The 142438-nt window shown below is 36.0% G+C and overlaps 15 protein-coding genes across 19 annotated transcripts; 5 read left to right on the forward strand and 10 right to left on the reverse strand.

Moving 5' to 3' along the window:
- Positions 1–9803: 9803 nt before the first annotated feature.
- On the reverse strand, positions 9804–14247 carry WRKY12 (WRKY family transcription factor). 2 transcript variants are annotated; one of them, XM_086236418.1, is made up of 4 exons: positions 13642–14247; positions 13458–13534; positions 12744–12905; positions 9804–9985 (listed from the first exon to the last, which is right to left on the reverse strand). In XM_086236418.1, exons 1-4 carry the CDS (start codon positions 13960–13962, stop codon positions 9823–9825), a joined length of 723 nt encoding a protein of 240 aa, XP_086092544.1. In that variant the 5' UTR covers positions 13963–14247; the 3' UTR covers positions 9804–9822. The 2 variants fall into 2 exon arrangements, with proteins under 2 accessions (XP_086092544.1, XP_086092543.1); XM_086236417.1 differs by having other exon boundaries at positions 13627–14247.
- A 15504-nt stretch (positions 14248–29751) lies between these two features.
- Positions 29752–32049, forward strand: NDPK1 (nucleoside diphosphate kinase). Its single transcript, XM_086234755.1, has 4 exons — positions 29752–29899; positions 30462–30510; positions 30925–31156; positions 31708–32049. Exons 1-4 carry the CDS (start codon positions 29849–29851, stop codon positions 31820–31822), a joined length of 447 nt encoding a protein of 148 aa, XP_086090881.1. The 5' UTR covers positions 29752–29848; the 3' UTR covers positions 31823–32049.
- A 1133-nt stretch (positions 32050–33182) lies between these two features.
- Positions 33183–37327, reverse strand: LOC147290897 (putative disease resistance RPP13-like protein 1). Its single transcript, XM_086235412.1, has 2 exons — positions 33782–37327; positions 33183–33411 (listed from the first exon to the last, which is right to left on the reverse strand). Exon 1 carries the CDS (start codon positions 37197–37199, stop codon positions 33864–33866), a length of 3336 nt encoding a protein of 1111 aa, XP_086091538.1. The 5' UTR covers positions 37200–37327; the 3' UTR covers positions 33183–33411; positions 33782–33863.
- A 1988-nt stretch (positions 37328–39315) lies between these two features.
- LOC147290898 (uncharacterized) lies at positions 39316–68204 on the reverse strand. 3 transcript variants are annotated; one of them, XM_086235635.1, is made up of 9 exons: positions 67697–68204; positions 66536–66645; positions 65309–65377; positions 65038–65153; positions 64823–64877; positions 64092–64212; positions 40381–40428; positions 40178–40272; positions 39316–39820 (listed from the first exon to the last, which is right to left on the reverse strand). In XM_086235635.1, the coding sequence occupies exons 1-9, from the start codon at positions 67782–67784 to the stop codon at positions 39719–39721; spliced, it is 804 nt and encodes a 267-aa protein (XP_086091761.1). In that variant the 5' UTR covers positions 67785–68204; the 3' UTR covers positions 39316–39718. The 3 variants fall into 3 exon arrangements, with proteins under 3 accessions (XP_086091761.1, XP_086091760.1, XP_086091762.1); XM_086235634.1 differs by lacking the exons at positions 39316–39820; positions 40178–40272; positions 40381–40428 and adding exons at positions 62486–62990; positions 63348–63442; positions 63551–63598 and having other exon boundaries at positions 67697–68202; XM_086235636.1 differs by lacking the exons at positions 39316–39820; positions 40178–40272; positions 40381–40428; positions 67697–68204 and adding exons at positions 62486–62990; positions 63348–63442; positions 63551–63598; positions 67413–67563.
- On the reverse strand, positions 41198–44334 carry LOC147290899 (putative disease resistance protein At3g14460). Its single transcript, XM_086234667.1, has one exon. The coding sequence runs from the start codon at positions 44218–44220 to the stop codon at positions 41221–41223; it is 3000 nt and encodes a 999-aa protein (XP_086090793.1). The 5' UTR covers positions 44221–44334; the 3' UTR covers positions 41198–41220.
- LOC147290900 (nucleoside diphosphate kinase 1-like) lies at positions 45874–47490 on the forward strand. Its single transcript, XM_086234715.1, has 3 exons — positions 45874–45927; positions 46350–46597; positions 47149–47490. The coding sequence occupies exons 1-3, from the start codon at positions 45874–45876 to the stop codon at positions 47261–47263; spliced, it is 417 nt and encodes a 138-aa protein (XP_086090841.1). The 3' UTR covers positions 47264–47490.
- Positions 48716–52790, reverse strand: LOC147290901 (putative disease resistance protein At3g14460). The gene is made up of 2 exons (XM_086234666.1): positions 49224–52790; positions 48716–48853 (listed from the first exon to the last, which is right to left on the reverse strand). Exon 1 carries the CDS (start codon positions 52513–52515, stop codon positions 49312–49314), a length of 3204 nt encoding a protein of 1067 aa, XP_086090792.1. The 5' UTR covers positions 52516–52790; the 3' UTR covers positions 48716–48853; positions 49224–49311.
- Positions 55611–56933, forward strand: LOC147290902 (uncharacterized). Its single transcript, XM_086238499.1, has one exon. The coding sequence runs from the start codon at positions 55611–55613 to the stop codon at positions 56679–56681; it is 1071 nt and encodes a 356-aa protein (XP_086094625.1). The 3' UTR covers positions 56682–56933.
- An 11629-nt stretch (positions 68205–79833) lies between the features above and the next one.
- Positions 79834–83455, forward strand: LOC147290903 (dihydroorotate dehydrogenase (DUF3598)). Its single transcript, XM_086237280.1, has 5 exons — positions 79834–80308; positions 81103–81543; positions 81849–81938; positions 82636–82775; positions 82880–83455. The coding sequence occupies exons 1-5, from the start codon at positions 79898–79900 to the stop codon at positions 83328–83330; spliced, it is 1533 nt and encodes a 510-aa protein (XP_086093406.1). The 5' UTR covers positions 79834–79897; the 3' UTR covers positions 83331–83455.
- Positions 83456–84017: 562 nt separating this feature from the next.
- Positions 84018–89096, reverse strand: LOC147290904 (uncharacterized). Its single transcript, XM_086235842.1, has 15 exons — positions 88679–89096; positions 88536–88612; positions 87469–88392; positions 87316–87376; positions 87159–87221; positions 86847–86910; positions 86652–86745; positions 86285–86368; positions 86101–86190; positions 85965–85992; positions 85339–85860; positions 85203–85264; positions 84612–84721; positions 84432–84519; positions 84018–84296 (listed from the first exon to the last, which is right to left on the reverse strand). The coding sequence occupies exons 1-15, from the start codon at positions 89094–89096 to the stop codon at positions 84018–84020; spliced, it is 2964 nt and encodes a 987-aa protein (XP_086091968.1).
- A 2605-nt stretch (positions 89097–91701) lies between these two features.
- On the reverse strand, positions 91702–95106 carry MAGO (mago nashi family protein). Its single transcript, XM_086237090.1, has 3 exons — positions 94825–95106; positions 92518–92694; positions 91702–91973 (listed from the first exon to the last, which is right to left on the reverse strand). The coding sequence occupies exons 1-3, from the start codon at positions 95041–95043 to the stop codon at positions 91914–91916; spliced, it is 456 nt and encodes a 151-aa protein (XP_086093216.1). The 5' UTR covers positions 95044–95106; the 3' UTR covers positions 91702–91913.
- A 3769-nt stretch (positions 95107–98875) lies between these two features.
- Positions 98876–99830, reverse strand: LOC147290906 (mavicyanin-like). The gene is made up of 2 exons (XM_086238413.1): positions 99609–99830; positions 98876–99267 (listed from the first exon to the last, which is right to left on the reverse strand). Exons 1-2 carry the CDS (start codon positions 99766–99768, stop codon positions 98876–98878), a joined length of 552 nt encoding a protein of 183 aa, XP_086094539.1. The 5' UTR covers positions 99769–99830.
- Positions 99831–109633: 9803 nt separating this feature from the next.
- On the forward strand, positions 109634–111294 carry LOC147290907 (2-oxoglutarate (2OG) and Fe(II)-dependent oxygenase superfamily protein). The gene is made up of 3 exons (XM_086235843.1): positions 109634–109897; positions 110331–110578; positions 110727–111294. Exons 1-3 carry the CDS (start codon positions 109634–109636, stop codon positions 111292–111294), a joined length of 1080 nt encoding a protein of 359 aa, XP_086091969.1.
- Positions 111295–125301: 14007 nt separating this feature from the next.
- LOC147290908 (uncharacterized) lies at positions 125302–128272 on the reverse strand. The gene is made up of 7 exons (XM_086235844.1): positions 128179–128272; positions 127885–127953; positions 127530–127792; positions 127217–127435; positions 127022–127120; positions 126848–126943; positions 125302–125908 (listed from the first exon to the last, which is right to left on the reverse strand). Exons 1-7 carry the CDS (start codon positions 128270–128272, stop codon positions 125492–125494), a joined length of 1257 nt encoding a protein of 418 aa, XP_086091970.1. The 3' UTR covers positions 125302–125491.
- Positions 128273–131686: 3414 nt separating this feature from the next.
- On the reverse strand, positions 131687–138274 carry LOC147290909 (uncharacterized). Of its 2 annotated transcripts, XM_086236623.1 has the most exons (4): positions 136920–138274; positions 136038–136311; positions 132459–133060; positions 131687–132388 (listed from the first exon to the last, which is right to left on the reverse strand). In XM_086236623.1, the coding sequence occupies exons 1-4, from the start codon at positions 137643–137645 to the stop codon at positions 131945–131947; spliced, it is 2046 nt and encodes a 681-aa protein (XP_086092749.1). In that variant the 5' UTR covers positions 137646–138274; the 3' UTR covers positions 131687–131944. The 2 variants fall into 2 exon arrangements, with proteins under 2 accessions (XP_086092749.1, XP_086092750.1); XM_086236624.1 differs by lacking the exons at positions 131687–132388; positions 132459–133060 and having other exon boundaries at positions 135846–136311.
- Between the last annotated feature and the right edge of the window lie 4164 nt (positions 138275–142438).

Raw genomic sequence — 142438 nt, forward strand, 5'->3', positions numbered from 1 at the left:
CCCATTTTATTGTGAAAATATATTCAACTAATGAAGCATACCACATTCAAGAACTAGCTAGCTAGTACATACATTTCTAGAAATCTGAGCAGCGAAGTACACTTCGATCGAACAGATGCTCTAGGCATATGTCAACAAATTTTTTGAATTCATACCCGGCGTAGCTTATTCTCAAGGGATTGATTAATTGTGAGTCCTTCCACACTTCCATGGCCTCAATGTCCAATCGTTTGAAGTGGTAGCTATATATGGTAACACTTTCTCCATGCATCTAATCGACATTACTTAATTATGAAATTCCGTCTATGTTCATCTCTTGCTTCTCCATCGTTGCTGTAGTATATATAGATTTGTACTCTTGTGGCAAATTTATGCTTGAGCTCTTTCCAAGTGCATGGTGGGGCATGTTTTGTATCATGGAGGACATGAAGAAGCAAAATTTCAGATTAAATGGCAGACACAATGCCTGGGTTTACAATCATATATAATTCTTTTTGTTTTTTAATCTTCTTATGGAAACTATAATTTTATTTTATAATATTTTAAAAAATCCCTCTTTCAAGAGATATTTACATTAATTCTATAGGATTTTGTTTCGGTTTCTCACTTCTAATTTGCAGGGGCACGTACTGAAGAATGAAAATTGGGATGAAAATCTTGACCTTCGATAATAGATCGATTGAGTGGCCAACTTGCAGCTAGCTAGTGTACACTTTACCACATACGTACAATTTAATCACTCCAACAAAATCCAAAAAACTTTAACATACATACCAAGTCGATCATATATACAGTGCCGTTCCTGACTTTTTAGAGGCCCCAGGGCGAAAATCTAAAAAGGGCCCTTTTGTATAAAAAAAAAAAATTATAAAATTATGTAGACATGTTTTTCATTTACTTTTGCTTGAAAATAAAAAATAAAATGATACTTTCATTAAACATGAGATAATATTATAGTTTGTACAAATTTTCAACAAAAAACTTAGGACAATAAATAATTAAAGTTATAGGGCCTTTGGACATACAAGCTTTGAACAAAAAGTAATTTAAACTTTGAACAAAACCCTAATTTCTTTGGAGACAATGGAGATGATATGAGGACTAAAGAAGGAATCAAGAGAAACCGATAATTAATCGAAGAAGAGCATCGAGTTGAAGCCTTGAGAATCGAAAATCTGATAGAATGGATTATGGAGGAACTTCAACTGAGGAAGAGAAATTAAGTGATTGAGAGTTGAGAGAGTCTGAGATGAGACAGTGAGAGAAGGAGGGAGGGAGGGAGAGAGGGAGAGAGAAAAACAAAAAACAAAACCCTTATTTGTTTAATATAAAAAATCTTTTGAAATTTAAGCTTTTCAATAAAGAAATAAAAGTGTAAAAACTGAATTTAATTATTACTTAAGTTATTATAAATTTAATTTGGGTCACTTAGATATAAGGCTTGAACACCTTAGTTACTACTTACTAGGTCTCTACTTACCGGCCATAGCTTTAAATTTAATTTTTTTTAATATGATAATATATATATATATATATAAAATTAGGCCCCCCTTAAAAGTGGGCCCTGGGCGGTCGCCCCTCCAGCCCTTGCTCAGGGACGGCTCTACATATATATATAATCTTCCTCTCATTAATGAAAAATTATAGTTAATGAAAGATTGTAATTAAAGCCCGATTACGATTTTAGTCAAGTAAATAAACGAAATACGTACCTATATGGAGCGCACATGCACTATTATTTCGTTCTTTTGGTGCTATTCTAAAGCTTGCACGTGTACGTGCACACCGCGTGAACATTACTTCAAGTAATTTAACATAAAGGGAAAAGATTTTGGACTCTAATATTAGGAAAATTATTGTATGCATGTGACCATAATGTCACATAATATGATAACGTGGTGTTTTATTATTTTATATACGTCATTTTTTATTTTCTACATCAATTAGGATTTGACTTAACTACAAAATTACAAGTTTTATATATTAATATCTAAAGTTTCACACTGATTTTGATTTTTTTTTTTTATATAAAATTGTATAACAAAATAGCAAAATACATTTAAAAAATAACAAAAGACAATATAAAAAAAAATTATGCGTTCTTCTTTTCCTATAGCCATGGCAGCCATGCCCCATCCCCCTCCATGTATTCCCTTCATTCTCCCACCTCGTCTCCTCAATCTCTATCCTTTTCTATTTATGATTATTTTCGATGACTTTTGTGGCAATTAATTTAGGTGGTGGGTTTTTTGAGATTCGGAATCGAAGGAGACCATATTTGAATTGGGGCTGAATTCTATTGAAGATGTAAATGAACTAATATGATAAAAAATTTACAAAAGACGGAATTTGATGTGATAAGGGTGGGCGATGAAGGAGAGAGGAAGGGATAAGGTGGGAGAGTGATGAAGAGCGATGAGAAATGGTGGAGGGGAAAGAGGCCATGGTTCCCATGCATGGCTGGAAGAAGAATGTGATTTTTTTTATTTATTTCTTCTTCTTTTTTTTTTGTGAAAAATGATGTGGCATGTAAATTATGACATGTCAAATATTATAATTTGACATGAAATGTCATGTCAATTAGGGCACCCTAACATTGTCCTAATAGAAATTCTTATTTGGTTTTAATTGTAATCATTAATTTACAAAGATCTAACAAGATTAAAATTACAAGTATCACAATAAAAAAAATCAAAATTATGGAGATCAAAATTGTAATTTGGTCTAAAACAATTTAATTTTATAATTTGTGCGTGCATAGCCATGGGCGGAACTACATACACGCTACCATGGGCTGTAGCCCAGGTAGCTTTTGTGTAAAAATACCAATATTATGTATGTTTTAGCTAGCCTAAAAGTTAATAAATATATATATACAAGAATGTTCTAAAACTAACTGGTTAGTAAGTTAATACAAAGCTAATCACTCTATTGGGCCAACTGCATAATGTAAACTCAAAATCTGAACTGTTTATTTTTTAGGCCCTACTTCAAAGATCATTTCTGTAAAAAATCTCTAAAATCGGAAGCCATTTAGCCATTTGATTATAATAACAACTATTTCTATGCTTTTATCGAAAATACTGATCGTCTATTTATTTGATCTCAATTAGATGACTACATGATTTTTGATTTAGTTGATTTTTTGCAATGATGATCTTTGAAGTAGGGCCTAAATAATTGATGGTTCGGATTATGAAATTAGTGATGTGGTGAGCCCAAAAGCATGGTTAGCTTCTTATTAACTTACTAACCGATTAGTTTTAGAGCACTCCTCATATATATAAATATATATATATAGCCTAAGTGGCCAAAAAAAAAAAGTTAATATATAGCCCACCCAATTGATAGTTATTTAATTAGACTACTTTATTGAGTTTTAGCCCAATTGTTTTGTCCTTAATTCAAAAGTTAGCCCAAAAATTTATCTATAACTCACCCAAATTTTGTTGTTGTTGTAATATTATTGTATGTTTTTTTATTAGTAAGTATTTATTTATGTTAAATTTTGTTAAAAATTTGGTTTGATTATAAATTATCTTATTTTTAAGAAGATTATAGTATAATGTACCTAGAGGGGCAAAAAATAGTCATTAAACCTTAGGTAATACCGTAATATTATAGCTAGCCCTCCTTCTAAAATTTCTGGTTCTGCCATTGTGGTATGGCATGGGTCCGTTAAATGCTAGTAATTGGAGAAGTATATATTATTGATTCACGGTCAGCAGAGGCCAGCAGTAGTCAAATCAAGTAGAAGACGGATGGCACTTGGTGATTTATGAAGAAAGCAAGGGCAGTTTTGACAGGTGAGCTAATTATATTTTAATTAGGGCCACTAATAAGACAATGATTATAGTTTGATACCAAAATTGGGTGTTGTTGTGATACTGCTAGAATAATGACAAGAATGGGCCACTGAGTCCCTACTTGGGCCGTCTATAGAGGACTGATCTCATCTTCCCACTCAACACTCATGCTTCCCAATCGGAGTATTCACTAATGAATGCTTGCAACATTAGATCCAATTGACCATTCTCCACAAAAATATTTTGACTTTTTAATTGTATATCGTCAGATGGTGGTGGGCTCATTTTGTGGGACTGCAGGGACCCAGTTTGTCAAATGGAGGGTTACGTACTTACGTGGAAACAAAGGGAATGTAATTGTTGACCCAAAAAAAGGGAATGTAATTGGAGTTAGCTCTAGAAAAGGTAGCAGGGCATAAAACCATTGATAATCGAGTCAGCTGTGTCGTGTTAGCTAGAGTCTCTTTTCGAGTTCCTAACCCGACTTTTTATTTCCTTTTATCCCAGTAAGGGAATCTAATTTAGATGCATGAATAATTTTACGACCCTTATTTGGAATGCTAATATAGTCTCAATTTCACATTTAGTTATGACTGTATGACACTCATAATTTTAAATTTAGTTCTGACTGAACGACAGTCACATCTAAGTTGTGAGACAGTTAAGTTGTGACTTAATTGAATTTTTTTAGAGAAATTATACTACAATATAATATAAATGAAGGTCAAAACAATACTTTTACTCAAAATAATACATAGTATAGTTGTGTGAGTTGTCTCTTTCAATTTACCAAGACAGTCACAGTTAAGTTGACTGAATTAATTTTTTTAAAAAAATACAATATAGTATAAATTAATATAATATTTGTGATGTATTATTATCTTTATTTTTTTATTATAGTGACATGTGATGTATTATTTGTAAATTCTAATACTTTTTATTTTATTATTTTATTTAATTTTTCAAGTAGTATCTGATCTAAATGTTAATGTAATTTTAGTAATTAAAATAAAAAGTTATTAAAATCAATAAACCTTTAAAATTTTGATTATGATTTATCATTATGCCAAATTTGCTATTTCACAGCGGTATGACGGTATCATCGATCCATGCCTATATTGATAGTTGTTTTTATAATAATGTTTTAATCTTCTTAATAAAACAATGCCAGAAAAAGGTTGCATAGGACGGTTGTATCTAAGAATATCTAGTTCTTTTCAGCAGAGCATATAATGCCAAAAGCAAGGGCTGTGTGAAAGGTCAAAGTCTTTCAATAATGCCAAAAACTTTTTGGAAAATTAATAAATTGATTGATTGGTTGATAATTATATATGAATAATGCTATACTTACCTCATTCTTATACCACATTTTTATACCATCTGACGTGTCATTACTTTATTGGACAAAGTTTTTCTTTTTCTTTTTGGGTTTTTCTTTTTATTTTTTAATATCCAATGTATGAATGCCATGTAAGTTGCCACATAAGGTGGTATAAAATTATGGTATAAAAATGTGGTATATGTAGCACTACTGATTATATATAGACTTGAAAGCGGGGGCTGTTTCAAAGTCTTTCAAATTTCAATAATGCCAAAAAAACTTTTTGGAATATTAATAAACTAATTGATTGGTTGATAATTATATATAGAAAGTAGACTTGAAAAGCAGGGGCTGTTTCAAAGTCTTTCAATAATGCCAAAAAAATTTTTGGAAAATTAATAAATTGATCGATTTTGTTGATAATTATATATAGTCTTTCAAAGTCTTTCAAATTTTAATAATGCCAAAAATCTTTTTGGAATATTAATAAATTAATTGATTGGTTGATAAGTATATATAGACAGTAGACTTGAAAAGCAGAGGCTGTTTCAAAGTCTTTCAATAATGCCAAAAAAGTTTTTGAAAAATTAATAAATTAATAAATTGATCGATTTGTTGATAATTATATATAGTCTATATAGACTTGAAAAGCGGGGGTGTTTCAACTTTCAAAGTCTTTCAATAATGCCAAAAAATTTTTTGGAAAATTAATAAATTAATAAATTGATCGATTTGTTGATAATTATATATAGTCTATATAGTCTTGAAAAGCGGGGGCTGTTTCAACTTTCAAAGTCTTTCAATAATGCCAAAAAACTTTTTGAAAAATTAATAAATTGATTGATTGGTTGATATATCATATATATATATATATAAACTTGAAAGCGAGGGCTGATTGAAAGCTCAGTGTCTTTCAATATTGCCAAAAAGCTTCTTGGAAAATTGATTGATTGATTGATATAGGGTTCAGGGTCCTCATTCTTCAAGATATGGACAAGACAAACAATCAAGATATAACCTTGCGTGGCCACAACCACTATCATCTCCACCGTTCGATTGCAGAGAAATATTTGCCGTTGTCAAACTCAAGGATATAGTACTCCAAGCAATTTCAGTTATGGGTTATTTGCTCTTTCTTAGAATTTGCTTGATGCTTTCATGCTTCTTATTTGTCTTGCTTTAGATCTGGTTTTGAGCATGTGCTGTGCAGTGGTGTCAATTGGCAATTCAATTTAATTATATTGATTCTTATTTTTTAATTGAATCAATTATTAACTTAACATGAAACTATTTTGCTACAATGATTTAAGTCAATTGTATAAGTCAATACCTATACATTTTTTAATATTTTTGTATAATCTCTTACAAATTAAAAACTATAATTTTAATTATTTAAATTAAACCATTGAAAATGTCTCAATTAGAGCTTGCAAATGAGTCCAATATTTAATATTTTTAAATAATTTTAAATTTCATAATTTTAGATTATAAAGTATAAAATAAATACATATTAATAAAAAATATAATATTTTAAGGGATTATATTGATTATAACAAACCATACTATTGATTATATTTAAAAAAAGGTGACGAAAAACAAATTTGATTTAAGGTAAAGCCCACGTATGGGCAATGAACTTATATAATTGATTATATAAGTGGGTTTGACCCAAAATCAAATAAATTAATTAAGTGGGCTTCAAATGTAAATAGCTAAATGGGCCTGCAATTTAAAGGAGGCTGAGTCCCATTCTATCTATGAGCATCCAACACACATCAGACTCAAGATACCCATTTTCATGCATATCAAAAATGTCAAAATGACTTCTAATCCCAATATCATTGTTTACAAAGCAAGAAACCAAATTTGTCTTATTTCCGTCCCATATATACATCCAAAGATTGAATTTGCACATCAAGATAGCTATTAGAAATCTAAAGCAAAGCCTTTGCTGCAAAGCTTAATTATGCTTAATCATTTAAAACTAAAAATAAGAGTATATTTGTGCTATCAAATACAAAGAGAAGTTTGTTGGACAAAAAGTTTACAAAGAGAAGTTTAATTGCCCTTATTGAGTAGGGATGTTAAGTTTCCCCTTAAGCATGCACATAACAATAAATCATTTAACTTCATCTGCAATCAAATTGATCTCTGCAGACTCTGCCACTGTGGATACAAAAAAGGCTTTGGAGGCATTTGGAGGCTCTCAATTTCTCCTTCAAGCATCTCGACTACTTTATTCATCGAAGGTCGTTCACTAGGCTTCAATTGTATGCACCACAATGCCACCATGATCATCTTCTTTATGATTTTCTTTTCCTCCTCAGTGGCATCTCCTAATTCTATGTCCTTTCCTTCACTCAATTGGTCAAAAACCCAAGTAGGAAAGTAGATTTGACTAAATTGGCTTGAATGCTCTATGTCTGCATTCAAATTCTTCTTTCTTCCAGCCATTTCCATCAATAACATTCCAAAACTATATATATCAGCTTTGTATCAAACACCTCCAAAATACAGGTACCAAGCTGGTCCTCTAGCGTCGGTGGCTTTGTCCGAGGGAGGTGACCGGAGCCAAATACGGGTCAAAGACGTTGCCTGACCCGTGAGTCCTCCAACTTTGTTGCTGGGGTAAGACCTGGAGTTGTTCGGGCGTGTGGGCTAAGAAGCAAACCTGGCGGTGACAAGCCAACCCGTCCTTTCATGGCTGGGTCTGGTACCAGGCCGGGTGGAGCCAACATTCGAAATGCGGAAGAAGAGAAAAAGAGGAGAGAAAAAAGCGAGAAAGAAAGAAGAGAAAGAGAAAGTCACGAGGAGACGAGAGAAATGAGAGAAAAGAAAGTTTGTGCCATGTACACACAACTTTGGTCGACTGTGGCTAGCATTCCTCAATTATTAATTGTTATATTTCACAGTGACAATCATTATTATTATAGAACAGTAACTATTTAAATTACAAAAATACTTTATTAATTACTATTATTTGGTAGTGACAATTATTGTTACCATGAGCCAGTAATTATTTAAATTACAAAAATACTCTATTAATTGCCACTATTTGACAGTGACAATCATTGTTACTGTGAGACAGTAATTATTTAAATTGCAAATATACTCTATTAATTACTACTATTTGGCAGTGACAACCATTATTACTGTCACACAGTGCATGACAATCATTGTTGGCAACATGGCCGAACAATGCGACCGTGACAATTTGCTTAATTTTAAAAAAAAAAATCATGAAAAAAAAAACCTATTTATCATTCCAACTTTTAAGTGGGTTTTTTTTTTTTTCCTGTACAAAAGACTCTAAAATAAACTTTTTAGTAATTTACTATTTATAAAATCATACATTAATTAAAGCTAACTTGATTAATTAATTATTTATCTTTTTTTACATATTTTATTTTCTGTAAGGATTTTATACACTGCAATTTGATGGCATTTTGGGTTGAGTTTTGGAGCCCGATTATGGGTTTGATAGCAATTTTTAGCTTGGGTATTTGCTATTGAATACGTCACTACCCTTTCCAATACAAATTAAGAACTTGAATCTAATGGTATTTATCTCAATAAAGGCCAAGACCTATAAGTTACTTGGGGTGAGGGATAGAACTTGGGTATAAAGTGGGCAATTCTACTACCATTCCAACATGGGCTACCCAACAACTACGACCTATAAGTTACTTGTTACTAATAGTATTTATCTAATGGTATTTATCTCAATACAAATTACTTGTTTTTTGAGAACCCTCTATAAGTTCTATCCATATATCGTCAGCTCATAGTATAACTATACCTAGTTGCCCTTTATTGGAATTGGGAGAATATATACTCATTTAATGATATTATTTTTTTACTTTGTTAAAAGATGTTTCAAGTTCGAATCTTCATTCTCCACATATAACAAATACTATCACGTTAGCTTTTTCCAATACAAAAAGATCAGGAATTGCATCTAATGGTAAATCCAAGGATTAAGTCTACTAAAATTTAGATAGAGTTAAACATTTCTAACTAAAATATGTTAATAATCAAGTATGGAATCAAGTTTTTCATTGATGAGTTGGTTGGGCCCTAAATTTATTGGGCTGGGTTTTTAGGGGCAGTTTACAAAGTCCACTCTAGGCTCACATGCAAGTGGTGGAGTGGTGGTATTTTAGCTTGTGTGGGCCTGTGGCAGTCAAATTGCACGTCTCCATGGATTTGCTTTCGTCCTCCGTACGTGTTCCTTTGTATCAAACAGTTGTTAACTTCAATATTATACGCTTTTGAGTTGCAAGAAAAAGAATTGCAGAGAAGAGTTGTTTTAGATCAACCTAAAATCCACTCTTTGCACCTTATATATGTGAAGAGGTAAGGTAAGTTAGGTAACCCACATACATCAATTGTTTAACCCGGCCACAATATGCATGGAACTCACATACATATATGCATCGATCAACTGTGTGCGCCTTTGGAAATTAAGTTTGGGTGAAGAGGTAGTACCTTTGGAAATTGAACTTAATACAATATATAAATAGCAAACCAAACCCGCACATTAATTAATGATCAATTTGACAAGAGACTGTATAGAGAACAAGCTAATTCATCAATACATTAATTGTAATATGATTACAAAAATTAATATATGGTACTACAATTTTGTTCTGTAATTCATGAGCTATATATATATATATATATATATATGATTAATTAGAAGGAGGTGAAGCATTCATGTTCAGATGAATTAGAGTCATCACAAGGGGAGTGGTTGTGTCGACCTTCATAGGTTGTTATTACCATTCGACAATCTTCAGACAGTCGTTCAACCCTCTTCTTCACTCGACAGTTATTGTGAGTACACCGGTAGTAGCTTCTGCATGGCATATATTCAGTTTCAATTCAGCACAAAATTAACAAATTTAAATAGTACTACTGAATATTTCAGAAGTTGCATATATAATATAGCCAAAAAATAATTTCAGACCGATGTAATTTTGATACAAAAAGATAGAGGAAAATGATAAAATTTGTTGGGCCATCAATTGTTTTATACTCTAGCAGAGAATTAATACAATATATAGTCCGTTGATCAAGGGAATTCCAGCCAAGAGTCCAAATTCTCCATTGATATTATGTTCAATATATATAATAGTTAGGGTCACCTCTAAAGCATGCCGTTACATTGTTTTGAACACAAATATAATATCAACACAAAAAAATAAGGGTGCTTTAATTAGAAACCCAAAATGAAAAAAAAAATAAAATTAAAAATCCAGCCGGTCAAAAAATTAAGTAGAAGCCCAAAGTGTTTACCGAACACTTGGTGGGAATTGTAGAGCGCTCAGCAGATGCATCTAAGCAACCTAACCTGCATTTGACAGCTGTCTCTGCAACCTAAAACCTGCATCTACAACCTAAAACATGTAATCTCTGCAACCTAAAAAGATGCATCTGCAATCTATAAAAAAGATATCTGCAACCTAAAAATGTGCATATGCAGATGCATCTGGCATTTGCATCCATCGAGCGAGCGCTCGGTAGGGTATCGAGGCCTGCCAAGCCTTGGTAGTGTATTTTTTCAACTCTGCACGTATATGGACATATTGGAATTGAAACTTAATTTTTTATTTGGCTGAGTTTCCAATTAAAAATCTTTAAAAAACATGACTTAGGAGTAATCTATTAAAAAAAATAAGTATAAATTGCTATTTCCCAAATAGACACAAAAAACTTAAGCATAAGTTACTATTTCCCTAAGCGACATATCTTTTATTAATATTTTGCCCATGGCTCTTGCTATAAATCTTTTTTTTTTTTTTTTAATTCAGGGATAGAGATTCAAACTTATGACATCTTTTATAATTAAGAAGAAAAATACCACTACGTACTAGACAATAGCTAGTTCATAACCATAGCTATAAATCTAAAGAACATTTTATTATGATAAATATTTATAGATTAGGTATCTAAATTAAATGTGAGAAAAACTTTTGTGTAACGTGTGTATACACTCATTGTGTCTATCTCTTTTACTACATGCATGACCTAGCACGGGTCGAGAGAAATAGACATAAAAGTTGTATACAACTATGATAAGAAGTTTCTTTCTATCAGGTACTTATTGTTAGCATAATCCCGGCCATATCACCTGGATACTTTCAAAATATGCAGTATTCAATCACATGGATACCCTTTAAGCCAGGTTTGTAAGGGTAAAGTTCTATCAATGAATTCAACAATATGTCATAATAGTATATATAGGTCCTGTATATAGAGATAAGTTAAAAGGCCTACATAATTATGAACTGTCCGCAGTCCGCATAATTAAACTCCAATATCACGAGAGGAAAAAGCCTGTCTGAATATTGCAGAAGGGACAAAAAAAAAGAAAAGAACATTGCAGAAGGGATAATTTTGAATTGGAAACACTATAAATATCCATGATGGTTCCTAAATATCATAGAAAAAGCCTTTGTTTTTTTCTTTTTTTCCTTTTCTTTGCTAATCTATACCATTATTAATTAATATCAAACAGTCTCTCTAACCTACGAAGGATTTGTGCTTTCTGGGCGGTAACCTGCACCTGCATGGAATAATGAGAGAATATTCCCCCTTCCCACACTTTCTGTTTCCTAACAAAAAAAGAAAAACACTTTCTGTTTCCCCTCTTCTTCATTTTCTCTCATTTCTTCAAAATTGAAATATCAGTCGTTTAATTTGATTTAGTCAGAATCCAATTAATCGTTTGCATATAGAGGAAAAACCTCTTATCTTATCAACTAATTAATTAAAACTCAAGATTTCAAAAAAAGAAAAATTAGTTCAAGACACCAAACAATTATTAATCAGGAGCTCAATTAAGGAAAAACAATTGTTACATTTTGTTCGGATATAATAAGCTTAATTAAATATTTCTATCAAAAAAAGAAAAAGCTTAACTAAATATTTGAGATATTTAAGGAAAATGTGAGGAGTCAGCACCAATGTACAGTCATTTTGGGGCTTATTAATTAGTATTTAGGGTTTATATTAAAATAGTACGTGAATAAAATTTAGAACGACAATTTGAATTAACCATAATAAAAGTTGTAATGGCCGGTTAATTAATATGTGACCCTAAACATCCAAATACTAAAATTAATAGCTAGACATCCCTCCTGCATATATATATATATATATATGTATACTCCTTACAAATTAACTCTCGGCTAGTATAATTTTAGCCTAATATAATGGAATTAAGTATAGTCCAATGCAGTCTAATAACTTAATGTAATTGTAACAACTTTACATAGTAAGCACAATTGAATAGTATTAAAACTTTTTTATATTGATTCGGAAAGAGAGAGGGTAATAATCGAACTCTTATGATGGAGTGTGAAGATAAATGCTCTAGGACTTTGAAATATAAGCCCCGTTATTTTAATATAACCTTAAGGGGTGTTGTCAATTTAGATTTATATAAAATTTGTCAGAATTTTATAAGTGAACGACTTTTGCATATGGTTTATAACCATATAATGACCCAAGAGATTACAGATAAACACATTCAGATCAGCATCAATAAATATATATAGTAATTATCATCATGTAAGGTAAAGGCATTAAAAGAAATAAAAGTACGTACGTACCTTGGATGAAGGCTGTTCTTGACAACTTTCTGGCCATATTTCCTCCATTTGTAACCATCATCAAGCACATCCACATCACTTCTGGTTTGGAAACAGAATCTTGGCTCTCTAAGCTTCCTCCTCACCTTCATCTTGCTTTTCTCAGAGCTTGAGCTCCTCCACCTAATACCCAATATATAATTTCAATTAAGCTCGATCTCTTGATCATACTAGCTAATTGATCATATACATATATGATGCAATCATCTACTAATTAATTGAATTAATGCCACACTCATGCATCTAAATGGAAATACTAATTAATTAGAAGAAAAATATATGCATGATCAGTAATAGAAAGAAGGAAAGATATATACTTGTCATAATTTGGGTATTGATAAATGTGTCAATTCGTAGTACATGATAGTACTGCATCTAGCGCACGCACACACGCAGAGGGAGAGAGAGAGAGAGAGAGAGAGAGAGAGAGAGAGAGGCAGCGAATATGGTGTACAGAATTAAAGCAACACTAACTATAGCTACTTGATGTTGGAAACGTACAGAAGCAATAATATTCTCTTCCATAAGTGGGTAAATCTTTCTAAGATTCTGCTGCAACAGCTTAAAGAATATCTATGCGCACCCATCAATATTAATTTGTGCGTGTATGTATATATGCATCGACCTCTTAATTTAGGGAGAGAGAGAGAGAGTGGATCATATATATATATATACCATGAGTTGCTGCAATCACTAGCATAATTACTAGTGCCATTTTCATCACCAACAGCCTTGGGATCCAACGTTCCCACCTAGATTTTTCCATAAACAGACACAATTAACAACACTAGAAAAGTTAAATGAAATAATAATTGAATATATAGCTATATAGCTAGATAATTACAAGCAAATTAAGCACCTGCTGGTCGTTATTATTCCAAGAAGCTGGTCTGGTAACAAGATCACTATGACTAAACCCCATGGCGGAGTTGGTGGTGGCGGCGGAAGTGGTGCCGCCACTGCTGAGAGGTGGCTGGTGATGATGATGATGATGAGAATTATTAGGCTGATGCTGATGCTGTGATGACGAGGGTGTCAAGAAACTCAAAACCTGATTCTGATGATGATGATCTTGGAAGTGCTGCACAAACCCCATTTCGTGGCCGATCGCCGCCGCTTGTGAGACCACGTGCAGCTCGTAATTACTGGGCACCCCCCCGCCTACTCTTTCTCCTTCCATTAAGTAGTCAATGTTTCTTATTGCTTGCTTGGTCGATCTTCTTCTTCTTCTTCTTCTTCTTCTTGAATTCTTACTGGCCTGTGGTTAATTGTCCGCGGTACAAGTAGCTAGCTAGGCCTGTTGGGTTGTGCTTGAATTGGCAGCAGGGTTCAGGGGTGTTGGTTTAATTGTTTGGTCAACCAGCAGTAAACGCAGAGTGATGAATGGAGCGTTAACTGGAAAATATTCCTTTCTTATTCCCTAAGTTGTTTAACTAGGTTGTTGTTTATGGAGCTCAGGGTGTGAAAACAAGACTTGCACACCCACTTCTCTCTCTCTCTCTCTCTCTCTCTCTCTCTCTCTCTCTCTCTCTCTCTCTCTCTCTCTCTCTCTCTCTCTCTCTCTCTCTCTCTCTCTCTCTCTCTCTCTCTATCCTAGCTAGCAGCTATATATGCACAGTACTATACAGTGTACAAACAAATTATTATTATTATTATCATTATTCTTAAGGAAGGGAATGTGTGGTTGTGTACGTACTACAAGGGCTATATAGCTAGCTAGCTAGCCGGGACAACTTCATGCTTGCCCATACCTGCAAGGAAAAAAATAAAAAAAGAGAAAAGGGCATAATAAATAGTTGTATTTCAAATTTAGGGTGTAATTGGAATATAATTAAGTAAAAACAATGAGAGAAAAAACAAGTCGAAGATCTGGATCTCAACAAATAGGACTGAGGAGCTAGAGTTCAACACAGTCCAGCCATATGGATAGAGAGACTATTGACGAGGCTGTGAACAGCAACAAATTAAATTCCTTTCAGAATATATAGATCCAATATTACCATTACCATATTCAAAACAATGGCATAAATGGATCAATTAGGTGTTGAAATGATCGACAATAGAAAATTTTATTAGCCTAGCTAGCTAGCTAGCGATATACACGCACGTTTTCTTGCTTAATAGTACACTACAAGAAATGTGAGCAAAACACACCTTTCATTGGTGGCACAAAATGGGGTGGTAATTGAGAACTTTAATTCCTATTGCCCAATTGACACCCATTTTTATTAAAATCAAGGCACTTCAGTCCCTATTGCCTAATTGTCACCTCATTTTATGCCACCAATGAGGGTGTGCTTTACTCACATTTCTTGTAGTGGTAACATTTACAAGACGCATGCTTAACTTACACTTTTGGTGGCAGAAAATAAACCATGCTTAAAATGTGTTCCAACTCCCGCAAATTTGGTTTATTTTTCAAAAAAAGATGATGAAAGTCAAAGTCAGAAAGGAAAATTAATTTGTTAAAATATTAATTGCTTGGGAAATTAGAAATTTTCAACTCCCATAAATCCACCTTCTCTTAATTACCAGAAATGATCAAGTGAGGAATGAGGATGATATTGGTGGTCCTTAAGTTACACGAAAATGGAAATATATTAATTTATACCACGCACGTACTATAGTATGGATCTAGATCTTCGATCTACTTTTTTTTTCTTATTTTTTTTGCTTAAATTTTGATTTTAATCATGTATTTATTATTTAAGAGTTGAGAACAAGATATGAAACGGATTTGTAGTCCAAAATGTGAGCGGAGTTTTTTTTAAACCCTTAAATCTAAATTACACAGTTATGATTTAAGGGTTAATTGGATATCAACTTCTTAAACTCTTTTTTTAAAGCTTCTAACGTACCCATTGACTTTTTAGTTTATTAATTAGGCCCAAATTCAAAAATTGTAGTCACCTATGATTAAAACACACCTAAAGTCATTTTATAATTACAAAGTATATCTGTCATTGTCATTAATAAGAGTAAATTGAATTGAATTTTTTTTTATTCAATCAATTGATTTTCATGATTCAATGTAATAAATCTATTCATAATTATTAATTCAAATCAACAAAAAAAAAAACCTATTCATGTACATAAACTAATTGTAAGTACCTAAAATAACACAAAAGAAACAATATGTTCATAAAATTAACACGGAAAAAAAAGTAGGTGCTCAAAATAAACACAAAAAAACTAGGAAGTGCACAAAAATAAACACTAAAAAAACCAATAGGTGAACAAAATAAATACCAAAAAAAAGCTAGTAGGTGTACAAAATAATTAAATTACTGACCAAGTAAACTTTGTAGGAGCACAAAATAAATATCTTAGTTAATCTTATATTATTTTCTTGGTACGTAATTTCATATTATTATTATTATTATATAAATTATGATATTAATTATGATAAGAAGTAAGAACATAGGAAAATTAATTTTCAAAATAAAAAAGGTTTAATTAAAAGTTGAAACACACAACAATAATATCCTTTCGATCAATAGAAAAAACAATCCTTAATCAATATTTGGAGATAAATAGCATTTAATACTCCTAATATTATCTTTTTTGTTTTTGGCCAAAATACTCCTAATATTATCTAAATAAGCTAAAGAGTATCTTAAGCAAACAATAAAGTTTTAGTTTTGAATTAAGCTTGAATCATGTCATGTAGTTAGTTTCCTTTGTGTTAAGCACTCACAGTAAACCTAATTCATTTATAACAAGTATATTAATTAATAAACAAATTTGATAATCTAGCTAGCATATATATACTTTTTAAAAGTTAAAGTTCATAAACTAGCTAGTTTTTGTAACTATTAATTCCCACATCGACGTATCTCATATTCCCTAGGACCCTCGCTTCAATGATATTCGTTGCTTGCTTGTAATAAATAGTACTAATTCTGCCACATTTTTATATTTTGTTCATTCATTTGTGGGAATATTTGGCACATGCAGTCAAATTCCACATCTCCAGTATTATAATTAAATGTCAAAGTAAGTAACTACTTGTTGCACTACACAAAGAACTTGAAAGAACATCTGAACGAATTAAGCTAGATTAAACGTACATTAACTGATGAATTTTCTCTCTTTCTTGGTTCTTTTTGAATTATTAATATATGGTAATGTTTGTTGAGAGTAATGTGGATCAATGTCTCACATCGGAAAACTAGAACTTAACATATGTGCTTATAAGTGTTGGGCCTCTCAACCCATTGCCAATTGGTTTTGGGTGAAGATGTCCAACACTTATAAGCACATATGCTAAGTTCTAGTTTTCCGATGTGGGACATTGCTCCACATTATTCTCAACAATGTTTAGTATGCATATATGGAACCCATAACAAATATTGATGATGGTATTTTGTTAAACTCATCTACACCATTTGGCCGGTGAACAAAATTAGTAATTAATGTAGTAAATATTGTAGCCCTACTCTGAAGAATATTGTTATTGCCCCCACAAATTAAGTGCTAAATATAAATTGTTACTTAAGAAGCAAGCAGGTAAAGAGGTTGTGGATCTTGGTGTCATGGAAGTAGCTAGCTTTATATATAATCACAAAAATTGTAGGTGAGGCTTGAAAGAGGGGTTAATTATATGTTAATTAAGTTACGTCGGTCAAACTCAAAAGTGATAACTAGCTTGGAGATAGCCTTAATAGTTTTCTTTATGTAATTTTAACCCGATTGATTAAAAAATATTAGAATAAAATACAACCTTAATCATAATGGACATAAATAGAAAATTAAAACACTTTTTGGTTTTATTGAATAATAGAACTCTAAACCTATCATGCATAATCCTAATTCATTAGGACATACACTTTTACCACTTAAACTAACCAGCATAACCCAAAGACTTAACTAATCAAAACACTTAAATTAATTAAATGTTATTTGTTAATTCTAATAGAAACATATTCTAAATTTAGCTTATTTCTAACAAGTAAAATAATGCTATATCATCTACCACAATGAATAAATTTGATGTTGAGAGAGAGAGAGAGAGAGAGAGAGAGAGAGAGAGAGAGAGAGAGAGAGATGCAAATGAAGTCTCGAGGACAATGAGTATTGGGGTACATCAAACTTCCATCCACGTCAATACATGCCTATGACAGTTGAAAGAAGGAAAACGAAAGAGCCAGTGAGATGGGGGCCATGGGGCCAAATCATATTCCAATATAAAATATATATGCACAAATTTAATTTGTCCACTCAGACCACACTCAACTCCCTGCCTGCAAAAAGACGACTAAAAAATAAAGCTAGCTAGCTAGAGAGAAGAGAATATTAACTATAATAATTATGAGAACCCCCACATCACATTTCTCTCATTCAATTCGCATCTGTCTCCTCCTTCCACTCATTTTCAATTCATCTGTTACTTCATCCACAGTACTGTACTATCTATAGGCTCTCTCTCTCATGAAAAGGCCCTCCCAACTCCCCCCACAACACCAACAACGACAACAACTGGAACCAGCAAATTGGTCACTCTCTCAATGGCCTATCTTAACTTTTTTTTTATTGTAATGTAGAGTGTAAACCTCTGATGAAATCCTTAACCAGCATACTGCATATATATATATTGAACATCTTTTCCAAAAAGTTTGAACTCTCTCCTTTGCAGTATGCCTTGTTTAACATAAAAAAAGGGCTCACTTGCATATATTGCCTACCTAGCAAGCTAGAATGCCAGAGCTTGCAATTAATGCATGAGATCTATATGCTAGCTAGCTAGAATGAGATGATACACAAATTAAGACATATATGCATGGCCATCAATTTGCTATACAATTTTAATTTGTTTTTAAGTTATGTTGGTTTTAAGTGCTAAATTGTAATGTTTTTTATTTTAATTATCAAAACATTTATGTCATTTTAGTTTAAGTACCAATTTTAAAAAACATGATAATATTGAGATATGACGGTCTAACAATCATAACTTTTTTATTGATTTGTTGTTTTTTCAATATTTGTAAGGCTTAAACTTTAATGTTTAATTAGTATCTGAGTTATAGGATTTCATCCCCCAAACCTAAATCAAAAGCATTAAACCCTTATAAATTTTGAATTTTAATGAATTTAAAACAGTCACAACTGTATAGCAAACTGATTTGTGACCTAATCTAAAATATCTTGCTCTAGGTTAGAGTATCTAAACTAAAAAAAATTTAGTGTTTTGCTGCTTTGCTGAAAAACTATTGATATTTGATATTTAATCATAATTTTCAATTGTTTCTATAATGCATGTTTTTTATTTTTTTAATTCCACAACATGGGGGGCATTTCCTAATAAAAATGTTAATTAATTAATTAAGCATCCTAATGACTGTTTGGAACTCAATTTTCACATTACAAAGCATCGTTTCATTGCGGGTCGGTCCATACACATACACCTTTTCTTGTTTTTCTTTTAACCCTTTGAATTAATTTGTCTGCAAAAGAGTCTGTCGTCTCCTAAAGTCAAGATAAACGGATTGGGAACATTTCAAGCTCTTATTAGAGTTGCTAGTGTGAACCTATTGAGCCGTATTAGGAACAAATAGCGTAATTCATCATCCAGTAAATTACACATTGAAGAAAATTAAGTGGCTCCATTAGAGTATTCGGGCATAATTCTACGTATAAAAAGTGAAGAATTACTAACTGGTATATAAAAATTTATATTACAGGTATTAATACCAAAGTTTTTTTGGTAAAGTAATATATTTGTCTGATTATGCATGAGATTAAACTAAATATAATATTAGTATGTGTACTCACTACAAGAAAAACATATTTGGGCGACCAAACTTTGGGCGACGAACATATATTCGTCGCCCAAATAAATTTAGGGCGACGAACAAGAAAATTTGTCGCTCAAAGTTATAAAGGTTTGGGCGACGAACATGTTCGTCGCCCAAAGGAGGTTTAGGCGACGAATCACACTTTCCTCGCCCAAAGTTACTTTGGGCGACGAACACATTTCGTCGCCTAAACATTAACAACAAACAATTAATTGAGAAATCCATTGGGCGAGGAATATACATGTTCGTCGCCCAAAGATAATTTGGGCGACGAACATATATATTCCTCGCCCAAACTTACTTTGGGTGACAAAATATTTCGTCGCCCAAACTCATTTTGGGCGAGGAATATACATTTCGTCGCCCATAGACACTTTGGGTGACGAAAACATGTTCGTCGCCCAATATGAGTTTGGGCGACGAAATATGTTCGTCGCCCAAAGGATCATCCTGTTTTGTAATAATGGTTTAGGCGAGGAACCTCACAATTCGTCGCCCAAAGACACTTTGGGTGACAAAATTATGTTCGTCGCCCAAAATGAGTTTGGGCGACGAAATATGTTCGTCGCCCAAAGGATCATCCTGTTTTGTAATAATGGTTTGGGCGAGGAACCTCACAATTCGTCGCCCAAAGTTTGTTTGGGCGACGAAATGTTAGGTTCCTCGCCCAAGATCACTTTGGGCGACGAAATTTGTAGTTCCTCGCCCAAAGTAAGAATATTTTTTTGTTTACAATTTTATATATGTAATAGCATACTATACGATTGTATTTCCAAAGATCATAACCATTCATTTTTTAATTCCCCACTTAAGGATCATCCATGCAAAAAATTAGCTCAATCGGAGATGTAGAAGTTAGGTAACGGTGGTTGAACTTATGAACGATTGTAAATTTTCTAATACGAATCGAAGTATGAGATGAATTCCGATTTAGCCGATTTTTTGCAGGGATGATCTTCCAGTATAAACGAATAGAATGAACGGTTCCGATCGTTAAAATCACATTGTAGTCTTCACAAATTGTTGAATCACCAAAATTTCTACCCAAAAGTTAATATAATTATACTCTTCAAGTGTATTTGTATGTAGAAGATCACTTTTGTATTGTGTTTTTAACGATCCAAACCGATCATTCCTTAGTGCCTCACTTAAGGATCATCCATGCGAAAAATTAGCTCAATCGGAGATGTAGAAGTTAGGTAATGGTGGTTGAACTTATGAACGATTGTAAATTTTCTAATACGAATCGAAGTATGAGATGAATTCCGATTTAGCCGATTTTTTGCAGGGATGATCTTCCAGTATAAACGAATAGAATGAACGGTTCCGATCGTTGAAATCACATTGTAGTCTTCACAAATTGTTGAATAACCAAAATTTCTACCCAAAAGTTAATATAATTATACTTTTCAAGTGTATTTGTATGTAGAAGATCACTTTTGTATTGTGTTTTTAACGATCCGAACCGATCATTCCTTAGTGCCTCACTTAAGGATCATCCATGCAAAAAATTAGCTCAATCGGAGATGTAGAAGTTAGCTAACGGTGGTTGAACTTATGAACGATTGTAAATTTTGTAATACGAATCGAAGTATGAGATGAATTCCGATTTAGCCGATTTTTTGTAGGGATGATCTTCCAGTATAAATGAATAGAATGAACGGTTCCGATCGTTGAAATCATATTGTAGTCTTCACAAATTGTTGAATCACCAAAATTTCTACCCAAAAGTTAATATAATTATACTCTTCAAGTGTATTTGTATGTAGAAGATCACTTTTGTATTGTGTTTTTAACGATCCGAACCGATCATTCCTTAGTGCCTCACTCAAAGATCATCCATGCAAAAAATTAACTCAATTGGAGATGTAGAAGTTAGGTTTAGCATTTAGGATGTATGAACGATCTTGATTCTTATAATAATAATCGAACCGGTAGATGAACTCCGATTGAGCCACTTTTTTCCAGGGTTGATCTTTGAGTATGAACATATATAAAGAATGGCTCTGATTGTGATAATCATGTTGTGGTCTTCACAATTATTGAAGCTACAAGGTTTTAACGAAAGAGTTGATATAATTTTATTCTTCAAATGCAAAAACCACTGATTTATATGTAGAACCTTATATGTCGATTGTGTTTTCAACAATCTGAACCGTTCATTTATTAGTTTGTCACTCAAAGATCATTCCTCTAAAATATTAGGTCAATTGAAGATCTAGAAGTTTGGTATTGGAGCTCGAACGTATGAACGATCATGGTTCATAAAAAAATTCAACTTTGGGCGACGAAATGTAGCTTTAGGCGACGAACAGTGCGTCGCCCAAAGTCTGAAATTATGGCGGGATAAAACGGAGCCCTAAAGTCAACAATTTTGGGCGACGAACATGTTAATTCGTCGCCTAAAGTCACTTTGGGCGACGAATTTATGTTCGTCGCCCAAAGTCTTTAAATGTATACCCATTTCTGGGTTCACTTCAGTCAGCTCACTCACTCACCTCACCCTCGCAGCGCCGCACCCTCCTCCTTCCCTCAGCTCTCACTCCCTCCTCCTCCTCCTCCTCCTCCTCCTCCCTCCTCCTCCTCCCTTCGCCTCCTCCTCCTCCTCCCTCCTTCCCCGTAACCCAAAACCCCCCCCCTTCGGCAACCCACCCACCCCCGAAAATACCCACCCCCGCCGAAACCCACCCCCCCCGAATACCCACCCCCGCCGAAACCCACCCCCCACCCGAATACCCACCCCCGCCGAAACCCACCCCCCACCCGAATACCCACCCCCGCCGAAACCCACCCCCCACCCGAAACTCACCCTCCCCCGATAACCCACCCCCACCGAAACCCATCCCCCCCCCCAGCCGAAACCACTCACCCAAAACACCCCCCCCCCTACGTAATTACAGTGATCATTTGATACATTAAAGGTTCAGGCACCTCTGTCTAATACACATGATTGCTTTCTTTTCTTTGCTGGATGATATAATTAGGACATACTCTGGGTGCAATTGCTGGGGAGAAGGCTGGAATCTTCAAGGTTTATTTTTTATTTTTCCTTAAGACTACATTTCCTAAAAGCATATGATGACTGGCAATGTGTCTAACAGAACTTACAGCCACTTCTATTACTGTATAATTGTCTTTCTTTTTCTCAATTCAGCCTGGGGTTCCTGCCTTGACGAAGCCGAAACCAGCTCAAGGTATTTGTTTTTTTTTTTTTTTTGAATTTATGGTATTTTATGGTATTTTCTGTTTTTTTTTTTGTATTTTCTGTTTTTTATGGTATTTTCTGTTTTTTTTTTTGGTATTTTCTGTTTTTTGGTATTTTCTGTTTTTTATGTTTTATAATATTGTGGATTTTGTACTTGTTGTGGATTTTGCATAAATTGATTGTGAAATTTCTGATTTTAGTGGTAATTAGTTAATGTTGTGGGTTTTTTTTAATTTAGTGGTTTGGTTGTGAAATCTGAATTTAGATTGATGTTGGGCTCATATTTGACAATGATTTATTTTTTTGGTAAAGGAAGGATAGTATTGCATTTGTTGTGAAGGATAATTGCATTTTAGTGAGGTATGTGTTTAATCTATCTTTTAGTTAAGTTTTTGTATGATTTAGTATTTAATGTTTCATATATAATTGTATTAAATTTTTGAGTGAATTAGTTTGTATGTTAAAATTAATTATAAAATTGATTAATTAATTTGTATGTTTTTATATGCTAAAATTTAATAGTTTGTTTGTATGCTTATATGTATATTGTTAGATTAATTATAATTTAGTTTGTATGTTACATTTAGTTTAGTTGTAATTGCAAAATTTCCGATGACGTAGTCCAGCACTCCTCGAGTACTGGGTGAGGTCATGTGGCACGAAGCGCTTGTGCGAAGTTATCAATCGATAACTTTGTACATTTAACTAGTCGTGCGAAGTTATCAGTGGATAACTTTGTACACTAAATTTCAATTCACCTTAGACCCGTTCGAGAGTCTATTGGACGCGCGCATGGGCGCTGGGCGTGACTGCGCTCCAATATGATTCTTGAATTGTCCAAATTACCCATGGACAGTTTGGGAGTGCACAATTATGTGTTGTGGTTAGCGGTTCATGTGATGTGGATTAGTTAGTTTGTTAGTTTTTAAATATAAAATTTAGTTTAATTACAAAATGTAGATTAATTAGTTTAAGAAATATATATAATTTAGTTATAAGGTGAAAGGCGATGGAGTCAGCTCCCAATGATGTAGTTCAGCCATCCTCGAGTACTGGGAGCCCTTCTATGCCACGGAGGGCCCGTCGATCTCACCGCTCTAGTCAGGTCACCGCTTCCGCTTCCGCTTCATCTACTGCCACGTCATCCACTGCGACGAGGGGACCATGTAGTGGGTTGAAGTCCTCTCGGATCGTGCGCAGTACTGGGGCGCGGATTCCAGTCATGTGTGTGCAAAACGGCCGACGACCGTTAGATCCTAACGTTGACAGTTTGTTCTCGCATGATGTGGGGGCTATTATTCGTGCCGAGTGCGCCATGGTTGCAACCACTTGGAAAAAATTGCCGGCAGAGATTCAACACAAAGTGATCCGCTCCATCTCAGTGAGTATATAGCTCAATAATTAATTCAAAATGATAAATTTGATCATTCATAACAATCTAATATTTTTTTCAGGTTAACTTTGACATTCAGATAGATGATCCCCTCACTGTCACGTACATGACAGATTTACTCATCAAGTCCTACAGGCAGTGGAAGCACGAACTACACGTGCATTTCAAGGGATTTTCGTCGGCAGTTGAGGCATTGGCGAACCCCCCTATGGAGTTGGTAGAGCGGTCTGACCAGTGGCGTTTTTTGTGCGATCATTTCATGAGTCCGTCGTTTTTGGTACGTTTTATCATCTTAAGACTTTAAAAAATCGATTATTGTTTTGTTATTCTATTATTGTATACATACACTAACATATTTATAATTTGCTTAATATTTAACAGAAGAAGTCGGTCGCCAACGCCAGAAACCGGAAAGGGAAGCCGTTTAACCATCATAGTGGTCCGACGCCCATCTCATATCGAGTGGAGTCGCGACGTCAGGTACGTCATTATTTAATTTAATACATATATATTCTTTAATATTGGTTGGGTCTTTGACAAAATTATTTTCTTTTTCAGCGTGGGTCGCAATTCCCGGAGATAGATACTTTCGGAGATATCTATGTTCATCCCGGTTGTGATGCGGCCAAGGCAAAACATGTTAGTTTTTTATATTTTAATTTTTTTCACAATTTTTTATATTTATTTTTCTAATTGGTTACTTGTATATATAACATTTTGAAGGATGAGATGGTGGCCAACTCGAGAATATATTTGGAGAGCTTGGCCGAGCAGCACCCTCCGGGTACTCCGTTGGAGTCGATTCCAGTACCCGATCCCGATGTCGGACTTCGTATTATGATAGACTCACTGGGTGTTAGGCCCGGTAAGGAAATACGCGGCATGGGATATGGGCGGATTCGTGATGTTCGATCCTCGTCTTCGTCTTCATCTTCGTCTCAGCCATCTGCAGTCGTCGCAGGGTTGTCCGCTCAAGTGAAGAAGTTGCAGGAGGACTTACGAGCTGAGAGAGCGGAGAAGGAGGCGTTGTATGCTGCATTGACCAAGGCGATACCTGGGTTTGTCCCGCCACCATCTTCTCATCAACCTCCGTCAGATATGAATGATGATGATGCTACTAGTTTAGAATAGATTGACTATATATATTAGGGTTAATTACTACTTTGTATGGATATTTTGATATATAAATTTATGAATTTTGTTTTATATAGTTTTTGAATAAAGAATTTTTTTTTAAATATTAAATTTAAATATATAATTTAAATAAAAAAAATAATTTTTTTTTTTAAAAAATAATGTTGAGCGACGAAATTTTTCGTCGCCCAAAGGGTGTTTGGGCGACGAATAAATCTATTCCTCGCCCAAAGTATGTTTGGGCGACGGAATTTTTCGTCGCCTAAACATGCTTTGGGCGACGAATACCCTTATTCGTCGCCCAAAGAACGTTCCAGCGAGGAAATTAGTTATTCCTCTCCCAAATCTTGTTTAGGCGACGGATAATTTCGTCGCCCAAACATGCTTTGGGCGACGAATAAGGGTGTTCGTCGCCCAAACCCTCTTTGGGCGACGAAATTTGTCCGTCGCCTAAACATTCTTTGGGCGACGAATTTGATGTGTTGGGAGACAAAAAAATTTCGTCGCCCCCAGGTGTCTTTGGGCGACGAAATTTATGGATTCGTCGCCCAAACTCTTGGGCGACGCATCTTGGGCGTCCAATTGCTCGACGAACCAATTTCGTCGCCCAAACGTTTGGGCGACGAAACTCTACTTTGGGCGACGAATTCCGTTCCTCTCCCAAACCCTTTTTTCTTGTAGTGACTATAGTGTACAGGCGTGCGATCGATGGAACTCATCCACCGACTTTAGCACAACACTACATGAACTGAATTAGTCATCATTAATTTCTCTACTAATTATGCACGCCTCTTTGCTTATAGATTCAGAGAAAAGAGAATGCAAAAATCAAACGTGCTATGGTCAGATGGTCAGAGTGGTGTAATTGTAGTATCGCGGAATATGATACTGGGAGAATGGAAAAACCGGAGCTGTGCGCTTTTTTGAGGATGTTAATGTTACATGTGCAATTTTTACTTTTGCAAGGAATTATAATCTTTTTTATTTTAATTTTATGTTCTTAGTTTCAATTTCAATAATCGTACTTTTGTCGTTTGAGTCGTTTGCAATTTAATTAAGACAAAATCAAATTTTTTCCAAATTTATTGACGGATCGAACAGTCACATATATACCTAGCATGTATGGATAAAATAGCCATTTTGTGTTCAGTTTTACTAAGCTGACTTTGTTACATCTCGCGGGTTAGGTAGTTGGATTAGAAAAAATGAACAAGAAAGGGCTATTGTGCCCTTCATACTCGCAGCATGTGACTCTTCCATCAACAAATTTTAAAGAAAATGAATTCTGTCTTTAACCAAGAAATTAAAGACTATTGTTGAAATTGAAATAATGGCCAAATTGGTCATTTAACCAAAATAGTAATAATAATAATAATAAAATAAAACATCTTCACAACATAAAATTTATAAGAGCTCGAGAAGATACAATTTAGCATTATTGTTATATTTAACTTCTCTCCTAATCTAATCTCCTCTTAACCCAACTAAACTTTTGAACATATATATAATGTAACATTTAAACAACTTGATCCTATGATACATATTTAATTTTATGTTTTTCATTATTCCCTGATAATTTCTTAAGGCATATTCTCTACCGATCGATTCTCTCTCTCTCTCTCTCTCTCTCTCTCTCTCTCTCTCTCTCTCTCTCTCTAAGTCCTCTATATTTTAAAGGCACCAGTCAATAGACTCAACACTTGATCAACCTTGTATTGGGAGAATAAAAATGAAGAATGTTCTAAAAAGCTCCAAGATACTAATTAAGTCAGACATATGAATAATTTGTTGAATGCTTGCTAATACGAAAAATGGTTGTTAGTTCATAAACTCACCAGTTTAATGGGAGAATAAGAGAAGGGTGGAGGACCTGGAGAGAGAGAGAGAGAGAGAGAGAGAGAGAGAGAGGCAACTAAATGGGTTGTTCCCATGACGAGTAGCACGCTACATGGGATACTACTAGTCTCATTGGAGCCTTACAATATTTACAAAGTGAAGGAAGGACTAATGAAATCAATTCACAAATTGAAGCAACATCAAACAGTACTCCCTCCCTAACAATTTGCAGTGAGAAACAAGCAGCTAAGTTTACCTAAGGATGGATGGATCCGACATGTTCATGATTTCAAGATGCAAGATTCAAAAGTGTAATTAGTGATCCTCCCAAAAAGATAACAATTCGAAGCAATGAGAGAGAGAGTGAGAGGGAGTATATGTGCTGAATTCCATGCAACAATCATGGCTCTTTCAATCAATTTCTAAAGTCTTCCAAATCTCATGATGATAGAGTGAGGCATAGGATATTTTGGTGGGTCCTCTTTTGTCCCAAGCTACTCCCCACCCTCACCCTCACCCTCACTTTCCAATTTCAAGGTAATGCATGTCCCTGCAGCCTGCAGGTGAGACTCAACCATCCCCACCAACTTTGCTAAAAAACTATGTCCAAGTCTAAATCAAATTTTGAGTTGTCGATCTCCTACTTCATCTTTACACTATGAAGTTATCTATCAAATATGGGTTGCAGTTGAAAATTTGAGTCCCCAAACAATAAGATCTTAAATAATAATAAATAAAAAAAACTTATAAAATAGACTAATATATTGAATTATCAAACTTCATTATTGATTGAATTCCAAATTAAGGATACGATAATACTTTAATTTTTCACCCATTTAGAACTTAGTGCTTAATTAGTCTCTCCATTTGGCATTGTACGTATACCCTAAATGTATAATATAACTCTTATTAGGCTAGATGCCTGATCTGTTATATATATAAGGTTTTATGGCAACAACATAGTAAGCAAAACACATCACTTGCCTAATCAATTTAATTTCCTAAGTTTCTTAATTATGGTAGTATTTTACAACTGAGAAGTTGTTCAGAAGATGGTGGATATATGAGTTTGACCATACACTTTCAATTTATCCACCCGTGATACCAAAGTATGCGGTTTTATCTAAAGGCCTTGAAATTAGTGTCTAATGTAATTCTGTATATACTAATGGATGACTCTTCACTTTTCCGATATGAGATTGCACCAATACTCTAATCAAGCTACATTTCTCTATGATATTGAACATCTATTTGATCCAAACAGTAGCTCCACTTTGATCCAAACATGCTAACTTTCCATATTCTCCAAATGGATTGCAAGAAACTCTAAATCCCAAGCGTTGATACCACTTGACACTTGTTGTGTGAAAGCCGATGAATGAGTCCGACCACGCACCTTCACAAACCCACACACTCCACCATATGTAGATATTTTTTTCCAATTTAACAACCCGACACAAAATTGGATATGAAGTTTTATCAAAGCGCTTCAAAGTTAGTGTGTATGGTCTAATTCTTTATATACCAATCGATGTCTTCTAACTTTTTCAATATTTGTACCAATGCGCTAATCAAACCACTTTTCTCCAACAATCTGGTATACATTTGTTGGTTTGCCCATTTGGTTTGGCCTTAATTTTCATAAGGCCATGTCACATGTGACCCATTTAGTGGCTTAGGTTATTGGGGAAAGCCACTTTGTTGCACTCATATAAAAGCTTTGTTTTTCCTCTGACACCTTCGAGTAGGAGAAATTCGTTCTCTTTGTTTTGTGATTGAAGTGTGCTGGAACCATTCCACAATAGGAGCCTGTTTGCATTGACAAGAGGTGGTGCAGTCCTCTACATATTGAGTGAGGAGGAATTATTTTTATAATTTCTTCTCTATTATTGTGAATATTTGAGAAGTGGTGCCGTGCTATTTTGTGAGATGAAATTTATTTCTTCTCTTTTGTTATTTGTGAGAGTCGAGCAAGTTGTGCCTTTTTAATAAAAAAGCCCAATTTGTTTATCTTTTTTTGGGTACTAGCCATAGTTCTTCTTTATCTAGCCCATTTCTTGTAGTAAGCCCAATGTCCTATACAATCGTAGAAAGTCGTACATTGGTAAGGAATACATGACATAATTAGGCCCAACTTCTGTCGTAAGCCCAAATCCTTTAACCTCTATTTCGTTTTACAAATATCTTGATTTTTTTTTGTCTCCTTTTCAATAAAGAATATATTTGAAGCCATCATATTCATGTCTTAAGTTATACTCATTAAATTTGTTTATCAAATAATATAATTAATTTTTTATTTATTTGAGTCTAAACTTATTTAACTCATTTGGTTTATAAATTATAAGTTAAATACTGGCAGATGACACATTATTCAGTAAACAAACCTCATAATCTTATTCTTATTATAAATTATTTTTAATAAATTCAGAAATGAATTTATTAAAAAATAAACTTGACTGTTTTGGAACGTGGCAATGCACTTTGTAATTTAATAAGAATACAGAAATGAAAAAAATAACATGAAAAAAAAAAAACAAAACAAAAATGCGAATATTCCAGAGCAAGTCAGCAATCAGTATTAGGGTTTTCTTTTCAGTAAATGTGTATATAAGGCCTCTTTCTCGCATACTTTACCATTCAGCTCAGACCATCACTCGCACTTTCAGCAACTACTACTATTGTTCAAAAAATCATTACCGAAAAAATGGAGCAAACTTTCATCATGATCAAGCCTGATGGAGTTCAGAGGGGCCTGGTAATGATTTCTTTATTTTGTTTTTGGTCAACTAATGCTTTCTTTATTGTCATACTGTTTTATTGTTTATGTTTGTAGCTTGATGTAGGTCTGTTAGCTTGAAGGACTAGTCGAATCTTATCTGGGTTTTAGTGGGTTTGTTTAGATGTTTTTTTATGTATATGAATTTTTTGGCAAGTGTTATCTCTATGGTGTTTGGTTGGTGGGAAAGCTTAGGGAAAGAAGGGAAATTTATGGGTTTTCTTTGGGGTGATTGGACAACAAGTATTTTTAAATTAAATCTGAGCTGGGGTTGTATGTTTTTATTTACTTGCATGAAGTTTTGATAGTTGCAGTATGTAGTGTTTGGTTTCTCAGAAAATTAAGGGAAACTGGTGTGCAAATCTTGCGTTTTATTTGTTTGTGAAGTGGGTACACAAAAGATTTTCTTTTTAACTTGGTTAATACTGCTATGGTTTTGCCTTGCACAAGATGCATTATAATATTTCAATCCAGATGTCTGAGCCTTATTTTGCTGGCTACAAAGTTTTCAATCTTTCTTATAAGTTCATCTTTGTTTCAGGTTGGTGACATTATTAGCAGGTTTGAGAAGAAGGGATTCTATTTGAAGGGTAATTTCTAGCGACGGTTGATCTTATTTAAATTATATGAACTGTGAAAATTGGTGACGATATTATTTAACATATATGCCTTTCCTGTTTATGAAATTAATGAATTACTGACTAAAATTTTCTGCAGACTTCAAATACGGTTGAAATCTAAAGTTTTTGTTTATTTTCCGCAGACTTTCTTTAAGAACTAGTAAAAGATGCCAAATTTAACTCATCTTAACCATTTCTATGTTATATTTATACTCAATTCTTTATTTATTTATTTAGTTTTCTATATTCCATAGATGCTAGTACCCTCTGAATATGCTTGGGCAAGTCATGTAAAATGCCCTTTAAATTTGTCTTGGGTGAATAGATAAATTTGGATTTGTAATTATCAGGAGTTTCTTCTTAATTAGTTTGTGGTTTTTTCAGGTTTGAAGCTCACCAATGTGGAACGTGCTTTTGCTGAGAGACACTATGCAGACTTGTCTGCAAAGCCCTTTTTCAATGGATTGGTTGATTATATTATTTCTGGTCCTGTTGTTGCTATGATTTGGGAGGGTAAGAATGTTGTGTTGACTGGCCGAAAGATTATTGGGGCCACTAACCCTGCAGAATCTGCCCCTGGAACCATCCGTGGTGATTTTGCAATTGAGATTGGCAGGTATATTGCTTCTTCCGTGTTTTCTAAGTCCATTTTGCATGAATGATATTGCCATATGCGGTATTCTTGATGCCTATAATGTGATCCCAAATCATTTTCTTCTTGAAATGCTTAACAGTCAGTACTCAGTAGTATATTAATGCTTATGTTGTGTTATAGTGAAACAGTAATACTACAGGCACGCAATCAAATCCCAAAATTTTGAATTGAAATTGATGTGACTGTTTCATTTGTGTAACTTTGGGTTTACTAAGTCATCTAATTCAGTTTTAACAAATAAGATATATATTATCAAGTCATTTGCCACATCATTTAACCAAATTTGGGTAAAATTTTGGTGCCTCTCGTTTTATTTTTGCTGGTGTTAAAGTATATTTCTATGGCCTTGTGAAATTCGTTTGAAATAATCGTTTATGGTGATAGATCATTAAATAGAAATTTTAGTTGAAAGTAGTTTACGGCTGAGTTATTCACTTCCAAATTTATCATAAATAACAATCACTGAGACTCTTTATGTATGTTCTATTTGATGAAATTATGTTGGCTTGCAGGAATATCATTCATGGAAGTGATTCAGTTGAGAGTGCAAGGAAAGAGATTGCCCTGTGGTTCCCCGATGGCCCTGCTAACTGGGAGAGCAGCGTTCACCACTGGATCTACGAGTAAACTTTGTCTAATCGAGTGACCGGTTGCTTCCAGCATCCTATATTTTCCAATTAGTCTTTTGATGAACTTGTTGAGTTTTGACTTCTATTTTAAGTCTGGTGATGCCTATTTCCTTGGAACATGAGATATGTATAAGATTTTAAGCTTATTGTAGTGCTGCTAAGATCTTATGGTTGAGTCTAATATGTACCCATTGAAATGAAGGTTCAGATTAAGGGTTTTGTGCACTGATTCTCTTGTTGAATGCTATCTGAAAATGCATGGTAGGATTTGATACGGAGGGATAATGTTCTCTTGTCATAATCAGTTCGGCATGTTATCCTGTCATCTTATATGACAGGAGAACATCGGACACAAAGCATGAATATCTTGGTGTGATTCGTGTTATGTTATGAACCGTTTGATTTAAGGTTTCCTAAAGAAAAAGAAGAAACAACAATATTCCCTTCAGTGATAAGGGGGAATTTCCTTTTTTCACTGAAGACTCTATGAGACCTTATCTTACTCTCTAGAAAAGCATGGTAACTGGAATTGGAATTTCGTTTATTGTCTCATAGATATTGTAATCTATGAACTTGACTCTGCTTTACTGCCCTGCCGAATATGTTGAAGAAAATCTACATCTACATATTACGTATATATCAGAAATCATAAAAGTAAAATGAAATCAAAATCCACTAGTGAGCAAACACGGTGAAACTCCATCCACCCTTTTACCTCCTTAAGCCATTACCTCCTGAGGAGAGTGAAGACCTCTTGGAAATTGTACTAACAAAATGGGTCCCGTTCAAGGGACACAAAACCGTATTTTTTTAACCCTTTTTAGCACTTAGATGTTTACATGGTCAAAAATGTACCAGACAGAAAAACTTCTTTTATTGTTTTTATTAAAAACGCAACATTTCTGCACCTGTACATTATACAAATTTCCTTCTCTCCCTATAATAGTTGTGCACATTTTTTTTGTTTTCCAGTACTGATTCAATTCTCCTTCCTTACCCAAAAAACTTCTCTCCCACCGTTTTTTCCTTCAAACTCTCAAACACTTACAAGGTCCTGATGCAAAACTTTATAAATTTCACGATACATTTGAAAGTGCAGCTGATTTCGATATTTTTCTTTTTAATGTAAGAAGCCTTGAGCATAAGCTGAAAGTCACTTGTTTGTCAATTCAGTTATTTTGATTCTCAAATCAAAACTGCCCTTAACATCTTCATACTATATAACTACAGGACCAAAAGAACCAGTTCAAGACACATTTAGAATTCGAATAAAAGACCAAGAAATCATTAGGCGCATACTGTTGCCAACTTAGTTCAAAACATACCAATACATTCCACAGGCAGTCAATTCATGTGTCTAGAAACAGAAGAGTCAAATTCACATATACAACAGTATTTCACTACAAATGGGAAGTTGAGGCCTTTGGCAGTCATCCCTCACTCGATGCACATAGTTTGCCCAAAAATGAATGCCAGCGAAGAAGACACCTCTCGATTCACATAGTTGATAGCTTCTGAAAATTCTTTGTCACTGAGAACAAAGGACACATTAACTATGTTAAGCTGAAGAGGATGGGCGATTGAAACCTGCAAATGGAAAGTAGATTCAAGATTAGTACCCATATATATATATATATGTTATACTAAATGAGTTATCTTTTGCTCTAAACATTAGGAAGAATTCATTGCTAGCCAAAAAGGTGAATACATATATATTGTATGAGCTCTTGTAATAAAAAACCAGAGCACAGAGACTCGTCATAATAACGCATTGTGATTCATCCAAGCTATAAAATGGGATGCAAAAATTAATATTTTAATGAGAAAATTGAAGGTGTTTCCCGTTGAACCAGGATGAGACCTTGTTTGGCTCCCCTCACTGACTGTACTCCAGTTCAAACTTCAAACATTACAGAATGCGATGACAAAGAAGCAGATCGAGTTTGCATAAAATTACCTGTTGAGAGGGAATTGCATAATTACAATTCACACAACTGGGTGGGAGTGGGACCCATCAACACATACATTCTCATACAATATCATATGAGCTTCCCATCAATCCTTATGTTGGGGATGTGAGCAATCTTGGGCCACTCTTCCCCTTTCTCTCTCTCGCACCGTTCTGAAAGCAAAGGACATCCCGAGATTTGTAGATTAGAAAGAGAATTGGGTAGCCCTTCATCTGGCAAGCACTGGAGCTCAGGGCAGCTCACAATCCACAACTTTTGAAGAGAGTTGAGGTGTCGAAACCCCTTGCCGTACTCCATGCTCTTAAGATTCCAAAGATTGGAGATCCTGAGATAAGTGAGAGTGGTGGGCAGCAGCCCCTCCTCCGGAAATGAATCATCTACTACTTCTTCACAATCTCTGAACCCAAGTGTCAAGTGTGTAAGAGAGGTGAGTCTTGGTAGACCCCACTGCATCCGCTTTGCCATCAGTTTCTTGCAAACAAAGATCCCAAGTGATTTTAATTTTGACGGCAATCCCTCTTCCGGAAATGATTCCAATTCTGGACAATTGACTATCCACAGAGTCTCAAGTGATAGGAGAAGGTTGTGCATCTCTTCAGGCAGTGACCTCAATTTCTCACAATCACTTATTTTTATCTCCGTCAAGTTGGGCGCATCCAGCCCTCCATCGGGAAAACATACAATATTTGGGCAATAAGATATATCCAACGTACGGAGGGAGAAGAGTTTGGGGGATTTAGATTCTTGTGAACTAGTAAGGGATAAATTCATGTTACTCAGTCTGAGTGTTTGAAGCTTTGGGAAGTAGTCTAATGGTAATCCCCCGTTTAGCTTGACACAATCCCTGAGAATGAGCTCACAAAGATTAGGAAAAACTCCACCTTCATCGCCACATCCAACGAAACACCATTCCAATTCTGGACAATCTTCTATCCACAGAGACTCAAGTGATGGGAGAAGGCTGTGCATCTCTTCAGGCAGCGAGCTCAATTTCTCACATCTGCTTATTCTTATCTTCGTCAAGTTGGGAGTCTCCGGCCCATACCAACTTGGAAATGTTGTCCCTCCATATGAATAAATAAAAAGCCTTTTTAGGTTTGTATGAGGTTGGAGCTTCTCTAGAACTTCTCTCTCTCTTTCTTGGTGTGAGTCATCGGTTACACTACTTGGTTCCCATTTCAATTCTAGTTCATTGAGATACTTCTTGTTCCTCATGATGTTGTCCTCCAAAGCATCCTTGGCATGAGCGAGATTACAAAGTCCTGAGATACCAAGTGTTCCGCGCAAATACCGAAGCTCCTTTAACTCCAAAATATCATGCCCTGCACTATGCTTGTCTAGCACAAAGTAATTTAGCATTTGGAGGTCTTTCAACTTTCCCATATGCGGTGGCATCTTTTGTAACTTTGTACCCTCAATATCTAGATGGCGCAACTTCATTAGTCTTCCCAAGTTGGTTGGCAGCTGAGTAAGAGCTTTACAATGTGACAACAATAGTGTTTGTAAATTATACAAAGTACACGCTGTATCAGGTAACTTTTTGATCGAAGTGTAAGACAAGTCCAAGTGCCTTAGATGTTTCAATTTGTCAATTGAATCAGGCAGCTCCTTCAAATCATAACCTGCTAAATTGAGCACTCTTAAATATTGTAACTTTGAAAAGAAATCATGTAGTACCTTGGCATCCAATTGTCGGAGCTTAAGACCATACACATATGTTTGAGATGGGAGGAAAGTGCGCAAATATTTAGCTTCATATAAAGCCTGAAAATTTTTAAAGCCATAACCACCACATTTATATGAAAAATGACGAGTCTTACTCACAATGTTGGGTGAGTCACTATCCCCCCCCCACCTCACACAAAAATCACCGGACACAAACTTTGCTAAATCATGAATAAGGTCATGCATGATGAACTTTGACACTGCATACTTTGCAGGTTGAAAAAAAGACCTTGAAATTAGATCCTGGAAGTAGCCTTCTCCAACTTCTTCCACCATTTCATTCTTTGTGGGCTCTAAAAGATCTTCAGCCTTCCATAACAAAACCAATTTTGATCTTTCAAATTCATAATTCTTGGGAAATATCGAACAATAAACAAAACAACGCTTGAGATATGAAGGCAAATAATGGTAGCTCAACCATAAAGCTGGTAACACTTTAATCTTCTCTGGTGGAAACTCCCATATGTCACTGTTTTGTATTTTTTCCCATTCCTCCACACTATTTAATTTAGAGCGTAGGAGACCTCCAAGTGATTTAGCAGCTAAAGGAAGACCATTACACTTTCGGACAATTTTTCTCCCTATTACTTCAAGATCTGAGCGTGCACTAACTTCTGCATTTTCAAAGGCATGATTTGCAAATATCAACCAGCAATCTTCTTCAGATATTTCCTCTAAACGACGAGTTTGAAGAGTACTACCCATCATAGAAGCAACGTCTTGATTGCGTGTTGTGACAATTATCTTACTTCCATATGCACCAGACTCAAAGGGACGCCTTAAAGAATCCCAATGAGTATAATTCTCATTCCATATGTCATCGTGAACGAAGAGAAACTTCTTCCCTGTCAACACCTCCTTTAGTTGTAATTGAAGGAGATCTAAGTTCGTCATATCACAAGTTTGTTTAGTGATTGACTCATAAATTGTTTTTGTTATGGCAAAAACATCAAATTCTTTTGAAACGCAAACCCATGCACAAATGTCAAAATGTCCTTTGACGCTATCATCGTTGTATAAGAGCTGAGCAAAGGTGGTCTTTCCAATTCCGCCCATGCCCACAATAGGAAGAACACTTACGTTATTGCCAGTTGCATCATCTGATAGCAATAACTTAATGAAGCTCTCCTTCTCTTCATCTCTTCCATACACATTAGATTCTACCAAAGAAGTAGTTGAAAGAGGTAGTATTGATTCTGGTATTCCGTGTCTACCATCTGTTTTCAAATTAAGGGCATCCTTTTGCTCTACAATGAATTCTAGAGTCTCAAGAATTTCCTCTATCCTGGAGTTCAGTGCTGTGTGGTCAAAAGCATGAACTGAAGCAGAGATGAGTTGTTGTACCTTATGACTTGTGCTACCTCCAAGTTGATGATGCTCAGCTTCAACCTTGAGCCGTAAGGCTTCAGTCTTGATGTCCGCCAAGAGGTCCTCAGCATCATAAACAGCCTCTTTAAGCTCATCGAGCCACTCCTTCACATTTGAGTCAGTGAGTTGCTTCGCCTCGGCATTTCCGAGAACAGAATTGACAGACAACATCTTGATCTTCAATTTCTTCAGTAATCGATCGGTCGTTTTGTTTCCCCTGAGAAAGCCCATGACCTCCCCAGAAGCCATTGTATGAAATACCTCCTGAAAGGAAGCAGAGAGAAAAGCTCCACCCACAAGCTCCAAAGCCATGATTATATATATAACTTCTTAATTTGCAAATGGAATTGTGAGCAGTTGAGACTTGAGAGAGAATGTAGATCAAAGAGCTAAAACAAGGTTCAGAGCTATTGATGATAATGTGAACTTCAGAGCATAGATCAGTAGTTTGCTATTGATGATAATGAAGCAGCTGCTATGAAATTACACCGACAAATATTAGTGGACGATCCATTAGTCAAAAAGTTAAAGTGACAACTCACTGATTAAGGGTGGTGCATTGGTTTGCTTTTTGAATGCTATCTGAAAATGCATTGATTGGTAGACAAAAAGCAAGAGTTGTGTGCATTGGTTGGTAGACAAAAAGCTCAAACAAATTCTCATTGGACCGTTGGGCGTTGGCTCCACTTTTATTCTCTTTCTCGATTAATTTGTCTTTTATGGGACTTTTCCAATTATTATTACTGTTGATGGGAACTTTAGGATGTTAGTGGGAAACTTCAGAACTTATTGGGAAACTTTATGAACTTAGTGGGAAACTACATACGCAGTTCATTGTTAAATTTATTTTTGGTTCTGATCAAAATAAATTCATTGTTAACTTTAGGAAGCTAAATTCATTTCATCAACTCATTGTTATTGCAGCCAAAGAAGACAAAGAAAACATTGTTATTATATTAAGGAAAGACATGAAACAGCCTCTATTCAAGGAAAAGTTACCTGCAAGAAACTTCGACAAAGTTGCTCCAACAAATCTTCGTGGTTTGACTGCACATAGAGCACACTGTTAAGTGATGAAAAGCAATAAATAAAACAAGACCTAAAATTTATAAACAAAATATTCCAATTTCTATTACTATGCAAAATCGTTCAAAGGACTCTCAAGCTTCTGCTTTTTAAATTTACAAGAACAACCATCACTATACTTGGGGAACATTTCACAAATTTCAAAAGGCATGTAATGGAAAGCACTTCTAATGGGCAATAATATGATTAATACTTTGATATCAATTCAGGTACTGTAGCATTCTAGGATGGTCTTAAAGTGACCATGTACAAACTAGACAAAAAAAATTTCTTTTATTGTTTTTACTTTTTAGGCTTATTTCACGATTTATTATCCATAACTTTTTTTATTTTTACAGTGTCCTCTGAAAGTTTTTTTGTCTCAAGTTATCACCTCTAATTTACATTTATGTCTCATTTTACTTTGTTCTGTTAACAAATTCATCAAAAATGCTGATGTGACCGTTAATGTTGACATGACTAGCTGGATGTGAGCCACGTGTCACATCTTTTCTTTTATTTTCAAATTTTTTCTATTTTTAAATTTTTATAAAATTTAAAAATTAATTAAAAATAATTCCAAACTCAAAAATTCTCATTGAGAATTAAGTAAAGCTGATATAAAATCAAATTAGACCGTGAGAAATTACAATTAGTGGAGGACCTACCCATTAGTCAAAAAGTTGAAAGGAACAAAGTAAAGACACGGTTGGTAGACAAAAAGCAAAAGAAACAATTCTCATTGGACCTTTAGCTCCACTTACTCTCTTTCTCTTTCTTTTTTGTGACTTTTTCAATTACTATTATTTCTTGATGGAAACCTTAGAAAGTTAATGGGAAACTTTTGAACTTGGGGGAAACTTTATGAAGCTAACGGGAAACTACATTTGCAATTCATTGTTATACCGGTGTCTCTTTTTGTCTCTTTTTCGGTGTTTACAGGTGCGTTGTATCAGATTAATAAGCAAGGCTTGGATTTGGGCCACTTGTTTGTAGTCCCTTAATCGGCCCAAATTCCTTTGGCTTACATTACAACAATAAGCAGCCGCCAATAACAATCATGTCATTAGCAAACGATGACTTAATTTTGCACGAGAACATTTTCCATCAAATAATTGGAATAAGAACTTGTGACATAGAAAACCCCAGAAGTCTAGGATTCAAGATTTAAACACATGGTAAATGAAGATGAAAAACAATAATTATGCATACTACTCATAGCGGAAAAAACAACTTATTTTAATTCCATTTTTCGGACAGTAATACACGACTAAAAACAAGGCTTTCGAGTGTAATAGTGTCGTGCCTACGGGTGATATGATCGTTTATCAAATAATAATATTTCGGAAAGCACTCAAAAGAGTTAAAGCCAAAACAAATCCCATTTCGCATTTCCTAGACGTGATACAAATCATTCATACCTACATATATTTGACATCCCGTGTGGGCCGTGGGGCAAATTGAGAAGGATGCTCTGGGGGGCGGCTTAGGCACACCCCAGAACGTAAGAGATTACATTCTGTTTTGTCTATTTTAAACCCGAATCAAATCACACTTGGTTCCAGCCTCTTAACAAACTCGAGTAACTAAAAGCCAAAATCCCTTGACGAGAATCAATGACAAATACGATGACTTGCAGCAACCAAATTTCAGGAGCATCGTGTCATGTACAAACACCATCTCTAGTTAGAAATAACAGTGTTGCCGATGATCATGTAACTAGCTGTGACAGACCATTTTATAGACTCTAGAAGAACGCTTCTATACTATCGGGAGAGAAGGCCATATGAGGGCAAGTCTTCCAGCCGTGTTATGTCTTCTTGCAGAAGCTCTTTTTCCAACTGCCGGCGTGTGGATTTCATCACTGTCTGTTAGGAACACAACATAATCGGGGACAGAATGTTAGCAAAAGAAATACCTACAACCAACAAGTGTGAAACAGAATAGCCTTTGCCCCAAACCCAAAAGTCAAAGTCTCTAGCCACTACACATAAAAGTGTGAAATTTCTACAAGATTACATCTGGAACCAAACACCAGCTATATAAATTCGCCCCCAGATCTATTTATTGCACAAGAGGATGGACCAATGAGGTTTGCATTAATAGCACTATTTTCACAGCATTTGGTGAGTTAAAGTTTATCAAAAGGATATATCATGCGTCAAAAGGATAGCTAATGTTAAAAGAAATCAATACAAGTTACTTTCTTCTTGAGGAATACATACATTGAAATCCATATATGATGCACGCATAGAAAGCCATTGATGGTCCATTAGCTTGAATGTGATGCAATAGATAAGGTCAAATGCTGATTCATTTTCTGTCAAGCAAACAAAAATTATTATATTAAGCAAATACATGAAACGGCCTCTATTCAAGGAAAACTTTCGTTTTTTCTTTTTTTGGTAAATATTCAAGGAAAAGTTACCTGCAAGAAACTTCAAGAAGGTTGCTCCCACAAATGTTTGTGGTTTAACTGCACAGAGACCACACTGTTAAGTGATGAAAAGCATTAAATAAAACAAGACCTATTATTCATAAACAAAATTTTCCAATTCATATTACTATTTTGCAAAGTCGTTCAGAGGACTCTTCAAAGGTTCTGCTTTTTGAATTCACAATAACAACTATCACAATACTTTCAAAAGGCATGTAATTGAAAGCACTTTTAATGAGCAATACATATGATTAATACTTTGATATCAATTCAGGTATTGTAGCATTCTAGGACGGTCTTAAGGTGACCATGTACTTAATTGATAGGTGAAAGCAGATTCTGCAGCGCACTCAAATGCATGTGGTGGAAAACAAGTTGTTCATTCAAAACAGTTTTGAGTGAGCATGGTGCATTGGAGGTTTAAAATCAAAAGGCCCAAAAAATCACAATATTCTAACAGGTTTAATATCAAAAGGCCCATATATATATATATATGTTATACTAAAGCTCTAAACATTAGGAAGAATTCATTGCTAGCCAAAAAGGTGAATACATATATATTGTATAAGCTCTTGTAATAAAAAACCAGAGCACAGAGACTGGTCATAATAACGCATTGTGATTCATCCAAGCTATAAAATGGGATGCAAAAATTAATATTTTAATGAGAATATTGAAGGTGTTTCCCGTTGAACCAGGATGAGAGCTTGTTTGCTCCCCTCACTCACTGGACTCCAGTTCAAACTTCAAACATTACAGAATGCCGATGACAAAGAAGCAGATCGAGTTTGCAGAAAATTACCTGTTGAGAGGGAATTGCATAATTACAATTCACACAACTGGGTGGGACTGGGACCCATCAACACGTACATCCGGATACAAAACTACGTTGTCATCGATGATTATGTTGGGGACGTGAGCAATCTTGGGCCAGTCTTCCCCTTTCTCTCTCTTGCACCGTTGTGAAAGCAAAGGACATGCACAGATATATAGATAAGAAAGAGAATTGGGTAGCCCTTCATCTGGCAAGCACTGCAGCTCAGGGCAACACGCAATCCGCAAATCTATAAGAGAGTTGAGGTGTCGAAACCCCTTGCCGTCCATCTTCTTAACATTCAAAAGAGACTGGATCCGGAGATAAGTGAGAGTGGTGGGCAGCAGCCCCTCCTCCGGAAATGAATCATCTACTTCTTCACAATCTTTGAACCCAAGTGACAAGTAGGTAAGAGAGGTGAGTCTTGGTAGACCCCACTGCATCCTGTTTGTCATCAGTTTCTTGCAAGCAAAGATCCAAAGTGATTTTAATTTTGACGGCAATCCCCCTTCCGGAAATGATTCCAATTCTGGACAATCTTGTATCCACAGAGACTCAAGTGATGGGAGAAGGCTGTGCATCTCTTCAGGCAGCGACCTCAATTTCTCACATCCGCGTATTTCTATCTTGGTCAAGTTGGGAGTCTCCGGCCCATACCAACTTGGAAATGTTGTCCCTCCATATGAATAAATAAAAAGCCTTTTTAGGTTTGTATGAGGTTGGAGCTTCTCTAGAACTTCTCTCTCTCTTTCTTGGTGTGAGTCATCGGTTACACTACTTGGTTCCCATCTCAATTCTAGTTCATTGAGATACTTCTTGTCCCTCATGATGTTCACCTCTAAAGCATCCTTTACATGAACCAGATTACCAAGTCCCGAGATACGAAGTGTTCCTCGCAAAAACTGAAGCTCCTTTAACTCTAAAATGTCATGCCCTGCAGTATGCTTGTCCACCACAAAGTAACTTAATATTCGGAGGTCTTTCAATTTTCCCATACGTGGTGGCATCTTTTGTAATTTAGTACCCCCAATCTCTAGATGGCGCAAGTTGATTAGTCTTCCCAAGTCGGTTGGCAACTGAGTAAGAGCTTCACAACAGGACAACAATAATGTTTGTAAATTATACAAATTACACACTCTATCAGGTAACTTTTGAATGGAAGTGCAAGACAAGTCCAAGTGCCTTAGATGTTTCAACTTGTCAATTGAATCAGGCAGCTCCTTCAAATCATACCTTGCCAAATTGAGCACTCTTAAATATTGTAACTTTGAAAACAAATCATCTAGTACCTTCGCGTCCAATGTTCGGAACTTAAGACCATGCCCATGAGATGGGAGGAGAGTGCGCAAACATTTAGCTTCATATAAAGCTTCAAATTTCTCAAAGCCAGGACTATCATATTTTTCCATATATGAAAAATGACGAGTCTTACTCACAATGTTGGGTGAGTCACTATCCCCCCACCTCACACAAAAATCACCGGACACAAACTTTGCTAAATCATGAATAAGGTCATGCATGATGAACTGTGACCCAAAATACTTTGCAGGTTGAAAAAAAGACCTTGAGGTTAGATCATCGAAGTACTTTTTTCCAACTTCTTCCACCATCATTTTCTTCTTTTCGAATTCTAAAAGACCTTCAGCCTTCCATAACAACATCAATTCTGATTTTCCAAATTTGTAATTCTTGGGATATATTGAGCTATAGGCAAAACAACGCTTGAGATATGGAGGCAGATAATAGTAGCTCAACCATAGAGCTGGCAGAATATTACTCTTCTCATGTGAAATCTCCCATATGTCACTATTCAGTATATTTTCCCATTCCTCCACAATATTTAATTTAGAGCGTAAGAGACCTCCTAGTGACTTGGCAGCTAAAGGAAGACCATTACACTTTCGGACAATTTTTCTCCCTATTACTTCAAGATCTGAGCGTGCACTAACTTCTGCATTTTCAAAGGCATGATTTGCAAATATCAACCAGCAATCTTCTTCAGATATTTCCTCTAAACGACGAGTTTGAAGAGTACTACCCATCATAGAAGCAACGTCTTGATTGCGTGTTGTGACAATTATCTTACTTCCATATGCACCAGACTCAAAGGGACGCCTTAAAGAATCCCAATGAGTATAATTCTCATTCCATATGTCATCGTGAACGAAGAGAAACTTCTTCCCTGTCAACACCTCCTTTAGTTGTAATTGAAGGAGATCTAAGTTCGTCATATCACAAGTTTGTTTAGTGATTGACTCATAAATTGTTTTTGTTATGGCAAAAACATCAAATTCTTTTGAAACGCAAACCCATGCACAAATGTCAAAATGTCCTTTGACGCTATCATCGTTGTATAAGAGCTGAGCAAAGGTGGTCTTTCCAATTCCGCCCATGCCCACAATAGGAAGCACACTTACGTTATTGCCAGTTGCATCATCTGATAGCAATAACTTAATGAAGCTCTCCTTCTCTTCATCTCTTCCATACACATTAGATTCTACCAAAGAAGTAGTTGAAAGAGGTAGTATTGATTCTGGTATTCCGTGTCTACCATCTGTTTTCAAATTAAGGGCATCCTTTTGCTCTACAATGAATTCTAGAGTCTCAAGAATTTCCTCTATCTTGGAGTTCAGTGCTCTGTGGTCAAAAGCATGAACTGAAGCAGAGATGAGTTGTTGTACCTTATGACTTGTGCTACCTCCAAGTTGATGATGCTCAGCTTCAACCTTGCGCCGTAAGGCTTCAGTCTTGATGTCCGCCAAGAGGTCCTCAGCATCATAAACAGCCTCCTTAAGCTCATCGAGCCACTCCTTCACATTTGAGTCAGTGAGTTGCTTCGCCTCGGCATTTCCGAGAACAGAATTGACAGACAACATCTTGATCTTCAATTTCTTCAGTAATCGATCGGTCATTTTATTTCCCCTGAGGAAGTCCATGACCTCCCCAGAAGCCATTGTATGAAATACCTCCTGAAAGGAAGCAGAGAGAAAAGCTCCACCCACAACCTCGAAAGCCATGATTATATATATAACTTCTTAATTTGCAAATGGAATTGAGAGCAGTTGAGACTTGAGAGAGAATGTAGATCAAAGAGCTAAAACAAGGTTCAGAGCTATTGATGATAATGTGAACTTCAGAGCATAGATCAGTTGTTTGCTATTGATGCTGCTATGAAATTACACAGACAAATATTAGTGGACGACCCATTAGTCAAAAAGTTAAAGTGACAACTCACTGATTAAGGCCTTAAGGGTGGTCCATTGGTTTGCTTTTTGAATGCTATCTGAAAATGCATTATTGATTATTTGATTGGTAGCAAAAACCAAAAAGCAAGGGTTGTGTGCATTGGTTGGTAGACAAAAAGCAAAACAAATTCTCATTGGACCGTTGGCTCCACTTTTATTCTCTTTCTCGATTAATTTTACTTTTATGGGACTTTTCCAATTGTTATTACTGTTGATGGAAACTTTAGGATGTTAGTGGGAAACTTCAGAACTTATTGGGAAACTTTATGAACTTGGTGGGAAACTACATACGCAATTCATTGTTAAATTTATTTTTGGTTCTGATCAAAATAAATTCATTGTTAACTTTAGGAAGTTAAATTCATTTCATCAACTCATTGTTATTGCAGCCAAAGAAGACAAAGAAAACATTGTTATTATATTAAGGAAAGACATGCAACAGCCTCTATTCAAGGAAAAGTTACCTGCAAGAAACTTCGACAAAGTTGCTCCAACAAATCTTCGTGGTTTGACCAGTGTTTTCAGACGCAAAAACATGACGCGAGGCGTTTTAGTCGTAGAAGGCGAGGCGTAAGCCTCAACGCGTTAAGGCGTAAGCTTTTCGGTATATATTTTTTATAATAAAAAAATTATAAATATATATATAAACATATATAAATAGATAAATATATATATAAGTATATATATAGAACATAAGACCCAAATATATATATAAGCAAGGGTATTGTTGTCTTTTCAGCACATGTAAAAAAATTAATATTTTAAAATGTTTTTGAATTAAAAAATAAATAAAAACAGTATTAGGACTGTTTAGGCTGTAAGACCAAAGCCTGATGGCCCAAACATATATAAATAGCTCCAGGAAGATTTTATTCATTCCAAAAAGACCAAAGCCTGATGGCCATCACCATAACTGCAAGTCAACCTTTGCCTTGCACGATCTTACTCGGTTGGAAGAGTGGGTTCTTCTCCAACCGATCTTCTCCAAAACAGAGGTGCAAAAAACCTAGAACAGAGGTTGAAAACAATCCCGCAGAGTTGGTCGCGAGGCGACGCCTTCAACGCCTTCAGCGCCTTGCCGTCGAGAGGCGTACGCCTTCAACGCCTTGCCGTCGCCTTTCAGTCGTTTTTCACAGTCCGGCGACGTCGTGCGCAATCGGCCGCCACCTCGCCATGACTCGCGCCTTGAGGCGCGCCTGAAGCTCGCCTTTGAAAACACTGGGTTTGACTGCACATAGAGCACACTGTTAAGTGATGAAAAGCAATAAATAAAACAAGACCTAAAATTTATAAACAAAATATTCCAATTTCTATTACGTACTATGCAAAATCGTTCAAAGGACTCTCAAGCTTCTGCTTTTTAAATTTACAAGAACAACCATCACTATACTTGGGGAACATTTCACAAATTTCAAAAGGCATGTAATGAAAGCACTTCTAATGGGCAATAATATGATTAATACTTTGATATCAATTCAGGTACTGTAGCATTCTAGGATGGTCTTAAAGTGACCATGTACAAACTAGACAAAAAAAATTTCTTTTATTGTTTTTACTTTTTAGGCTTATTTCATGATTTATTATCCATAACTTTTTTTATTTTTACAGTGTCTCCTGAAAGTTTTTTTTTATCTCAAGTTATCACCTTTAATTTACATTTATGTCTCATTTTACTTTATTCCGTCAACAAATTTATCAAAAATGCTAACGTGACCGTTAATGTGAAGTGGTGTGCAAATCTTGCGTTTTATTTGTTTGTGAAGTGGGTACACAAAAGATTTTCTTTTTAACTTGTACCCTCTGAATATGCTTGGGCAAGTCATGTAAAATGCCCTTTAAATTTGTCTTGGGTGAATAGATAAATTTGGATTTGTAATTATCAGGAGTTTCTTCTTAATTAGTTTGTGGTTTTTTCAGGTTTGAAGCTCACCAATGTGGAACGTGCTTTTGCTGAGAGACACTATGCAGACTTGTCTGCAAAGCCCTTTTTCAATGGATTGGTTGATTATATTATTTCTGGTCCTGTTGTTGCTATGATTTGGGAGGGTAAGAATGTTGTGTTGACTGGCCGAAAGATTATTGGGGCCACTAACCCTGCAGAATCTGCCCCTGGAACCATCCGTGGTGATTTTGCAATTGAGATTGGCAGGTATATTGCTTCTTCCGTGTTTTCTAAGTCCATTTTGCATGAATGATATTGCCATATGCGGTATTCTTGATGCCTATAATGTGATCCCAAATCATTTTCTTCTTGAAATGCTTAACAGTCAGTACTCAGTAGTATATTAATGCTTATGTTGTGTTATAGTGAAACAGTAATACTACAGGCACGCAATCAAATCCCAAAATTTTGAATTGAAATTGATGTGACTGTTTCATTTGTGTAACTTTGGGTTTACTAAGTCATCTAATTCAGTTTTAACAAATAAGATATATATTATCAAGTCATTTGCCACATCATTTAACCAAATTTGGGTAAAATTTTGGTGCCTCTCGTTTTATTTTTGCTGGTGTTAAAGTATATTTCTATGGCCTTGTGAAATTCGTTTGAAATAATCGTTTATGGTGATAGATCATTAAATAGAAATTTTAGTTGAAAGTAGTTTACGGCTGAGTTATTCACTTCCAAATTTATCATAAATAACAATCACTGAGACTCTTTATGTATGTTCTATTTGATGAAATTATGTTGGCTTGCAGGAATATCATTCATGGAAGTGATTCAGTTGAGAGTGCAAGGAAAGAGATTGCCCTGTGGTTCCCCGATGGCCCTGCTAACTGGGAGAGCAGCGTTCACCACTGGATCTACGAGTAAACTTTGTCTAATCGAGTGACCGGTTGCTTCCAGCATCCTATATTTTCCAATTAGTCTTTTGATGAACTTGTTGAGTTTTGACTTCTATTTTCAGTCTGGTGATGCCTATTTCCTTGGAACATGAGATATGTATAAGATTTTAAGCTTATTGTAGTGCTGCTAAGATCTTATGGTTGAGTCTAATATGTACCCATTGAAATGAAGGTTCAGATTAAGGGTTGTGTGCACTGATTCTCTTGTTGAATGCTATCTGAAAATGCATGGTAGGATTTGATACGGAGGGATAATGTTCTCTTGTCATAATCAGTTCGGCATGTTATCCTGTCATCTTATATGACAGGAGAACATCGGACACAAAGCATGAATATCTTGGTGTGATTCGTGTTATGTTATGAACCGTTTGATTTAAGGTTTCCTAAAGAAAAAGAAGAAACAACAATATTCCCTTCAGTGATAAGGGGGAATTTCCTTTTTTCACTGAAGACTCTATGAGACCTTATCTTACTCTCTAGAAAAGCATGGTAACTGGAATTGGAATTTCGTTTATTGTCTCATAGATATTGTAATCTATGAACTTGACTCTGCTTTACTGCCCTGCCGAATATGTTGAAGAAAATCTACATCTACATATTACGTATATATCAGAAATCATAAAAGTAAAATGAAATCAAAATCCACTAGTGAGCAAACACGGTGAAACTCCATCCACCCTTTTACCTCCTTAAGCCATTACCTCCTGAGGAGAGTGAAGACCTCTTGGAAATTGTACTAACAAAATGGGTCTCGTTCAAGGGACACAAAACCGTATTTTTTTAACCCTTTTTAGCACTTAGATGTTTACATGGTCAAAAATGTACCAGACAGAAAAACTTCTTTTATTGTTTTTATTAAAAACGCAACATTTCTGCACCTGTACATTATACAAATTTCCTTCTCTCCCTATAATAGTTGTGCACATTTTTTTTGTTTTCCAGTACTGATTCAATTCTCCTTCCTTACCCAAAAAACTTCTCTCCCACCGTTTTTTCCTTCAAACTCTCAAACACTTACAAGGTCCTGATGCAAAACTTTATAAATTTCACGATACATTTGAAAGTGCAGCTGATTTCGATATTTTTCTTTTTAATGTAAGAAGCCTTGAGCATAAGCTGAAAGTCACTTGTTTGTCAATTCAGTTATTTTGATTCTCAAATCAAAACTGCCCTTAACATCTTCATACTATATAACTACAGGACCAAAAGAACCAGTTCAAGACACATTTAGAATTCGAATAAAAGACCAAGAAATCATTAGGCGCATACTGTTGCCAACTTAGTTCAAAACATACCAATACATTCCACAGGCAGTCAATTCATGTGTCTAGAAACAGAAGAGTCAAATTCATATATACAACAGTATTTCACTACAAATCGGAAGTTGAGGCCTTTGGCAGTCATCCCTCCCTCGATACACATAGTTTGCCCAAAAATGAATGCCACCGAAGAAGACACCTCTCCATTCACATAGTTGATAGCTTCTGAAAATTCTTTTGTCACTGAGAACAAAGGACACATTAACTATGTTAAGCTGAAGAGGATGGGCAATTGAAACCTGCAAATGGAAAGTAGATTCAAGATTAGTACCCATATATATATATATATGTTATACTAAATGAGTTATCTTTAGCTCTAAACATTAGGAAGAATTCATTGCTAGCCAAAAAGGTGAATACATATATATTGTATAAGCTCTTGTAATAAAAAACCAGAGCACAGAGACTCGTCATAATAACGCATTCTGATTCATCCAAGCTATAAAATGGGATGCAAAAATTAATATTTTAATCAGAAAATTGAAGGTGTTTCCCGTTGAACCAGGATGAGAGCTTGTTTGGCTCCCCTCACTGACTGGACTCTAGTTCAAACTTCAAACAGTACAGAATGCGATGACAAAGAAGCAGATCGAGTTTGCAGAAAATTACCTGTTGAGAGGGAATTGCATAATTACAATCAACACAACTGGGTGGGAGTGGGACCCATCAACACGTACATTCTCATACATCATATGCGCTACCGATAGATGGATATGTTGGGGATGTGAGCAATGTTGGGCCAGTCTTCCCCTTTCTCTCTCTCGCACCGTTCTGAAAGCAAAGGGCATAGATAGATACTTAGATAAGAAAGAGAATTGGGTAGCCCTTCATCTGGCAAGCACTGGAGCTCAGGGCATCTGTAAATCCCCAACGTTTGAAGAGAGTTGAGGTGTCGAAACCCCTTGCCGTCCATCTTCTTAACATTCAAAAGATTGGAGATCCAGAGAAAAGTGAGAGTGGTGGGCAGCAGCCCCTCCTCCGGAAATGAATCATCTACTACTTCTTCACAATTTTCGAAGTCAAGTGACAATTCTGTAAGAGAGGTGAGTCTTGATAGACCCCACTGCATCCACTTTGCCATCACTTTCTTGCAAGCAAAGATCCTAAGTGATTTTAATTTTGACGGCAATCCCCCTTCCGGAAATGATTCCAATTCTGGACACTTTCCAATCCTCAGAGTCTCAAGTGATGGGAGAAGGCTGTGCATCTCTTCAGGCAGTGACCTCAATTTCTCACATCCGCTTATTACTATCTTGGTCAAGTTGGGCGCATCCAGCCCTCCATCGGGAAAACATACAATATTTGGGCAACCATATATTTTCAATGTAGTAAGGGAGGTGAGTCCCCCTTCCGGAAATGATTCCAATTCTATCCTCAGAGTCTCAAGTGATGGGAAAAGGGGCATATCTTCAGGCAGTGACCTCAATTTCTCACATCCGCTTATTACTATCTCCGTCAAGTTGGGCGCATCCAGCCCTTCATCGGGAAAACATACAATATTTGGGCAACCAGATATTTTCAATGTAGTAAGGGAGGTGAGTCTTGGTAGACCCCACTGCATCCGCTTTGCCATCAGTTTCTTGCAAGAACAGATCTCAAGTATTTTTAATTTTGACGGCAATCCCCCTTCCGGAAATGATTCCAATTCTGGACAATCTTCTATCCTCAGAGACTCGAGTGATGGGAGAAGGCTGTGCATCTCTTCAGGCAGTGACCTCAATTTCTCACAATCACTTATTTTTATCTCCGTCAAGTTGGGCGCATCCAGCCCTCCATCGGGAAAACATACAATATTTGGGCAATGAGATATATCCAACGTACGGAGGGAGAAGAGTTTGGGGGATTTAGATTCTTGTGAACTAGTAAGGGATAAATTCATGTTACTCAGTTTGAGTGTTTGAAGCTTTGGGAAGTAGTCCAATGGTAATCCCCCGTTTAGCTTCACACAATCCCTGAGAATGAGCTCACAAAGATTAGGAAAAACTCCACCTTCATCGCCACATCCAACGAAACACCATTCCAATTCTGGACAATCTTGTATCCACAGAGACTCAAGTGATGGGAGAAGGCTGTGCATCTCTTCAGGCAGCGACCTCAATTTCTCACATCCGCTTATTCTTATCTTCGTCAAGTTGGGAGTCTCCGGCCCATACCAACTTGGAAATGTTGTCCCTCCATATGAATAAATAAAAAGCCTTTTTAGGTTTGTATGAGGTTGGAGCTTCTCAAGAACTTCTCTCTCTCTTTCTTGGTGTGAGTCATCGGTTATACTACTTGGTTCCCATCTCAATTCTAGTTCATTGAGATACTTCTTGTCCCTCATGATGTTGACCTCTAAAGCATCCTTTACATGAACCAGATTACCAAGTCCCGAGATACGAAGTCTTCCTCGCAAAAACTGAAGCTCCTTTAACTCCAAAATGCCATGCCCTGCAGTATGCTTGTCAAGCACAAAGTCACTTAAATCTCGGAGGTCTTTCAATTTTCCCATACGCGGTGGCATCTTTGGTAATTTAGTACCCATACGCCCAATATCTAGATGGCGCAAGTTGATTAGTCTTCCCAAGTCGGTTGGCAACTGAGTAAGAGCTTCACAACAGGACAACAATAATGTTTGTAAATTATACAAATTGCACACTCTATCAGGTAACTTTTGAATGGAAGTGTAAGACAAGTCCAAGTGCCTTAGATGTTTCAACTTGTCAATTGAATCAGGCAGCTCCTTCAAATCATACCTTGCCAAATTGAGCACTCTTAAATATTGTAACTTTGAAAAGAAATCATGTAGTACCTTAGCGTCCAATGTTTGAAACTTAGGACCATACCCATATGTTTGAGATGGGAGGAAAGTGCGCAAACATTTAGCTTCATATAAAGCTTCAAATTTCTCAAAGCTAGGACTACCATATTTTTTCATATATGAAAAATGACGAGTCTTGCTCTTGATGTTGGGTGAGTCATTATCCTCCCACCTAACACAAAAGTCTCCGGACACAAACTTTGCTAAATCATGAATAAGGTCATGCATGATGAACTTTGACACTGCATACTTTGCAGGTTGAAAAAAAGACCTTGAGGTTAGATCATCGAAGTACTTTTTTCCAACTTCTTCCACCATCATTTTCTTCTTTTCGAATTCTAAAAGACCTTCAGCCTTCCATAACAATATCAATTCTGATTTTCCAAATACGTAATTCTTGGGATATATTGAGCTATAGGCAAAACAATGCTTGAGATATGGAGGCAGATAATAATAGCTCAACCATAGAGCTGGCAGAATATTACTCTTCTCATGCGAAATCTCCCATATGTCACTATTCAGTATATTTTCCCATTCCTCCACAATATTTAATTTAGAGCGTAAGAGACCTCCTAGTGACTTGGCAGCTAAAGGAAGACCATTACACTTTCGGACAATTTTTCTCCCTATTACTTCAAGATCTGAGCGTGCACGAACTTCTGCAATTTCAAAGGCATGATTTGCAAATATCAACCAGCAATCTTCTTCAGATATTTCCTCTAAACGACGAGTTTGAAGAGTACTACCCATCATAGAAGCAACGTCTTGATTGCGTGTTGTGACAATTATCTTACTTCCATATGCACCAGACTCAAAGGGACGCCTTAAAGAATCCCAATGAGTATAATTCTCATTCCATATGTCATCGTGAACGAAGAGAAACTTCTTCCCTGTCAACACCTCCTTCAGTTGTAATTGAAGGAGATCTAAGTTCGTCATATCACAAGTTTGTTTAGTGATTGACTCATAAATTGTTTTTGTTATGGCAAAAACATCAAATTCTTTTGAAACGCAAACCCATGCACAAATGTCAAAATGTCCTTTGACTCTATCATCGTTGTATAAGAGCTGAGCAAAGGTGGTCTTTCCAATTCCGCCCATGCCCACAATAGGAAGCACACTTACGTTATTGCCAGTCGCATCATCTGATAGCAATAACTTAATGAAGCTCTCCTTCTCTTTATCTCTTCCATACACATTAGATTCTACCAAAGAAGTAGTTGAAGGAGGTAGTATTGATTCTGATATTCCGTGTCTACCATCTGGTTTCAGATTAAGGGCATCCTTTTGCTCTACAATGAATTCTAGAGTCTCAAGAATTTCCTCTATCCTGTAGTTCAGTGCTGTGTGGTCAAAAGCATGAACTGAAGCAGAGATGAGTTGTTGTACCTTATGACTTGTGCTACCTCCAAGTTGATGATGCTCAGCTTCAACCTTGAGCCGTAAGGCTTCAGTCTTGATGTCCGCCAAGAGGTCCTCAGCATCATAAACAGCCTCTTTAAGCTCATCGAGCCACTCCTTCACATTTGAGTCAGTGAGTTGCTTCGCCTCGGCATTTCCGAGAACAGAATTGACAGACAACATCTTGATCTTCAATTTCTTCAGTAATCGATCGGTCGTTTTGTTTCCCCTGAGAAAGTCCATGACCTCCCCAGAAGCCATTGTATGAAATACCCCCTGAAAGGAAGCAGAGAGAAAAGCTCCACCCACAAGCTCCAAAGCCATGATTATATATATAACTTCTTAATTTGCAAATGGAATTGAGAGCAGTTGAGACTTGAGAGAGAATGTAGATCAAAGAGCTAAAACAAGGTTCAGAGCTATTGATGATAATGTGAACTTCAGAGCATAGATCAGTAGTTTGCTATTGATGATAATGAAGCAGCTGCTATGAAATTACACCGACAAATATTAGTGGACGATCCATTAGTCAAAAAGTTAAAGTGACAACTCACTGATTAAGGGTGGTGCATTGGTTTGCCTTTTGAATGCTATCTGAAAATGCATTGATTGGTAGACAAAAAGCAAGAGTTGTGTGCATTGGTTGGTAGACAAAAAGCTCAAACAAATTCTCATTGGACCGTTGGGCGTTGGCTCCACTTTTATTCTCTTTCTCGATTAATTTGTCTTTTATGGGACTTTTCCAATTATTATTACTGTTGATGGGAACTTTAGGATGTTAGTGGGAAACTTCAGAACTTATTGGGAAACTTTATGAACTTAGTGGGAAACTACATACGCAGTTCATTGTTAAATTTATTTTTGGTTCTGATCAAAATAAATTCATTGTTAACTTTAGGAAGCTAAATTCATTTCATCAACTCATTGTTATTGCAGCCAAAGAAGACAAAGAAAACATTGTTATTATATTAAGGAAAGACATGAAACAGCCTCTATTCAAGGAAAAGTTACCTGCAAGAAACTTCGACAAAGTTGCTCCAACAAATCTTCGTGGTTTGACTGCACATAGAGCACACTGTTAAGTGATGAAAAGCAATAAATAAAACAAGACCTATGTTGTAAATATAATGTTATATGTGGCTATTCCTGTAATTAGTTGTAGGGGCATACTAGTAAATATACAAAACCTAGTAAACCCTACTTCTATATAAGGATATTTATAACATGAATAAGGATGACTGATCATATTCTCTCTGCCTCCTCTCTTCCACAAACCCTAATCTTCACATACTTTTACAACACGTTATCAGCACGAAAAGCTCTTTGGATTGTGGATCGCCAAACAAAAGAGGATCATAATTCAATCCGTTCTTCAATCAATCAAGCACGAGAAGCTCTTTGGATTGTGGATTGTGGATCGATAAACGAAAGAGGATCATCCTTCAATTTGTTCTTCAACCAAGTAGGTTTTATAAAATAATTTTATGTTCATGGTTATTTAACCTTGATTGATTAAAAAATCCTCATAAAGCATGAACCCTAGATTTATGTGATTGATTTATTTGGGTTTATATATTTTATACATGCTTTCTTGGATTGAATGATTAAAATAAAAAGAGGAAGAATTTTTGGGTGATCGGGAAACCACCCCGAGCAGCAGCCCCGCGCTTCCAACTCCCGCTGCCTGCAGCAGCCCCGCTGCCTTGCGCGCTGCCAGCGCCTTGCAGCAGCCTCTCGCTGCACCCTGCCAGCAGCAGGGCAAGCTTCGCTGCCAGCAGCAGCTTCGCTGCCCAGCAGGCAGCCCACCAGGCCAGCAGCCCCTCCTCCAGCAGCCAGCAGCAGCGCCCAGCCTTGCTGCCAGCAGCCCCTCGCTTCGCTGCCAGCAGCAGCAGCCCGCAGCAGCCTTGCTGCCCTCGCTGCCTGCAGCAGCCCTTCTCGCAGCAGCAGCCTTGCTGCCCTCGCTGCCTGCAGCAGCCCCTCGCGCGCGTAGCACACCACCTCGCATGCTGCCAGCAGCCAGCCAGCAGCCTCGCAGCAGCCCAGCAGGTCCAGCTTTGCTGCAGCCCAGCCCAGCAGAGCAGCGCACAAGGCCCAATTGGCCAGCAGGCCCGCCACGGTGGCAGCCCAGTAGGCCCGCCATGCAGGCGCCACGTCAGCGCCACGCTGGCAGCCCAGCAGGCCCACCACGCCACTGCCACGCGGACGCCACGCAGGCAGCCAAGCCGCTGCCACGTCAGCGCCATGCAGGCGCCACGTCATTGACACGTCAATGCCACGTCGCTGCCACTCCCACGCTGACACATGGCGAGCCTCCTGAAACTTTGTAAAAAGGAGATGTTAATTCTTGTCATGCCTGGGGTTTGAACCCAGGACCTCTTGGGTACCAAGAGTGCACCTTTACCACTGTGCTGCTGATAGTTTATTGTTAGTATGCAAACCATTTAATATATATACTCTAAATGTCAGAAACTTTTATTCAAACAATTTTGTGGTATTTTTTCTGTTCTACTTAAGTATATGAATATTTTACTTGTTTAAATTTTTGCACTAGAATATATGTGTAGAAATTGCAGGTAATTAATGAACCAGTAGTTCATACATAAATATTGAACCTGTAGTTTCAATAATGCCGTATAAGGAACCTGAAGTTTCCTTCATAAATTCACCATACATGATAAAACCAGTAGATTTTACATGTCTATACCATGTTATAGAACTTGAAGTTCTTATTCATTGTTTATGGATATTATTGCCCGAAGCACTAATTATGATTATTTGTTCCTTTCAACCAAAGAATGTCAAATCTCAACAAGCTTGATTTCGTCGCTTTGGAAGTTTCCGGAAGAAACTATCTAAAGTGGACTCAAGATGTTAAGCTTCATTTGACTGCCAAGAAGATGAGATCGACAATCATTGCAGACAATGTTGTCGCAGAATCTCTTAAGGCAAGTGCCATGATCTTCATTAGGAAGCATATAGAGGAAGCACTCCAAGTTGAGTACCTCGCTGAAGAGGATCCACGAGCTCTTTGGGTTGCTCTGGAAGAGCGGTTTAACCATCAGAAGACCATTTTCTTGCCTGAAGCAAGACATGACTGGCAGAACATCCGTTTCCAGGATTTCAAATCCGTGAATGAGTATAATTCGGAAATCTGCCGGATCAGGTCACTCCTCAAATTTTGTGGGGAGGAGCTCACCGAAGCTGACCTATTGGAGAAGACTTTCTCCACCTTCCCTGCCTTCTGTTTGGTCCTGCAGCAACAATACAGGGAGAGGAATTTTACCAAGTTCTCGGCATTGATCACTACTCTGTTGCTCGCTGAAAAGAACAACAACTTATTAATGAGAAATGATCAAGCCCGACCTGTCGGTACTAAAGCAGCACCATTGCCTGAAGCAAATGCTGTTGCTCATCGCAATTCAAACCGCGATAGAGGATACCGAGGTCATGGAAAGGGCACGAAGTCCGACCGCCCGAGAAATGGAAGGAAAGGTTCTCAGAGGAATGGCCCGTATGATCGAGGCCAACGCGGCCAAGGCCCACGCGGTCATGGCCCACGAAACCCGAATTCTAGTGGCCAAGGACCACGTGGTAGGAACCGCGGTCCCTCGGCCCCAAGAACTCGAAATGAGAGGAACACTGGTCCAGCCCGTCGCCACCAGAATCAGAATCAGAATGATCTCTGTTACCGATGTGGAGGAACTGATCACTGGTCCCGCACCTGCCGTGCATCAGCGCAAGCTGTAAATGAGTATCACGCCAGTCGCGGAACTCGAGAGACCAATCTCGTTGAGGGATCATTTCCTATGGATACCACCTTAGAGGTCACTGATTTCCAGACTGCTACTGGACACTTCGAGGACTAGAAACTCGATGACATGGATATGATCGGCGCTTGTGCCGTATTTATTTTCTGAATAATGTTTTTCTTATTCAGATTATTTTGGTGATTTATGATTTGGATTATTTGTTTTGGAAATTTGGTTATGCTCGAATATTATTTAATTCAATTAAGTTATTTTCATACATGTGATCTATTGAATTAAATTTATGAATAAGCATGTTTAGTGGGGAAGTTTGTTGTCTGGCAGACAGTGCTACTACGCACACCATACTTCAAGATCGGAAGTATTTTTCAAACTTATTGCTTACTCATACCTCTGTGACAACCATATCAGGCCAATCCAACCTGATAGAGGGCCATGGCAAAGCCCATTTTTATGTTGTCCAATGGTACTGAATTATCATTAATGAGGCCTTATATTCTCCAAGTTCCAGAAGAACGTTGTTGAGTTATAAGGATATTCGAGCCAACGGTTATCACGTTGAAACCACTGAGGAAAATGGAGTGGAATATCTTTGCATAACCTCCAATTTGTATGGCCAGAAGCGTACATTGGAGAAATTGAAATGCCTATTGAGCGGTCTTTATATGACCACCATTAGATCGATTGAGGCCAATCACATAGTTAACCAGAAGTTAACCAATTCGAGCAGTTTCTTTCTATGGCATGACCGGTTGGGATACCCAGGTCAAAGTATGATGCGCCGTATCCTCAATTCATCACACGGGCATCCCCTTACTAATAAGGATCTTGTGTTTAGTGACACACTATGCCAAACTTGCTCGCTTAGAAAGTTGAATACTAGACCATTATATGCAAAGACTAGTAAAGACTCTATCCTTTTCCTGCAAAGGATACAAGGGAATATTTGTGGACCTATCCAACCACCATGCGGACCATTTAAATATTTTATGGTTTTGGTTGATGCATCGACAAAGTGATCACATGTTACACTATTGTCCACAAGAAACGCTGCTTTTGCTAAACTTCTCGCCCAGAAGGCTCACCACACGGATTATCCTATAAAGTCCAGAAGATTTGATAATGCCGGAGAGTTTACATCGAAAACTTTCGATGATTATTGCATGTCCCTTGGGATTAATGTTGAACATCGAGTTCCCCATGTTCACACCCAGAATGGTCTCGCAGAAGCGTTCATTAAAAGATTACAAATGATCGCACGAACCTTGGTTATGCGCACCAAGCTTCCAATTTCTGCGTGGGGCTATGCAATCTTGCATGCAGCCATGTTGGTCCGGTTGAGGTCCACTGCTACCCAACCTTACTCCGCGTTACAGCTGGTGACTGGGTACGAACCTGACGTTTCGTACTTACGCGTATTTGGGTATGTAGTTTACGTGCCAGTTGCGCCGCTACAACGTACCAAAATGGGTCCTCAACGAACGATGGGCGTATATGTCGATTATGAATCCCCATCCATTATACGCTTTTTAGAGCCCTTGACAGGCGATCTCTTTACCGCTAGATTTGCGGATTGTCACTTTGATGAGACAGTCTTCCCGCCGTTAGGGGGAGATATGAACGTCACCGTTCCTGAAGAACGACGTGAATTGACGTGGAATGTCCCCACTATGTCTCATCTCGATCCCCGAACCGCACAATGTGATAGTGAAGTGCGGAGAATTCTAGATCTACAGAGTATAACTCATAATATGCCAGACGCATTCTCTGATCTAGCTAAAGTGACGAGATCACATATACCTGCTGCAAACGTGCCTGCAAGGATATCCGTCCCTGAAGAACGTATCGTCCCAGGAGGACGTGTCGTCCCAGATGGACGAGGTACAGCCATAGCGGCTAACCAGTCATATGTCCCTGCCCAGAAGTGAGGTTGACCACTAGGTTTGATGGACTCTTATCCCCAGAAGAGGATACATTTGGCACAAATGAGTCCCCTTGACATCGCGATCTCAATCGATCCATCTCACGAAATAGTTCCGGATTATGGGCCCGTCCCAGAAGAGACGGCGTTGGGGGACGCTCCAACGTTTGAACCCACTCTCGAGAACATAGAGATCTCTATAAATTATGCATGCTTAAGTGGGCTCTGGAATCGAAACGAGATTATCATCGATGATATATTTGTATTCGCGGTAGCTACCGAAATCATAACTAGCGATGACATCGAACCTCACTCCGTTGATAAATGTCAACGTCGAGACGACTGGCCAAAATGGAAAGAAGCAATCCAGGTCGAATTAGATTCCTTGACAAAGAGAAAGGTGTTTGGGCCTGTCGTTCCTACACCTTCCCCATGTTAAACCTGTAGAATTTAAATGGGTATTTGTAAGGAAGCGTAATGAGAAAAACGAGATTGTGAGATACAAGGCTCATCTAGTGGCGCAAAGATTTTCTCAACGCCCTGGGATTGATTACGAGGAAGAGTATTCCCCCGTAATGGACGTCATAACGTTCCACTACCTTATCAGTTTGGTAGTTTCCGAAAAACTGAGTATGCAGCTTATGGATGTGGTCACTGCTTATCTCTATGGGGATCTTGATACAGAGATATATATGAAAGTTCCCGAAGGACTTAAGACACCCGATGCAAATAGTTCCAGACCACGGAACACGCTCTCCATTAGTTTGAGGCGTTCACTGTATGGATTGAAACAATCCGGAGGTGGTATAACCGTCTAAGTGAGTATTTGATCGGGATGGGATATGTGAATAATGTTCTATGCCCTTGCGTGTTTATTAAGAACAAGTTCTGGTTTTGCTATTATAGCTGTTTATGTCAATGACATGAATCTAATTGGTACTCCTGAAGAGATCAAGGAAACAGCTAAACACCTGAAGTTGGAATTCGAGATGAAAGATCTTGGGAGAACGAATTTCTGTCTCGGCCTGGAGCTCGAGCACCGTGCAGATGAAATTCTAGTCCATCAATCGAATTACATCCAGAAGATGTTAAGGCGCTTTAATGAGGATAAAGCAAAGCCTTTTAGCACGCCCATGATCGTCCGTAGTCTAGATCCTAAGAAGGATCCGTTTCGTCCCGCAGATGATAACGAAGAGATATTGGCACCAGAAGTCCCATATCTAAGTGCAATAGGCGCATTATTGTACTTGACTCAATGTACTAGACCGGACATCTCATTCGCTGTGAACTTGTTAGCTAGATATAGCTCTGCGCCAACACGCCGCCACTGAAATGGCATAAAAGACATTTTCCGCTACCTTAAAGGTACGACGGATATGGGCTTATTCTATCCCTAGCTACGCATCAAGAAATGGATCGAACCCCCTCGATCCTCGGAATGATGCCCGCCTTTTGGATATGCTGACGCAGGGTATCTATCAGACCCGCATAATGTGCGTTCTCAAACTGGTTATGTCTTTACCATTGAGAATACAACAATATCTTGGAGGTCTACGAAACAGACCCTTGTTGCTACCTCTTCGAATCATGCTGAGATTCTAGCCCTTCACGAAGCAGTTCGTGAATGTATATGGCTAAGAGCAGTTTCCAAGCATGTTCGAACTACGTGTGGGCTGAATTCCACCACTGATGAACCAACGATTATCTATGAGGATAATGCCGCTTGCATCCAGCAGATGAAGACAGATTTCATCAAAGGAGACAACACCAAGCATATTGTACCGAAGTTCTTCTTCAGTCAACAGCAACAAGAGCATCAGATGATTGAAGTCAAGTAGATCCGATCTCATGACAACCATGCAAACCTCTTCACCAAGTCACTACCAAAGTCCACGTTCTTGATGCATGTTCGAGGTATTGGTTCGGGTAGATTGGCTAATTTACCTAGTATGTAGTCTTCAGGGGGAGTCGACATCAGGGGAAGTATCCCGAAGCATACTCGCTTGACCATCGTGTACTCTTTTGTCCTTCGTCCAGGGTTATTTTGTCCCACTGGGTTTTGTTACCTGGCAAGGTTTTAATGAGGCACATCTTAGCATGGTCACCCTACTCATACTACATCCTGAAGATGTGTTGATCTGATATATATGCATTTGCTCATCTTTTCCCTTCGACCACGGGTTTTTCCCATTGGGTTTACCGGGCAAGGTTTTGGTGTAGCAACTCTAATGCACCCCGCTCCCATAGACATACTATCTGCTTATGATCCAGAAGATATGACTTCACCTACTTTCGAGGTTCTGATGCGACTACTCCACACTCACGCGCGTTGCACTCTTTTTCCTTCGACCAGGGTTGTTTTTGTTCCCACAGGGTTTTTATTACTTGGCAAGGTTTTAACGAGGCAACTTAGAAGCGCATAGCAGAGACAACACTAATGACATGGAATATCCAAGGGGGAGTGTTGTAAATATAATGTTATATGTGGCTATCCCTGTAATTAGTTGTAGGGGCATACTAGTAAATATACAAAACCTAGTAAACCCTACTTCTATATAAGGATATTTATAACATGAATAAGGATGACTGATCATATTCTCTCTGCCTCCTCTCTTCCACAAACCCTAATCTTCACATACTTTTACAACAACCTAAAATTTATAAACAAAATATTCCAATTTCTATTACTATGCAAAATCGTTCAAAGGACTCTCAAGCTTCTGCTTTTTAAATTTACAAGAACAACCATCACTATACTTGGGGAACATTTCACAAATTTCAAAAGGCATGTAATGGAAAGCACTTCTAATGGGCAATAATATGATTAATACTTTGATATCAATTCAGGTACTGTAGCATTCTAGGATGGTCTTAAAGTGACCATGTACAAACTAGACAAAAAAAATTTCTTTTATTGTTTTTACTTTTTAGGCTTATTTCACGATTTATTATCCATAACTTTTTTTATTTTTACAGTGTCCTCTGAAAGTTTTTTTTGTCTCAAGTTATCACCTCTAATTTACATTTATGTCTCATTTTACTTTGTTCTGTTAACAAATTCATCAAAAATGCTGATGTGACCGTTAATGTTGACATGACTAGCTGGATGTGAGCCACGTGTCACATCTTTTCTTTTATTTTCAAATTTTTTCTATTTTTAAATTTTTATAAAATTTAAAAATTAATTAAAAATAATTCCAAACTCAAAAATTCTCATTTGAGAATTAAGTAAAGCTGATATAAAATCAAATTAGACCGTGAGAAATTACAATTAGTGGAGGACCTACCCATTAGTCAAAAAGTTGAAAGGAACAAAGTAAAGACACGGTTGGTAGACAAAAAGCAAAAGAAACAATTCTCATTGGACCTTTAGCTCCACTTACTCTCTTTCTCTTTCTTTTTTGTGACTTTTTCAATTACTATTATTTCTTGATGGAAACCTTAGGAAGTTAATGGGAAACTTTTGAACTTGGGGGAAACTTTATGAAGCTAACGGGAAACTACATTTGCAATTCATTGTTATACCGGTGTCTCTTTTTGTCTCTTTTTCGGTGTTTACAGGTGCGTTGTATCAGATTAATAAGCAAGGCTTGGATTTGGGCCACTTGTTTGTAGTCCCTTAATCGGCCCAAATTCCTTTGGCTTACATTACAACAATAAGCAGCCGCCAATAACAATCATGTCATTAGCAAACGATGACTTAATTTTGCACGAGAACATTTTCCATCAAATAATTGGAATAAGAACTTGTGACATAGAAAACCCCAGAAGTCTAGGATTCAAGATTTAAACACATGGTAAATGAAGATGAAAAACAATAATTATGCATACTACTCATAGCGGAAAAAACAACTTATTTTAATTCCATTTTTCGGACAGTAATACACGACTAAAAACAAGGCTTTCGAGTGTAATAGTGTCGTGCCTACGGGTGATATGATCGTTTATCAAATAATAATATTTCGGAAAGCACTCAAAAGAGTTAAAGCCAAAACAAATCCCATTTCGCATTTCCTAGACGTGATACAAATCATTCATACCTACATATATTTGACATCCCGTGTGGGCCGTGGGGCAAATTGAGAAGGATGCTCTGGGGGGCGGCTTAGGCACACCCCAGAACGTAAGAGATTACATTCTGTTTTGTCTATTTTAAACCCGAATCAAATCACACTTGGTTCCAGCCTCTTAACAAACTCGAGTAACTAAAAGCCAAAATCCCTTGACGAGAATCAATGACAAATACGATGACTTGCAGCAACCAAATTTCAGGAGCATCGTGTCATGTACAAACACCATCTCTAGTTAGAAATAACAGTGTTGCCGATGATCATGTAACTAGCTGTGACAGACCATTTTATAGACTCTAGAAGAACGCTTCTATACTATCGGGAGAGAAGGCCATATGAGGGCAAGTCTTCCAGCCGTGTTATGTCTTCTTGCAGAAGCTCTTTTTCCAACTGCCGGCGTGTGGATTTCATCACTGTCTGTTAGGAACACAACATAATCGGGGACAGAATGTTAGCAAAAGAAATACCTACAACCAACAAGTGTGAAACAGAATAGCCTTTGCCCCAAACCCAAAAGTCAAAGTCTCTAGCCACTACACATAAAAGTGTGAAATTTCTACAAGATTACATCTGGAACCAAACACCAGCTATATAAATTCGCCCCCAGATCTATTTATTGCACAAGAGGATGGACCAATGAGGTTTGCATTAATAGCACTATTTTCACAGCATTTGGTGAGTTAAAGTTTATCAAAAGGATATATCATGCGTCAAAAGGATAGCTAATGTTAAAAGAAATCAATACAAGTTACTTTCTTCTTGAGGAATACATACATTGAAATCCATATATGATGCACGCATAGAAAGCCATTGATGGTCCATTAGCTTGAATGTGATGCAATAGATAAGGTCAAATGCTGATTCATTTTCTGTCAAGCAAACAAAAATTATTATATTAAGCAAATACATGAAACGGCCTCTATTCAAGGAAAACTTTCGTTTTTTCTTTTTTTGGTAAATATTCAAGGAAAAGTTACCTGCAAGAAACTTCAAGAAGGTTGCACCCACAAATGTTTGTGGTTTAACTGCACAGAGACCACACTGTTAAGTGATGAAAAGCATTAAATAAAACAAGACCTATTATTCATAAACAAAATTTTCCAATTCATATTACTATTTTGCAAAGTCGTTCAGAGGACTCTTCAAAGGTTCTGCTTTTTGAATTCACAATAACAACTATCACTATACTTTCAAAAGGCATGTAATTGAAAGCACTTTTAATGAGCAATACATATGATTAATACTTTGATATCAATTCAGGTATTGTAGCATTCTAGGATGGTCTCAAGGTGACCATGTACTTAATTGATAGGTGAAAGCAGATTCTGCAGCGCAGTCAAATGCATGTGGTGGAAAACAAGTTGTTCATACAAAACAGTTTTGAGCGAGCATGGTGCATTGGAGGTTTAAAATCAAAAGGCCCAAAAAATCACAATATTCTAACAGGTTTCTATTGTCGGGTAATATCAAGATTCTTCAAAACAATATGAACATAAATGAACAAGAAAAAATACCGACCTGCTTCAAGATCAAGCATCTGAATAAGCATGAATGTAATATTCACACCAGCAACAGCAAATGGGTATTCCCACACTGACCTATTACCTTCTTGCTTTCGAAGAAGATCCTGGAAAGATTTCTACAATGAAAGTATTTGAAACTTTCAATGAGACACAAGTAAAAGGTGAAGTAGCAAAAGGCGAAGTAGCATACGAATCGTGAGGAGAATATTTATTGTTGTAATAAAAATAAACAGAAAAGTACATAAGGTAACACAAGCAAAAAAAACTATAATCAACCACTCACATTTATCTGCCACAGCACATACTGTCCATGATATAATAAAATTTAACTTACATGTGGGGATAATCTTGAAACACTACATAAAAATTTTCTAGTTCTCTTGCGAGCTGATTATCTATCACCTGTGTATGTTTCTCCAGTTTTCAACTAGAGGGTTGCATGCAGAAATACAAACTTTGAATTCAAGTCATTTTTTACCAAAGGTCTTCTGATTTCAAGACACAACATATATATAGAGTAATTTTTACCTACGTATGTCTGGATGTGTGGTGGTGTATCTCAATGCTATTGATCATGTTGACTTTACCGCATGGTCAATGCGATCAATGGCATCGTGATGTCCGTGACATCCCACAGGTGAAAATTTTGTGTGTGTGTGTGTATAATTGTGTATATATGTTGTATATATACATATATAATAGAGAGAGAGAGAGAGAGAATCATACTGGGAAATTCCTCGCAAAGAACAACAAATTCTCCAATGATATAAAACCACCACCCCTCCAGAAAATTCAAATATCAACAATTAGTAACCCATGAAAAAAAAAAAAAAAAAAAAAAAAAGGAAGAAGAGAAAGAAAAGAGATAGCAACAGATTAGCTGTCCAAATGACAAAGGAGATCGGGCCGAAAGAAAATGACAAAGAAGATACTAGATATACCTAAAATCTGTTGATGGATCCTTCCCTTGCCAACCCATTTCCTTCCATTGCTCAGATATTAAACCATGAAGTTCTTCTTCAGGATAGGCAGCATTCCACAAGGCCCTCAAAGCTTCCTAGATAAATCAGAGACAGAAAAACCATCAGACTAAGTGCTGATCTAAATAAGATGATGAACTATCTGTGCAGAGGAAGATTAAAAATCATGCAAATCCTTCCCACAAACATAAACATGTGACCCATAATGTAGAATCAGTGACATAATATATACCTGGTGCTCAGGGATTGAACTGTCATAGTTAACATCTATACGGCTCTGTAGTCTCTGCAGGCATTCCTCCTGACAGAATCCAAGCAAGAAAAAGGGCATAACAATCATACCATGGACATGTAATCGATTTCCACAAAAGCATTTGTTTGAGTACTACAGGTATAGGTAAGCATTTATATACAGATGTTGGCAACTAAAGCAATAAATTTGAACCAGAAAACAAAGTTATTGGATCTTCCAAAAATCCTGCAATTGTTGTATTAGATACTTTCCAGTGACATTGTCATAATGGTAGGCCATACAGCTAAGTAGATAAACCATAACCCAATCAGCCTAACAAGTATGACTTTCTGACCCTTCAGAGGTTCTTTAGGGCCATAGAAACTTAAAAAAGTTATTGTACTCCAAGGATTCAAAACAATAAAGATCTTCTATGACATAATCAGCATGAAAACCAGATTTTAAACTCAATAAAAGAAAAACTTCATTTTCTTAATTATTTCTATCAACATATTACAGGTTTTTGTAATGGTCTAGAATCCCCCAAAGCCTCTTCCCACAAACCCAAAAGAAGAAAACAGCAAAAAATTAAAAACTAAAGGTAGACAAAGGCATCACTTCAGTATGTAAGGTAATGATGTAAGAAAAAGATCAAAACAACAGTTCATTTTACCAATGCTGATGACAAAACCTTAAGCAACTGAACAGTGAAGAAAAAGCAGCAGCCCAACATTTTCTGGACAAATCACTTAGTGATAGAGAAATGGTAGAGCTTGGTTAACCAAAATAACTATGCATCGGTATCGAGAACAGAGACCTCCTGACGTTTTTAAGATTTTTAAAGATAATGACAGCATCACATCTCTTTGCACAACCATTAAATAAGTAAAAATGCTAAGGTAATCAGATTAGCCTCAACTGGTCAGATATTCAAGGTACCCAACAACCCTAAAAGTTCATGCAGAACCACAAAAAAAAAAAAAAAAAAAAAAAAAATTTAGGCAAGTTATATATACATCAACTCTTTGCATGATAAATAAATAGGATGTACCAAAGGCATGTGTTTCATTCAGGAAATTTTTGTATTTATGCATATCATTGGAGAAAGGACAAGCATTCCCCTTATGAATACAATTCATTTCCTCCAAACTGAGGTCTTATATCCAAAAAGAACCTACCAGCATACTGGAATGGTCAGGTACAGTTTATACAATTGCAAAATGTTACCTGGACAGGGGTTAAATCAAAGGAGGGACGAGCATCACTCTCTCTTCTCTGTGCACACACACAAGAAAGGCCTCGGCCAAGCCATGCTGCTGACCCTGCCACAACCTCAGCTGTAACAAAATAAAGCCACCCAATAATAAAGATAGAGTTTCTAAATTCTCAAAGAAAAATTGTATGTACTTTCAAATGGTTACATAAAAGTTTATATGCTCAAATCATCAATTAATGTTTCTTCATCTCCCATCCTGGGGAAAAAAAATCCTCATAGTTCATGCACAACCCCACTTCAATACTTCAAGCTCAACTCTTAAAAATACTGTGATAACGAACAAAGGTTTGTAAAGTTTCTAGAACATCACAGATGTTAAGATCTGTAAGTGATTCACCCAAGCCACCAACCATAGTTTGCATGAATAGAGCAGCTAAACTACTACAATTACTATACATTAGGCATTCTACTTAAAATTAATGATAGTATTAATAAATGGCAAAATAATTATGTAAAAATATACATAATAAATAATTTTTTTGGCACCCATGGGGCCTGGATGTGAAATGAAACTTGAGCCCAATACTTCATAGTAAAGGAATTTTTAAGAAACAGGCACCAAATGCATATGACAGTACAAGTGCAATATGATAAACAGCAATGAAAGATAAATCAAAATAAAACCTAAGCACAAATAGTTATGGCTCCACAGTCCACACTAATAAGATTATCAAGTAGCAAAATTCGTAGCAAATAGTTATGAAGCTCGATTACAAATTTACATCTATTTTTCAAAACAAAAATCAAATCAGCTAAAATAAGCATGCAGAAGTAAAAGTTCAATTAATAAAAAATACAAAGAGGTAAAAGTTCAATTAATTCACGCACCACAGCAATTTAGAATATCAGAAAACATCAAGTAAGCGATAACTTCAGCTACAATCCGAGCTCGATAGTCTCGATAGCAGATCTAAGCTCCGATTTTCTATTTTTTTGTTTTAAGAAAGAGACAATTGCTGGAAGAGATAAAGTTTTAGAGAGAGAGAGAGAGTTCTCTTTCTTTTTTTGGTAGAGAGAAAGTTCTCTTTCTAAAAGAGAGAGAATAAGAAACAAAACAAATAGAAAAAAAAAAAAGCGAAGGAAAACAGAGAAGAGAGAACAAGTAAAAGTACCAGAAGTTGAATGGCAGGTATTGCCACGGTCGAGACCTTGAGAAATCCTCCTCACAGCGACAAACGAGCCTCCTCCTCTATCGTCCATAGTGCTTCGCCACTACACCATAAGCACGAATCCACAGTCCGATCGACAACTCGCCGGAACCTCGCCGGCGCCGGAAATGCAGCGCGAACCGGCACCGAGCCGCCGGAACCGAAGAAACGAGAACCGGAGCTTCTGGCTCTTCGCGGAGCGCGAGGAGAGATCTCGATCGAAAGAGAAGGAGCGAAAAAGAGAGATGGTTGAGACAAAGAGAGCGAAGTGGTTCTTGGAGGAATGGGAGAGAATCTTGAAGAAATAGCTAGGGTTTGTAGAGGATCTGGTACTCGGATTCCATTGGAGAGTCAGTTACAAGCTCTCTCTCTCTATATCTTTCTCTCTTGTTCTCTCTTGTTCTGTGTGCTGTGAGAGCGAGCATATGTTCGGTGTGGTGGCGTTGGCGTCGTTTTGTTTGTTTGGAGAGAGAGGAATCGGAGGTTACGAAAAAGAGTATTATTGTGATTAATTTTTGTTTAAAATTTAATCACGAGTAATTAATTAGGTAGAGCCGGCTGTGTCTGTTCTCTCTCTCTCTCTACGAGTCTCCTCTTTTTTTTTGGGCCACGAGTCTCCGTCTTAAATTCTTAAAATCTTTGGGGGTTTTATTTTCGGGAGTAACGGAATTAGCAATGAAGGTGATTGATGACAGACTGACAGAGTAGGGTCAATTAAATCGGTTGAAACTGGGAACTGCTAAAGCGGGAAAAACAAACGCAATCGTTAGATTTTTTTATTTTTTACTCGAAGAGTTAGTAATTAGGAATTTTTAAATACACATCCCATTATGTCTCAATCTTATTTTTTTCAACTTTACTTTTAAGTTTTAACTAACAAATTTATGAACGGAACAATGTCATTAACCATTTGATATAAGAGTTAATTACACTTACACTTCTTAATGTTTATCGTCTTTTCACATACATTCATTGGAGTTTCAACAATTATACATACACCCCTTAGATTTTAAAACTGTTGCATATAACCTCTTATAGTAAGACAAAACATAATGAAAAATTATGCAAAATGTATGCTAAGGGGTTAAATGACCTAATAACATTACTCAAGGTGAAAGATCCAACCTCAATATAAATATTTTTTTTGTTTATTTATTTTTTTCTCTTGTAGAGGGTTATATGCAATGAGTTAATTACACTTACAGCCCCTAAGGTTTATCGTCTTTTCATATACACTCCTGAGGTTTAAAAAATTACACATACACTCCTTGAGATTTCAAAACTATTACATATAACCCCTACAAGAGAAAAAAATAAATAAACAAAAAAGAAAATATTTTTATTGAGGTTGGACTTTACACATTGAGTAATCTTATTAGGCTATTTAACCTCTTAGTATCCCTTTTTGTATAATTTCTCATCATTTTTTGCTCACTATAAGGGGGTTATATGCAACAGTTTTGAAACCTCAAGGGGTGTATGTGTAATTATTAAAACTCCAGAGGGTGTATGTGAAAAGACAATAAACCTCAGGGTGTGTAAGTGTAATTAACTCTATATGCAATAATTTTGAAACTTCAGGGAGGTGTATGTGTAAATTTTGAAACCCCAGGGATGTATGTGAAAAGAAGATAAACCTCAAGGGGTGTAAGTGTAATTAATTCTTGATATAATCATATAAACGACAGTTATTAGTAAAAAAAAATAAAGAAAAATAGACCAACAAAAATAAAACTAATAAATTTAAGAAACTATTTTTTTTTTTGGCCAAGAAATTTAAGAAACTATAAATACAAACAAAACAAAACAAAAAACCTAGAAGGGTGAAACCTCAAACGGCCAACCTCACTCCACTGCCCACCCCCGCCACCAATGGTTCGACTTCAACCCCACACAGTTAGCGCCTCTTCATCTCTTTCTTTACACCCCCTTATTGATGAACGAATCAGGGTGTGATTGAGCAATTTTACCACTTAATAATTAGTTACCTAAGTTGATCAATTTTAGCAAAAAAAAAAAACAAAAGGACTTGACGGTAATGATTAAATTAGAAAATTAAATAAGTTTGAGAATTGTAGAATATAAAAAAAGAACCAAAGCGGGAATCATGGACAAGTTTGGTGACTATTGTTCCAATTAGTCCTAATATATAAGAGCATGGTATTCTAGATTTTTGGCAAGTTTTTTTGTTGAGACCCCTCTAATTTTCCTCGACCATGGTCCATACACGCTAATATATATCAATGGTATTTATTTAGAAAATCTTTGGATAATTAGTCATCCAATGTAATATAGTACATGTTATGTATCTCACTTAGAACTACCTCAATAGCATATGGTGACATAGTCTTGAGTGGTCGTATCATGATACAACTTTCCTATCCAAGACTTTGTCCATGGCTACACATAGGGGAGAGAAAATAGCTAAAGAAAAAGGTGTTACATTGCATAAGATGAAAATATCACATGGGCTGTAGCTAAGCGTGGAACCATGCCATGATTGATCAATTCATTTTTGCAAGAGACCCTACCACGCACCCTAACATCATTTTGTATTTTGCTTCCTTATTATTAAAGCCTCCAAATTGGAGTTATGGTCCACACGCATGGGTCTCCAATGCTCACTTTATATTGGGGTGAGTTTGGCATGCGATCGTAGCACAATAAGTAATCTATTCTTCTCATTATACTATTTAGGCAAAAGGAGTGTGTGTGTGTGTGTTTTTTTTTTTTTTTTGGTACTGAAAAAGGAGCGTGCTTTGATAGGGAACCAAAAAACTAATCCAATTGTATAATCTATACTGATCGAGTAATAAAGAAAAATTAGCATGCAAATTAACATTCATTCTTCTATATATGATAACCACACTTTTTCACGTGTGACACTTTTAACATATATATACTATAGAGAAATATACTAAACCAATATATAATTAGTTCGTGAAAATAGGAAATTTATGAAATATGCAAAACTTGAAGTTAGCTCTTTTAATTTGATTTATATGAAATATCACTAAATCAAAATTCGACTCTCACATATATACCCAGCCAAAAAAAAAAAAAGGTTAAACTCTCAAGTACATTCCTCATGTTTTTTATTGAAATTAAATATATATATATATGGAGGTGATTTTCGCACTCTTCTTTTTTTATTAAGCTATCATGCATCATACATGTAACATTCATTTTTTTAAAAATCAAATATGCTACAAATTAGCAGTGGTTGCTATGGGAACATTTTTCTTGGTAGTATCAAAAGACCAAAAAATGAGGGAATGGACTAATTGAAAACCCCAATTAATTTCATAACACAAAACCCACCATCAAAGAAGAAGAAGATACATAAATCATGACCTTCATGAAGAAAACGAAAAAAAAATGACAGGCTAAATATTTTCCTAATGAAAGTATAGAATGATGATTGAAAGCACGTAAAAGACTGGTTCACATAAATCATGACTCTCATGAAGAAAAAAAAAAAATATATGACAAGCTAAATATTTTCCTAATGAAAGTATAAAATGATGATTGAAAGCACGAACAAAATTGGTTAAAAAAAAAAAAAGGCTTGGAAGGCAAAGAGATGCAATATGAAGAAGATACAATGAGGGAGAGAGAAAATTACTTATTTTTATTTTTTTAATAATGATGAGAGAATTTAGGAAAAAATAATCATTACTCAAAGATAATTAAAATAAAAATTCAATAGTCATAAAGGGTTGATTTTGAAAAATATATAATAAAAATATACAAAATACATTAAAAAAAGGAGATAGAAGTGTAAATGGAGAAAAGAGGAGTGCGAAAATCGCCTCCTTATATATATATTACTTTTACCAAATTAAAAGGAATGTGATTTTAGCCAAATTATTGGATTTTAATCGAGAATTAATTAATGGGAAAAGGACAAGATCATCTTTAAGAAGATGAATATCACCACAAAGGAAAATAAAAGAAAAGTGTCAAAGCCCATCTTTTAAGTAATGCATGTTCTCTTATCATTTGATACATAATGACTAATATAGGGGCTAATTATGAGAGATTGTGAGGATTGTTTTATAAGAGCCTTTATATTAATTTAATGACAAATATTTTATTCACTCATGTCCATTTTATTACTTAATAACCCATTTGAAATTACTAACTCTTTAAAAAAATAAAAATAAAAACAACTTGCGTAAACCCATTTTATTCCTCATCTCTTTTTTGACCTCATACGTCGATGAGTTCACTACATACCCATCTAGAATGTAGAATAGAGCTTGTGGAGCCTGCATGTTAAGTTTAACTCTGGGATAATTAAAGCAAACAAACCAAGCACCTTATAGTTAGTCTTTCATATTAGCTGGATTCTCATTTAACATGTATTGTTATCATATTACAATAAAAATAAAAAATAAAAAATAAATTGCGTAAACCTATTTTATTCCTCATCTCTTTTTTGACCTCATACGTCGATGAGTTCACTACATACTCATTTATGATGTAGAATAAAACTTGTGGAGACTGCATGTTAAGTTTAACTCTGGGATAATTAAAGCCAACAAACCAAGTACCTCATAGTTAGTCTTTCATATTAACTGAACTCTCATTTAATGTATATTGTTATCATATTACATTAAATCTTAACCACACTTTTAAACAATAATCTATATTCAATTAATAGTTCAGATTAGCAATTCCTCGTACAATTTAACACTTGATTATCTAGCAAAACAACATTTTTATTATTTTAGTTATAATTTCTTTTGTATTGTTGCTCAGACTCCAAGTATAATGTACATCTAACCATTGCCTTTTTGTAATCTTGTTACATACTTGACAATATTTCACTCACAAACACTATATACATAGAGTGCAAGGCAGGACCCTCGACAATTCACATCACTTTGCTGAAAACATGAATCCAATGATGCCAACCCAGAGCTATAAGCACTGTGGATATGATTATTATTTCAATGGAAGTTGACATTGACTTCTCAATTAACAAAGGCATGGGGTTTTGATGCCCCCGTTGAGATGAGTCGTGCTTGGCACATATTTGTAGGAAAAAGTAGGTTTTGAAATGAAAGGACTTGATGGTTTAGTTTGTCGGCCAAAAGTGGAGGGTGGTGGGGTGTCTGAGTTGAAGGATTTAAGGGTTTTATGGCCTCCACAGGTGACAATTCCATGTTCATGTTTCAGCCATTTGCCAAGCACCATGATATATATGTGCATGTATGCTCAAAAAAGACCTACTAGTACTACTATGATTGATGCAAGATTAATTAGTAGCAACGCAATGCCGCAGTGCATTCATTGTTAATTAGGAGTCAAGAAAGTAGCCAATTACAAAAGTTTATAATTTAATCTAATTGTATTCCTCTGAAAATTTAATTTGGCAGTTGGTCACGTGGAGTACATAGAGTAAAACTTAGGTTTAATAAAGAAAGAGTTAGACATCAAAAATGTATAAATTTGTGATAAGTCCTCTAAAAATAAATAAAAAATTCCTGATAAGTTTTTCTCAGCATTACATAATAGTGAGAGTCAAATTAACACAAGAGGTAATGTTCTCTTACTATAAGCTTTTTTACTCAAATACCACTTGAACTTTTGGGGGTGTGCTCATGTACTATCAAAACTTTTTTTCTTATCAATTTACCACATGAAGTATTAATATGTATCAATGTGGCATCTACAATCAATTTTTCTATTAAATCAACTTTTTTCTCAAACTTCCTACTTTGCCCTTAAGTATAATTAAAAAAAGAGAAGGAAGGAGAGGAAGGGAGGCCGGCATTGTCAGGAATGGGTCGGCGTCAGGGGTGAGGGTGGGTTGGCTGGGTTTGTTTGTTTTTTTTTTTAATTGTATTTGGATTTTAGTTTTGTTTTTCAGATATTTTATTATACGAATTGACAATATTACTTTTAAAGTTAACAGAAAAATTGACAGAAATAGATGACATGTACCACATTGGCATATATTGATACTTCATGTGGTAAACTGGCAAAAAAAAAATTTGAGTGGTACATGAGCACATCCCCTATAATGCAGATCATATTTGAGTAAAAAAGCCCTTACTATATATCTAAGAGCATCTCCAATAGAAGAAGCAAACTTTGCTCTTCAATTTCACTTTTGTTGAGTTATGTGGCAGTTTGAAGAATCAGATTTCCTACTTTAAAATTTTACATTCTAACAGACTCTTCAAATCCTATTAATTTATTCTTCTCACTTTTGCTGTGTTGTAGATTATTTTTTACCTCTCCCCTTCCTTTTTAGCTTCCAATACACCATAATTGTGTAATATTTTAATAGTGAAAAATAGTTTGACGAATCTCTCTTGCTCGGCTAATCAGCCGAATGAAAATCGGATCCCCAATTTGACAACTGACATTGTCAAGTTTGTTGGAGAAAAATTTTCTTACGTGGCTCATCATATAAAGTTGATATCTTGATTTGAAGAGATTGTTGCTGATATATGTTGTTAGATTATCAATTTAACACCACACAATTCAAATAAGAATCCACTTAATCAGGATTAGGTTAATAAATAACATGTTTGGGAAAAAGTAATATTCTCTTAGATATTTAGCATGTACTCAATGCCAATGTCATGGCTGGCCCGAAAGAATGTCACCAACTTTGACCTGCATCATCAAGGTAGGGGAACGGGGAGATACCATTATTAATTGATGGATAGGGAAAAAGGTTTTGGATAATGAAATATTTCATTATCCAAAATATGTGGCATTATAAATAGATTAATATGTGGCATTATGTTTTGGATAATAATTATATAGAGTGAGTGAGTTAGTATACCAAACAGTACACATCAATCCTCCAAAATATTTTCTGGTTAGAGATGTATATTTTATGAATGAATTTATGAACATTTTAATTAATACAGCAAGGCAACTTTGGCAAGATTGACCTATGTGAGCAGGTCAGTGTAAACTTCATGGAAAATAATATGTGAAAACAAAAAGCTATATTAATAAGTTGATAGCTAGCCATCTACTAATTGTTAGAAATTGTGATTATCATAGCTTAACTTCACAATGTGATTAATTTGAAAATCAATAATGCTAGTTGTCCTATATTTTTTCTCCCACATTTGTATCTTATCTGATGTGTCATTATTTTACTGGAATGATATTTCCTTTTTCTTTTTTAGGTTGTATTTTTTAATTTTTAGTATCCAATGTATGAATGTTATGTAAGATAGTATAAAATTGTGGTATAAAAATGTGGTAAGTGTAGCATTACTGTTTGAAGATAATGTCATGTAAAGTGAGAAGAATATTAAATAAGTAATCGTCCAACCATGAAAATATTCTATGAAATATCTCTTTAAATTGCATGTATTTTGAGTCTAAATTTCACATAAAATGGAGGGCAAGTAACGTGAGCCCAACAAGACACAAATATAATATGACCATGATTTGTTGCGTGTGAGTGGTACTGCCTTGCATGTCACGCAATTTGGTAGCATGTGATCTGTTAAATCTACCAATAAAGTAAAATTGAATAAAAATTATAAAAGTGACTAACTTTCCAAAAAGAAAAAAGTTCACCAAATTATTCTTATCAAGTCAAAGAAAGCCCCGGCCATCACCTTACCAAAAAAAATCCCACCCAAATAAAAGACCGACAGATTGATTATTTTTTATTTTTTGTTAATTTGGACAAATTGATTTATAAACTTAGAAAATAAATAGTCCGGGCAATTACCACTTTGACCATATGATACTGGATAAAAGACCACTTCAAGAAACTGAGGGGCAACTTTGTTATCGAATCTACTAAAATATAAGTGTTTCACATACCGAAGAACAAAAATCTAAGAACCTTAATCGATTTCTATACAGTAATTAGCTTTCTAAAAAAATGCTTAATTTAAGAGAATTGGATGAGGCCACCATGATTAAATTAAGAAGATTGTTATTCACATCAAATACGTCCTTCCAAACTTAACTTATTTATAATAAGATCTAATATGTATAGCAACCGGATATTATTTCAATGATATTTTTTTTCATAATTTTAGAGAAATTTCAAATTTGAATCTTCTTTTTTCTAGATCGAAAAAATAGATATTGACATGCATTAATGTGGATAAATTTGATGAGCTTAGAGTAGCAGATGATGAGGACAAGCTCAACATACCAATCGTGAGGACAAGCTCAATAGACCAATTCAAATGCAAAGTTTTATCACAAAAGCCTTTGGTGTAACATAAGTGAGAATATCTCACTTAATCTACTAGTGATAAACTTATTTAATGAAGAGTACCTTCTATGAATATTTGGGCTAATCCATTTATTGAAGATTCACAAAAATTCCATCACTCATTGCAACTTTGTTTTTTGGACACACATTACTCTTTTTTTTTTTTTTCTTTACATGGACTCACATTACTCTTTGGAACTTGCATATAATTATTTATTTATTTCATGTAAGAAATTGGCTTTTGGTTGCAAGCTACAGCCTACAAGTATCCATAATCCAAGAAAGTGATACGTTTATCGACGCAATCTTGTGATTAAAATTAGATTAAGTAAAAACTAAGTTAAGATGTGGCTGTCATGTTATGCCCATGGCCCCATGATATCAACATTATTTTCTATTTCTCGCCAACTGAATATTGCGTGTATTTTTTATTTTATCAAGACCTTTGTCCAATGATCCAATCATATTTCTTACACAGAAAGCAACCAATTTTCCTTTTTTTTCTATCTTTTGAGAAAAAGAAAAGCAACCCAAATTTTGAAACAGAGACATGTCTCAATATTAATTATCTCCACAATTAGAAAATCCTATTTGTTATATTTCTAACTAACAATTAAAGAACAATAAAACTTTGTACCAAAAAAAAAAAGAACAATAAACTAAATTAATTAGAAGCTAATGATTTCCCAGGTGAATATGTTTTGTTTATCCAATGTTTTGGAGAATGCAGCCACACCTGATGGTGCTGTTTGCAATGTCATAAGGATTAATATAAAATATGAAGATTACTTAAAAATAGACATTAATTAGTAATTTAGTATGATATGAGCCAAGTACTTTGGATACAATAATTTGAAAAGAATATCTAATGTCTAAGGGATTTTGGATTTTGGAATCTAGATCTGCAGAATCAATGTACTTTTCTAATTTAAAAATAGAAAAGGAAATTAAACATGAATCATTATATTTAAATTTTAAAATAGACAAATAAAAGAAGTTTATTAAACTGATTAATATGTTTCAGTTTAATCTTTTATCATGCATACAATAGACAATGCAATGTACGTGTTGATTCTGTTGAAGATGGAAAAGTTAATGTTTGTCCATTGCTAATGCATAACCTTGGCATGAAGGGAAATAAAAAAAATTAATTTATACATGAAAGGAAAATAAAAAAAATGACATGGACTTATGAGATGGGAATAGACAAATGGCTGTGACAAATTGACAACCAATTCAACATTGACACAACTAGTCCTCTATTCGATAAATTATTTTGTGTGACCGTAATACTACATGTAATAAGATAAAATTTCTTGATAAATTTAGCCACTAAATTTGAGGTGGCTAGAGTTTGAATTCAGGACACTATATATACTTCATAAGACCCCAAATCCCCTATGGCACAGAAAAGGGTTGGTGCCTGGAGGGGAATAAATGCTAAGCTAGAGCCACATGAAATGGGCAGATCATGATACCATATAGTGGGAGATAATTCGGCATAGAGCAAAAGTAAAGAAAAGGTGTTTCCCTTTTCAGGTAGCACCCATATTGAACTAAAGTGGATGGATGGGTGTATGCACCAAACCTTCTTTTAGATTGCGTGTCACTAATTCAAGGTTGTGTGGACTTGGTTTGCAGGTTACTGACCAAACATCTTTAGGCCATGAAAAAGTCATTGAGATCACAATGTCACTCAGAAGTCAGACCCATTAGTGGGCAAGAGCTTTGTGAGTTGTGAACAACATTTTTTAGCTTTAGGTGGGCTCAATTACTTTCCTCAAAAAGTAAATTATGTTTTTGATCCACTTATTATTTCATAAATTTCATTTTGATTTATAAATTTTTTAAAAGTTGTATATTGATCTATAAACTATCTGAAGTGTTTTATTTTGGTTCAAACCGAGAAAAATAGGACAATTTTGCCCCTCAATTTTGTATCAATGAGTTGACTTTGAGAGATAAAATTATCTATTTTGGATCAAAATAGAACATATCAGACAATTCGTAGACCAATATGAAACTTAAAAAAATTTGTGGACCAAAACAAGATTTATGGAATAATAAGTGGACCAAACACATAATTTTCTCTTCCTCAAATGAGTACTTATGTAGTTATTTAGTATTTTTAATGTAAACAATCCTTTTAGTAAGAATTTAAATTTTCTCATTGTCTTAATTATCTTTAAATTTTAATCTAAATAGTCCATTAAAATCTAAGAGTTCTCTCATTTTCTGTAGGTTTAGTAATAATACTAAAAAACAGAACCCTTTGGATTACAAACCAAGGATAATCAAGATTAAAAGAGGATTTAGACCCTTCTAGTAGATGACCCATGAACCTATGACATCTCTCCCCTTAAAAGGAGGAAAGGTGAATTAATTGACACATTAATGATGTTGACAAAAAGAGTTTTGGCCGACAAAAATGGTATCGACCAAAACATAGTCAGATCTTCTTGCAAACATAAGAAAAAAAAAAATTAAAAGAAATGGTACTAGTGTGATGTCGGTTAAACTCCTTGAATATTTAAGTCAATTAAGTTGTAGAAAAAATCCAACTTGAAGCTACTTGTATTTTCTCTACAACTTAGAGGTGGTACCGTGGTAGGAAGAAGGGTGAGAGAATGGCACTATAGCTAGTATAAAATAACAAATAAAACAAAAGAGTAACCCATAAAAGGCTAAAATTTAAGGGCATATATATAATATGGTAACCATTTCACAAAAGCTTGCTTTACTTTTCACCAAAAAAAAAAGGTTTGCTTTACTTGTAAGTCCTAAAGGTCCTCCATCTCCATGCACAACAAATGGTGGAGCCACTATGTTCAAAGGTGGAGTGAACCAAAGAAGAACTTAAGCATGAATATGTTTATCTATTTCTTAATTTTCTTGAAGATCTTGTCAACTTAGAAAGTAACAGACCCATCTAATCCAAAATATATGGTCTAATATCTAAGAAGTAATAGCAAAGTGCATTGATGATTATATGCTTTTTCATGTTGTTTCTCTATTCATGCACATGACTGAGCTTCGTTTAGTCGATGAACGAATACCTTTTTCTAATTAATCATGGATGCTACGTACCATTAACTATTAATTAGGGTCCCCATCTGTGCCGAAAGAGAAAAGGCCTGTGCTTTCTATGAACTATAGTAGCTCCATAGGCTTTATTCAAACCTTTTTGCTTGCTCTTAAAGAAATAAAAAGGAAGGAAAGAAAGCTTTTGGACTTGTGGTTATACACTTATAATAACACTTTAAAATTTAATCACTACACCCCAATACCCAAGAAAAAAATCCTAAACTTTTTTAGGGTTGTGAAGGCCAGTCGCTTGCCTCTAGTCTTAAAGGTCGGACTAGTCCCCGTGATGAGGGTTGTCCGAAATGGCCTTGATAGATGGATGCTATGCCTGGCCTCCATTTTTTTTTTTTCAGATTCTTTTGTTTTTGTAAGTTTTAAAGAAACACAAAAATAAAAGTTGATATGGGAAAAGTCCCGTACATTTTTCGGAAAATGCTAAAGTCTTAACTTTTTTTCTCAATATTTGTTTCTCACTTTATATGTCATTATTTTATTGGACAAAATATATATATATTTTTTAAATTTTATTTTTAGTGGCTAATATATAAATGACATGTAAATTGGGAAAAAAAAGTTAAGAACCCTAGCACTACTGAATTTTTTGGGTATTTTGTGTGGTGATCAAATTTTGAGGTGCATTAGACGCACCCTAATATGAACATTCAATCATGGAAGGACTAAAAACTTTGATCCAGTATCCTATGGGCTCAGCAGAGAGAGATTTGAGCTGGCCCAAAAGTACTGGGAAGGCCCAACCTTTTCAACCCAAATCCAAACACTTCAAATTTATCCATTTCTCTGTATTTCAGTTACTCAATCTTTTCCTTCCTCTCTCTAGTCTCTAGAACATACACAAAATCCCCAAAATGCCCTCACCGGCGCTTCGCGTCTCCACCACCACTCACCACCACCACTTGGGGTTCAACCACACAATCTCCTCCTCGGCGGCCCAAAACCTCTTCACCTCTCTCTCCTTCCCCTCCTCCACTTTCCCAAAATACCATCGGAAGCTCTTTGCCCAGTGCCAGAAGAAACAAGTACCCCACAACAGTGGCAGAGCCAAGGAGGGGGGGTTGCTCAAGGTCAAGGGCAAAACGGACAATGTGTGGAGCGTGGACAACGAGCTCGCCGCTAAAGAGAAAGAGAGAGGGGGAGGCACAAGGAGAAGAGGCAAAAGGAAGGTTGTGAGGAGGAAGAGAAGTAGAGATGCTGGTGGAAGAGATGTGTTGGTCTCTGGTGCTATGTTAATGGAGGTCGAGACAGTTCTTCAAACTCGGGTACTTTCATTTTCTTGTTTTGTTTTGTTTGTTTATTTGGGCTATGTTGGAATAATGGGTTTGCGTTGTTTTTGTTTTGTTGCTGATGAACTGTTGGGAAAATGAGAGGAAATGAGTATTGAGAGTTGGAAATTGGCCACATGATAATGACTATTGACAGTTGGAAATGTGGGAAAAGAAAGTGAAAACCAATTTTTTTTTTTTTTTCATTAATTGTATCAAGTACTTTATTCTTTTAAATGTTTCCAAATTTTCTAATTATGCTGTGTTAATGGGTGTGGAAGTGATTGTTCGGTTGCTAAGAAGCTTTGGGAAGACGATAGGGATAAGTGTTGACACTTGGGAGCTAACTAGTTGGTGGAAAGTTATTAATTTTCTATTTTGTTAATTTTTGGTCATTGGGATATTTTTTGTACCTTGCTTGAAAACTAAGTGAAACAACAATCTGGTTTTCGGATGTTTCCGTTGTTCTATGAGCTCATAGTTGTATCAGGCAGTTTGTATTGGTTAGAACAGCTATTCATACTCAGGTGTTTTTATGTTTTTTGAGCATTTGGTTCATGATTTTATATGTTGCATCTAAAGTTGGAAATAGTGGAGAGGACTCCTTCCGTCATTGATTTACTACCTCCGGTTGGTTGTCGAATAAAACTGAGGAAAGAAGTTTTATTTGACAATGATTCAATAATTGATGATGGGACATTCATGTACATGGTTTGCGTACATATATTTGAGGGCTACAGTTTTGGTGTCCTAGAATTTAACCTAATTCGACAGTGGCTTTTTCCTATCAGGAACCTGTAATAAAACCATCATGGAATACATTTGCTAGCAGTGTCAATGGGATATGGAAGGGGGTTGGAGCAGTATTTTCACCCATCACTGCTGAAATGGAGCCAATTGAAGTTGGAAGCAGAGATGAACACTTATTTGATTGCTATACTCTTTCCCGCATCGAGGCCATGCCATCCTCTTCTGGAGAGCCAACATCTAAAATCCAAAGGAAGATTAATTGGGTGACTTTAAATCCTTATGGTGAAATACCACAGCATATTGGAGGAAACAAAAGAAGTAAAGAAGAGCATAAAGATGGAGATGCATCTTTGCGCAAAAATGATGTTGATGAAAGTGGGAAAAAACATGTTTTGCCTCAATTTGAATCTTTTAACTTTGAAAGAAGTGATGTGATGGAAGAAGATGTCATGGGCAAGGAACCTGGTCTTGTTTTCTTTGAGGTATGTATGCTTGATCCTGCCCATCTTCATTTATTATTAAGAAATTAGAGTATGGACACCATATTAGTACTAAAATACCAAGAACAAGTATTGACAAGGGTGTTTTTGAAACAATATGAATGCATTGTTGCCAACTCTCAAGAAGCTATCTTGATAATAATTAAGATTCACTGGAATAGAGTTCTATTCCATTGATGCCTCCAGTAATTTGTCATTTGTGGTTCTTAATAAACTAAAGTATTTCCGCTGCATATTTTCTTGAATACTAACAGGAACTACTTAATCTTCTGATTGATAATGTGCAGGATGGATCTTATTCTAGGGGTCCTGTTGACATCCCAGTTGAAGTTGATGACTCTAAGTATTACCTTTCACCAACTTTCAAATTTGAACAGGTAAGTTTTGCATGGCACATACTGGACATTTTCAAAGTCACATGTAGATCTAGATTGTTAAATTCCTTCCATGACATGCATTATATACATTTACACATGTACTCATACGTGCCAATGAACAGGGGACAATGACATGATTGTTTCTGGTTGCTATAAACTTGTGGTTTTAAATTGTCTTATAAATTATTTACAAGCCCATTTGCAAGTTAAGTTGATTTGATACTTTCAGAACAAAAGTGTGGTGGCTGAGTGATTAGTTAAATGGTTTAGTTGATTAATATACAACTGTTTGCTTCCGCTAAAGTGGTTGATATAGATGCTCATGAAAACTAAAATGTGTTGATTAATTTAATGTTGGATGCTGAAGCATAAGTAATTCCTTTTGTTGATTAAATATAAAAGTTTTTTATTATATTTTTTCTTGGGTTTAGAAATTATGTGATGATTATTTCTTTGGTGAATGGGTATGCTAGTACTTTGTTTTTAAGAAAAATATTTTTTGTTTTTCATTTTTGCTTCTAGATTCATAAAGCTCCTTCTGACATGATAAGTGGTGGTGCCTAATAATGTAAATCCATGTTTTAGATATAATAGTTTGATTTAAACCAATTGGAGACTGGAGAAAAATGGAAAGTTCTTTAATTTCTTATTTTAATTTTAAACTAGTTATTCAGTTTCTTAATCTTTCCTTGTCTAGTGCTTGGTTAAAGGTTGCCACAAGAGACTTCGTATAGTTCATACTATAGAATTCAGCAATGGTGGTTCCAACATACAGATAATGAGAGTTGCTGTTTATGAAGAACAGTGGGATAGTCCTGCCAATTTTCATGACCAAAGGTATCCATGCTTCAGTTTCATTTCACAGTGCAGTTTGCAACATTATGTTGAATATTGTTAAGATTCCACCAAAATTAATTTCATGCCTTTTGTACTATGAACAGTGATCTGGAGTTCGATTTGAAGCCATTTTCTCAGCGTAGACGAACCAGGTCATCTGAGTTGACTGGGTCCTGGAAGGTGTTCGAGGTCGGTGCTACTCCAGTATATGGTGAGGAGATGGACCAGATGATAATGGAGCAAGACAATAGCACTCCATATGTCTACCTTTGCACAGAAACCTTAAAGAAGAGGAGCTTGCCAGGGAATGCAGTTTACTTTGGAGAGGAGGAGATGCTAGACATGCAAGATGTAACTATGCTTTGGCTTCCGGGTGGTGTCACTGCCTATGTTGATGTAAATAAGGATGGCATCCTTTGTATTGGAGTTGGATGGTACTCAGATGAAGGGATCAACCTTGTTATGGAGAGGGATTATGGAGTCAATGGGAAACTCAAAGAGGTCCGATCAAAGTCAGAGGTAAAAAGAAGGTGGTCTGATCCACTACCTGTGTAAATTGCCCCTTGAAATAGTTCTGGTTTGTTTCTTTGTAGTAATTGCATGTATTTTGTTTTTGTTTTTTTGCTTGTACATTATCTCCAAATCAATAAATAAATAACATAATGAAGTTTCAAATTTAACATGATGATGCTTTCCAGAAAGCCAAAAACTGAATATGGAAAATAATGAGGGCAAGAATATTAGCATTGATCTTGTTGAAGAAGATGAGAATGGAACAGGCAACATTGGCAGCACTTGAATTTGTCTAGGTGAATGTTTAGGAGTACTCTGCTGCGCTTTGGTTAATATGACTTTTATTAGAAGCACATAAAATTTGTTCATAGGAGCTCAAATGCTTCTATAATATTATAAGAACTTCTGTATATTTATGCCAAACGCATAAAGAGTTATTTTAGAATTTTAGTTATTCGGAAACGCTTTCAAAATTGCCAAAAACACTTCCGAACAGCTCCTTTACAACAGGCTCATATAGTAGCACTCAGGTGAGATTGATCTTATGGTTTCAAGCCGAAGCAGTTTACACCAGTGTAACCAGGCAACTTTTAAGCCAAGAAACCAGGTGAGGAAATACATTTTGAATTTATGTACCCAAAAAAAAACCATTTTTAATTTGGAACCTTTAACTATGACACTATGTCAAACAGAATTATATTACACTTTTTGATTAAAAAAAAACTTATATTACACTCTACTTTCTTCATGTACAAGATCATTCTGGGCACTCATAAGCTCATGCCTGAACATCCTCTGCTTTCTCAAGCTCTCATTGCATGAGGCAAAGAATTCGTGCCTAAGAGCTTCCTCTGCACTTATCCTCAGCCTTGGATTTACTGTCAGGCACTTGTCCACAAGATCAAAGAGTGATCTTGGAATCAGCCTGAAAAACTGAGGTCTCTTTGTGTGAGCCTTGCACCAACTTCGCAGTTCCATAGATGACAAGCATTGGATATCCAATAACTCCTGGGAACATGGGCAATTATCAATAAAATGCACTTCATTTTCAATGCAGCTAAAACTCCAGCAGTTGAAATTGTTACCTTCATATTCTAATATTTTCCTCAAAAAGACAAAAGAAATCCAAATTGAAAAAAGTACCTTTGGAAATGAGGATTCACGGTCATGTAGCTTGGCCACTTCCCATAAATCTTCACTGCCCTTTAACTTTGCAATGTCTTTTATATTCCTGCCATGATTGTGATATCATATGGTCAGGAAGAACTTGGGCATAAGAAGAAATGTAGTAATCTGTAATTGTATTAAGCCTGGGGGTTTTACTGTTCAGGGTCTCCAGTAAAAGGAGTTCTTCCCATCATGAGGTAAAGCAGGGTGACTCCAGCTGACCAGACATCAACCTTTGGTCCTTGATGCAGAGATCTGAACAAGACCTGTAAAAGTCAAGTATAAGACTTAACACAATAACAACATAGCTATAACATGTGCAAAGCCAAGGTTTTGAGGTGATATAACATTCATCCAAACAGATTTCAGAGCAACTATATATAGTTTGGCTATATAACTGAACTTTCCTTGCAAATCATCACCATATAACCTTTAATATGTGGGATGATACGGAGTTACCAGTATTGTGGTACATTTGGGTTCGCAGTATGTTGGAAGTAAACTTTGTTGGTTTGCCAATTTTTAAGCCACACCAAGGCTATATAATATAAAGAGAGCTGGTATAATGTTTAGCAGATTAAATAACAATAGAAAAACCATGATGTTGATGCTCAAAAGGAACACAAGGATGAAACAAAGGCGATGTATTAACAATTGAATGAAGCATTAGGTTGTGGTCCTTGTGAAAATATATGCATACATTATCAGAAAAGCATCTATGAAATAAGGATGAAGGCAAAACCTCACCTCTGGAGCACGGAATCCCTTGGTTCCAACACATGGACCTTCTTTTTCCTGTCTCCCGTCCCCTAAAGACAACTAAAGCAATCAGCGGACAAGTTATTAGTATGTTTACTTGAAAATACTTTATCCAGCTACACACCTTTGCTCTTCAGTAACCTGGCGCCAGAATCAGCTACACCAGTAAAATGCAAAGACATTGGACTTGTATGGATGATTTTTCTGTCGATTTTGCCTGGAGTAGCAGCAATTCTTTTCCTCTGGGAAGCGGGAGTTTTTATAGCATCATGGTTTGGACTAAGAATGGTATCGTGCACCAGGCTGATCAACTCTTTTCTTCCTTGGCATGGAAAGGGTTCCCTCACCCTTTCTGTAGATGAAGTCCTGGTGCTTGTCACATCCTTTTTATAGGTTATACCTGAGCCATCCACCCCTTGGCTCTTAAATATATTCCCACCACCCATATGAGGATAATTTTTCAAAAGAGCCCTCTTCCTTACATTCTTATTAGGATCATGCGTTTGCTTAGTATCTACTGTTGCCCCCAAATTCATATCTACAATATCACCTCTCATAAACTTTTTTTCTTTCTTCAATAGAGCAGATTTAGATTGAGGGGGAGGGACGTGACCAAAAGACACATGATGACTTGATTTTGACTTGCCTGAGAAATGGATAAATCCATCTATTAGTCAAATATAAAATGTAACTTGTTCTTTTTGAGGGCAAGGCATTTTAATAAAGAATAGCTAGACTTGACCAACTTACTTCCAACTGCGTTCTTTTTCTGTAAATCCTGTTACAAGAAAATAGATATGGCACACAATCAGATCATTTCAGTGAAAATGTAAGCAGAAAAAATTTCACAAGAGCAGGGCAGAACTAGCAAGATGAAGATCCTAACCATGGCAAGGTTGAAATCGATGAGGTAACCTTTGTTTAGCTTACGAGAGAAGAGGAAGTTTCCAGGCTTAACATCTCTATGCACCACGCCCTGCAATCATAAATCAATAATTTAACATTTTAAGCTCTCTGCAAAATTTTCATGAGACTTCAATAGATGTACGACAACTGTAGTAAAACCCTACCTGCTTATGCAAGCATGCAAGGGCTCTAAACATGCAATAGCCATACCACTGGAGCTCAAATAGATCTATCTCTCTCTTCAAGACCTAGCAGTTAAGATGAAATTAAAATAAGACTAAAGAAGGAGAAGATAGTTGTGTCAAACAGGCTGCTAAAAGAGGTATTAATTCAATCACAATTTATCAACATAGGTGTATAGTGAAAATCCCAATTTCTTTATGCAAGCTTTGCATGCAGAAACTGTACTATGGACCCTTTTCCAACAATGATTTAGCTCATTAGCTCATAAGAGGCTTAATTACTGTCAGGCTGTCATGTTCAACATGTTCCAAAATAGAGAAAAGATGAACTGGAGCATTTGATAAGTACCTCAGGTCTCTCATGTTCAACATGTTCCAAAATAAAGCACTCACTGTCACCACTTCTGCAAGAACCTTCATACTTTATAATGAAGTTCCTACCCCTGCATCATAAATTTGAATAGAATATTTGAGTTTACATATAGTATGCATTTTATAATGAAAAAAATATTATCTTAACTGCGATCACCTCCTGAATACTTACCCAAAACGCTCAAGCATTTTTAGCTCATTATCAACATGGTGTTTATGAGCTTTGCCATGGGGACCTGAGGAGCAAGCAAAAAATGTAGCATCAATAATTGCAAATGAATCTCAAATAGTGTTTGTAAGTCACAAGTTTTCAAATTGGCATGCAAATTGATTGATCCCATTTGTAAGTTAGAACGCTCATTATTCTCATAATTTCTAATAGTGTTCCATCTTACAAGCTGTTACGTTCTCATAATTTCTGAAACAGTCTCTGGCTAAAAAAGAAAGTAAAAAACAGTGTACATGAAAGCTGTATATCACTTACATTTAATAGCAAACCTTTTTCCATCATTCTTTCTCTGAGCCCTGTAAACAATACCATAACCACCTGGATGATTGGGTGAAAAATGGCAGAAAACAATCAAAAAGTCTGGGCATAAAATTCATCAGTAAGCAGAACATAGAACTAAAAATCTGAATACCTGAACCTTCCTTTTCCTCGATGATAAAATCATCAAAGTGAGGTAGTTTTATTCTCTCCACCTGGTTCAGCAAAGAAACCATTAAACTTCATGTTCAAATTTAACTAGCTAATCCCAAACAAGCACAAGCAGCAGTTCAATAATATCACTTACCTTAGGAGATATAGAGGTAGTATCCACCATGTTTTCTTTCCCATGTGTGTTATTTTTAGAACTATTCTTCAACTTATGTTCTATAGAGGGAAAATTCTGACCCCTTTTACATTGATATTGATTCTGCTGTTCAGGACTGTTAGCAACTTCATTATATTCTAAAGATTCCACAAGAACTTGTCGTTGTGGTTCTTGTGAAGGCAAATTCTTGCACATGCCCTTCAATTTGCTAGAGGAATTTTCAAGCTGCTGCAGAGTAGAAGGGCATTCAGCTAATAGGGGGTCGGTCTTTATCTCTGCCTTTTTCATATTCTGGTCTTTCTCCAAGGTTACGATATTCACAGTATTCCCAGAAGAAATACTGAAAATGCTATGTGTTAGTGCTTCACAAAATGCAGCAAGATTCTCTGATAAAAGACTTTCAGAATCTCCTTCTGCCCCAAATTCAATAAAACCTTCTTTTACGCTATTTTCCACTGGAGTCTGTGAATCTTTTTTTAGTTGATCCATTGAAGCTTTGAAAGAATGAGTGTCATGAATTGCAGCATCCATATTGTTTTGTTTATCTTCCTCTAAGTAAATTGTGGCAGTATCATCTGTTTCATTTTTTAATCTACCATTACTAGCCAAGGCTTCCTGGCCTGATTGTCGATGACGATCACTACTTGGTGGAGGCAAGTTCAAATCGGGCAAGCATGCCTTACTACTATCAACTTGAACTGGCTTCATAGTGCATGAATCTCTTAAAGCTTTGAGCAAACTATGATGTAAATTGGATGTATCTACAAATCCAGGCCTCTCTTTATGCATTAAAATGTCAGCATCACCTTCCCCATGTTCAAAATGTGTCAAGTGAGAACATGAAAACCCAGCATTGGAGTCAACAAGTAAGGGAACCAAAGCTCTCTCACTGTTTGAATTTCCCTACTCAAAATTTTGTGGTAGGCAGAAAACAACAGTCAACAAATACAGTTCTTCTGATCAATCTCAACATTTCCCAGTTAAAAGGGACAGAAAATTGACATAATAAAATTAACACATAATTAAATAGAAAGAAGAGACAATACCTCAAGCAAATTGTGCTGAGAACAATTTAGTCGAGACACCAACGTTACATCTGCTTCACCTGCCATCATTTCAATTACTAGTAAATAAGTTGCAGTTCAAGCTACAAAAATTCAAACTAAAAAAAAACACCAAAAATCCATACCATTCTCAATCGGATAAAACAATCTCCTTTTCGCCATGGACACCGCCACATCGTCCAAAACCGCCCTCTTCCGTTTCCTAAAGTAGGTCTTCACTTTACAATCACACAACTGATTCGATTCCATCAACCTCATTGGCTTCGACACGAACTCCTCCAATGCCGAAACTGCGGCCATCGATGCCGTAACAAGCCCCGTCTCCGTCAAACAAATCGGAGAATTAGGGATTGAGCAGAGGCTCAGGACAAGGTCCGCCGTCGCATCGAATAATTGGCACCGCGAAGCCAGCTCTTCCGGACGAGCCGGGAGGCGAAGAGTCGATAGAATCGAGAGAATGTGCCATGCTTTCTCGCTCTCTGATTTGCTTCTTGTACAGTGCTGTGGTTGTTGCTCTGAGCTTGTGAGGTAGTGATGTGACATGGCGGTGGTTTGGTCAACGCGATTTCTTGTTCGAATTGGAGAGTTTGAGAGCTGACATCTCAAAGGTTGCGGGCAATGTTATGGAGATCGAGAGAAGCTGAATTTTTCTCTCATTTTCTCGACAGCCAAACAGGATTAGAATTTTTTATGGCAGTAAGTTAGTAACAAACAGAATTAAGAATTTTTAATGAAAGTGATAGAGAAAGGCGGGAATTAAAGGATATATGGGTATTTTCGAATTTTGAGGTTCCCGCCTGGAGCCTGGAAATTACGAGAAACCACCCCTAAATTGTAATGAAATTGCAAAAAGCCCCCCTTCAATGAAAAGTCTACTTTAAAGTTTAAACGATGACTAATATAAGAGATGAAATATAAAAGACAAATGAGAGACAAGTACAACACATGTAATAATTGAATTTAACATGATGAAAATACATTGGAGTAAATACAACCATTAAATGTTGTTGATACCCGTTTCTTCCAAGCAGAATTACATGTTATAGAAATGAAAACAATAAGGCTTTGATGACGTTCAGGTCGTTGTCCGCATGGATTTGGAACGAGAAGGCCCAAAAGACTAGAAGACATATACATAGGACCAAAGGGTCTATGGATCAGCATGAGACGAGGCCTAAGCATAGGACCGAGACCCAAAGGACCAGGACCCAAGTGCGGGTTTGGCAACTATAGGGCCAAGGCCATATTAGGCTTGGTGACTGAGAGGTATGAGGCTAGGTATAGCCTCGGTACTGACATGGGTTATGGTTTGTCAATAACCATGGGCTTGACGCTCATGGGTATGAACCTAAGTACTATAGGGAGATGACTCATAGGTTGATGCTCATGAGAATTACCCCTCGAGTATGACCTTCACAGGTATGATCCCACCATGATACAAGGTCTAAGTGTGACCTCAGTACTAAGAAGGTATGAGGCTAAGTCGTAGCCTCAGTACTCAAAATGTATGAGAGGCTAAGTCGTAGCCTCGATACTCAAAAGGTATGAGGCTAAGCCGTAGCCTCAATACTCAAAAGGGATGAGGCTAAGCCATAGCCTAGATACTCAAAAGTTATAAGGCTAAGCTTAGCGTTGGTACTAGGAATGAAGCTAGCAATAGCCTTGGTACTTAAAAGGTACGAGGAGGCTCGTTACCAACAAGGCTGAGGCCCAAGGTTCGGGCTCAGGATTTTGTCACAAGGGACCTCATAGGTCTACACCTAGAGGACGCCCAAGGAGGGTAGGTGCGCTAGAGGTGACCCATTACCAACTTAAGGTCATGCCTTGGGACCCAAGTAAGGGGGGACCTATGAGGTAAGATCTATGAATAACTATGGAAAAGAATATGAGCTTCTCGACTAGAAGGCCTGGTGCTCACAAGAGACGTAGCCCAAGGCGGTGACACGTGCCGTTGTGTGGTTGGTCACTTAGTTGCCTAGTTCGATAAGGACAAGGAAAACCCTCAACAATTGATCACTATAAATAGAGGACGCTACTCACCAAGAAAAGATATACAAAGATTACTCTCAATACTACTTTGAGATAGCTGTGATTGCTGACTTGAGCATCGAAAGATGCTTGATCAATAACATACTGGTGCGGCGGTGCCCCCTTACGATTAATGTTTGGTATTTGGTATGCAAGGTAGGAAGAGAGTGACGTATAGACTTACGTGAACCTTGACATGGAGGTCAGATGTCGTCGTTGATTGTGTGACGAATTTTATGCGTCAACAAATGTTCAATGGTGTTGTTCCTCACTTGTTCCTTATATAAATTGGACTGTAAATACATGATTAGCTAAGATGAGTTATGATTACGAGGGATAAAAAAAGTAGAATTCATTTCTCATGCTTACAGCGAGAACTAGACCATCTTGCTTTATATGGACTCTCTTTTGATTTGAATAAGTATGGGAGAAGTTGCAACCTAGACCTCTAAATTCAAATACTCAAGAACCTTTACATGAGTGTGGTTACAAATGATAGTATCTAAAATTTATCCTAAAACCTTTTACTTAACGAAGTGGCTCTTTTTAATGGCCAAAAAAAAAAATTAGAGGCTCGAATAAAATCTTCTCCAATCAGCAATTGCAAGACTTAAAAAAAGGTGTCCATAATTTTTATATTGCAAGTGTCATCAAAATTCATCCGAATATTTCTTGTTTTATTTTACCACTTCATCCGAATGTTTCAAATTAAGATGCTTAACATCATTTTTTTTTGGGTTAAGAAAACATATTGTTCGTTGTAATACTATAAATTCCACAGCTAGGATGTAAAACTATGAACCGTTTTGAGACTCAACATGATTTAATCCGTTTGGGTCCTTTTTGTTTTTTAAGTGCTTCTCTTCTCACTTTTGTGTACTAGCAAGTGTTGTAGTTCCCTAGAAAACTGAGGCTACAACTAGTTTGCTAAAGAAATTCTTGTATAAAAGTTAAAACCATTGTATATAATATTTCTCTCAGAAAATTGGTCGCATGATTAGTATATGAAGGGTTGTAGACAAGATTTCTTTTGATTGCAGAGTCACACATACAGGCACACACACGACCATGCACGCACAATGAACCATCACAACCCCATACACAGACATACAGAAGAACAGACACTGAAAAACTGGAGCTTTTGCAACAGACTGTAGCATTCCACTTTGGCATACATTCTGAAATCCATGAAGCACTCCCAAAATCATCCAAATAACAAAAATTGCAAAGATCTGTTAAATGATTCGGCCTACATATAAAAAATGGCAGCTCTATCGAAAAGCATACACAACCCTTGGAATACAACTTGTGTAGCGACCACTGTTATCCGTCTTATATAGGCTTGATCTTGAAGTGGAGCGAGATGAGAGAAAATACAAAGCACTTCAGATCCTGCAACCACATAAACAAATCATTAAGAAACAGTTTCAGGAGAACTTTATAAGGAAACAGGAAAATCCTCTCTGTGTTCACATGCTGTGCTGCTGACAGAAACAACACAAATTCATAAAATAGAAAACTCATATTAGGCGGTGAGAAAACTAGGACGTCTTATCTCATAAATGGAAACACCACTATTGACCTATCACCTATACATGATAGGGCAGAGCTACTATCTTATCACTTTCCCAAGAAAAGCCATTCACCACCAAAAGGTCTTGAACTTCCGACCAACTAGAATATGGTGCAAGAAGCAATTCACCCTGTTAAGCTCCTGATTCTTAACAATTTTCTAGCCCACAAAATAGCATGATATGTTCTCTCTTGCTAAGACAAAAGTGAAGAATGCATTGAATAATGAAAACAAAATACCAGCATTGACATGTAATTAAGAATTTAAGAGCTAAAAGAGATAGATCCCCACATAAAAAATATAACTCATAGAAAAGAAAAGGGAAATTCTAAAGCCATAAAATGAAAGAGTATATCAACTGACCTGAACAAGATAATAAAAGATACGAAGACCATCAGGATCTTTACTGCTCTGGACATCAACAAGGGATCCAATCTTTGAAGTAGTAAAGGAGATATGCTCATTCCCCATTACAATCTCAAGCTCCTGCCGCCCAATACGGTCAGGTTCTGGCCAGCTCTGATCATCCTCCTTCATGATCTAAACAAAAGCAAACATGCAACTGATTTAGGATACCAGGACAACAATACAAATGTGTATTCCTAAAAACATCAAATTAGCATAATAAAACCACTCAGCCTCCACTAATCAGATCCAGGAAAGAATACAGTTCACATACGAATAATCAACATAAAGTGCAAGTGTTGACAACCCTACAATTATGTTTGAGCACAATCTCAGAAATGATTTTATGCCATAATTCTTTTTCACTAAAGTTAGAATTAATGGGTATTTATTTTCCATCCGTTCATAATGCCATATTAGATGCCCTCTGACATCTTTTCTTTCAATTCTTATTTAACTAATTGGAAAGAAGAACAACTTCAAATTTTAGAGGTGATTTTCTTGCTCTGGAGTCCCATATCCAATTGGTGTTAACTCTAATAAAATCATTGAAGATATTCAGACTGCTCACAGGATGCCTGAGAAACCCCATTAAAAACTCCAGAAATGTTAAATTAAATTAAATCAAATCACAACACTCACAAACAACCTCAGCAAACCAAAACCTAACAATTATTACATTAATACACTTGTTTCCTGTAATAAGACCTAAAAACAGACTATGTATGAAAGTTTATGCCCTCTAATCTTCCTCCATTGTCTCAGCAACCCAACCTTTTGCAAACAAATTGGCCTCTGAACTTTTGAAACCATAAAATTCCTGAAGCACAAAATGGAAATATACAATAACCCTGAAGAACTACAGAGAAGATATTCAGATAAAACGAATTGTGGAGAAGAGTGACTTTCTGTATGTTTTGGGGCATTTGGCTAGAAAAAATAGCTTTGCTTTTGAATGCAAGGAGCATTCTTCTACGCAGATCGAGGGCAAGCTCTTTCAGTCTGCTTGATTGGTCCAAAGAGTAAGAGGATAAAAAGCTATACCCTCCCACTGTTTCTGTTGTCAAATTTTAGATTTTCGTGTATTCTTATTGTATATATGGTTTTCACCCCGTGTCACTTTTTGAATTAAATTCTCTTACTTGTCTAGACAAAATACAGAAGCAAATATTCATAATCTCATATCTTATCTTATCTTATCAAATACACATATCTTATCTCAACAAAATACAGAAGCAAACATTCATAATCTCAAAAGGAATGTTAAGGACAGTCGTAACAATCTGTGCATGTTGTGGCTCTCATGTGCGGAGCCCATTTATGAGTGGCATGCACAGGCAGTTATAGTTTAACAGTCAGTCACGATTGTCCTTATAATTTCCCTAATCTCAAATTTTCAGCTCTATTTCACAAACAGGAAACCTGAAAACTTCAAACAACAAACAAGCCTAAAAGCAAACACTAAATCCACACATAACTACTAATCTATCCCATGAGAACTAATCACATGCATAAATTTATTTTCTTTCAATCTCCTTTGATTCCTCAACCAGGTAGAAAACCCTAAACTCTATCGAACGACAAAAAAGTCATAAATTGAAATGCATCCATGTTTCTTGCACAAGACAAATTGAAGTTTTTTTAAAAACTCAATCCCACCTTATCCTCTCTGACCTAAACTTCCTCAGGAACCAAACAAAAACAAAATAAACTAACATAAAATGAATAATCACATAAAATCAGACATTAAAAGCCCCAAACCCTCTAACCCCATAAAAGTCTCCTTAAACATGCATCAAAACTCCACCGTTTTTTCCTTCCCCACATTTTGAGAAGCCAAGCAGAGAAAATCCGCTCACTACAAATTCCATTCCACCAAAATTTTCCAGAACAAACACCCACATAACAAAACTCCATTACATATACAAAGAACACACAGCCCCTGAAAATTTCCCAAAACAAACACAAACCCACATAATCAAATTCGAATAAATGAGTAAATAACACACAACCAGTATGTCTCATGGGCTGTCCGTGCAAAACCAGCTTGCAAGGGAAGGGTGCCCATGAGCTCATATATCACTCCAAATGTTCTATCTTTTCAATGTGGGACATTACACAACCCCGTCAAATTTTCCACAAACAAAGACAAACCCGTATCACAGAATTAATTAACAAAAAAACCATAAACCCTAAAACCCGATATACAAAAAAAATAGAGATTGATTATAACTAAGTGAAAAAAAAAGGTTAGAGCTGAAGAACCTCGCTCTCGGAAATGATACGGCGACACTCTCTGACCACGGCAGGGGTGACATAGACCTCCTTGCGAATAATAGTGTCGTTCTTGTAGTTGGAGTTGTTGGCGTAGCGGAGCTTCCCGTCGGGTCGAAACTCGAACTCCAAGAACTCGTGCCCAAACTTTCCTTTGTGACCCACGTAGTACCTCAGGTAGAATTCACTGTTCTCTTCCTCTCCGGCCATCTCTCTCACTTCCTCTGTTTCGATTTGGCGAAGGAAGAAGGAGGGATTTTGATTTGGCTGATAGAAGTTTATGGGTTTTGTTGGGCTGCTTTGGGCATAGGATGTATTGGGCCGGGTTGGGTTACCAATTTACTTACCTAAGTGACAAGTGGGGCATGAAGTTTTATTTTGTCTTGATTGGGCCTTCTTGTTAAAGAAAATAGCAAAAAAATAAGGGGGGGGGGGGGGGGGGGGGGTGTTTAGACCACCCAAAATCACTGAGTTAACCACCCTCTTAAATTTTTGCCCCTTTTTGCCCATTTTGCCCATGTATGCCCATTCTCCAATTTTGGCCGGCCACCCCTCCTCGTCACCGACGCAACCCCACCCCCTCGCCACCGCCGGCGCGACCCACCCCATATCCCCTCTCTCTGCCTCCCTCCCTTACCGGACCACCATGGGTGGCCGGCGCAACCCCACCCCTCCCAGCCGCCGGCGCGACCCTAACCCTCCCATCGCCAGTCAACCCTACCCCTCCCCATGGCAGGCACGACCCCCCCACCCCCACCCCCGATCTCCCTTCTCTCTCTCTTCCCTCTTTCTGCCATCTTCTCTCTCCCCTCTGTCTGCCTCCTTCCCTCACCGGACCACCATGGGTGGCCGGCGCGACCCCCGATTTGGAGGTCTATGGGGTCGCGTCGGCCACCTATGGTGGTCCGGTGAGGAAGGGAGGCAGATAGAGGGGAGGGAGAGAAGATGGCAGAGAGAGGGAAGAGAGAGAAAAAGGAGATCGGGGGTGGGGGTGGGGGTGGGGGGGTCGCTCCGGCCATAGGGAGGGGTAGGGTCGACCGGCGATGAGAAGGTTGGGGTCACTACGGCGGCTGGGAGGGGTAGGGTAGCGCCGGCGGCGAGGAGGGGTGGGCGGCCAAAATTGGAGGGGTGAATTTTTTTTATGTAGGGGCAAAAAATTAATGGGGTGGTCAACTAAGTGGTTTTGGGTGGTCTGAATAGCCCCCCCCCCAAAATAAAATTGGACTCACCAAATTTATTCATGATGTATTTGAATAGATGTCGGTATCTGGTATCTTTTACTTTTTTTCTTAGTCACGTGTCTCAGTATTTTATTTGTTATAAATAAATGAGGTCTATAGGTAACAATAAGAGTTAATTACACTTACACTCTCTGAGTTTATAGTTTTTTCATATATGCCCCCTGGAGTTTCAATAATTACACATACACCCCTTGAGGTTTCAAAACTATTGCATATAACCCCCTATAGTGAGACGAAAAATGATGAGAAATTATGTAAAAATGCATGCTAAGAGGTGAAATGACCTAATAAAATTACTCAAGGTGTAAGGTCCAACCTCAATATAAATATATTCTTTTTTCTTTATTTCTTTTTTTCTCTTGTAGGGGGTTATATGCAATAGTTTTGAAACCTCAGAGGGTGTATATGTAATTTTTGAAACCCCAAGGGGTATATATGAAAAGACGATAAATCTCAGGGAGTGTAAGTGTAATTAACTCGTAACAATAATGCTACAATTTCAAATTTGGGGTGTATCCTTTGAGATCTCAAATGACTTTTTATTTTATATATAAATATTTTAGTTGTTGTGACATAAATAAATTTTTAAAGTGAATTATGTATAAATCAATAAAATATTATCACATCACATGAAACATAAATTTAAAATCTCTAACACTACTCATATAGGCATAGTACATCTATAACAAAAACTTATCACTTACCACTTCTCCATTTTCATTAGATCACTAAAGTCGCATAAATTTTTGAATTTCATGTCAAACCGCAACTTTCAAGTTAAAAAATAATCCTTTAAACATCCAATTTGATCTAAAAATCCATAGGAGTTTTGTTCCTCATCATCTAAGCCTCAAATGCATATTTATACATGAAGTGAAACAAAAAGTTACAATCTATCATAGTTGGGATCGTAGCAAAAACGAACACGCACTCTAACATGGAACTTTTCTCAAATCTTCTTCAATTACAATTTTTTTTTTTTAAACCTTGTTTAAACTTATGCATATGTTTTAAAATCATGTTCATAACATTTAATGGTGCGTTTGGATGAAGTAGTTTAAAATTACTAAGGAATTCACAAATGAAGGAATTTAAAATGATGTGATTTGAAATTCTAGAATATGTAAATTTTCTTGTTTGGATAACATGTAAACATAATGGAGTTTAAATACGAAATTTATGGTAGTTTTAATTTTTGATGCATTAATTAAAAAGAGTGATGGTGATGGTGATGGTGATGGTGATTGTGGCAACAATAAAAATGATGCTTTTGGTGAGTTGACGATATTGGTAGTGGTGATGGCCCACAAGCGATGGGAGAAATAGTGGCGGCGAAAATTGGGGTGTTGGCGGTGGCGGTGGTGGTGGTGTTGGCAATGGCTGTGATGGTGGTGGCGGCGGCGGTGATGGTGATGGTGATGGTGATGGTGATGGTGATGGTGGTGGTGGTGGTGGTGGTGCTGGCGATAGTGATGGTGATGGTGATGGTGATGGTGGTGGTGGTGGTGGTGGTGGTGGTGGTGGTGGTGGTGGCGGCGGCAGCAGCAATGGGGGTGGTGGCGATCTCGGTGGCGGTGGTGGCAGGGGTGGCGGGGGCGATGGTGTTAGTGGTGGTGATGTTGGTGGCGGTGGTAGTATGCCGACAAGACTTATTTTTCTTTTGTAAAAATTGAAATTTTGAAAATGACATCAATTTAGGTAGAATTTAAAGTTGGAATTTATAGCCTTTAAATCCCAAGTTTTTTTCCAGCTAGAATTTACAAAATTCTGTATTTATTGATCCAAACAAGGACATTAGAGCATGTAATTTCTTAAATGCTGAGTTTTGTTTAAATTTCATGTTTTTTTTCTCCATCCAAACACATCATAATTGATTTCTTTTTCAAACACAAAATCACCTAATAAACCTATAATCTTTGAACTTTGACTACTCTTTCAAATGAACATGAAAATCAAAATTAAAACCAGTTTCAAAATGCCCGAAATATCACCTTTCAAACCCAAAGTATTTGGATGAAAACTCAAAATATTACAAATGAGTTTTCCATGTTCTTCCAAATGAACAAACCCGAAAACTATAACAAATTTCCTAAAATAAACCACAATCACAATAATTCCAATCATAAATGAGCTTAAAAACACGAAATTAAAGTGTTTGAATCAAATTAATTAACAAAAAGAGAGAGAGAGAGAGAGAGAGAGAGAGAGAGAGAGAGAGATGAATATATAGAAGAGAAAAGAAGATGGAGGTTTGAATGGACCAAAATACCTCATGAAATGTCTCAGGTGCACGCCACATAACTATTTTGACGGAAAATTAGATGAAATTAGATCCAATTAACGACAAGCTTTACATTGCAACATTTTGATTAAAATTCAAGTCTCTATATAGAACCCTTTTTTTTTTCTAGAAGCAAAGTGACACAAGGGGTGAAGTTAAAGAGATATAGCCACAATAATTTTCCCATCATTTATTTTTAATAAGTGACATACTGTGTGTTATCTATCATATTATTTGATGATCAAAATTTAGAAAATTAACTTTAGTATAAATATTGTGTTCTTTAAGGGTCACAGCCTCACAGGTGATCATGCAAATTGCTCAAATAATTGAAACACAATAGAATAATATAAATAGGGATTCTGAAATTTTATGAAGAACCAATTGTTCATTCATAATATCATGATATAAACATAAATCTACATCTTTCATCTAATTAAAACCACAAATCCAACAATACAACAGCATTAGATCATTCATTAATTAAAAAAAAAAAAGGATCAACAGCACTGCCTCCTCCCTAGCCCATGAATGCAAGCAAGGTTGCCAACACAAGTGGAAGCCCAATTAGCATATTCATGTTAAGAGTACTAATTGGTGCTCCATTATAATGAGGTGGTGGCGGTGGCGGCGGCGGCGGTGAGTCAGTGGTGGGGGGAGTGGTAGACGGAGTGGTGGGGGTGGTGGGCGGGCTGCCACTTGGGGTGCCAGCTGCCACAACATTGACTGCAAGCTTCATACCATTGAGGCAGTGACCTGGAGTGGGGCATATGAAGTAGACTGGACCAGCTTGGGAGAGGGTAACTGTTGTGCTCCCTCCCTCATAGGATTTGAGGGAATTGCTTGAACTGCAGCTGTTGTAGTCAGCTTGATTTACTACATCCAACTTGTGGGAAGCATCATAGTTGAACACTGGTTTTGAAGATCAAATGTTTTGGTTAGTACTATAGGTGTTAGTGAAACATCAATCATGCATACATATTTGGTTTGGTCCAAGTACATGCTAGTCAAGGAGAACATTGATTGTAGTTTGGCAAAGACAAAAAAATACATCAAATTTGGACCTGTGAATATCTGATAAGAAATTTATTTGGTATATATTTTAAAGATAATTGGACACCAAGAAGAGAAATTGAAATTTTGAAATCTCCTTTAATATTTGGTTTTGCGTTTCCATATTTAGGAAGACTAGCTAGCTTGATGAGAGATTAATATTGATAATCATAATATGAGTCAAAAGCTTAATCAATTACCAAGAGTGTCACCAACAGTGAAGGTTTGAGCAGCAGCCCAAGTGTCATAACTTGCTGATGAGCTCCAGCCAGCGCTGTCACCAACAATGTGCTGCACTCCATACACTGCAGCTGGACCTGCCACCAGGAGAACCAACAGAGCTAGTGTTGCTGTGGCCATGCTTGATGATCAAACTTCCTTCTCTATATGCTTGAGAGATGAGAGACAGAGAAAGAGAGCTAAGGGCCTTTAAGCATATGTAATAAGTTATATAGACACAGCTAGCTAATTAAGGGCCTTGAAAGCCTAATATAATATGCACAAAGGAAAAGTCACCTACCACCAACACCTTTATTTGGTTTGAGTGCATACCATTTTCTGAAAGTAATGAATTATGTGTATACTATATAGTTTAGTTGTTAAGGACTTAGTAGTGGTTCTGCTAATTCCTTTATTGTCTGTCCTCATCCCCACCCCCATTTTTGGCTTTTTGGGCAAACTCTATCTACCTAATGCATTGAGACTTTTGCTTCTACCTCTTTCTCTCTGACTTCATGATCTGAGGCTAATTATGGCATGCATTTTAGGGTCTCTGGCTTGAGCTTGTGGATGGCTCAGCTGGGGTTCACTGTTATAAAATTTGAGGTAATTAAGCATCACCAAAAGGGATTTAGTACTTAATGGAAACAAAAAATTAAACAACCAATTTTCAAAATTTCTCTTATGAAAGAAAACTCCCCCCACTCTAAAGAGGAGACACATTCACTTTCACTTTTAGTTGGCGGAGCAATAATCTTACTTGCATAGAGGCTAGAAGGGACAGGACCAATATTCATTCCTATATATATGTGGCTGTGCTTTTACATAAATCAAACAATCCTAAAATATAACTTTTCTACATAATGAAAATTCAATGTTATCCTTTAAATGTAACTTAAATCAGATAAACCATGTAAAATTTATGTATTCTGTATAATTATGATTGCACGCATTTAATTTCCTCATTGCATTGACCAAATATTGAAATAAACAAAATGTAACCTTCATGGAAAAGTTAATTTACATATAACATTACCAATTAATTAAGCTAGCGAATCCCCAAGCCAACCCAATGAAACAGAAGCCAAAGGGGACTCATAAACTTCAATATATCGCATGCATGATTTGACCATATCTCCATTTCTCTATCATTTCTTTTATAGAATGCCACCTAACATGGGATAAGGAACACCATCATCATGTATAGATTAAGTAATCATTGATCCCACACCCTATTTTCATAGTGGACTATTGAAAAACGATTAGTTATATTAGGAATTGAAGCTCATTGTTGACTATTATATGCATGTAGCAATCGGAAACCGGTGGAGTTGTTGAAGCGTGCATTAATTTATTCATAGCAATCATTATTTCTTTTTCCTTCCAATGACATAACCTTGAAGCAAAAATCAAAGGAAATTTCATGATCAGATGACAAGATCAGGACGATTCCACATTGGTTGGTTAAAGGGATATATGGATGCCTACTTGCATGGTCAATGCTTATTCGACCATTGTGGAGATTCACTTAATCACATCCATTGGCCAATGGTGGCAAGTCCAACAAGTACAAGGCTTGCCAAAGAGAGGAACACATTTCAGGCCCATTAAACAGACACAAGGTCCAAAACAACAAAAGAAAAGCACAAAGGGCAGCCCAAAACTAACAGGAAAAATACCTTTTTGGAATTTGGATAAGGTCAAGATTGAGCCACCATTAGTTTATTAGTTGAAATAGTTATGACGCAGTTGGTTCTTTGCAAGGTTATGAATTTCATCAAAATGGACAAGGACACTGGTCTAAGAATGCTCACATCCATAAGAACTTGAGTGTGGTGGTCTAAGATTATTACTATTATTTTTAAACCCAAACAAAATACTCTAACCCGAGTCAAAAGGACCTAATTTTTTAGACTAAATCCGCCACTCAAACACCCAGTAACTCTACATGACAAAAGTATCCTTCAATTAATTAAAACATAAGAAAAAAGAAAATTCTTCAAAATCCTTAATAATCCCAAATTTCTTTTGTAAATATGCAAATACCTCATTTTTAGAGAAATGATAAATACACTTCAAAATTATCTTCTCACGCAAGAGGTTCTTGCAAGTATTATTTTTAGATCGCAAATAATAGCTCTTTTTTTTTTTTTTTTAATGCTACTTAGTTTTGTTGTGTTTTTGGGCCTTTGACTCCACTTGTAACCAAACAAATAATGCTAGAAAGGATAGTATTTTCTAACACAAACCCAACATGAGCACATGAGAAAGTAGATGAAAAACCTTTCTAACTCGATGATAGGCGTCATCAAATTAAATTTCTTTTGTTCAGAAGTAATGCCCATCTGCATCTGCAACTTACCAATTTTAAAAGCATTTGCCTCATATATGCAAAAGCATCCACACGAAAAACTAAGAAGAAAACAAAAATGTTATTTAATTGCAGCCGGTTTTGGGCAGATAAAGCCAATAGGAAAATTGGTTGTTTTTCAAAAAATCCTTCCACCTCTGAAATGTTTGGCCTGGTGTGAAGGTTATATATTCCCGGCCTTCAAGGCAATACGTACTGTGTGTACTACTACAAATAGCTGCTTAAGATATGGAATCTTTCGTATCCATTATCAAATGTTAGTCCTGGTTTTAATTTGAACAGTTGGTAGTTGCATACACAATTAATTTCCAAGTTCAGATGTCAAAGTGAGACATGGACTTGGTATTGCAGATTCAAATGCAAGATGGGAGAGGGACAAAAGAGGTATATATGTTGGGACGATGAGTTTGGATCCTCTAGTGCTCATATTTTTTGGGTTGATAACTTGGTATTTTGTATGTCTAAAACTAGCTACCTAGCTTGTCATAAAATTTTATTAATTAGACAATTATTATAGCCTAAAAGTTTTAGTTTTAGGTCACGTGCAATCCCAACAAAATTGAGAAATAGAGCATTCAAATATAGAACATCTTGCAAATAAGACTCTGATATCAAATTAAATAACCACTTTCCAAAACATAAACTATCAAAAAATAGACCAAACAAAGCAAGATAAATTCATTTGCTGATTGTTTGGAAATAGAATTATCTGCTGATCATTTTGATGTTAATTTTGTAGTTATTTTCAAAATTACATCGTTCTGCCTTTAACAATTAGTTTCATTTAGTTTGGATTTACATAAGAAGAAGAATTGAATGGAAAATTAAAATGATATAATTTTGGGTATAAAATCGGCACCAAAAAATCAACAGAGGATCACACTTTGTAAATCCAAAATTTTAAGAGTATAGAATGATAAACTGAGAGTGTGAATAACAGTTGTCTTAGATTCAATTCCAAGAGTATGTATGGCCTCAATTTGTTAAACATGGAGTGGATGTTCTGTATCTGTGTAACAATAGCATTCTTGTTGTTGTGGACAAGGAGTTAAATTTCGAAATTTTCGGCGAAATTTCGCCGAAAATTTCGTTTTTCAAGGGTATGGAAATTTTGGCACCTATTCGTCAATATTTCGTCAACATTTCGGCGAAATTTTCGAAATTTCGGAAATTTCGCCGAAATTTTCCGAAATATACCGAAATTTCGAAAAGCTTCGTCTTCTCCAACAATTCCTTCTCTGTCTTCACTCTTTGCAAGAGAGGGAGATCCCAGCCAACTCCGGCCAGATCTCAGCGGCCCAAGAGAGGGAGATCCCGGCTAGATCTCGGCGGCCTAAGAGGGGAGAAGAAATCGGGGAGGAAAGGAGGAAGAAATCGGAGAGGAGAAGAGGAAGAGAGGGAGAGGAGAAGGAGGAAGAGATTTATGCGCGGGCTGGTACTTGGGAGAGAAAAATGAGAGGGAAGAAGGGTCTCTGCCACGGGAAGGAAAAGGTAAGGAACAGGAAGGAAAGACCGAAAGAGAAAGGAAGAAGAAAAAACAAGAAACAAAAAGGAGAAACAAAAAAACAAAGAAAGAAGAAGGACTTGATGACCGATGACTGATGGGTGCGAGTGGGCGACCACTGAGGGACTGACTGCGCCCAGAGGAAGAAAGAGTGGGCGTGGCTTGTTCAGCAATTGCGTGCACAGTGCACTGAAGGAGAAAGAAAATAAAAGAAAGAAAAAGTCAAAGAGATAAGGCCATCAGTATTGGGTAGTGGTATTGGGCTGCGTGAATTGATATTGTGGAAGTGTGGACTGTGGAGAGAGAATTAACAATTTAACATACAAAATTTGATTTTAGATTTTTAAAATTTATGTTTATAAATTTACAAAAATGTCCATTATTTCAAATATTCATATCTTTTAAATCGTAACTCCGATTGATGCACAGTTTACGCTCATATATTCATGTGTTCGAGACCTTTCCAACAAACCACAGGTCGAAGTCAAAAGCACAATAGTTCAAAAAGTCAAAGAACGGATCAAACTAATTTAAAATAAAAATTATAAAATTAACCTAAAATATTTTATTTCTCAAATAAATTTTTAAAATATTTTTCAAAATAAAACTTGGAAAAATACGGGGTCTCACAATCCACCCCTCTTCAAAGGGGTTTCACAATCTATCCCCCTTCAAAGAATTTCGTCCTTGAAATTTCCAATAAAAGTAATAATCGAACAACTTCAAACAAGCACAAACAACAACAATCCAAAGCTTTGAAAAGTTCTTTTCATTTATGAAAAATTGAAAAATAAATTACACAAGCTCTGAGGTGTTTGTTAAATTAAATTTATATAATTATTAATTAGTAAGCTATTTTTTTAACAGTATTTGTCTCCAGCGCGCATTATATTCATCTTATATCACATGAAACCTACTATATAATTTGGTTTCTTCAATGTTTTTTATCAATGTAGTAGATAATATGTTAAATAAACATATGGTAAAGTTTCATTCAAAATTTCCGTATTTTGATAGCAATTTCCGTCATTTCCATCTAATTTTTGTCGAAATTTAAAAATCTTCGAAATTTCCGTCGAAATTTCCATCGAAATTTCCATCGAAATTTCCTCGAAATCCGAAATTTTATTCCTTGGTTGTGGATCAGAATGTTCGACAAATTGAGGTCAAAGAAGTAGCTACAATGCAGTAGCGGACGTGGCTACTGCTGGTTGGACAAGTATATCCAATTTTGATTCCATGTGTCAATCTTGTATAATGAAGCAACGCACTGAGGGCAAAGCCAAATGAAAAACTTCATAAAATGACTCATTTTAATGAAGTGCTTCTGTGCTTGTAATTTTCACATCTATTTAAAACTAGTAATAATTTTGACGTTTTTGGTTGTGAAATGACCGAATTATCCAAATAGTTGAGAATATCAAGATTATAATCGAACAAGTCTGAGAAACAGTCAAATGTATATATATATATATATATATATATATAACTTTAGAATAAAAAAATTCAAGATTAGAGTCCATTTGAGAAATTCGGTTCACAAAAAGAGTCAAACTTTATAAACATTTAAAAGCATGGATCAAAATTGTAGGCACTTCATTAAAATAAGTCATTTTATAAAATTTTCAAAAAAGATTGTAGAGGAAATTACAGATTTAGTCTAGTTATTTTATACCTAGTTCAATTTTGGTCCACAATCTTTTTTAAGTTCTGTTTTGGTCCACTAATTGTTACACTTGTTCAATAAAGGTCCAGATTTATTTCTCAAATTTGACCTATCTTTTACCCTATCAAATCTCACTCAAATTCAGCAAGCATATACTTGTTTTAAAGCTATACATTTCTTCTTTACAACCATATAAAGATCATTCAAATTGGAGTTCTAAAACTCAAGATAATTGACTTCAAAGTAGGGTATTCGAAACTGCCAATTTTTCAAACTTCACCCAATCTTAATTATCTTAGATTCTAATTCTCCAAATTTGTTTTTATGACTAAGAAATGATGAAATATAACTTATACTTCAATTATAATTGAAAAAAACACAACTCAAAGAATTTAAAGTCACAAATCTGGACCTTTATTGAACAAATGAAATAATTAGTGGATCAAAACAGAACTTAAAAAAGATCGTGGATCAAAATTGAACTAGGTATAAAATAAGTTGACCAAATCTGTAATTTCCTTAAGATTGTATATATCGTAAGACTAGAACATGCGATAACATTACCATAACTCTTCATCACATCACGTTACATAATAGTATGGAGTTTAATTAAGAAAGTTTTACCAACTAGCTAGCTTGTGGTGAGATTTTTCTCCACATTATTGGAGATGTCCTAAGTTTAAATCCTCATGTCCCCAAGATTAAAGAAATTATATATATATATATATACAGGCTCCTTCTATTGAGGTATATCTCAACTTATTTATGTTGAGGTATACCCTATTAGGGCCCACACGAGTCGTTTTATGTCGATCCGAACCTTTCATTTTTTACATCTCTATTGATAGATCATCCTTGCAAAAAATTAGCCAAATTGAAAATCATTTGCCTATCTAACTTTGATCAAATAAATGGACGAACCAAATATTTTCGATGAAACCGTCCATTTGTTTTATCATAGTTAGATAAGCAAATGATTTCCTATTTGACTAATTTTTTGCAAGGATGATCTATCAATGAAGATGATCCTTATGAACGGTTCAGATCGACACAAAACAACTCGTGTGGGCCCCAACAAGGTTATACCTCAACATAAATAAGTTGATGTATACCTCAATAGAAGGAGCCTGTATATATATATATATATCTATAGGCATTAATCTTCAAATAAAAAACAAAAGAAATAATAATTTTTTTTCAAAAGGAAAAAGAAAGTTGTAGACATCATTTATTTTTTTGGGCCACTAAGTTGTAGACATCACTTAATTCGATTTAACTAGTGTTAAAATGAGTGCCATCTTACCAATATAATAAAGGGAGATTTAGAGTTTAGTTCATTTTATGAGTCTTTCTTAGACTAAGACCAGTAGTGATTTAGAGTTTTTAATCAAGTTATTTTATTTTTTTACTTTGACGACTTTATGTTAGGTTTTAACTCTGAAATTTTGGCTAACATGCAGTCTCTACAAAACTCACTCTACACCCCAAGAGGGGAAATACCCTTCAAACTGGGAGAGGACTATATTATGAATTAAAATGATTTTTTTATAAATTAAAAGAACTTTATTATGAATTAAAAAAAATTCTTATAAATTAAAGAACTTTATTATGAATTAAAATAATTTTCTTATAAATTTTAAAACACACTCGTTCTCCATCTAAAAACTGTTTTGCTAAATAACTCAAGTCTAATTATCTTTATAATAAATAACTAATCATGCTTCCTTACATCATTGATTTTGAAGACATAATAATGCTTTTCCTATGTATCTAATTAATATATTAATAAGAAGGCCATTGATTGTATTTGACCTATATACACAAAGACATAACATTTATTGGCTCATTTGTTTCGAGAGTAATGCTATTTGTACACACTTATCTCACCATATTAGTTGACTATCTTATGTGACAGTTGATGAAGTCATGTCATATCAATTAATTAGATGGGTTGACATGGCCTCATCAACTGCCATATAAAGTGTTCAACTAATATGGTAGATAAGTGTGTACAAAAAGCATTATTATACTCTTGTTTCAATTACATAATATATACATCATGCTTAATTGTATATACTTAATTAAAATAAAAGTACTTAATTAACTTTATTTACTTAATTAATATATATATAACACTTTCTATTATAGAGGTGTATTAGTATAGTACCAAAAAAAAAAGTTACAAATAGTTTTATGGGAGACTTAGAGTTCAGTCTATTTTATAAGCCTTTTTTAGACTAAGACCGGTAGTGATTTAGGGTTTTTAATTAAGTCATTTTACTTTTCTTATTTGACGGCTTTATGTTTCCGCCCAAAATCTCAGAGTTAAAACCTAACATGCAGTCTTTACAAAATCCACTTTACACCCTAGAAGGGAAAATACCCTTCAAATCGGGGAAGAACTTTATTATGAATTAAAATGATTTTTTATAAATTATTATAAAATAAAAAGATTTTCTTATAAATTTTAAAACACTCTTGGTCTCCATTTAAAAACTATTTTTGTAAAGGATCTAAGCCTAATTATCTCTAGTTTTATTCATAAAAAATGTTGTGCACAAGAATAATTGGTTTTATCTTCATCTATTTCTTTCTAGTTTTATTTTCATTTGTGTAATAAAATGGCTCATCAACTAACTCAATTTTCTTTAATAGTTATTAACGATGTATAGTAGAGGATAACTTTCATGCACATGTGATACTGATTTGGTATCACAACATAGAGAGGAGAGTGAGTCTCAAAACTTAATGTCCAAAACATTGATTCCATCTATATTGTGATATCTTCTCATAGTATGGGTAAAAGAAGCTCCCTCATAAATTAAAAATTGTCTTCTATCCTCATTGAGGGTAATATTTTTTCTGGCCATGAATCTTAATATGATTTCCTTCTTTTCTATAAATTATCTTTTAGCCAAAAAAAGAAAATATATATAATACAAATAATTTTATCCAAAATAAATCCACCGCCCGCGTTAATGGAACAAATAATTTTGAAATGAGTTTGGGGTTTACAGTAATTTGGTCAAAGGAATCAAAACTAGCACATCAGGTTTAAATGTTCAATTAATGTTAACCGCATCACAATATAAAATGCCAGGAACAAACATTTCTCAAATCAAATACAAATATATTTCTTCTTAAAAAGTTAAAAACCTGACGTCAGAAGAAGATAGGTATACTTACCACTCTTTTTTGGCGCGTGAAATACACTAGTTTCGCCTCCCACATGCAAATGGATAGAATTAGTGGCTCACCTTTTCAATTTAATATTATCAAATTTATTTATTAAATAATATATTAAGAGTTAGGCTGATCAGCTGACATAAAAGATAAGTGAGGAATAATATATTCAAGAATTGAGTTTAACGTGATTGTAAAATCAATACAGGAGAAAACAAAAATTAAATAAATAAAATATTGTAATATCAGTTGATGTATAAAACTAAGGTTGCGATTTCACACTCTTATTTAGTACATTTGCACTCCTCATTCTATTATAAAAAAATACAAACCAGAGAAGAAGTGCAAATTTATAAGATTTCGACGTGAAAAACGCTACCCAATATTTAATGGGAATGAATTCGTGATATTCTATTTTTAACACAAAATTTGACATAAATATTCAATAGGGCCAATTCTATATAAGATTTTAATGATCTGAACCGTTTATTTTGTAGGTCTCCATTAAATGAACATTTTTGCAAAAAATTAGATAAATCAGAAATTATTTACCTATAAAAATTAAATGGTTAACAAAATAAACACTTGACATATTAACCATTTAATTTTATATGGTAAATGATTTATGATTTACTTAATTTTTTACAAAGATGATCCCTTAATAGAGACCTAAAAAATAAACAGTTCGGATCGTTAAAATTCTATATGAAGTGGACCCACTAAAACTTTGTATCAAAAATATAATGTCATTCATCCTGCTCCATATTTAATATACTAATATAGCGAGTGTAAGGTTAAGATTGAATTGAAGTTTATGGGTCCTTTCTGCCTGGAATTTGGCACCACTCGATGGCCTATTTCTATCACAGGGCTACAAAATGAGCACAAATTTTGCCCCACTTGATTGTACATTGTGTACTGCTTCCCTCACTCGGCTAAAATGTCAAATTGTCAATGACACATTTACATCCCCCCACCTCTCTCTCTCTCTCTCTCTCTCTCTCTCTCTCTCTCTCTCTCTCTCTCTCTCTCTCTCTCTCTCATGTATAAAAAGCACTTTTGGGTTACTATTCCATATTTCTTCCAATACATTGTAACCGTTTAACAAGCTGCAAAAAGTTTGATACAAGAAATATATACAAAACAATTTTCACTTGACCTTATAAATAGCCAGCAATCAGTCCCAAATAGTACGTACCAAGCAGATCATTCACACAAAAAGCTAGCTTGCTATATATATAGCTGCAGGGCTTTAATTTCTAAGCCAAAAAAAGAAAAGAGAATGGAAGGTGATCATCATCATGAGGCAGCAAAGAGCTCATCACCAACAAAAACTAAGTCATTCACTAGCGCACTCACACTGACCCAATTGGGGGTATCCCATGTGCCCCAACGCTATGTTCTTCCTCCCTCTCAACGCCCAAGTCCTTATCCAAATCTCTCTACCGCCCTTCCCATTGTAGACTTTTCCTCTCTGCAAAGTCCTCTTAGGCCCCAAATCATCAACGATATTGGGACTGCTTGTAAGGAACTAGGGTTCTTTCAGGTACATATATATAATTTCTGCCCTTGCTCATCAATATTTTCATGCAACTGTTATAATATAATATAATATATAATTAGTCAGGGAAATGTTATTTCCATCCCTAAAATTGTCATTACTAGAGCACTACATGCATATGGTTGTTGTACCTCATGTATGTGAAGCTTGTACGTTGCTCTGACAATTAAGCTCCGACAATATAACATATGTTTTTTTGTTAAATAATATAACGTACGTTAAAAATAACGGTGTTGTTCTTTACGTCCAATTTCATTGCATGCATATGTACGCAATTAGAGCCACTATAATTAATTTTAACCCCGGCCCCTTTCATGCTCCGCGGGAATGTTTCTTACACTCCCACACTAGAGTGCCAATAACGTCATCCCTTGTAATTATTAACCTTTCCTAACCTAATTTGTTAAACTTCTTGTAGGTGATCAACCATGGAATCCCTGCTTCAATCATGGAAGATGCCCTAAGTGCTGCAAATGAGTTCTTCAACTTGCCTATTGAGGAGAAAATGCTTTTAGGTTCTGATAATTTTCATGCACCAGTGAGGTATGGGACAAGTATAAATCATGTTAGGGATAAGGTTCACTTTTGGAGAGACTTCATCAAGCACTACTCCCACCCTCTTTCAGATTGGATCCATATTTGGCCATCAAATCCTCCCTGCTACAAGTAAGTAGCCAAGCACATCAATTCTAATTCATAGCTAGCTAGCTAGTTATTGATCAATATATTGTTCAATATATGTGCATGTTGACACATTTGGAAGCAAACCCATTAATGAAGTAATGAATTAATTTATTTCTACATATGATCATAGGGAGAAGATGGGAAACTATGCCAAGGCTGTGCAAGTGTTACAAGAGAAATTAATGGAGCTTGTTATAGAAAGCTTGGGGCTAAACCCTAATTACTTACAAGAAGATGTTGAAAGTGGGTCCCAAGTAGCAGCTGTGAATTGCTACCCAGCATGTCCAGAACCACAACTTGCACTAGGCATGCCTCCCCATTCAGATTATGGCTCCATAACGATCCTACTCCAGAGCTGTCCAGGGCTTCAGATTATGGACCAGGCCAAGAACTGGATATCAGTCCCAGCCATTGAAGGAGCTCTCCTAGTTCAGCTGGGAGACCAGATGGAGGTGCTCAGCAATGGCAGGTACAAGAGTGTCGTTCATCGGGCAACAGTGAGTGAAGACAAGAACCGGATTTCCATAGCAAGCCTGCATAGCCTTGCCTTGGAGAAGAAGATAGGACCTGCACCACTGCTTGTGGACAAAGAACATCCAAAGTCATACAAAGAGTTCAGCTTCAGAGAATTTCTTGATTATATCACGAACAATGATATTATTAAGGGAAGGTTTATTGAGACCCTGAAAGAGAATTAATCCATGAGCAGATCAGGGATGCAGAGTTTTTTTTTTTTTGGTACACGAAGCCCAAAAGAAAAGAAAGACTCTAGACTAAAACAGCTCTAGCTCTAACAGAGCCAGAAGCATCAGCAGCAAGAAAGGGAGAAACTACATCAGGAGGTTCCTCAAACCAGTGAATACCCAAGCTGAGCTCCTTGCTAAGGGAAGCTAAGCAATCAGCAGCAGCATTTTGGTCACGGAGGATGCAGAGTTTTTTATTAGGGGCTTAGGCCACATACATATAGCTAGTAAGCTTAAGTTTCATGTATACACATATATGTATGGGGTAATGTACTCAATTACTGTTTTAATTAGCTTCTGATCACTTTTATGTGTGTCTTGTGTATTTTGAGCCAGCCAAAGTTTATAAATATTATTGTTATTCAAATTGTGTTGGTATTTAGTCCAGTCTTTGAGGTGCATATATGATTGTGCGAGTACTGTTGTTGCACGAAACAGTATTTTTTCTTCCATATATAGCACTTTCGTTATGAGAATATAAAAGATTTTTCGTGGAAAATACAACTACTTCCTGCATTTTCATGTGGCAGCGCATTTGCATAATGTAGAAAGATATGTGTACCTTGTGCAACTTCTTCAACAAGTACTAAAAGTGTTTCTCTAAACCCAAAAAGTATTTTGTCTATTTCAACTAGAAAACACTGTTTTTCATTAATCCAAAGCACTTTTAACACTCTCTTTTTTTCTTTTTTTGGTCACATAATGATATTCATAGACAAAACGGCAACAAGCAAACAATACAATACAGAGGAAGAGAGGTAGAGGGGATGGAGCCCAGGTTCTTAAAACCCAAGGAAATGTAAAGCAATACGTACAACACTTTTAAAACTCTCAAACACACTCCCAAATGCTAGAAAAAGGCTTCTGGTTAATTGTTTGGTAGCTTGTTGGTAAAATTTGTGACAGAATTTTAAAGAATAATATATAATTGATTGCAGAAAAATCTGCTTCTTTGGCTGCTGTTGCATTAATTCAAGTGAATAGGACTTCATTTGTTTGACTAGTGGAACTCTAACTATATATTATATATAACATCGATCAAATTTCTCATCACTTGTTTGATTATTTCGTTTATCAATCTCGTTATTTTCTTTTCAATATTTATATACAACTAATTAAAGAATTGATGTGCAATTTCGGTATTATATAACCAATTTAAGAGTTGTTAAAATTCGATCAACAAACAGAATAATTCATCATGATCATGATCATTTTCATCATCATACACAGCATATATTGTTACCAAACCCACAAAATTAAGTAATTCAATCACACGTTTTTATTGATAGGGTACAAAATCCACAACTGTAGAACATCAATACTCAACTAACGATTGAAAATAAGTAAAAAAACAAAACCAAAATTACAAGTTGAAATTACCAATGATCTAGGTAATTCACTTTGAACAATAGGAAATAAATAAAGTGAGACTACTTACAGATTGTTCAAACTATCTAAAAACTTAGGTCTCTGCTTCTCACGTGCTGCTCTTTGTTGATCTTCTTTATTCCTTCTAAATTCTTATTGGGAACCTTGGCTTTCTCAGTTACAGAGAAGAAGCGGGAATGAACTGGAGTGAGGGATGGTGGTATGTAATACTGTACATCACACCTTATCTATGGGCTATATCAATCTGACGGTTGGCATTTACTATAGCCCCAATAGATGTGAATGAATGATCGACTACATATATTTAGAGTGGGATGTCAGCAAAAAAGATATTTGGGAGGGGATGGCATAGCATATGAGTACTCATACGCATTATAAATGAACAAAGACTATTCCCAAGGGCCAAGCAAATGACTTTCTTATTTAGGTTGCGACCTAGTAGATGGAAATTTTATCATAACAATAACTAGCTAGCTGATGGGCAATTAAATTACTTAAAATCTCAAATTACGTGTTTTCTAGTTTCATGGTTTTCATCGATCATGATACCTATTAAATAAAATTAATGGCCTTAATATAGATCCATGATACATCAATCAACATGCGACTAGTGCGATCATAATAAAATAATGATAATCATGCATTATGAAGTAATTTTTTTTGGTGGAACCGCCGCAGCAATAGGACCCCTTCTCATATGCAAGAAGTCGGTCCCAATATGATCATCGTACTTTAAAATTTATTTGCATCATCATACATAATTATGACATGATAATGATGCATCACTATAACGGTGATAAGCAAATACAAATTTTCCATCAAAACGTGCCACGTCCACCTCTATGTAACAATCTGTTTGAAGGAGGCAATTCAATGGGTGTGAGTAATACTCACAAAACTTGGTTTTTTGGCAACCAGTGCCAGCAGATCCCTTAAATGAAAGAAGCAACGTGTCAAGCACAGATGCGCTAGCACCACGTTTGGGGATTGAGAGAAAGCATGGCTAAGCGCTTACATAGCAAAAGTTGAATCGCGTACGTTGTCATGCTATGCTTATCTTAGCTGGTTCAAAAGAGAAAAAAGTCGGTTTATTTATTTATATTTGATTTGAGCTGAGCATGACTCAGCATGAGTGGAACTTGAGATTTTTTTAGTATGAAGAAAAAAAAAACTATTAAATTAATAATTAGTTTGTCAATTTATTAAAAAGTAGTAACTACTAACTAGTAAGCAACTCTATATTACTTTTTTTTTTTGGCCAAAAGTAAGTACTTTATATTACTTTGATACCCAAAAAAAGTAGCCCCACACTATATATTGTATTTTCATTCCTTTGTTAAAGAGTAATGTTATTTGGTCCAAAATAATTGACCAAATTGTTTGAATCAAATGAAGTGGCAGCCATCAATTAGGTGTCTTGGCTCAAGTATATATTAAAACACTCAATTGATGACTGCCACTTCGATCATTTGATCCAAGCAATTTGGTCGATCAGTTGTTTTGGACCAAATTAATACCATTAAAATAAAAGGTTTACCTTTTCTCTTTTCTTTTTCTACTTGATGTTATTTGTATGAGTTGAGAATGACTCGTCTTGATTATGATTCACTTTTATAGATGTTTTTATTTTTATCAATGAATAATGTTATCATTCTCCTCTACAAAACAAAGAAATTAACCTTACATGAGTTAAATCAAAATATCCTCTCTATTGATAAAAAAAAGTATAGGTTTCTATAAAACTAACACATTCATTACAAGAAAAATGGGTTATAGGGGCACTCAAATAGGGGCGGAATAAGGGAAGTGCCTCTAATTAAAAAAAACGTAAAGGCACAAATTTGAGAATTGCCCCCGTGTTTTTTTTAAGAAATAAAGTGACAGAAAATAAACGCTTCTATTTATATTAGTGGCAGTAGAGAATTGAAGCGCCCCTAGCATTTTAACAAAAGATATAAAGATAGCAACACATATCAATCTGTCTCTATTTTTTAAAATGATTTTAATTATTATTAAGGGCGTTTTGTATCTGCCCCTATCCTTTTTTTAATTAATTTGAACAATGGGGGCGGAATAAGGAAAATGCTTCTAATTAAAAAAAAATAAAGGCTTAAATTTGAGAAATAAAGTGACAGAAAATAAACACCTTTACTTATATTAGTGGCAGAAGAGAAACGCCTCTAGCATTTTAACAAAAAATATAAAGATAGCAACACATTAATCTGCCTCTATTTTTTAAAATAATTTTAATTATTATTAAGGGCATTTTGTATCTGCCTCTTGGATCTAGTGTCTCAATCGTAGGTGATTTAAGGTCTGCTTTAGGGTCACGGGTTTGAAGGCTCGAGTTCCAGGTTTGCGACCCGAACTGGACTTGGTTTAGCAATTGAATTCCAAATGATACATTTACAATAAACGATTAGTTTTTTAATAAAAAAAAGTATTGTTCTTTTATAAAAAAAGTATTGTTCTTTTAATAAAAGAATGGAATGTAAATAAATCATGACCATGAAAAATTCACATGACTAAACAACTTTCCTTTCTATATAAGAGGGAAAAAAAATTTGGATTTTTCCCGGCCACAATGTAGTTTTCATTGCATCCATCTAATAAATTATTTTTACCTAGTTTTACTAGGGCTGGGTTTTTATACCGAATTACCGAAAATTACCGACAACCGACCGACCATGATACCGAAAAATACCGAACTAGCCGGTTACCGATACCGATACGCGGTATTTATACCGATACCGATGATTTCGGTAACGGTATTGGTTTACAAAACCCGATACCAACGGTATACCGATACCGACCGTATATTAAAAAAATATAATTAAAATAATTCATTTTTATACATTTCTATACTATATCGATATACCCTAAATAAAAAATACTAAAATACTAAATACCTTTCTATATAATTTCTAATTTTATATAATACATTTCTAATTTTCTATAATTTATATAAAACATATATAAATTTATAAACCCTATAACTTATTAACTTATATATTTTTTAATTTATATGATACATTTCTATATAAAAACTAATTAAAAATATCCTAAACCCATATATTATACTAAATTATAAACCCTATATAGTATATGTATATGATATCTCATACTAACTTACTAATTTCTATACCCTAATAGTCTAATACTATAAATTTATACTTCATCGATTCATAGTTGGTAACTTGAGTTTGGTATATAGTATATAGTATAATACTATAATATGATATAATACAGTATAATATGGTATAGTATAGTATAATATGATAATATTAGTAATTTAATTAGTATATTGTATAATATGATATAATATAGTAAAATATGGTATAATGTATTAATATCAATATGGACTATGGAGTTAGGACTATTTATGATTTATGTAATTACCTCAATCATAAATTTATAATATAGTATAATATATTATTATTAGTTTATGGTATTAGTCATTTAGCCTAACAGCCCTATTAGGTAATATACTAATGTAGTATACTAATATACTAATAATGTAATATACTAATATCGTATATACTAAATAGTAAATAGTAAATAATATATAGTTATATAACTTATATTATATACTATATACTACATACTAAATAGTGTATAGTATTTACTAATATACTATAAAAGTATAAAGTAGTAAAGTAATATAGACTATATAGTATTAACTATTAAGTATATACTATATACATTAATACATTATAGAAGTATAAAGTATAGGCTATACTGCTATAGTGCTATACCCTAAGTTTTAGGATATAATTAATGATATAAATTAAAAAACATATAGACTATTAAGTATTAACTATATACTATAAAAATTTAAAAAACATATAAATTATAGGGTTTAGTATTTATAAGTTATAAGTTATAAATTTATAGTATATACTATATAGTAAGTTAGTAACTAGTAACTAGTTAACTACTAACTATAAGAATAAACTATAAACTATAAATTTAAAAACATATGTAACAAAAATAAAAAACTTCAAACCCCAACCAAACCCCAATTGAAATTTGACCCCAAAAAACCCTAAACCCTAAACCCCCAAAGTCCAAACCCCAAACGAAACCCCAAAATACCCGAATCCTACTATTCATAAATTTCTAATTTCATAATGTCTAAACCCCGAAATCAAGGGGCATTTTAGTAATTTTGTAACCTAGGATTTAAAACCCCAAAATAAAAAATCAGAAATCATTCCTGATTTCTCCAAAAAAACATCCGCACCCACCCTTTCTCTCTCTTCTAGCTATTTCCGGCGAGAACTTCGCCGTCCAGAGGCCAATGCCGGCGAGACCACTTCCATCCTTCTCCTCTCTTCTCCCTCTTCCTCCCCATGTCTATCACCCATCCACAAAACAAGCCACCGCCCCGAATCGGCGCTTGACAGAGCCGACTCTTTGCGGTGGCGATCCGCCGACTCCGGCAGATTTGAGGTGCCGGATCACCCCAGGATCGTTCCCCTTGATGCACTGAGTTCAATGGTGCCTTCAGATGTCTCACCCGACCTCCAGCGCTGGCAATTCAAAGGAAGAAAGCCGACGGCTTGCTGTCGTCGAGTTTTGGTTTCCCAGTGCCTCTCTCTTCGATCTGCCGCCCTCCGGCAACGGCTGGTGACGAGACCGAGCTCATCATGCTCGACTACTCGCCCTCCTCCTCCCCTCTCTCCCTTTGGTCTCCGCCCTCGCCGCCTCCCTTTGGTTTGCATTTCTGGGTTTTGCTGATAGTGGGTTTGCCGATACCGTTCCGACACCGCCTAGCTCCGACCGATACCGAATGCATCGGTTTTCGACTACCGTCAGCACGGTATTGGGGTCCAAAATCCTCCCTCCGCTCATTCTCGGTCGGAAGTCGGTATGTGGATTTCGGTACGGTTACCGTGCCGAACCCACCCCTAAGTTTTACTATAAGAATTATAAATAATTTCAAATGTTCATAGAGCAATATGCTTAATAGTGTATATATATGTGTGTGTGTGTGGACGCGCGTACAAGTGTATAAGTGCACGTTCATATATGTGCGCGTACAAGTGTATAAGTGCGCGTTCATATATGTGCGCGTACAAGTGTATAAGTGCGCGTTCATACATGCGGGTGCAAATCTTTTATATATATGTGGTCTTATGTTAAAAATATCCTTATAAAATTAAATACATTAATTTTTTTCTAAAGTGAAGCCACAAAATATTTCATTTACAATAAAAAAACAAGGAATAAAATATCTTTCTTTTCCATAATCTATACATACGACAATTCTCTAAATTAAGTACGAGGAGATCCACAAACTTAAAAGTGTGGACGTCATTTTTAGGGCCACCTCGCAATGTAATGCAATAATTCGAACCATATATAGTTTCAAGTCCACTTATTCTTATAAGAAAATTAGTTAAATTAAGAATCATCTAATTATCTAATTAATTGTGTTCAAACAAATAGACGAACACAATGTTTGAAATGATCCTAATGATGATGAAATAATCTCCAATTTAGTTGAATTTTGAAGGAATAATTCTTATGTGAACCTGAAAAATAGATGATTTGAATTGTTGGACAACAATGTTGTTCCAATAATGTTCACAAATTGTAAGTTTTTGGATGTCCACTCTAGAAAATTAATGTTTATACCTATATCCTATTCATATATTAATAATTAACTTATTTTTTTATTAACTGTTTATAATACCTAACTCCCAATAACTATAACGATTAAAAAATGAAATATTCTTTCCACATAAGAAATTTAAGAATGTACAAAAAATTCTTGAAGTTCTTGATATTCACACAAAGACCCCCCCCCCCCCCCCCTTCACTTAAAAAGACAATAAGATAGATAAAAACAAGAAAAAAAACTTTTTTATTTATTTAGTTCCTTGAGTACTAAAAATGTATTAGGGCAGAAAGAAAAACTACTCTTAATTAATTTCAAACCTTAACTATTGAAGTTGCCTTCGACCCAAAAAAAAAAAGAGAAAAACTATTGAAGTACGTTGCCAAGACTAAATATCTACTAAAGGACAGTTAAATAATGTTTAGATTAAAAATCAATAGCTTTAACGACGACTAGCTTGGTAATTAAGGGTAATCACCAACGAATAGCTTGGTAACGACGATTAATGAATTAAGGGTAAATAACGACGACTAGCTTGGTAATTAATTAAATTAGACAATTTAAAAAGAGAAAAAGAATCTCTTTTATTTTTTGTGGTAAACCCAAGAATATATTAGAACGTTACAAAAAAAACAAATTATAGCTTTGTGAGTATATATCCATAGAAAAAGGATTTCGTTTGAGATAGAGAATCTCTCCCATCATGCATTAATTAATTTTGTGAGTGGTAGACTGTGTACGTGTGTGTGTATATATATAGTTATATATATATATATATGCACAGTTAGCTTTCACATCTAGTTATTTTTTCTTATCTTTTTGTTTTGTTTTTAATTACAGCTTTTACATATATATAGTTAATTTTTACAAACTAAACATAAAAGCTTTTTATTGTTTTCAACTTAATTACTTCATTAAGGTTCCCCTAGCTATGTCACTATTAAAAATAAATGAAATTTGAGCAACGGGGAAAGGGAAGCAGATCGAAGGTAGTTTGAAAGAACTACATTTTTTCTTTAAGAAACAAAGATCGAAAATCTAAATAAATAAATAAACAAACAAATCAATAACCCTCAAGTTAAACTTACCTAGCCAGAGAATGCTTGCAGCCTTGCAAGGTCAATGCTTAATTAAAGAATGTTAAATTTTGTAAACTTGGTAATTAGAACTTTACCTGGATAATCCAAAAAATGAAGCTGGCTTAGCTTGGATTCGCAGCACTTGGGTGAAGTATAGCAACAAAGGCATGCATTGTGAGTAAAATTATCGATGATGAAGGTGATGATGATAAATTATTCAAACACACCCACCATGGAAATAATCTAATTAGTTAAGAACAACCAACGTACTCTAACAATCTTCTTTAATTGGTACTTAGAAGTAGTACCTAGCTAGTACTCCTTTCTTGAGCTAACTAGAGACCAATCTAGCACTCGATCTCTTGATCAATAGTCTTTCCCCTAGCTAGCAAGCTTCTTATATATGCATGGTTAGCTAGCTAGTTGTTGATAGAGTTAGAAATGTTTTGGACGTACATATATAGCTACTAGCTAGCTATAGCTACGAGGATATATGTTATATATCCTCAAGTACTGCACTACGTACGGATCAGAAAGATATATCATGCTCATGAAGCAATTCTTACGTACAGAAAGTACTACTGCTCCATCTGTTAAAAGATTTAGCAACATATATATAGCTGCTACTTGCTAGCTAGCTAGGCTGGCTTTCCATCGAATGTCCTCTGTGGCTGCCTCAATGATCAGTCATCACATATATATAAAGAAGATCGAATTTATAGTCTCTATTTTGCGTGTGAATTCTGCGTGCCAAACTATGTAAAAGAGTGCATGCATGTGCTGCCCCCTTGTATTTGCTTCATCTTCACCACTAAGTGATAAGAAACAACTTTTTTGTTGTAAAATCATTCATTAAAAAAACAATAATAATATTATAATATTAGACCCATCAAATTACGTGTTAATAAACATATACGTTAGTATCTTACTTATTAGAAATAAATGAGTTAAGAAATAAGTCTAAATCAAATAAATGAAAAACGTACTGTTACCTCATGATAAATAAATTTGGTAAGCGAGACACTACTTAAAAAAAAAAAAAATTAATTCTAAGTGATGGAGACATTAATTTCTTTGCCACTAAGGTGTGTGTGTAAAACAGCTTGTATGTTCTCACCAAAAAAACCGCTTGTATATCTAGCTAGCTGGTTGTTTAAGTGCAGAAGCTGTGGGTACTACTTTAATGAAAAGCGGTTTTACATATCTACATGGGAGGTTCAACTATGTATGTTAAACATTCACTGTATGAACAACTAGCTAGCTTTGATGATCCATCATGCATTGAAAAGAGAAAAAGACAACCTTTAACTTGGGGACGTTCAACTAGGCTCATTAATTCAAGGCTAGCTCCAACTGCATGCAGGTGCGTTTACTTAAAATTAAGGGGTCTGTCATCCATGAACTCATGACTCAAATTTCAACACAATTAGCATGGAATGAATACAAACAAACCAGCAAACAAGCAAACAAGCAAACAATTAATTAATGTTTATTGTTAGCGTATATATAATGTAATGGCAGCTCGCTGTATAGTTTTTCGAAGTAGTAATGGCAGTGACATACCTGATCACATGGGGCGGTTTTTAATTTCTTTTTTAATTTCAGTTTTTATTTATTGATTTATTTCTGATAATGGATCGATCACATCCAAATGGGGCATGCAATGCAGTTTGTTTGCTGGTGTTGGCAATATATATATATATATATATACACATATTTTTTGTGAAGATATGATGGTGCTGGCGGCTTTGCCTACACAAGCTAATTGTAATAGGACAAAAACCAAAAAGAAGCAAGCTTTTTTTTTTTGGTAAATAAACAAAAGCAAGCTTTCTACATATACATGGTGTGGCGGTATGCATTAATCAAAGCAAACGTAGGAGGGCACATGGGTTCTGCTGGAAGCCTGGAACCAGCTAGCTAGCTTTTCTGTGCCACATCCTGAGCTTATATTAATTTACAGCTTGAGCTTTTTGCACGAAATTGCGGGATTTAATTCTTCATTGGATCAGATATCGAGAAACGTACGTTTAAAGGAGGAAGTTTTTGTCTTTTTTTCTTCTTCTTTTTTTTTTTTTTTTTTTTTTTTTTTTTTTTTGAGGTATATTATTCACACCTAGCTACAGGTATTAGATATGAATGCCTGTTTAACCGTCAGATCGATGTATTTTGAGAAATAAAAAATTATAAGTCGATTTTCTTATTTTGTGTTAGAAGACCATTTCATTACAACAGCCCAAAAGGGCAAAGAGTAACAATTACAAAAACCCAAAGCCCCCAGACACACTAACCATATAGATAGTGAGGCCCAACAACAAGAAAAGGGCACAGCCCAAAAAGTTAAAGCCCACAATATATATATATATATATATAGAAAGAAAGAAAAACCGGAAACTAAACAAATCAAAAACAAAATTTTCAAGTTAATGATTGTGTGGTTTAGTAGATGTCACCCAATTTTCCCTTTGTGAATAAAAAAACAAAAAATTTTCAAGAACTTCTTATTATTGATTAGCTAAGTATCATAAGGCCTTCTATAAGGAAAGTAAGCCACAACCCATTTTGGGTATTTTATGACTTTATTGAACATTAATGGGCCCGAAAAAGGAACCCAAATACACCCAAATACTCAAATAAGAAGTCTAAATTTGGGATACCCTGACACCCAAACCCAAAAGATGACGTGACCCAGCACATGTGTGAGACATGCCTTTTGAATTTTTTCAAGGGTTGAGATATGTGGCCCATTGCAAATCAACGACCCAGATTATGTCATTATTTGTTTTTTTATTCATTTAGAATTCATAAAAAATTGAAAAAATTGTAGAAAAATTCTCCATAATTTTGTAACGGCTAGTAAACAAAAATTTCTATATATACCTCACTCTTCTTAGTTTTTTCTTCACATTCTTCTCTCTTTTACACAACAATTTCAATATTCATAATTATTTTATATTAATATATTAATATTAGTATCATTTTGAAGAGCTAATTAAAATATTAATAATGATATAATATTCATAATCATAAAAGTTTATAAACTTTAAATTAATAGGCACTTAATCAAATTTATACATAAGTTAAATGCGTAACTCATTTTGGTATGTTGCTGAGACCCAAACCCAAATTTTGGACACTTTTTGATGGCCAAAATGGGTTTGGGTTTTTAGGTTTTGTTGTAGTAGAAGGCCTAATACTTTGATAAAATGTTTTGACAAGTTGGCAGGTAAAAAGAAGAGTTAACAAATTGAACTGTAGTGTCACCTTAAGGCCAATCCAAGGTAGCATATATATATATATATATATATATATATATATATATATAAGACTAGTCCATGTCCACTTAAAAGGTATTCACTTGTCTCCATCAATGACAAAAGATACAAATTTGATTTTGAAACAAGAATAAAGAAGATATTTTCCCTGTATAAAAAAAAAACAAATTCATTCAAATCTAATTTATTATTATTCTTTATGTGGCAGGTATGACTGAAGTGAAAGGCTATTTTGGAACCTACCACAACAACATGCAAAAATAATTGTCGATTTGAACTGTTCATTTTTTACATCTCTATTGATAGATCATCCATGCAAAAAATAAGCTAAATCGGAAACCGTTAAGATATCCAATTTGGATCAAACAAACAGTCTATAAACACCTAAATTTTGACCGCTTAATCAAATAGGTAAACGGTTTCCGATTTGGCTGAGTTTTTGTAAGGATGATTTATCAATAGAGATGTAAAAAATGAATTATTCGGATTGACACAAAACGACTTGTGTGGGCCTCACAAAGGGGATCCCTCATTTAGTGTTAAATGATGGATCCTTCATTTAAAGGCCTCTATATATATATACTCCTTCAAGTGTGGGATCCCACATTTAGTGTTAAATGTGGGATGGGGCGGATGGGTCCACTTCATGTAGTTTTCCAACAATCTGAACCGTTTATTTTTTAGGCCTTTATTCATACGTATAATTAATATTACATATAATTAATATTGCAATCTGAACCACATTTTACAATTCTTGGCAAAGCTTTGCCAATTTTTACCCTCACATCAATATTGGAGAAGATAACAAATTGAGAATGCATATTTTTTTATTTAGTTGGAATTACATTTACTGAAATTGAGATGGATAAGATGGTCTTTTAACAAATATGATATTAATGAGATATGAAAAATAAATAATCATGTGTACAAAATTCTTGTGCCATAATAGGGCACAAAATCTTTATATATATATAATGCATTGAGAATAACCTCAAAGTAGTCCCACGACGAGATCATAATTCCAAAGATTTTGAAAGAAAATTGGAGACTCCACTACATCATCATTCATGCTAAAAGGAAGAAAAACACAGGCGCAACTATCTTAAAGTATTTCCTTCAAAATCAGAACGGGACCAAAAACAAGAAAAGACGTAAAACCTGAAGTTTGTTTATTTATCTACAAAATGGAAAGGTACAACAAGAAATTAAAAGCAAAAATAACATAGAAATGCTTCTAGTCTTGGACTCCCTAGTCAACGAGTGTAGGATTTATGCAACAATCCCCTCATCTTCCCCGCACTTTCGCTTTTCAGCACTATGCAATGCCTGCAGACCGAAACCTTCCACACTAAGGGAATGATTGCGCTCCTCCCATGTCGACACTTGAGAATTTTCCAAAGTATCCAGTTTAACCCTCATCTCCCTTGAGTAGTCGGATAACATTTTCGAAAGCTGAACATTCTCTTTCTTCATATCCTCCACCTTCTTCTGAGCTTCCATCAGCCAATTCTGATGTGTCTCAACGTGGTGGCGCAGGCCAACAATCTCCCAATTCCTGTCCAACAGGCGCTGACACAAATCAGCGATAGAAGCACTATTCCGATTAGCATTAGCCAAAGTTTCATGCACCGCTAAATCATCAGGCCTCTCAATTAAAAAGTATTGCTCTCTGGTAGTCAGTAACTCTTAGTCACCCCTACGATTATGGAGTCACTACTCACTGCTGAACTACTTGTTACAACAGGTATATTTGAAGAATAAAAACCATGGGGCAACATTCCACCTTTTGATTGTTCAGAAAGCAAAAGAGTAAGGTCGAGTTCAATTCTCGGAAGGGAAGCCATTCTCTCCCAAATAATTCAAGAATAAAGACTCTTGATTTTATTTAGTCCACACTACAAGAAAACTTATTTTTCCCGACAAAGATATTTTGTCGGGAAAGATCTTTTTTTGTCGGTAAAAGTTTTCGCCGACAAAATAATTTCGTCGCCCACTTTGTCTCCCAAAGCTCGTCGAGCAAACCTTTTGCCGACAAAATATTTTACTTTGTCGGGATATGTCAACGCCGACAAAGTTTTTTAGTCGGGAAATTAGTCGGTAAAGGCCATCGGACAATTAGATTTAGAGTTTTTGCCGACAAAGATTTTGTCGGGAAAGATAGTTTTACCGACCAAATGGTTTTGTCGGGAGAGTTTAAATCTTTTGCCGACAAACTCTTTGTCGGGAAAAGTCCTTTTTTGCGACAAAACTTTTTTGTCGGCCAAGATGTATATGTTTATGCTGACCAATATTTGGTCAGGAAAAATCTCTGCCGACAAAATAACTTTGTCGTTAGAAATTTCATCAATGATAATTCATGCACAAATTATTTTAATTAAATTAATTACATATTTAAAACTTTTTACAATTAACAAAACTGCAATTAGTGAAAGATACCTTTTTAATTCATATATCAAAAAACATACAATAAGTGAGTTCATGTCCATATAAAATAATACATACCCAACAAATTCCAAACATATAAATAGTACCCTAATTAACCATGCATGTGGCAACCTAATTCCTATCCAAAAAATTTACCCTGCAGTGGCAGCCTAATTCCTATCCAAAAAAATACCCTGCAATGGCAGCCTAATTCACATCCAAAATATACAACATAGCTGCATGCAGTGGCAACCTAGCTAATTCACATCCAAAATATACACCCTGCAGTGGCTGCCTAATTAACATTCAAGATATGTTTGATGCATGTCAAATTTATCAAAAAATATAAAGTCTAGATAACCCTAAAGAGGTGTATGATCATCCTCGTCGTCATGAGCACCATCATCTTGTTCAGGCTGTACCTGAGTATGTGTTGGGGGTAGTACTAACCCAGGGATAAGAGTCTGAAGCTGTGGTAGAAGAAATTGAATCTGTTGCATTAAACCCTCCCTTGCAGCCTTCTCTTCTTGAAGCTGAGTTCGCAGCTGCTCCAATTCTTTAGTAGTGGAATTTGATGGGGGAGTAGAAGATGATGCAAGATCGCGAAACCTCCCATAACCCAATCCACGGATTGCCCGTCCTGGTTTAGTACCCATTACATCCATAACAATTTGAGTCCCAACCTGAACAGGAACTGAAATATCTTCTACTGTTGTACCCTCAGGATACTCCTTCATGATATCATCAAGTATGGCATTTTGCTTCTCCATCATCTTATCCTAGAAACAAGTAAAAAATTTGGATAACATTAATAATCTGTTAGGCAAAATCAATAAGTAAAACTTGGAAAATATAACATACAAGAAGTCTTTGTAAATTTAAAGGCTTTGAGATAAAGAAACCAAATTCTTAGTATAATGGAAAACCAAATATAACATACAAGTAAAACTTGGAAAATATAACATACAAGAAGTCTTTGAGATAAAGAAACCAAATTCTTAGTATAATGACAGCATAAAGAGGATGCATTTGGATTGAGACAACAAAGGCTTCTTTTTTATTGACCAAGACAAAATATTGGCTTCCTTCAATTTACCAAACAAAAAAGAAAAATATAGGCTTCTTTGTCATGCTTTTACCGTTTTGATTCACATGTCCTTTACTCTTTTAAAAATGCCTAACAGTAAATGCCTTTTCTTTTGAAAACTTCTAAAATTTTTCTGGTGAATTGTTCCTGTGTGACCTGCACTTTGGTTCTAGATTCAAGTTCAGATAGCATGCTAATTAGTCAAGTATGATGCTATTGTCATCCCTCATCAATCTTTATTTGCTTGCGAAAATGTGAATGTGATGAAACATAACCATTAATGGAGACAATAGAAGTGAATATATATAGCATACAATCTTCATAAGACAGAACACAATCTAGAGAAGATAAGATATTGAAAAAGTGTTATGGTTGACTGGAGTGTGAAACAAAACTTGCAGTCCATTTATAAACCAGTCAATCCAAATCATAAATAAACCCCCTTTGCACCCCTTAATTTATGATCATTAACCTTTTTAAAAAAATTAACAAAACTTAGCTCCTCAAGCTAGGCCCAGATATTATAAGCATAATGGCCATCTTATATATTACAAAAACTGAGAATATTAACAACTGAGAAAATAAGACATTATAAGCATGATGGCCATCTTATATATATTAAAAAACTTACATATTTCTCCTTTGCTAGCTCATTGGTCCATGTTTTACCATCCTTCTTGTGGTGGACCTTCTTGAAGGTGACAACATCTGGAAACTTCTCCCCAGCCTGTAATTAAAACATGATTTTAATTTTACCTTATAAAGAAATCAACGTCATTATTCTTATATCACATGAAAATTTTACCTCATAAGCCTCTTGAAATGTCACACCGAACGGACACGACCCAGCACAATGGTTAATAGGCTTCTTGGTCCGGTTAAACTTGTTGGCCTCGGATCGCTTCTGCAATAATTGAAAAGGTTGGAGCATTACATATAGCCAAATGTTTACAAGTTGAATATTATAATATTAATTTGTACAAGTGACTGGAATTAATACCAAAAATGCAGGGCTAGAAAAAATATCACACAACTTCTGCCATTGTTCAACATCTCGGTCTGCCATCTCATCAGGAGGAGCTGCCCGTGCATCCTCATCCTTCTCAAAGGAAAGGTAGTAATCATGCAGCTCGTACTTGAACTCATTGTATGCCTTATTCATCACCTTATTAACATATTTATAACACCGGTCATCTTCCAAAGGTATATCAAAGTTTACCTACAATCCACGATTTAAAAAATTTGTAATTATGGCTAAAAAAAATTAGTAATAATATAACATATGAAATTGAAAAGGTTAATAGGAAACTCACTGTCAACTCCTCCATAAGGTCAACTCTAACATCTTGTGGAATGTGCCTCCAAAATTCATAATTCATTGGTGCTTCACTTCGTACAATGGCCCCTATGTCATTAGATAACAAGCTTCGTGTGGCTCTGTCAGGTAGATTACTAACGTTATGAAGAGTGACGTGAATCTTCTTCTTCATGGTTCGTGTGAGGGTGGAAGACTTAATTTGTCTACTTGGCCCTCTCACACCCCTTTTAGAAGCAGGCAAAGAACCCTCTGTGGGTGCTGAAAAGAGATAAATCAACATAAATCAAATTACCATACAAAATCAAATTGACTAAAATTAAATAATTGATTTTCAACCATTAACTTCTTACCATGGGAGCCTTGTTCATTACTGGTCTGGGGCATTGCAGAAGAGTCTGCATCCTCACCCAATGAGGGTCCTATATTAACAACAAACATATACAAGTATGAGAAAAATTATGAGAATTTAAAGTCAAATATTATGTACAAAAAAAGACTTACAATCAGCTTAATTGGTCTTGCTGAAAACAAACACTAGACTTAGACAAATTACTTAGAAGATATCCCAAATTCAACTCAACTCCACACCATTTCGAAAATAAAAAAATTTAATCAGATTTTAAGTGGGCTAATGAAGGTCATACCATTAGCAGATGTTCTGGCAGCAGTGCTTTGAGAACAAGACTTGTGACGACGACGTGCACTGGTAGACCGAGTCTGACTGGTAGTTTGGGGCATCGTAGTTTGTGGTGCCATAGTCTGTGGTGGTGAAGTCTACTGAACTAAAGTCTGGGGAACATAATTTTGGGGTGGTGAAGTTTGGCGAACTGAATTCTCAGGTGCTGAAGTGCAGCGAGATGAAGTCTCAGGTGGTGAAGTACGGCGAGATGAAGTCTGGAGGACAGAATTTTGGTGTGGTGAAGTACGACGAACTGAAGTCTCAGGTGGTGAACTGAAAGCTGTAAAAAGTCGCTTCCTTGGAGGCCTAACAGGTGGTGGAAGAGGGGTAGACAAGATGGTATCGGTCTTGCTCCTATTGGCTGTACGGCTCCTCTTTGCAGTACAAATAAGATCCATCGTTTGTCCATGGAAGTGCAATATTCTTGCTGGCTATGTAGAACTTATGAACATTAATATAGCACTAAAAATATAAACAAAACTTATACATAGCACCAAAAAAAAAAAAAAAAAACTTAATATATAACAAAAATTAACTCCTAGCAGTACATTATACAAAAGCAATTAACTAATACGGAACAAAAAATAAAATGATCAAATGATTACATATTAGCAATTAACTCATAGCATGAAATAGGTAATACATAGTAGCAAAAAAAATAACTAATACATATCAGCAACTTAACTCGTAAGAGCATCATATAGTTTAGTATACTCATCACTTAAAAAAGCATGCATTTTCTAGCAGCCAATCCCAAGGCTCATTATGTTTAGTTATAATGTATTTAAAAAAAAAAAAAAAAAAGAGTCCTCTAGAAATCATATTGAATTTGGATTAAAGTAATGGAAGATGCAAAAGATGTAAAGGAAGCAATTTGGAATATTGAAGGTGCTAGATTTCCTATATATCTTGACACCTAATCCTAAAGTTTTTCTTGTCTAGTGAAAAATTTAAAATTATAAATCATAAGAAAATGGCTGGATTTATTCATATTGTGTAGAGCTTTTCCCTATGTCTTCTAGTTCCCGTTTTAGTTTTTTGTTTGGGGGGAGAGAAAGGTAGACAGGGGACATGTAACTCTCACTAGTTAGAACTAATTACTTTCTTTGAAAACAATATTTTCCCTTAATATTTTGAAACACAAGAAATAAGCACAAAAAATATTCGTAAAATCCATCGCCTGTACTTTTCTATTACATTTAAAGTTGCTTCTTAAGGGACTAAAGAAGAGACTTCTAGCCTTAGAAAGTGGCTTCTTTTAAGTTTGTTTTTTTCTTTGTTTTCCTATGACAACTTGTATGAACAGATAACAATATTTAAAAGGGCAAACAAGCATAATTTATCTTTCCCCTAATATGTCAACAACAATTAAACAGGCAAGAACTTTACTTATAATTTGTCATTCACAAACTGGGTGACTATCTTTTGGTTACTATATTACTCTAAGAGTGCAAGCTTATTTCTCATCTCATGACAAAATTAGATGCATATATAAACTTAAAATCAAACAGAACAACAAGCAGAAAATTAAACAAACAAAAAACCTTAAAATATAAACCTAATAAAAATTAATACAATAACAAATTTACAAAATCAAATCCAAAAAAAAAAAAAATAGCAGATTTTTACCTCAAATAAGCCCTTGGAGCAAATCAACCTGCAAGCACAATACATTCAGAAACCAAATGATTAAATTGGAATGAGAAACCCATAATCCATTTAGAAACCATATCATTAAACTGAAATTTGAAAACCAAAACAAACAAGAAAAAGAAGAAAAAAGAAAACCTTTTCTCGCAGGAATAAGGAATGGTTTTCTGAAGTTTGGGTTTTGGGTTTGCGTTTGGATTAAAGGGTTTAGGGTTTGGGTTTATAAGGTCACAGAGTGTGAGAAAGGGGCTTCGGGTGTATAAGATCAGAGAGTGGTGGCGATCGAAATGGCAGAACAAATGAAACCCATAGATAGAGTGAGGTGGACTGTGAGAAAGGCGACGGCTGAGCTGGGTTTGTGGCGACGACGACGGAGGCGACGACGATGGAGGCGACGACGATGGAGGCAACGACGACGGAGGCGACGACGATGGAGGCGACGATGGAGGCGAGACTCGTGGGTGGAGAAGAGGCTGAGTTGGGTGGGTGAGAGCGTTCTGTGTTGATGGTAAACTGAGAGACAGAGTGGGGTGTGAGAGACTTAGAGCGTTCTTTGAATGCTCTGTTAATTTTGTTGAGAGGGCTTTTGGTTTTTTTTTTTTTTTTTTTTATGTTTCTCTACTTGACCCGACTAATTTCTGTCGGCCCATTGAAACCTAAGTCTTCACTACGCGGGAAAAATGCGCGCTATTTTTTTTGTCTAAATAGCTTCATTGTTTTCCCGACAAAACTAAGTTTTTCGCCAAAACTTGTTTTCCCGACAAACTATTTGTCGCCCAAAGTCATTACTTTGTCGGCCCATTTGGCTTAACTATTCTGTCCTTTTTTACCGACAAAATTATTACTTTGTCGTTAGAAACCATTTTGCCCGACAAACCTTGTCTTTGTCGGCTAAACTATTGTCGGGAAAAATAAGTTTTCTTGTAGTGCCAATAGAAGAACTAGAGAAAAGATTAAGCTTACAGTGGATATTACGTACGGTGAACAACACGCCTTGAACATGAAAAAACTGATTGACACGTTTCACTGCTCAAGACGCCATTTCTTTAAAGCGAATTCAATTTCGCGTATTTACGAAGCCATTGGTCTTGATGTAGGCCTGACAGTCTTACATAAACATGAATTATGACGCCGGACAATTTAGAGGCTATCAAGATTCGAATGTTGGATCATCTAAAAACCAACTATTACTAAATAAAAACCCTTGTCCGAGTAGAGCGACCCTAAGAGGTCCCGAGCTCGACAAGTAGAGACCCCAAAGGTCTATAAAAACCCTCGTCCAAGTAGAGCGACCCCAAGAGGTCCCGAGCTCGACAAGTAGAGACCTCAAAGGTATATAAAATTCTTGTCTGAGCAGAGCAATCCCAAGAGATCCCGAGCTTGACAAGTAAAAAACCCCAAAGGTCTATAAAGATCCTTGTCCGAACAGAGCGACCCCAAGAGGTCCTGAGCTTGACAAGTAAAAGACCCCAAAGGTTTATAAAGATCCTTGTCCGAGCAGAGCAACCCCAAGAGGTCCCGAGCGAGACAAGTAAATGACCCCAAAGGTTTATAAAGATCCTTGTTCGAGTAGAGCGACCCCAAGAGGTCCTAAGCTCGACAAGTAAAAGACCCTAAAGGTCTATAAAGATCCTTGTCTGAGGAGAGTGACCCTAAAAGGTCCCAAGCTTGGCAAGTAAAAGACCCCAAAGGTCTACAAAAACTTTTGTCCGAGCAGAGTAACCCAAGAAGTCTCGAGCCCGACAAGTAAAAACCTAGAGGTCTCAAGTTCAACACAGAGACTAAGAATCAAACGATTATTGACCGAGCCGAGACAAAATAACTTGGCAGAAAAGTTAAGTTTAACATTAAAGATAAAAAGACGTTGTCCACAAAAGCACCAAACATTGTTCACAAAATTACCAAACCCGAGCCACGTCTCAGCTCGAGGAAAAATAAAAAAAATAAACATAAAGAAAGAACTAATGGTTCTTGTCTTGAGCTTCATCCTGAGGAGAACTGAATGCCTGAGCCAGCCCAGAAGGCTGAACAGATTCAGAGATAACCGGAAGCTCGCCCTCGGTAGTGACTGGCGCCTGAACCTAATCTTCAATATTGTCTTCCTCTTCATCAGACCCTTCAGCCACGAAGTCGAGGTTCCATTCCGGGTGCTTGGTTTGGATTTTGTCGATCAAGTTCCAGAACCCATCATGCCTAGCTTTCGTTGCAGCCTGAACGCCGACCTCGCGCTCCTCCAGCACCCTCTTTTCGGCTTCCAAGACATCATTTTGCAAGTCTCGATTTAGTTTTTCCAGCGCAGCCACCCTCTTGTCAGATGCCTCTAGATTTTTAGCCAGAAGAGCCCTCTCAGCTCCCAGGGTGTTCAGCTGAACTTGCAATTCGGTCGCCCTCTTGTGCTCCTCCTCCCTCATTTGCTTCTCCTCAGCCAAAGCAGCATCCGAGGCTTCGTGCTTGTCCTTATAACTCTTCAATTGCTTCGCAGCTTTCACAGCCTCCCTTGCCACCTCAAATTGCTGCAAGGCGAGCTAGAAAGAGAAAGCAAAGTCAGAACAGAAAAAAGAAAAAGAAAAAAAGAGAAGTCTTTTAGGTTCTTACTTTCATAATCTGCTTGGAATTCTGCACAGCCATTTCGTCGAAGTCAGGATGCCCGGCTGGGGCCCACATCTTCTTAATAAAGCTCGGGGTCAAGACATTGACACAACCCCGAACAAAGCCAGAGAGATGAGCTCCCACCGTCATAGAGTCACCACCATCCGAGCCGACCTGAGGTTCTTGCCTTGTTCTCTTGTTCCTCTCTGTCTTAACTTTTGGAGCTTTCCTTTTTTCTTGATCCACAGGTTGGACAGGTGGACTGGTCTGAATCGTTGGCACGGGTGGTTGAACTGAGGAAGGCGAGCTCGACGTGTTTTCAGGCGGGTCAGATTGGCTATAAGAAGACACTCCTCTGGTCGGTTTTCTCCCCTTTCCTTTGTCCACCTTTTTGGCTATCTTAGCCGAACATTCAGGGTCATTGCGATTTAGCACCATTTCTCTGGCTTGACGCAAATTTCTCTTCGGAGAAGGAAAGTTGACCCCACTCGTCCCGATCTGCTCGTCACTTAAAAGAAATACGGCAGACCTCTCATTGGGAGGGAGATCTCTAACTTTCTTGAGCTCGGCTTTTTGAGGTTTGACAAGCCTGCACTTTTTCCAGATATCTGCAAGACAAATAAAACGGGTTAAACACCGATCCGAGCTAAAACAAACAAAAACAAAAACTTGGAAGAATAAAAAAAAAATAAACAAATTGGAGATTGGACAGATCCTAACTACCCTACCTGCTCTCCTAAAACACCGGCGACCCGAGCAACGGGATGCCTCTTTGGGTCAAATTCTCAATCCCCAGAAGCAAAGAAATATTGTTTTTTCCAAGTCTTCTGGGAAGTTGGATTCCTAGTAATTAACTGAGCTCCAAAGGCTTGAAAATTATAAAATCTGAGCTTGTTTGCCTCATTTGTCCTTAATCTGAAGCAATGAAAGAGGAGTCTGCTACTCGGCTTGTATTTGTTCACTCTTTTTCAGAGAATGTGCATGGCCAAAATATCCCTCAGCCAATATTGCAAAAAAGGATGTAGTGGTAACCTGACCCCGTATTCAACATTTCTAGGTACAAAGTCACCCATCCGCTTAGGGGTCGGCTCGGCCTTTCATTTGGGCCCGGCAACAGCATCAGAACCGAGCTCGGGATTTTGAACCTATCTCTAGGTCTTCTAATTCCAACTCCAACATTTGGTTAGGGATAAAGTCCGCTTTCCAAGACCGATCTTCATAATATTCAGGGTTGGTAGTGGGAGATCGGGTCGAGCTCGAAGCTTCTTGACCCCGATCATGATCGCCTGATTGGGCGATAATGATAAGTCCATAACTAGTGCTAGGCTCATCATGATCCTCATGTTCAGACTCATCTCTTTCGCTCTGAGCTCCCTCTTTAGCAGCATTCAACTGCTCGGAATCCGAGCTTACTTCAAATAATGAGATGGCACTAAGTATCTCCACCTCTGATTCAGGGGAACCTCTAACCTTCCCCGGACGCCTATCTACCGAGTCGAGCTCGTCTACTCACTGAACCAGCTCATCAAAATCAAGTTCAATAGATGGAGTCCTAGATGACTCTGTCTCACTATCCCCATCAAATGCATTACTCGGCTTAAGCTCGCCCTCAGAATCAGACATGTTTTGCCCATAAACAAAGTTCTAAAGAGAAATTCACTCGTTTTAGATCAAAAAGTGTACCAACTCAAGAAAAACCAAGAACACACACACTGGTATCCAGAAAAATTGAAATTCGAAGCAAAAAAGTGAGGAATCACTTACAGTTATCCCCGGTCACTCATTCTCTCTTCTCCAGTCGTCGAAAATGCCACAGACCACCATAATGATTGCTGGAACTAATTTCATAGCGAATCGGGGATAAGAGTATCGAAGAACTTAGGAAGTTTCTATGAGTTTGAAAGCTTGAAAAATTAGAGAGGAGCATAAATGGGAAGTAAAACCAAATGGAGGATCTTTTATACTTCCATGGGAATCTCAATCACTGCCGTTCATTTTGGCACTTCGTGTCTAAGAGGCACCATTAATGCACATGATGTCACCACACATCCTGAAGCGTCTTAACCTTTCTTATCGTGACACATGACCGGTTAGGTAGGAAGGACATATGGTGATTGAGGGTGGGTTTAGATAAGCTAATGTTGCCGCTTGAAATTCAACTCCTAATCCAAATGTTACAAGCTCGGATCAAAAGTTGGGGGACTTCTGTTTGTGGGAAAATCCCCCTTTATTCTCCCAATTAATATGATCCATACACGTGGAATGATTAACTCGTCAAGCAAGCTAATCCGATCAGCTCGGTGTCATCCTTGTCCAAGCCAAATTCAACGTCCCGGTCAGCCAGATCTCAACATAGGGTCTGAGCCGAACTCAAATAATAAAAATAGGCACATCCTAGATATGGTCAGCTCGGCTCAGACCATAAATATCATTTACGGAAAAGCCCAGTTCGGATGGAATAATGCCATGTCCACTAGGCACGAATATCAAGGGCTGGGCCAACTACACCTAAAGTAATCTTGGCAGTTTCTCAATTATTTCTGATACAGTAGTGTTAGATATCCCACATTTTTATACCACAATTTCATACCACCTTATGTGGCAACTTACATGACATTCATATATTGGACACTAAAAATTAAAAATAAAAACCCAAAAAGAAAAAGAAAAACTATGTTCAATAAAGTAATGACACATGAAATGGTATAAAAATGTGGTATAAGAATGTGGTAAGTATAACATTATTCTTTCTGATATGGAGTGACCACAATCCCATATTTCCTGAATTATGTGTCATTTAGTTAATGATTACATGTCTGATCATTATGACGGACCCCATCATAATGACTATAAAAAGCACTACCTTCCTAATATGGAGGGGGGATTGACATAAGAGAAGAGCTTCTTATGAGCTGAGAACTCGATGTTAATTCTGAACATATGTATTCTCAAAAACATTAATACATGGACTATGGATGTACCCCAAATTGGGTGAACCACCTAAAATATCTTGTTTCTTTTCCTCCTCTTTTCTACCCCATTTTCCACTATCATTATCTACACTTCATTTTAAATTTGTGTGACAGAAATTTGCACAAACATAAGGTAAGCTGGGATAGCAAAGGCAACAATCTTAAAACCTCTCCCTGCTAAAGATAGTGTTCCTTGCTATAATTTTATTGTCGACATGTCAAACTGATTTTTGTTTGACCTCCTACATATTGTAGCATACTGTAGGCAACCCCGAATATTTATTCAGATTATTTAAGACTTTGATCCTCCAATTCATTGCATAATACCACACAAATCAAGGATTCTCACCATTTCATTGCAGCAATGTGATCAAAAACCATGTTTAGTAGAATTAAGGATTTGTATGAGGTATTTCTTTCCTTAGGAATCTTCAATGGAGTTCTTTCCTTATTACAGTTACTTTTTGATTGACAAAATCACTACAAAAGAATACAGGGGCAAATTTTCAGCACACATCCCCCTGACAGGATAACAATACTAATGAATTGAAGTTTTACATTAATAACAAAGATTCAAGTACAGATTCTTGAAGAAATGTATTTTTTTATGTACCTTTTTCAGCAGATTGAGCCCACTTTGTGGTTGACCATGCCAATGCATCCATAGGGTCGATGCATTTCTTAAGAAGAGGATCATCCCGAGGAAGAAGATTGCGCATATCATCAGAGGCAAGAATTACAGAGTTCACAGCCCTCACTAGAATAACCTGGAGTGCAATCCTCAAAAGATTCTGTGCCCCCTCTATGTCCTTTCTGTTTAAGGCTTCAATAGCAGGGATTACAGTATGTTCCATGGTTGCTTTATCTGGCAGCACAACCTCAAATCCCTACATTTTTTATGAGAAAAATGAGTTAGATTCGCCAGTCACAAGAAAGTGCTAAAATGAATATCATAATCTGATGTAGCAGTCAAAAATGTTACAAGTTTAATCATCCTCAGTTATAAACCATCTTTCAAGAGTTTAGTACACAAGGAATTCATATTTAGCATGCAGAAGAATGCTGTTTATTCAGTACTTGTTTGTTTTAGCCTTTTAGAGACAGAATTTAAATGTTTTCATTTAAACAGTTCATGTATAAATACAATTTCGCTGTTTTCATTTCCATCAAAATTTTCATCCAAATGACACTTCTTATAAACCTAAATTGCCAATGTTAATAGAATGTGTGTGTGTGTGTGTGTATGAGATTTAAATGCTCTTAAAATCCTCAGAAGCACATCTCTTTGTGATGTTACACCAATACCTGGGAATGGGATATCCAATGCCCTCTAAACTAAAATTTACTCATCATGTTGAGATTTTCTTCTGCAGCATTATAATTCAACATATTTCTACATAAAACATCTATTAGAAACAGATTACCATTTCTAGACCATGCCCCAACCTTACAAGACTAATCAGACAATCGGAAACAAAATCTACATAATAATTACCTCACTCTGCAGTTTCTCCTGATAGAATCCTGCTGTCAAAGTTTCATTGGTTGCAAGCACTCCAATCTGCAAAGGACTCCCAGCTTCAAGTGGCTTCAACTTTGCTTCCTTGAGCTCCTTGGCAACACACTCACCCATATGGAGGAAGGGAACAGAACATCCCTCAGAAATTTCATCATGCCAACAATGTGCAATATGACAAGGCATTACTATGCAACGAGCTCCCGAATTCTCAAGATAAATCCTCTTACTCCTCAGATTCTCCACAATTGGAGTAGGATCCAATTTTGTACTTTCAATTTTACTGCTAGGGGAGGGAATAGAACTTCTCTCAACCAATAGAAGCTCCTTACTTAACACAGGATCAGAGCAAAGAACAAAAGGAGGGCAACTTCCTCCATCTTTTGAACTCCACTGAACTAGTTTTCTCAAAAAGTTTAGAGTAGAAACCAAAGATACCCCTCCAATTATACCAACTGTATTTGCTAGACCCAGAAGAGAATTACTGGAATCATTGTTTGTTGAAGCTGTAGTTGGACCAGAACCCTTCTTATACTCCAGAAACTTCCCACTTTCATCTTTGTGTGAAAGAACTGAGGATGGAGTTATAGCTAGACCCGGATTTAACCTTGGCTTATAGAGGGTTCTATGTGTATTTACAAAGCCCAATTTATGGAAAGGATAGTAGAAAGTGTGCAAAGAAGTTGTCATGCTCCCATCAAACATTTAGTCTACACCAGAACCACTACTAAAAGCTTGTAGTTCTGTATAAATTTCTCAAGTTTGAAGCCCATGAACCACAAACTACATTTGAACTTTACATGAAAGCTCCACACAATGAAATACATGGATTTTCACAGTAGATACCTCTCAAAGTCATGCTCAGAAATCTTCTAATCACAGCCGCGAAAAAGAAAAACTCATCTGGTTTTTGAAGCATGCAATCCAAGAACAAAAACCCACCTCCAAAATGCAACCCTTTAACTGGAGATTACTCTCAAAGAAACTACCAGGTCTAGCTAGGCAAATCCATGGACTCTCCCTCTCTATTTGTTAAAAATGATCAAGCAAAACCCAACTCTAAAACCCCAATCTCTGTATTTCTCTATGAGAGGATAACTACAAAGAAGAAGAAGGAGTCCACTAAGATCAAAATCTATATGAAAAAGTTGGACAAGTAAGGCAAGTGAGTACAGCATACAAATTTCCAAGATTTGAGGATTTTTGCATCACTATTCACTAGACGGTCCTATTTTATGGCCCCTGCAGGGACATAATTCAGCAATGGATCAGTGTTCAAGGAAGTGGCAGAAATCTTTGTGTTGACATTAGATCATGTGATTCATCATGTTCCAGCAGACCAACAGGGCAGCACTAAAAACCAACAATGGAGGCCACTGATATTATGACAATAATTGTGTGTTTAAAACAAAATAATATTAACTACACGTGTCTTTTTTACCTGTGTATGGTTTGCAACTTGCTCTTGGGGGTCCCCTTTAATGATTGATCTCTTGTCTGTCTTTGAGTTTGTAAGGATTTTATTTACGAAAAATGAGGGTATATGAAAAAATAATGTATAATTATTTAGGGCTCACCAAATAGCCCAAGGCCCGAAGCCCACCCGAAGCCCGCCCAGCCCGTTGGGCCCGAAGCCCGATGTGGCCCGACATTTGGGCCGGGCCGGCCCGGCCCGAAAATTTTTTGGGTTGGGCTTGGGCCATCCCCTTGAAGCCCACGGCCCGCCCAAAGCCCGGCCCGCTTAGGCCCGCTCAAAGCCCGCCCAAAGCCCGGCCCGAAGCCCAAAGCCCAAAGCCCAAAGCCCGAAGCCCAAAGCCCAGAGCCCGTTTAATATCTTCAATAAAAAAAAATATAGGATTTTGGCTATGTTCTAAATCGAACTTGAGACCTCATAGAACAAATTTCAACTCTCAACCAACTGAGCTAACTAGTTTATTTGTCTAATTGGTGAATCATAACATATTTAATAGGTTTTTTGTTTGTTTATTTTAATAAATTATTAATATGTTTATTAAGTTATTATATAATTCTATAATGTTAGTAAATACTAAATAGTAAATTAGTAATAGTGTAAACTATACTATGTAAGTATGTAATACCATAAATAATAAACTTTTAAAATTATATACAACATTACAAATTTACAACTATAATAAAACATAAATGTATATGTGCATATACAATTTTTATAATACAACTATAAAGTCTATAATTGAAGTTATTAAACCATGATGGCATGATTGTTCATTAATTTAACAATTTGAACCGTTCATTTTATATGTTGATAGTCAAATATCATCCTTACAAAAAATCAGTCGAATCGGAATTCATTTACTCGTTCGATTATCATTAAAAAAATCATGATCGTTAATTAATTCGACCATCATTACGTCATTTTTACATCTCTGATTGAGCTAATTTTTTGCAAGGATTATCTTTGAGTGGGGAACTAAAACTTGAACGGTTCGGATCGTTGAAAACACGATCGATATATGAACTTCTACATATAAATACACTTGAAGAGTTGAAGAGTATAATCATAATAACTTTCTCGTTGAAACCTTATTGTTTTCATAATTGTGAAGACCACAACGTGATTTCAACAATCTGAACCGTTCATTTTCTATATTCATAGTCAAAGATCATCCTTACAAAAAATCAGCAAAATCGGAATTCATCTACCCATTCGATTATCATTAGAAAAACAACGATCGTTCATTAATTCGACCACCGTTACGTCACTTTTACATCTCCGATCGAGCTAATTTTTTGCATGAATTATTTTTGAGTGAGAAATTAAAATTTGAACGGTTCGGATCGTTGAAAACACGATCGATATATGAGCTTCTACATATAAATACACTTGAAGAGTTGAAGAGTATAATTCTAATAACTTTCTCGTTGAAACCTTATTGTTTTCATAATTGTGAAGACCACAACGTGATTTCAACAATCTGAACCGTTCATTTTCTATATTCATAGTCAAAGATCATCCTTACAAAAAATCAGCAAAATCGGAATTCATCTACCCATTCGATTATCATTAGAAAAACAACGATCGTTCATTAATTCGACCACCGTTACGTCATTTTTACATCTCCGATCGAGCTAATTTTTTGCATGAATTATTTTTTAGTGAGAAATTAAAATTTGAACGGTTCAGATCGTTAAAAACACAATTGCATCATTTGTTTATAAAACATATGTAATAAAATATATAATAAAGCATATATTACACATGTAATAAAATTAAAAAATCCAAACCCCATCCAAACCCCATCCAAACCCCATCCAAACCCTGAAACCCCATCCAAACGGACCAAACCCCATCCAAACCCCTAAGCCCAAACCCCAAAATACCCTAAACTAATAAAATATTAAACCCTAAAGATAAGTCATGAGTATATAAAGCTAAGTCTCACACTTTGTAACCCTAACTCTCTATGTTCTAACCATTCGCCGCCTCCTTCAACAGTTCAACTTCAACTTCAACATCACCGAGGCTCTCAAACTTCTCACTTCTCAAACCTTCTCGGCCTCTCCATCATCACCATCATCACACTTTCACTGTAACCCTTTCACTGTAACCCACTAACCCTCTCGGCCTCTCCATCATCACCATCATCACACTTTCAGTTTCACTGTAACCCTTTCGGCCTTTCACTGTAACCCTCTCACACTTTCACTGTAACCCTAAGTATTAACCCCAAACACCTCGCGCTCATTTTTATGTCGCCGCCTCCTTCAACAGTTCAACATCAGTGATCACCGAGGCTCTCAAACTTCTCACTTCTCAAACCCTCTCGGCCTCTCCATCATCACCATCATCACACTTTCACTGTAACCCTTTCGGCCTTTCACTGTAACCCTCTCACACTTTCACTGTAACCCTAAGTATTAACCCCAAACACCTCGCGCTCATTTTTATGTCGCCGCCTCCTTCAACAGTTCAACATCAGTGATCACCGAGGCTCTCAAACTTCTCACTTCTCAAACCCTCTCGGCCTCTCCATCATCACCATCATCACTCTCTCAGACTCGCAGACCCTCTCCATCATCACCATCATCACCGATTCACCATCTCGCCACCCCCAACTCCGATCGAACCCAGGCTACCCAGCAACCCACCAAACTCCGATCGATCGGACTCGATCCGATCAATTAATGATCAGATCGAGATCTGAACTGCGATCGGATAGTTGATAGCACTATCGCTCAGACAGTCCGAGCACCACCGCAACGCCACCTTCGCACCAGCGACTCCGCCGCAAGCTCCCTGCCAGTTTGCCTCCCTTTGCGTGTAACTGTGTAAGTGTAAGTCATTTTCCTTTTGTGATTTCAGTGTAAGTCATTTTCCTTTTGTGATTTCAGTTAAGTCCGATCAAAAAATTCATCACTGTTTCACTAATTCTGTTTTTTTTTGTTGTGTGTAGGAGTTGGCCTGTGTAGCTTGTGGTGAAGCTGTCCTGTGTAGGAGTTGGCCTCTTGTGTTGGTGCTGGTGCTGCTGCTGTGTGAGTGGCAAATGGCAATTTGCTGAATTTCAGTTTATTTGCAGTTTGCTGGTATTTTTTTATGATAAGATCTGGTGTTTATGATAAGATCTGGTGTTTATTTGCAGTTTGCTGGTATTTTTTTTTGCTGGTAGTGTTATTTGCAGTTTGCTGGTAATTTTTTGCTGGTAGTGTTATTTGCTGGTATTTTTTTGCTGGTAGTGTTATTTGCTGGTTATTTGTTGGTAGTTTTTTTAGGATGTCTACTCACCCAGAGTCTAGTGTAATTGGAATCCATGAATCCATTGGTTCCCCCCCATCCACACCCCAATCTAATTCTATTCCTAAATCCAGTAGAAGTGAAGTGTGGAACTGGTTTGAAAAAGTTGTTGAAATTGAAAATGGTAAATCTGTTACAAAAGCAAAATGTGCAATATGTGGAAAAAAATTAGATGGCAGTTCTTCAAATGGTACTACTCATTTAGCTCGTCATTATAGGAAACATCTTGAAAGCCAAAATGTTAATATTGGTAATCAAATGCTTTTACAATCAAATGCTGCTGGTAATTTGTCAAATTTTGTTTATAAAGAGGAAAATGCTCGAAAAGAAGTTGTTGATTTTATAGTTAGGGCAGAATTACCTTTTACTTTCGTGGAAAAACATGATTTTAAAGGAATGATTCAAAGAGGCTTTACTCCACAATATAAAGGAATTTCTGCCACAACTTGTAAAAGGGATGTTATGAAACTGTTTGTTGAAGGAAAATCTCAATTGCTGTCTTATTTTGAAAAATATGAAGGCAAAATTTGTTTGACTTCTGATGTTTGGTCTTCTAGACAAAAAATTGGTTTTATGTCATTAACTGCTCACTTCATTGATGCTGACTGGAATTTAAATAAAAGGATTATTTGTTTTAAAATGATTGAGTATCCACACAGTGGACAGTCACTTGCAACTCATATACATGAGGAACTCAACTCTTGGCGTATCCACAATAAAATTTTTT

This window comes from Dryas octopetala, chromosome 3, assembly GCF_963921425.1.
Source record: "Dryas octopetala chromosome 3, drDryOcto1.1, whole genome shotgun sequence".
Lineage (NCBI taxonomy): Eukaryota > Viridiplantae > Streptophyta > Magnoliopsida > Rosales > Rosaceae > Dryas > Dryas octopetala.

Excerpts from the sequence above, each read along its gene's own strand:
- LOC147290899 (XM_086234667.1), bottom strand. The coding sequence starts at position 44,220 with ATGGCTTTCGAGGTTGTGGGTGGAGCTTTTCTCTCTGCTTCCTTTCAG.
- LOC147290908 (XM_086235844.1), bottom strand. The coding sequence starts at position 128,272 with ATGCCCCAAACTACCAGTCAGACTCGGTCTACCAGTGCACGTCGTCGT. Across the intron at positions 127,793-127,884 it reads TAATGAACAAGGCTCCCATG|CACCCACAGAGGGTTCTTTG; the intron begins GTAAGAAGTTAA and ends ATCTCTTTTCAG. Across the intron at positions 127,121-127,216 it reads TTTCTAGCCCTGCATTTTTG|AAGCGATCCGAGGCCAACAA; the intron begins GTATTAATTCCA and ends CAATTATTGCAG.
- LOC147290903 (XM_086237280.1), top strand. The coding sequence starts at position 79,898 with ATGCCCTCACCGGCGCTTCGCGTCTCCACCACCACTCACCACCACCAC. Across the intron at positions 80,309-81,102 it reads AGACAGTTCTTCAAACTCGG|GAACCTGTAATAAAACCATC; the intron begins GTACTTTCATTT and ends TTTTCCTATCAG. Across the intron at positions 82,776-82,879 it reads GCCAATTTTCATGACCAAAG|TGATCTGGAGTTCGATTTGA; the intron begins GTATCCATGCTT and ends TACTATGAACAG.
- LOC147290901 (XM_086234666.1), bottom strand. The coding sequence starts at position 52,515 with ATGGGCGGAATTGGAAAGACCACCTTTGCTCAGCTCTTATACAACGAT.
- LOC147290906 (XM_086238413.1), bottom strand. The coding sequence starts at position 99,768 with ATGGCCACAGCAACACTAGCTCTGTTGGTTCTCCTGGTGGCAGGTCCA. Across the intron at positions 99,268-99,608 it reads CACTGTTGGTGACACTCTTG|TGTTCAACTATGATGCTTCC; the intron begins GTAATTGATTAA and ends CTTCAAAACCAG.
- LOC147290907 (XM_086235843.1), top strand. The coding sequence starts at position 109,634 with ATGGAAGGTGATCATCATCATGAGGCAGCAAAGAGCTCATCACCAACA. Across the intron at positions 109,898-110,330 it reads AGGAACTAGGGTTCTTTCAG|GTGATCAACCATGGAATCCC; the intron begins GTACATATATAT and ends AACTTCTTGTAG. Across the intron at positions 110,579-110,726 it reads TCAAATCCTCCCTGCTACAA|GGAGAAGATGGGAAACTATG; the intron begins GTAAGTAGCCAA and ends ATATGATCATAG.
- NDPK1 (XM_086234755.1), top strand. The coding sequence starts at position 29,849 with ATGGAGCAAACTTTCATCATGATCAAGCCTGATGGAGTTCAGAGGGGC. Across the intron at positions 29,900-30,461 it reads ATGGAGTTCAGAGGGGCCTG|GTTGGTGACATTATTAGCAG; the intron begins GTAATGATTTCT and ends TCTTTGTTTCAG. Across the intron at positions 30,511-30,924 it reads GAAGGGATTCTATTTGAAGG|GTTTGAAGCTCACCAATGTG; the intron begins GTAATTTCTAGC and ends TGGTTTTTTCAG.
- MAGO (XM_086237090.1), bottom strand. The coding sequence starts at position 95,043 with ATGGCCGGAGAGGAAGAGAACAGTGAATTCTACCTGAGGTACTACGTG. Across the intron at positions 92,695-94,824 it reads GTATCATTTCCGAGAGCGAG|ATCATGAAGGAGGATGATCA; the intron begins GTTCTTCAGCTC and ends GCTTTTGTTTAG. Across the intron at positions 91,974-92,517 it reads TCTTTTATTATCTTGTTCAG|GATCTGAAGTGCTTTGTATT; the intron begins GTCAGTTGATAT and ends ATGTGGTTGCAG.
- WRKY12 (XM_086236417.1), bottom strand. The coding sequence starts at position 13,962 with ATGGAAGGAGAAAGAGTAGGCGGGGGGGTGCCCAGTAATTACGAGCTG. Across the intron at positions 12,906-13,457 it reads AGTGATTGCAGCAACTCATG|GTGGAGGAGCTCAAGCTCTG; the intron begins GTATATATATAT and ends ATTGGGTATTAG. Across the intron at positions 9,986-12,743 it reads AAGAACAGCCTTCATCCAAG|AAGCTACTACCGGTGTACTC; the intron begins GTACGTACGTAC and ends TATGCCATGCAG.
- LOC147290897 (XM_086235412.1), bottom strand. The coding sequence starts at position 37,199 with ATGGCTTTGGAGCTTGTGGGTGGAGCTTTTCTCTCTGCTTCCTTTCAG.
- LOC147290902 (XM_086238499.1), top strand. The coding sequence starts at position 55,611 with ATGTCAAATCTCAACAAGCTTGATTTCGTCGCTTTGGAAGTTTCCGGA.
- LOC147290904 (XM_086235842.1), bottom strand. The coding sequence starts at position 89,096 with ATGTCACATCACTACCTCACAAGCTCAGAGCAACAACCACAGCACTGT. Across the intron at positions 86,911-87,158 it reads AAAAAGGTTTGCTATTAAAT|GTCCCCATGGCAAAGCTCAT; the intron begins GTAAGTGATATA and ends CTTGCTCCTCAG. Across the intron at positions 85,993-86,100 it reads TCGATTTCAACCTTGCCATG|GATTTACAGAAAAAGAACGC; the intron begins GTTAGGATCTTC and ends TTCTTGTAACAG.
- LOC147290900 (XM_086234715.1), top strand. The coding sequence starts at position 45,874 with ATGAAAGCACTTCTAATGGGCAATAATATGATTAATACTTTGATATCA. Across the intron at positions 45,928-46,349 it reads ATACTTTGATATCAATTCAG|TTTGTGGTTTTTTCAGGTTT; the intron begins GTACTGTAGCAT and ends CTTCTTAATTAG. Across the intron at positions 46,598-47,148 it reads TTTGCAATTGAGATTGGCAG|GAATATCATTCATGGAAGTG; the intron begins GTATATTGCTTC and ends GTTGGCTTGCAG.
- LOC147290909 (XM_086236623.1), bottom strand. The coding sequence starts at position 137,645 with ATGTTTGATGGGAGCATGACAACTTCTTTGCACACTTTCTACTATCCT. Across the intron at positions 136,312-136,919 it reads AGGAGAAACTGCAGAGTGAG|GGATTTGAGGTTGTGCTGCC; the intron begins GTAATTATTATG and ends TAAAAAATGTAG. Across the intron at positions 133,061-136,037 it reads GGCTCAATCTGCTGAAAAAG|ATATCTGGAAAAAGTGCAGG; the intron begins GTACATAAAAAA and ends TTTGTCTTGCAG.
- LOC147290898 (XM_086235635.1), bottom strand. The coding sequence starts at position 67,784 with ATGGACGATAGAGGAGGAGGCTCGTTTGTCGCTGTGAGGAGGATTTCT. Across the intron at positions 66,646-67,696 it reads TACCTGCCATTCAACTTCTG|CTGAGGTTGTGGCAGGGTCA; the intron begins GTACTTTTACTT and ends ATTTTGTTACAG. Across the intron at positions 40,429-64,091 it reads GATGCTTGATCTTGAAGCAG|TTAAACCACAAACATTTGTG; the intron begins GTCGGTATTTTT and ends GTCTCTGTGCAG.